Source organism: Hydra viridissima, unplaced genomic scaffold, assembly GCF_058129835.1.
Source record: "Hydra viridissima isolate aposymbiotic clone 2 unplaced genomic scaffold, HvirCarnegie_v1 scaffold_9, whole genome shotgun sequence".
Classification (NCBI taxonomy): Eukaryota; Metazoa; Cnidaria; class Hydrozoa; order Anthoathecata; family Hydridae; genus Hydra; species Hydra viridissima.
The window spans coordinates 12769609-12913787 of record NW_028324308.1 but is presented as its reverse complement, the minus strand read 5'-3'; the positions used below and the strand labels follow the sequence as shown (position 1 = coordinate 12913787).

Sequence of the window (144179 nt, the reverse complement as noted above, 5' to 3'; positions counted from 1 at the left end):
AGGTCTTCATATTGCTGCTCCAATTAATGGTGACATTAATCGAAATTTTAACACAAAACCTCTGACACTAAATGAATGGACAAATGTTGAAATATCTCAGAATCTTGAAGAAAGTGTGTATGTATATGCTATTAAAATCAATGGCGAAAAGGTTTATACAGAGGAGAATAAGCAAGCTAAAATTTTTGAAAATGTAAAAGTCTATGCATCTGACCCATGGTATGCAGTGCAAGATGGTTCAATTAAAGATCTTTTCATTATTAATGGACAGAAGGGTATTTTTTTTTGTTAACTATAACTGATATTACAAATAGTATTTTTACTTTAGTATAAAACTTTACTATTCTACTATTTATATACTGGTTTTCAGTGTAATGGGTTGTACGATAAAATTTTTAATAGTTTTTGATATTGATCCAAAAAGAAAAGAAAATTATTTAGTGCTGTTGAAGAATATCATTCAAAATGTTCATTTCATTTTATGACTTTTGTTTATAGTAATCTGTGCAATGTTGAGGTAATAAACTTCATAAAGAATTTTTTTTTTATTTACAGAGCCTACAGGAGCTGTTGCAACCATTCTATTCAAAGGTTGTCACTTTAGCATTTTTTTGATATGGCATAAGTCAGGATTTACTCTGTGTGTATGTCTGTGTGTATCTGTGTATGTAACATATACTTGATACTTTAATTTCTTGTCTTTTTGTTAAAAATCTTATGTACTTTTTTTCTTCCTGTTTTTTTCTTTATTTTTGTGTGATTTTTGATTATCAAATTAATTCTAGAGCAAATTATAAATGATCTTGAGACACCATTAGTTAAAGGAAAATTGTTAGCTGTTGTTCCAAAACTTGATAAAGAGTTCATTGTTTCTTTTGATGTCAAACCTAATTCTTTTGCACCAGAATGGAGAAGTGTTATTCATTTTAGTACTGGTTCAAATATTGGGAACTATGGTGATAGAGTGCCTGGAGTGTGGTTCCATTTAAATGGTAATGGAGGTCTTCATATTGCAGCACCAATCAACGGTGATGCTAATCGGTTTTTTGACACACAACCACTTGCAGTTATGCAGTGGACAAATGTTGAAATAAGTCAAAGAATGGAGGAAAATGTCTATGTATATGCTATTAAACTTAATGGTGTGAAAGTTTTCAGTGAGCAAAATCTACAAGCTAAATCTTTTGAAAATGTGAAAGTTTATGCTTCTGATCCTTGGTATCCAGTACAAGATGGTTCAGTTAAAGATCTTTTTATTATAAATGGACAATCAAGTAAGGAAATTATTTTCTCTTTAAATATTATTTTATTTAAAGGTTGCTTTTTTTTTAAACTATTTAGTTTTTTTTAACTTTTAATGATCATATATTTATATTAAAATCAAAGATTTGTTTAATTTGATTGCTTTTATTTCTTTAGGAGATGCCCCATCAGCTAATGTGAAAGTTCTACTCAGAGGTGATTCTTTTATATCTTTATTTTAAGTTTGTTAATTTAAGGTTTAAAGTAACTTCAAAATATTTTTTTCCACTATCAACCAAAAAAAAAAAAAAAACAGTAAAAAATACCCAAACTGAGGAGTTGAAAATTGTGAGATCAGTGTAAAAATAATCGTCAGTGTAATAGATGTAAAGCAAACTTTATAAAAGCTTATTTCTGTCATTTAATTGAAAAACCTTAGCAAAAAAAAAAAAAATAGAAATAAACATATGTACTTTAATCTTCAGACAAAAATGTTATTTGTTTGATTACTTTGGTGGATTTCTCTAGAAGGAGAAATTTCTCTAAAAGGAGAAATCTCTTTGAAATTTCTTTGAAAGAGAAATCCACCAAAGTAATCAAACAAACAATAATTTTGCTAAGATACTCAAGCTAAGCATGAATTATATGTTTAAATAAAACAAAAACATTAGTATGGTTTTTAAAATTTTTTATGTAATACTTTTTATTGTAGAGCAAATAGTATATGATATTGAGACACCATTAGTAAAAGGAAAGTTGTTAGCTATAATACCAAAATTGGACAAACAATTTCTTGTTGCTTTTGATGTAAAGCCGTATTCTTTTACGGCAGAATGGAGGAGTGTTGTTCATTTTACTACTGGTTCAAACATTGGAAACTATGGTGATAGAGTGCCTGGAGTGTGGTTCCATATAAGTGGTAATGGAGGGCTTCATATTGCAGCACCAATCAATGGTGATGTTAATCGATACTTTGACACAAAACCTCTTTCATTAAATCAGTGGACAAATATTGAAATAAGTCAGCAGCTTGAAGGAAATCTTTACATGTATAGAATTAGAATAAATGGTGAAGTTGTGTTCACAGAGAAAAATGAGCAACCCAAAAGCTTTGAAAATGTTCAAGTATATGCATCTGATCCATGGTATTCAGTTCAAGACGGCTCAATTAAAGATTTTTATTTCATCAATGGACCCTTAGGTAAGTAATTAAGCTTTGATTTGATGGTTACACTGATCATATGGTTTTTTATAAGTAATGCAATAAGTAATAACTTTTTTATAAGTAATTTTGTTCCTAAATCAGATATCAACATGAGAATGGCCTATCATGATTAAGAGAAAGAGTTATCAGCTGTTTTTTTACAGCTACTTTTTTTTTATAATATTGTTTAGGCTGCCCTGTATATGGAGAATTTATTATAGGATTTCTTTTTATTTAGGTAATTCACCTTCAGTAAATCCTGCCATTCTTATCAGAGGTACCTATTTATGAAGTCTTTTTTAATAAATCACAGAATCATATGATACCGTGATACAGTATAATTTAAAAAGTTTGTTTTTTTATGAATTTTTAAAATTAAATTAGATTTTTATACTTATTCATATTTGAATACTTGGACTATTCCTTAAAAAACTCAAATTAACATCATATATACTGTGTATAACTTGAGACTTAAAGTAGTTTAAAGTAGGTCCAAAAAAAGACCTCAATTTTACACCAAGTCAACATAACATGGAGTATAAGTGATTGTTTTTTTAACATTGTGCAGAAGATTTAAACCTATGATCACTGTATTATTTGTGTGTGTGTGTCAAAGAGCTATTTCTATGTTTTAGAACAAATTGTAAATGACGTTGAAACTCCTTTAGTAAAAGGAAAATTATTAGCTGTTGTGCCAAAACTTGATAGAGAATATATTGTTTCATTTGATGTCAAGCCAAATTCTATTGCAACAGAATGGAGAAGTGTTGTTCATTTCACTATTGGTTCAGACATTCAGAACCAAGGTGACAGAGTACCAGGAGTGTGGTTCCATATAAGTGGTAATGGAGGGCTTCATATTGCAGCACCAATAAATGGTGATCTTAATCGATATTTTGACACAAAACCTCTTGCACTAAAACAGTGGACAAATGTTGAAATAAGTCAACGACTTGAAGGAAATGCTTACATTTATAGAATTAAAATAAATGGAGAAGTTGTGTTCACAGAAAAGAATGAACAACCCAGAAGTTTTGAAAATGTGAAAGTTTATGCATCTGATCCATGGTATTCAGTTCAAGATGGCTCAATTAAAGATCTTTACATAATTCATGGTCACCCTCGTGAGTACTGTTTATTATTTTTACAGCTTTAATATTTGCTTTATTCATTTATGATTAAAGAAAAAACATTGTCTTGTCTTCTGTCTTGGTTTTAAATTATGCTACAACCAAATCCACACTCCACTATATTTACTGAACTTGACTCAGTTAACATGAAAACATTTTCTTTAGGTGATGCAGCTTTAGCAAGTAGTGATCTTCTTCTGAGAGGTTTCTTCTTAAGTCTTTGTTTTTTGTATATTTGTAGTTTTTTTTAACTAAAGTTTTTAGTTTTTGTCAGTTTGTAAATTATAAATAAATAAAAAGAAACAAAAAAATTTTTTTTTACAGAGCAAATTATAAATGATCTTGAGACACCATTAATTAAAGGAAAGTTGATAGCTGTTGTGCCAAAATTTGATAGAGAGTTCATTGTTTCTTTTGATGTCAAGCCAAATTCTTTTGCATCAGAATGGAGAAGTGTTATTCATTTTACTACTGGTTCCAACATTGGACTATATGGTGACAGAGTACCAGGAGTGTGGTTCCATTTAAATGGTAATGGAGGTCTTCATATTGCAGCACCAATCAATGGTGATGTTAATCGATTTTTTGATACAAAACCTCTAGCACTAAAACAGTGGACAAATGTTGAAATAAGTCAACGCCTTGAAGGAAATGCTTACATATATAGAATTAAAATAAATGGAGAAGCTGTGTTTACAGAAAAGAATGAACAATCCAGAAGTTTTGAAAATGTGAAAGTTTATGCATCTGATCCATGGTATCCAGTTCAAGATGGTTCAATTAAGAACCTTTTTATTATCAACATGCCTAGCATTAGGGGTCAGCAATAATTTGTCTTTATTTTAATAAAAGTTATTCATCTAATTTAAATGTTAAGATTTGAATAAAATTTTAATAGATTTTTGATATCATGTTTAAAAGCTTTGATAGTTTTTAATTACACTTCATACCTGACAGGTTATACTTGCAGGTTTACTTGTTGATGTCAATCATGATGATATTCCTAAGGAAACCCTTTTTTTTCCCTGTAACTTTTTGATGATGTTATTAAATACTTTAATTGGCAAATAATTTTTTGTTATCTGAATATATTAGTTACAATTAATTCTGCCAGAAAGGAATGTCTTTTATTATTACAACTATTATTATTATACTTTTACATTTTAGACTTGCATTATTTTTTAAGTTTTACATATATATATATTTGATTTTATTTTCTCTCAGTAAATGTTTTTCATTCAAGTGTTTGATGAAATCTAGCCTTGTTAGAGATTTTTTAATTCTTGCTTATTTAGGTAATGCACTTTCTGACAATACAGCCATTCTTCTCAGAGGTAATAAGTTTAGAAAAGACTATTTTATAAATTATCTCTTTTCCAAAATGCTTAACCTTGTTTTTAACATGAGGTTCATAGTGAAAGTCTAAAAAAAAATGTTCCTTAATGAAATAGTTAAAAGTGAAAAGCATATGCATTACTATTTTATATTCTTTTCAAATTTTTTTAGATCAAATTGTAAATGATGTGGATACAACTTTAACGCAGAACAATCTCATAGCTATCATACCAAAGTTGTATAAAGAATATCTTGTTTCATTTGATGTGAAACCTAAGTCATTTGCACCTGAATGGCGGAGTGTTGTTCATTTTACCATTGGCTCAGACATTAGGAACTATGGTGATAGAATACCTGGAGTGTGGTTCCATTTAAATGGTAATGGAGGACTTCATATTGCAGCACCAATCAATGGTGATGTTAATCGATACTTTGACACAAAACCTCTTGCACTAAACCAGTGGACAAATGTTGAAATAAGTCAACAGCTTGAAAGAAATGTTTATTTATATAAAATAAAAATAAATGGAGAAGTTGTGTTTACTGAAAAGAATCAACAAGCAAAAAGCTTTGAAAATGTTCAAGTCTATGCATCTGATCCCTGGTATCCAGTTCAAGATGGCTCAATTAAAGACCTTTTCATCATCAACAGACTATCAGGTATCTATATATATATATATATATATATATTTTTTTTAAGCATAAATAGAGTATGCATTTATACTGCAACAAAGCTCATTTAGCTTTGACAATTTGCTCATCCAGTGGTAACCTTAGATTTAATTTAATCAATGTTAACTTTAAAAGATTTTTCTATTCACAAATTTTGAAAGTTTTTTTGGGAATGCTAAAAACAAAAAAAACAAAAAAAAAAAAATGAAAGCTTTAAAACGAAGTAATCAACTTTGTTTTAAAATAAGTTAAAAGTAAATTCTTAAATTATGTTGCTTACTTTTTCATTTTTAGTGTCTTTGTTTTTGTGTTGTTATGTTTTTGTGTTTTTCGTTTTTGTCTTGTTTCCTTTTTGTTTTGTTTTGTTTTTGTGTTTTCGTGTTAGTGTTATCATTTTTTTTTTTTTCTTTTTTTCTAAAAATTTTCATTTAGATACTTTGCCTTCAGAAAAAGCACATATTCTGAGAAAAGGTAAGATGAATTGCAAAAAGCAGATGAAATAAGCAGATGAATTTTGCTTAATGTAAAATAAAAAGGAAAAAAAAACTGAAATTAGAATTTTCACGAGTTTGAAACTCTTTTCCGACTTGCACCCAATTTTCCCTTCAAACTAATAACATTTAATTTTACACACAAATAGTAAAACTATCCACAAACAATTCTCTTTCCTTTATTTTCCTTATTCAAAATTCCATAATTCCATTAAGGTAAAATGTATCCATTCCATGGATACATTTACTGTGTTGCTGATTAAGGTAAAATGTTTTACTTTAATTTACAAATCTTTATAGTAAAAATGAAACTTACTTTTCAGTTTTTTGCTTACGTTCTTAAGTATGTCTAACCATAGTTGTTAAAACTTTCCTTCGGCGTTTGTTATAAATGTGCAATTGAACAAAAGTAGAGTATTGGTTAAGTTTATATATATATATACATTTTAAAATACAATCGAGGTCATATTGAGTAGGTGATACAAAAAGACTGATTCCGGATACGGTCTCAGCACCAAAAAAAAGATTGCTGTGTAATTATTGAGATTTAATACTTTAAAAATTATCTTCGACCGTTATCTTCAACAATCTAAAAATAATAAAAATAAAAGAATATTTTTGAGTTTTTGAGTTGAATAATTTAGTTTCAAATTGACTGTTTATTGCTTGTGCGTTGTAGATCAACTGCTAAGTGACATCGAAACACCATTAGTATCTGGTCGATCATTAACAACTATACCTAAACTTGGTAAAGAGTTTCTAGTTTCGTTTGATGTTAAACCAAATTCGTTTGCTGCGGAATGGAGAAATGTGATACATTTCACTATTGGCTCAGACATTGGAAGCTATGGTGATAGAATACCAGGAGTGTGGTTCCATCAAAATGGTAATGGTGGCCTTCATATCGCAGCACCAATCAATGGTGATGTCAATCGATATTTTGACACAAAACCGCTTGCACTTAGGCAGTGGACAAACGTAAGAATAAGTCAACGACTTGACGAAAATGTTTACATATATTCTGTTAAAATAAATGGAGAAACTGTATTCACTGAAAAGAATCAACAGGCTCGAAGTTTTGAAAATGTAAAAGTTTATGCATCTGATCCATGGTATCCAGTTCAAGATGGCTCAATTAAAAATCTATTTGTTTTGTATGAGAAATAGATTGTCATAGGTCATCTGTTTTTTATATTTTGATTGATCCTATAATTTACTCCAAAGGTTTGCATTTGACCTTCAAAAGTGAGTTCTGCGGGAAAATTTGATGTTCAAGAGCTAAATACTAAATAGTACACATTGAAGATCCAAAGAAGATTTTTCATCTTCTTTGGACCTAACAAAAAGGCTGGACCTCTCATCTTCCATCTACTTTATGAAGAATAATGCAGATGGAAGATGAAATATCGATACCTGAGGATTTGTAGCTGCATTACTCATATTTCTCTTAAAAAAATCATGGAATGTGTTTCCGAGTGTTCAACTTGTCTAGATTCATCCTTATAAAAACAATATAACATTTACTAGATCAAAATTGGCCCTTATTCAGAGATGATGTTACCTGTGTGAGAAAATAATCAGTTAGAAGATGTAGAAATTAGACTCGTAAAGAGAATGTCATACTAATCAAGTAGGCAAAAGATGGAAAAGATGTTCCTTGGAATAATCCTTCCAATTTAATAGATAAACACCCATAATTGGGATTACGATGCAAAGAGTCTTCCTAACTTAATTTGATTTTAACAGTTTTTCAGCTACAAATGCTCAAGAATGGCCAACTTTGTGGAGTTTTAAGATGTGCGAAAGGAAGAACATGTGTGTCACACTCATAACCATGCTTTTTATCAAAATTGAAAGGCTGATTCAAATTTTGGATTGCTAAAATTGCTATTGAATTCATATTCCAGTGCAACAGATTCCAATACAAGAGATTCCAGTGCATGATGCAAGAGATAAGCTTTAAATGCATAGTTATTGAGTTCTCCTAAAGAAATGTGAAATCCTAAAGTACAATCTAAACTTATTTACAAAGTTGTTCATTAGAGTTTAGCTACTGGATAATTGGCTTAGTTATTTGCACTCTTTTTTAAGAAAGTATTCAGTTACTAAAGCATTGTAATAAGAACGTTCGTCCTAAGCTCAGAAGAACTAATTATCTTTTCACTAGTATCTTTAGCTAAGGTTCCAGGTTGCTCCAAAATGTTAAACATTTCACAACTTGATATATAATCTTGTAGCTCATCCTATGATTCTCTAATGGTCTCTAAAAGAACCTTTAATTTTAATATGGATTTTAACATGGTAGCATAGCCATCTTGTTCGAATAAATGCTACCAGCCTATTTTGTTCACATTTTGTTCCTTACTTGTATGAACTAAAGTTAAGCACGTGTAAGTTTGTCAAATTTTAGGAGAACTTCAATAAAAGTTTATAAAGTAAACTTTTTATCAAAGAAGTCGAACTCAAGGTTGTCAAGTTTCGTTTTTATTCTAATTCTTCGATTAACTAACAAAAGTTTATCAATTTTTAAAAAAATTCTTTATCAAAAGCATTAACTATTTAAAAATATTAATCAATCTTATGTTATCAATTTAAAGATCGATGAAATCAGTATTCTTTAGGACATAAACATGTTTTTCCAGGTTGTTCGTTTGCATGTCATTGTGCCGTTAGATCCAGAAAAACCTTCATGATGCTAATAATGAAGCTGAAATGCAAAAAACTTTTTATAAAAGTTTCAGGAGTATATGTTTATTATTCAGGAGGTACGTGTTGGTTATCAATCTCCACCATTCCAAGATCTTTGAGGAAATTGAGGCCAAAGCAATACTAAGATATTTATCTTACTCAATCCTAATGCTGTATTTGCCAGTTTGCAGCTCAGCTGAGATGTTTAAACTAGCTCGGTTTTAAGAATTGGAAAACTGATTCTTCCTTATCAAATGTTGGAGAAGTTTAACAAGGAGATCAGATTCTGTTTAACAAGGAGATCAGATTCTGCTGCCCATTGAAAAATAAAGAAATTAAAAGAAATCTCAACATTGTTGATCGGCTTTTTTTTCCCCTGCATTAAATTTAAAAAATTAAAGTCCAATAAAATCTTAGCTCCTGGTCAAGTTTAGGGTGTATGTTAATTTCCGAAAGAGTCTTCTGCGGCTTAAAAATTTTTAATGTACACTGTGCAGAAACAAATTTTATAATCTTTGTTTCAAAATTCAAATCTTCAAGATTTCATTCTTTGGAATCGGGTACAAGCTATATATTTTTTTAAAGAAATTACCTTTGAAATCAACAAAAAAGGTTTATTAACATCTAATTTTTAAGATATCAATCACAAGTTTTTTTTATCCGTCTGCTTGTATTATAATCGCTCATATCGGATTATCAGCAATTTTTTTTTTTAAATGGTTTTTGAACGAAGACGGTTTATTTTTTTTATTTAACATTAAATAACTAATTTATCAAACTGTTTATCACGTTTAATGACGATTTAAAGTATGTAATGTTAAATTAAAAATACTATAATTTTTAAATTGAAAATATTAATTTGCTTTAGTGAGCTATTTTAAGTATTTACAATTTCAAACTACCTAGTAAGAAAATAAATGTACAGTGGCGACAAAATAAATAGCACAGATTGATGTTATAATATGTAATGATATATTTTCCAGAGATCTGAGTTTTTGAGATCTAAACTTTTTCAGCCAAATAAAGTATTAATTTTTGAAGGTAACATTACTGAGTAAGAAAAAAAGTAACTTAGTTAAAAAAAAAAAGTACAACCATTTAAATGATTTAGAAGTACAGAATAAGAGGGCAATTTAAATAGCACACCCTGTACAAAATTATCATTTCGTCCTTTTGCTACCAAAATCATGGAGGTTTTTTGTATAAAACAGTTTAGAAAACTTTCTTAGAGGTAAATTAATATTTATTGGGTGTATCCTTTTGAGTCAATAACTGCTTGACAACAACAGCCCATTGACGAGATCAATTTTTGGCACCGTTCAGGCGTAATAACGTCCCAAGTAGCCTTTATTTCGATCCAAAGTCGGTCTAAATTTGTTGCAGTTGACCGGTATATAAACTATCACATTACCGCCATCATGTTTTACTATCTTAAGAGTATACCGAGGGCTGAGTTCTTGGTTTTGGGGACGACGAACATATTGTTTTCCGTCGGATCCAAAGCGAATAAACTTTGTCCAAAGCACATTTTGCCAAAAGCTTAAATCCTTGCGTACGTGCTGTTTTGCAAACTTCAAACAGCTGACGAGATTACGTTTTGAGATCAATAGTTTTTTTCGGGAAACCCTTCCAAATAGCTTATTTTCGCGTGACTTTTAACAGTACTGACTGACAAATCGAGTTTTAAATTTTGTGCAATTTGTTCTTTAATTTTTGGTACGCCAACAAAAGGATTCAGCTTAGCGATACGGGCAATGACTGCGCCTTCTCTGGGGGTTGTCTTTCGTTCGCGAGACTTGCGTTTTTTGTTGCTTGATGAACCAGTATCGTTAAATAAGTTAATAGCATTGATAACTTTCTTACGAGAACAATCCAGTCTTCGAGCTATTTCAGAATTGTCCAATCCTAGATCTCGAAATGCCTGTACTTTTCCTCGAAAGACATCTGTTCCATGTTTACCCCGTCCCATATTTGATAGATGATGAATTTTTTTTTTTTTTTGCTAAATGAATTACAAGAGTATCCTTTAAATACTGAATAGAATGATTATATTTTGATATAATAAAAAGATTAAGTTTTTTTTAAATAAAAAGTAAATGTGTGCTATTTAAAATGACCGCCAAAAGGTAAACATGACCGCTTAAATGCTCAAAACAAGAAATTTTGACAGCTATAAATGTCAAATGAGTATTTCGGTTCAAAAAGGTGAACATTGTTGATGCTATAAAAAATAACAGCAATTGCTATAAATAAAAAAGTCGGCATCAAAAAGTAAAACCAACTGGTCATGAAAGTGTGCTATTTATGTTGTCGCCACTGTAGTTACCTAATGAACAAGCAATTAAACTCGTTGTTTGTTGAAAAAGTTTTGTAGAGTTAATCAAACATGCAATGATTAATAACTTAAGAATTAGTGCGAGTTTATTAAAATATTAGTAATGTGGTATTCCACGTCAAAAAGCGACCAACATTTTAGCACTACTGCACTTCCGTACCACCCTTTTTTTATTGTAGATTATGAAAGACCGCTGTGTAAAAATGTAGTAAAATGGTATCTACAGTGGCGGATTAAGACTTTTCGGGGCCCGGGGCTATTTAAAAGTAGGAGGCCCCGTTCCACTAACAACGACAAAAATGAGTAAAACAAAGACTTTCTTGAAAATGCTATCACTGATATTTATTTATATACAAATTTTATATTTATTTTATTAAATTAAGTTGAGTGATTTTTTTCTGCTTTTCTTCCCCGCAAACTCTGCAATCACATCGCTGAAATCCAGAGTTTCTAATCATTTTGACTAAATAGTTAATCTTGCTATATTACTTAAACGACTATGGACCATTGTTGATCGGTGCATGTTCTTAATTCTTTTAAGATTAGAGAATGATCTCTCACCCTCGCAATTTGGATAAAAGTACCTGAGTCAAGCTCATTATTATGAATTGTAGATTCAACACTTTCAACTTCTTGAATTTCATTTGAAGGACCTTGGCAGGCTATCTCATTATCCGTGTTATTGTTTTCATCTTTTCTTTCGTTGTTTTTATTATCATCTACAGTTTGTGGAAATTGCATATTAGTTTGGTTTGATGAAAAAAAATTTGTCATTTTCAGAAGTTTAGCTACCATTTCCTCTCTCTCTTTCTTCAATCTTCTTTTAGAAGCTCCACTTTCATATTTTCTTATCATTTTAACTATAACTGTATAACCTGAAAAGTGTTAAACTGTTCTTTTTTTCTCTTTCACGAATTTAGCGCTTCAGCTATTAAATGCATTCACACAAGATATCTTTTGTGCGGAAGTACAAAAGAATTGTAGAATTGCAATCGTTAATGCATTTTCAATAACAATATAATTATTCAAGCCATTAATAATTTTCCGAAGGGAATTGTTTTTGTAGCAATTTGTACAAATGTTACATTCAATTATTGCTATAAGGCGCTGCTGCCAATCTAGTAATTTTTTTTTGTAGAAGTAGTTGCGCTTCTTCGTTGTCAAAGACCGGAAAAAATATATAATGCAGCGTTTTTGTTGACAGTTATTTTATTTTTGTGCTTTTGTTTTCAGAGAATTTAGTAAATTTAACTTTGGCTCTTTTAAGTTAATAAAAGATTTAATTTTCATAGTTAATAAAAAATTATTTATTTTAAATCGGGGCCCCTAAAATTGTGGGGCCCGGGGCTATAGCCCCCCCTAGCCCCCCTTGATCCGCCACTGGGTATCTATTTTAATTTTTGACCAACACAAAGTAATTAATTCCAACTTGAAAATTGAAAAAATTCTTATTAACTTTTTGGTCTCTGGATTTTTTTTTGTATGATGATTTACCTATAGCTCCAGCGTACTTGTAGAAATTTCAAGTAAAAATGGTAGATTTTGAATTAAAACTATTTAAGAATAAAAAGAAGACATGTTACGCAAATGGATATTAAAAAATTTAGATGTATATATGGTGACCTATAGTTATTAACGGAGTTGCAAAGGAATTTATCATGTCGGCATATATTCGATAACGGAGTGCAAAGGGTTAAAACGCTAAATAGGCTGTCTGAAATGATAATGATCTATGAGATTTTTGAAATATTTCGAGAACCATTTAAACAATATTGATAACCTTTTATTGTTTTAAAACAAATTTATCTCAGAATACAGCAAAACTTTTAGAAAACATCATCTTCGAGCTGATCACAATATTTTCTCAATTTAGTGCGGACATGAGTTTTTAGAAACAGTTTTCTAAGGAGCTTTTGCTTCCTGTATGCAGTGGCGTATCTAGGGTATGGCAGGCAGGGCACGTGCCATGGGCGCCAACCTGAAAGGGGCGCAAAAGAGGCTTGGTTGCAATACAATAAGCGAGAATTATATAAAATAAATTAAGAAATAATATATTATATAAAATAAATATATTATATAAAATAAAGTTTGTGTCATCATTTATTAAAAAAATTGTAATTAAGTACTTTATGTGGGGGAGGAGGGGCGCGTGATCGGTGTTTGCCCCAGGCGCTATTTACCCTAGGTACGCCACTGCCTGTATGTCTAGTAATAAATCTCTTTTTGACATCTTGGACTGTCGAATTTTTTTTTTGATTTCCCAAACAGTTTCGATATCCCAAACTCTGGATTAATTGATCTCCCTGATCACTTTCGGATCAAATTTTAAACTTAAAGAACTACTTTCTAGATTTCTCGACTGTTTCTAATCCGCGACCTTCACTTCACGATTTGAAAATACAGCTAACAGCTTCTTTTGAACTTTACACTTTTTACTAGCAAATCAGTTGGAACGATTTTTAACCCACAGACCCAAAATAAATTTTCTCACTGCTACTTGCGAATACATTTTTTTTTTTGTTTACAATCAACTTTTTTAAAATTACCGTTGTATTATATTAAAGAAAGATTTGCATTAAAACAATAAAAAAATTACTAAAATCGATTAAGTGTTCTCGAAATATTTTAACGTGTGTGATAAGTAGTGCAGTGTGAAAGTGCAGTAATGTGAATTCGAATCCAATGATGCAAAGTAAAATAAGCCTCGAAATGTTTAATTTAAGTAAATAAAAAATCTATTTTATTTTGTTATTTTAGCATATTTTTGGTCTCTTAGCTACACCTGAGTAAGCAAGTAATTTCGTGAGAAATTAATGAAATTACGCAATCTTTTAAAATAATGACTTTTATGATAAAAACAATATCGTAGTGACAAAATCTTTTTACTTTAGTGACCATGATATTGTTTTTAAAATAACGAATATTAAAGTTTTAATGAGAATTTTTTCAAAACTCAATTTAGAATAAGAGTAGTTTATATTGGTAAACAGCGGTTGTCAGATTTTGGGTTGAAGACGCCATTAAATAAAAAGAAAAAGCCAATTACTTGTTTTCGTTGTCAAAAATATGGCAAATTTGCCTTAATCCTGTGCTCAAGCTTTCTATTGGCCAGAATTGGTGTTATTGCAAATTCTCATTCGCTAGAATAGCACCATCAAAGGAAATTGATTAAATTGAAACAATAACTTTACAGAAACATTATAAACGATATAACAGATAATTTACGTAAACACATGCTTGTATTTGCAAAAGCTATTTACACAGACACTATATAGTTTGCTGAAACGTTAGTCAGAAATCGCAGCGCGTTTGAGTGCTTTGAATACTATTGTTTTTACTTTTTTCTAAATTATAATTTTGTGATAAAGTAAATATATTAGCATGCAAAAGTTCTGTGCCTCACAAGATGCTAATAAATATTTCTCATTAGAAATATCAACTCATCGTTAAACTTTTGCTTTAAGTTTGAAAAATATCTTTTTTTTAAGACGCGTTAAAGTTAAAGTCAGTGAGAGGATAGAAGATTAAACTCTAATTTCTATTAATTAAAAAAGATTTTCTCAATAATTCTCTTAAATTCAACTATAAGTCAAAATGGTTCGTGTATGTAAAACTAATGGATGGTGCCTTTGCTAAGAAACTTAGCCTTTCAATTATTGTTGACATTTGTTGTTATGCTGAAGCTTTTCTTTATTCCAAAATCTTATTGTTTTGTAAATGTTGATTTTCTTTGCAGACATTAACATTAATACACAACAAATGTTTAACAAAAGAAAGTGTGCATTAAATACTCGTGATAACTTGTTTACAGCGAGGCAAAAAAAAACAAGGCTATTGTTCAAAGTACGGGGGATAGTCAAGCAATCTCCAACAAACAAAAAGTAGTTTGATTTTTGTTTTAAAAACCGCATAATTGTTTTTGATTATTGAAAATCTTAAGTAAATTAAAACAATCTCATTTTGTTTTAATGTTTTAAAAAATTATCCTGATTGGAATGCTCATAATAACAAAAGCTCTGGGCAAAGACTAAAAAACTAAAGAACTAAAAAAAACATCGGTAGAAGAAACTTTTCATTATTTAGACCTAATTGGACCTTTAATATATTATGCAAAAGATAAAAAATAATTTAGTGCTTTTTCTTAAAACATTAACCAGGAAAGTTCACCTTCAAAAATGAATTGCAAAAATAAAAGCGGTTTAGGTAAAAAATGATTTGCATATCAACGGGTAAAATATCTGTATATCATCAGGTAAAATCTTGTAGTATTAGCAGAAGCAAGAAAAAAACTGTTATTAAATCACAAATAGAACGGAAAAAATCACAAATAGAACGGAAAATATCACAAATTAAGGTACGATCTCCAAAAGTTGGTATTTTGCGCAACTGAGTTTCGAAATAATTTTTATGAAAAATACAATCCGGTTGTTAGGTTTTTTTTTGGGAAACAACTGTTTTCGTGGGCTAAAAGTTATTAATACGTCGAGTATTTTAGAATAAAGTTAATTTTTTCTGACGAGTAACACTTTTATGATTTGGTTCAAACAAATTGGATAACGGAAAATTATTTACTAGGAAAAAAAAAACTACAAATATTTCGGGGAAAAATGTGTATTTTACCGCAATATTTTTCATCTTTTATTGAAAATAAGTTTATGAGTAAGAAATTAAATCTACCGAGAAAACGTAGGTTTAATAAATAGAAACTTATGATAGGCGTAATTATAGATGTAATTTTTAGAAAAACACAAATAGGGTTTATCTACAAAAAGATTTTGTGATGCTATTAAAAACTTAGTCGAAACCAAAATCTAAAATATATCTGTGTTGTACATCGCATCATTGTTTCTTTAAATCAGCTCTTTAAATCTCACAAGACTGATAAATATTTAACTTACTTAAAAATTGCCGCCGTTAATCAAAAATTTTAATTCTCAATTCCACAAGGAAAAACAAATAAAATCTTTCAAACTCCCTGTTTCTTATGTTAAACAGTTAATCAAGGCAATTTTGAAAGCTTTTGAGCGAATAAAATAACTCCAAATCGAATTGCATGTTATAAGTTCTCTCACGATGGATCCCTACGAAAGATTTCGTCATGATGAAAGTTAGTATTTTTTTTGTAAAATAATTTGATATTATAACGGTTTATGTTTGTTTGCGTAAAAAACCTAACTTAAGACATAAGTAAGTTATTTGGAGAATTTCTGATTTCGCTTCCTTTAAAAATCAACAGTTGCTTATATTATAAAAATCGGTGAATACAAAATGTATAAAAGAGTATCAAGAACAATAGCAACAGAAGATGCAACGTCAACGCAACCTTATGTAACAATGGCTCACGTAGTCATGTTTTCCAACTTAGTTAAGGAAATTTCTTTACTAAGTTTATATAACGATGAAACACGGGGTTTAATCAAAGGAGTTGATATTTTGCTATTCACATTGAGTTTAAACCAAGTTTAAATTAATCAAGTTACGTTAAAAACTGTTTAAAATACCGCTCTAAATGAAATTTGTTTACTGTAAAACAAGTCTTATTTAAAAAACCATTTTTTGCTAACTTGGTAAAGGGTTTGTTTGTTAATCCCTTTAATGCGCGCACTCGATTTAACTCGAGCGAGACTAATCTTCAGAAATGTGCACAGTCGAGTTAATTCGAGCGTGGGCACTTTTATAATAACTATAATAATCATAATTTTATTTTTCATAGGATTTTTTGGTTTTATTGTAAATATTACGCAAAAATATAGTTTACTAATTAAAACAAACTTTGTTAAAAAAAATAAATAAAAAAAAATAGGTCTTTAAGAGGTTAAGCTATATAAAGTTTAAATTTTTTTTGTAGGAAATTTACAACCCGCAACTTTGACCAGTCATCGCAGAGGTTCGCTTTTACACCTATTTTATTTTTTGTTTTGTTTTAAAAAGTAAATATGCGTTTACCAGGATCTTTTTTTTTTTTTTTCTTTCAAAACTCATTTAAGCAACAGCAAAAATTGTTTTTCAAATAAATGATTTTTTTTTTAATCAATTGATATAAGATGAATCTCTTTTCAAAATGATTTGTAAAGTTTAGAAAATAAACGAAAGTTTTGGCAAATATACTAATTTGTTGTAGAAGTTAGTTACATGTACAATAATATTATATATGTGTTTATTAAATATATTAATAAAATATGAATTGTTTAACATTTTTATTTCAGAGCAAATATTTTATGACGTTGAAACACCGTTTGTAAAGGGAAAATTAGTTGCTATCATACGAAAACTTAAAAAAGAATTTTTTATATCATTTGATGTTAAGCCTCATTCATTTGCAACAGAATGGTCAAACTTAATTCATTTTACTATTGGCTCAAATATTGGAAACGCGGGTGACAGAGTACCTGGAGTGTGGTTTCATGAAAGTGGTAACGGAGGACTTTTCATCGTAGCGCCAATCAACGGTGATCCTAATTATTCTTTTGAAACAAACCCACTTGCTCTAAATCAATGGACAAATGTGGAAATAAGCCAGTTAAAGGAAGGAGATAGTTATTTGTACACTGTAAAGCTTAATGGAGAAACAGTAATTTTACAGGAAAACGCTGTTGCAGAAAGCTTCAAAAATGTTAAAGTCTATACTTCTGATCCATGGCACTCAGCACCAGATGGATTGATTAAGAATTTTCATATTATAAATGGACATTTGCGTAAGTTTTTATGCCTTCATAGTAGTGTCATATCTCTACGATTATAATTTTTGCCTTGAAGCCAAAAATATCATTAGAGATAAAACAAATATTTTTTGTTTGTAGATAAAAGTTCATCAAAAGCGACAATTCTCCACAGAGGTATATTATCTTCCAGAATTTTAGCCAGCTTTTTAATAAAACTTTAATGCTTCTTTTGGGAAATTCTTTTGAGAAATTTATTATTAACTCTTAAATTCTTTAACCATATTTTTCTTGTTGGTTCTTTCATTACTGACTTTCAAATTTTATATTCTTTCATACTTTTTTTTTATAAAAATTTCTCTTTTACATTTTTAACAAACATTTCTTTTTTCTCTCTAGAACAAATTGTTCATAATTTTGAAACACCATTAGTTCAAGGAAAATTGGTAGCTGTAATACCAAAACTTGACAAAGAATTTCTTTTATCATTTGATGTGAAGCCTAATTCATTTTCACCAGAATGGGCAAATGTTATTCATTTGACTGTTGGTTCAAATATTGGAGAGCTTGGTGATAGAGTACCTGGAGTGTGGTTTCATGAAAGTGGTGATGGCAGACTTTACATTGCAGCTCCACTCAACGATGATCCTAATTATTCTTTTAACACAAACTCACTTGCTTTAAATCAATGGACAAATGTGGAAATAAGTCAGCAGCAGGTAGAAGATGTTTATTTATACACAATAAAGCTTAATGGAGAAACAGTATTTAATGAGCATAATCACCATGCTAAAACCTTTAAAAATGTTAAAGTCTACACTTCTGATCCTTGGCATAATGCTCAAAATGGTTCAATAAAAGATTTTTACATCATCAATAGACAATGTCGTAAGTTCTATAACAAGTCATTTAAGGTTTATCCAAGACTTATACAAAATTTAAATATTTACTAGAACACATTTGTTTAACGTTTTTAATATCTTTTATTTGTTTTACTATAAGATAATTTGTTAAATTACATTCTCTTAGGTAGAACCAGGTGTAAACTGATTCACATTAATTTTTTACTGTGTCTGTAAACTAAATTTATTTATTAGATAATTCATCATCATTGAGTGCAGCTATTCTTCGCAGAGGTTGTTTTTTTTTCTATAGTCAAATATTTAAAGTTTTACTGCTGTTATTTTATTATTAGGCACAATGTGAGTTTAATTTTTTTAAATTTATTTTTAATCTAGAGCAAATTATTCAAGGTTCTGTTCCATTAGTTAAAGGAAAACTTGAAGCTATCATTCCAAAGTTAGATAAACAATTTATTCTTTCATTTGATGTTAAGCCACTTTCATTTGCAACAAAGTGGACAAATGTAATTCATCTAACTACTGGCTCAAACATTGGATCCCTCAGTGATAGAATACCAGGAGTTTGGTTCCATGAAAGTGGAAATGGCAGTCTTTACATTGCTACTCCACTCAATGGTGACACTAACCATTCTTTAGGAACCAGTCCTTTACCTCTAAAACATTGGTCAAATGTTGAGATAAGTCAGCTCCATGCAGAAGGTGTGTATGTGTATTCAGTTAAACTTAATGGAGAACAAATTTTCTCAGAACCCAATCATCAACCAGAATCCTTTGAAAATGTTAAAGTGTATGTTTCCGATCCATGGCACTCAGCTCATAATGGTTTAATTAGAAATTTTCATATAATTAATGGACAGCTGCGTAAGTTGCATATTTTTTGTTTTTAGTAGTTAATAAAGTTGCTATAGCAGGGCCCATAATAGCGTCCAATTAAATACTGTCCAATATAAAGATATTATCTTTATATTGGACAGTATTTAATTGATGATCAAATATTAATACCCTGTTATACTAATTTTGTAGATTTTAAGAAATTAGAAAACTTATCATTAAAGAAAGAAATTTAAATTAAAAAAAAAACAACAAAACAAACATTTAAATATATGTTCATATTTAAAAATAATGTTAATTACATTATGACTAACAATCGTCATCACAATTTATTGCATTTAAGTAATTGAAACATTCATTGTTTTTGACATTTGATGTTATTATCATATCATGCTTAAATAAGTTTTCTACTCACATTTTCTGTAGAATATTTACATGTGTATTCTATGTTTAAAAAAAACTTGTTGAAGAGTTTTCTGCTTGCACTAAAACATTTAAAGTTATAATAAATGATGAGCTGAATTTACAAAATTTGTGTTTAGGTAACTCCCCTGCAACAAATGCTGCCATTCTTCTCAGAGGTTATTTTTTTTACATAAATGTTTTTACTTATGAAGAATAATTATTTAAACGATTTTATCGTATTTGCTGAATTACATTTTAATAAGTATGCTTTTTTTTTTCTAGAGCAAATATTAGACAACATTGAAAGACCAATAGTCCAAGGAGAAGTTGTAGCTGTCATACCAACGCTTGATAAGGAATTTTTATTTTCTTTTGATGTGAAACCTAATTCATTTGTCACAGAATGGGCAAATTTAATTCATTTTACTACTGGGTCAAATATTGGAAACATCGGAGATAGAGTGCCTGGAATATGGTTTCATGAATGGGGCAACGGGCAACTCTATATTGAGACTCCTATCAATGGTCGTAGTTCTTTTGAAACAAAACCACTAGCACTTTACCAGTGGACAAATGTTGAGGTTAGTCAGCAACTCGAGAGTGGTGTTTACACATATTCCGTAAAAGTGAATGGAGAAAAAGTGTTTTCACAGCAAAATTATCAAGCTGAAAGTTTTGAAAAAGTCAAAATCTATGCATCTGATCCATGGCATAAAGCTCAAGATGGTTTTATTAAGAATCTTTTTGTCTTGAATGGGCATCATGCATCACGCTATCATCGCATACAGCTACTGTAATGAAGTTGAGTCAATAAAAACTTGTGTTGAATGTGAATTATGTTTATGTAATTAAATGTGAATTTTGCATAATTTAAAAGAATTACTTGCACTTAATGTATGTATGACGTGCTATTTTTCATATTTATCTCAGACCTTTGTTTACTGCAGTTAACAACTACAGTAGAATCTCTCTAATTCGAATTTAACGGGGGAAAAAAAAAGTTCGAATTAGAGAGATTTTCGAATTATAGAAAGTTGACTTTTTTTCAAATATTCTGGTCAAAGTAACGAATAGAAATGAAAAAAACAAACAAATAGTGATTCTTAGGCCTAAATGCAATATATATTATGTGATTTAAACTTTTACATTTTCAAAAAAAAGTCAGTAATTGTAGATTGTCTTTTTGAGGCTTTTAAATCCATTTCAATAACACGATTTATGTTTTTAAGAGCCTTCGCCAAATCATCTCCAAAGTTAGAATAAAGACTGTAATTCTCGACTACAGTGACAGCATGCATCGCTTCGTTCAGACTTGGTTTTGTAGCATTGTCAGAAACACCAACGCACTCATCATCGGATTCCTCTTCAGTTTTAATAGCATCATGCTCAGAAACCTCTGCAATGATGTCCTCATCTGATGATTTGTTGGCAATGCAAACATCGAAATCTATGTCTACTAACTCGTCGGCCGTGAGGTTAAAATCTGCATCGAATTTTGTTTTTAACAATTCGAGATCATCTCTTAAGTTTTCTATTACAGTCTCGTCTACATCTAAGCCACAGAAAGGGTCGTTATCATCATTTACATGCTTTTAAACTGCTTCTAATGATATTCCTGATTTTTTGAAACAATTTATAAAGGTTTGATCTGGAATGGAATTCCATGCTTTTGTTAGCATAAACATTGCAGTTAAGATAGAAAACTTAAGCATCTTGTTCTCTTTTTCTAAGACAGCAATTTGCTTTTTCACTGCAAGTGAGCGATATTTGGCTTTAAGAGATCGGATAACTCCTTGATCCATAGGTTGGGTGATCGAAGTTGTATTCGGTGGAAGAAAGATAGGCTCCACCCAATCAAGTTTCTGCACGTTAGGATGGGTAGAATAATTATCTATAATTAAAGCAATTTTTCTTTTCTGAAAACTAAACTTTAGGTCAATTTCTTTAACCCACTCCTCAAATAATTCTGCCGACATCCAACTTTTTGGTTGGGCCCGATAGCGATAAGGAATATTTTTCACACCTTTAAAACATCTAGGAGACTTCGATTTTCCAATTACAAATATTGAAAGTCTTTCTCCTTTAACATTACCTGCGGCCATCCCAGTCAGGCGAACTTTACTATGCTTACCTCCTATGCACTTTTCATTTTTTAATTGTAAACTTTTGTCAGGCAAACATTGGTAGAAAAGACCGAATTCATCGGCATTAACAATATTTTCAAGTGGGTATCGAGAGAGAATTGTTGGCAGTGTGGTTTCGAGCCATGGAGCGATCATCTGATCGTTAACAGACTTTGCCTCTCCAGAAATGGGTTTTGAAAGATATACCATATCTACAAAAAAAAAAAAAATTATAATTGCTTTAACGTAACTAATACGTGCGATACGTACCTTTGAATTTAATTTTGACGTCTTTGCAAGTTTCCAGAATGTCTAATTCTGGAAAATATTTACTTTATTTTTTCAAAGCAATTAAAGAAAAAGCTGAAGAATAATCATTTATTGTAAAGTCATTAATCATACAAATTGGAGAGAATAAAATAAGAAATTAATTTACTTTTTCATAAATTTGTCTAGCCATCCACCCGAAGCTTGAAAATTTTCGAAGCTTAACTCTTTTGAGTTAACTTTTCGAAGCTTAACTCTTAAAACTTTTTCTTTTACCAGCAAACCACTGATTGGGACATTATCAGCTCTCATTCGTTTGAACCATTTAAGTACAGCTTTGTTGACTTGATAATACGTATCAACTTTCACCCGTTAAGCCAAATTTCCTTGACGAAAAGCTTTTTCCAGGTTGAAAGAGTGTTTGGTGGAATATCAAAGATTTTCGAAACCTCTTTATTTGTTTTTACTTTCTCCAATTCCAGTAGAGCTTCGTATTTCAGCTTTAAATTGTTTTCTTTATGCAGTCTTCTTGATGCCATGATTTTTTTAAAACAGAAGAAAATAATTCACGCTAATTGTTTAACAAAAAATCAAAGGATTCGAAATTTGAAAAAAGAGTTCGATGGTTAACGAGCTTTTTAAACGTTAAAAATTTAAAAAGTTCGATTTACAGAGAGAATTTTACCGACAGGTCTGAAAAATCCATTCGAATTATAGAGGTTTTCGAATTATAGAGATTCGAATTGTAGAAAGTTAAACAAGAAAGTTTTTCAAGCGCATTTCACGGTGACTTTACATTTAGTCGAATTATAGAGGTTTTCGAATTAAGGAGATTCGAATTAGAGAGATTGTACTCTATACTTTCCGAGTTAAAATTTTTTATTTATACTCTATCAAGTTGATAATTTTTATCTAAAGCTTCTCTGTTTAAACACAAGTTGTAGAATATTACGAGATACTTTTTGAAGATTTTAATGTTTTTGCTCCTGGGGTTTTGCTTCCGGAGTTTTCTGTGAAATATATGCTAGGTGCTCCAAAATATTATTACATTTGTCTGAGCATTCTTAATCTAACGGGTCCAGGTTGATGTTTATCACCTGCAGTTTTTCTGACGAGAATGATAACATCAACGAATGTCAAAAGACGATGATAAGTATGAAAAACTACAAACTGTATGACAATATAAAAGCAACTTAATGACCTTAATGCAAAACATCTGGGCAAAAAGCTATCAACAACATAGCGTGGCCAATTGTTGATAGAGTTAAAAGGAGATACAGAATTCAGACACGTACTTACCCTAGTTACAATTTTTTTTTAACATTAACTTTGATATTGGGTTTTTCCATCAAATGTTATTCAACACCAAAAAGGCAAAAAAAAACACAAAAAAAACAACAATAATACGTGTGTTATCCAAATACTGCTTAACAGAAATAAATACAAATTGAGTATAAAAAATAAATAAAAACTTGTAGGGAGATGCTAAAAAACATTGTGAAACGGGTAACATAAAAATTAATTCTTCTTAAAACCCGCGTAAATGCAATAAATATATCTCATGAAATAAATATAACCCGAGAAAAATTAGAAAGTTTACAACTATACAGATTAAAAAACCCGCTACAATAAATAATGCTCAGGATTAACAATTTTATAAAGGTCAAGTAATTAAATAGCCAAGGCTGTCAAAACACATCAATGAAATTATCAACACCTAATATAAATATTTTTCAGTTTCACGAAAGTGATCAAATGAAAAAACTCAATCGCATGATCAGATAAAGAAGTCTCAGTCAACTTAGACTCATTTTATTTTTAGTCATAATTCAAATTTATAGCTTAAGGCTCGAAAAAGTTTTATGAGAACAAAAATAAACTCACAGGAGACACTAGGGTAAAAAAATGACCTACCAACTGCTTTTAAAAGTACTTAATACTTGCTTCATGTATAGAAAGAGGTCACGAACAGTTAAAAACACGAGAACGAACAGCAAACATTTTTCTTTACTCTCTCTTCTGAATGTTGGTATTTCGCAAAATTGATGAAAACCTTTAAGGCAAATGACGGAAAAAAAAAATTTAAAACAGAAGAATAAGATAAACTTAAAAGAAAGCAATCTTTTTTCAAATAGCAAAGCAACTGCACCTGTTCAAGCGTAGTTTGATTCACACTGTAATCTACAATTCCCAAACGAGCAGAGTTCTCTTCAAGAGTCCCAAACATCTGAGACCAGCGAACTTCAGGATTTAATATCTGATACTGAAGTAGTCCCTGAAAAAGATAAAAATAAATTTTAAGCGTAAGATTTATTAAAAAAAAAAAAAAAAAAAAAAAAAAAAAAAAAAAATCAAATAAATTTTAAAATTGTAATAAATTCCATTTTTTAAACATCTATTTGACAATTAAAAACGTTATTGTAACGCAGTCTGTATTATGGAGAGTTTTCGCTTAAGTCATGGGCATTTTATTAACAATATTTACCTGCCTATCTTCGATTAATACAGACCCTGGAAAGGTATTTTCTATAAATGCTTTGATATTCTGCGTCTTCTCAAGTAGATTCCCTTGCAATCGCCCCATTTCATGATCGCTATCATAAATGGTAGCACCATTCTCCGAAGAGTAAGCAGGATTGGTTATGCTGTTGGAAACTCCTAAGTAGAAAGTACTTTTAAAATGAGTGCGAACAAGCAGATATTTATTTTAGCATTCGAAGAACCGAGTGATTGATTATTTGCGTTTTACTGGTTATTAAAAATCAAATAAAGCCAAAAAAACCAGTAAAATCCATTTGAGTACTCTTTTCAACCGGCTATTATTTTGATTTGAATCAAATCTTTTTATTTGACTTTTAATCGGTTACTCTAAATATTTAATTCAAATAAGTTGAAAAGTCTTGTGCGTGTACCGTGGTGTGACCTAACAAAGTCCTATACTTTAAGAAAGTCTTAATTTAAGAAATGACAAATTTCGTATATATAAAATAAACGTTTGGGGAAAATAACTTAGTTATTTTACCTAAATATCTAGTTAGTTATAGGAACTAAATTTTTTCTCTAAATATTCATTTTATATATGCAAAATTTGTCATTTCTTAAATTAGGACTTCCTTAAAGTATTGGTTTTTGTTAGGCCACACCACGATATTAGAAATCGAAGAATTTCTTCGATTGCTAATGCTAACTCACTAATTGCTAACACACACAAGATTTTTCAAATTGTTTAAATTAAATATTTAGAGTAACAGATTAAAATTCAAATTAAATGTAACCAGTTTGTTAAGTAACCACTAAGTAGCCAGTAAATTTAAGATAATCATTTTCAATTAAGTTTATTCAGAAAAGAACCAATAGAAGCTTTTATTGCTACTTTGGACCGTATTTGGTCGATTCTTCGATTGCTAATTTATTTACAGAATTATTCGTAAATACCACACTAAATAGGCAGATTTTATATTCGAAATATTTCTCTTTAGATCTTTTGTTATCAATGAGATATTGAATATCGGATATGAAATTTCTTTCGAATATTAGAAACAAAAGTATTTTAATTACATTTATAACACTTTACATATATTTACATTCTAAAAAGGAAAAAAACGATACCATTTTGCGTTAGATTATCAGATGCTACTTTCATCATGACACTGTAGCCCTTTCCAAAAAGACTTTTTAAATGCTGAATGCTTCCAATGCATTTAAACTGGCCATTGACCATGATCACCAGACGTGTGCACAACGCTTCACACTCTTCCATGCTAAATGTTTATATATATATATATATATAAAAAGATCAACAACTATATTAGGTTTTTGAAACTGTAATAAATAAACCAATGAAGTATAAAATACCTGTGTGATGTTAGAACAATTGATCGTCCTGTAGTTAGTTTTTGAGTTAGTGTGTTCCAAAGAAAACGTCTCGATACTGGATCCATACCCGAAGTAGGTTCATCCTACAAAAAGAACTTATCATTTATACTTCAGCTACATTTCGCTATAATGAACTATGTTATATAGATATAATAGTTATAATAATTCATATATACTCAAAACTTACTAAAAATATAATGGGTGGATCTCCAACTACTGCCATTGCAGTGCTTAACTTACGCTTGTTGCCACCACTATGAATTAAAAAACAAGTTACATCCTCCCAAAAAAAAATAATAAAAAATTTGAATTAAGTAAAATACAGCAAATATCTAAATATTAAAAGTTTTTTTTTTTTCAGATGTACCTACCTGTAATCGCCACACATTTTATCAGCCCAACCAGAAAGGTTGAGCTGTTCAATAGTTGCTGTTACAACCTCTTCAACGTGACTGTTTGGTATTCCGCGTAAACGCGCGAACATTCTAAGCATTTCCCTACCAGTCAAGCGACCCACCAGTGCATCAAACTGTAAGTGAATAAAATTTTAAAAGAAAATAATAGCTTAAACAAAGAAGACACGAAATAATAATCCAAATGATTACCTGAGGACAGTAACCAATTCTTTGCTGAACTTGTTTTAATTGAGTTTGCAAGTCATAGCCATGCAAATAGGCAGTTCCAGATGATAAACTAAGCTCGCCAGTGAGCATACCAAACGTAGTAGTTTTGCCAGCCCCTGAGATAAAATGAATTCTTTATGAACTATATGAACTTTAACTTTAAAATGAAAATCTAAAACTAAATGATATCAAAGTAAAAAACGCAACAATAAAATAACAACACGTTTAAAAACATATTTTTAATTAAAAAATATATTTTCTAAAGAACAAAAACACCTTTTTAAAAATCGAATTCTGCTGCACCTAAATATGCTTGCGGATTTAAAAATACTTTACATACCATTTACACCAAGTAAGCCGAAACATTCGCCTTTTGGTATGGCAAAACTTAAATGGTCAACAGCAACCATGCCATTCGAATGATATACCTGTAAATTATAATCAAAGTCAGCCAAGAAAAAATGACCTAAAATACATTTACTCTAGTGGAAATTACAATTAATAACAATTAATAAACAAGCATAACAATTATAACAACAAACCAATCATAACAATAATCCTAAACGCTTGTCAAAAAAAACAACAAAGGTGCAAAATTAAAAAAAAAAAAGAGCGGAAAGAATTTTTAAAATTTAAAAAAATTTTTTGAATTGCTTTTTATCTTCTTAATATCATTTTAATATCTGCAACCGCCAAAAATAACTTATAGGTATTACGGAAAACTTATTATTTTTATCTTTTAAGAAATTAACTTAGGGATCAAGTTGCCATTAAATGTAAGTTTTTCACTAATGATAAATGATAAGAATATTAAAATAAAAGTTATTTCTGTTCATATTTACAGTGAATGTCATTAATTTTACAAACAACAAAATTTTTTTAAAAAACAATTTTTATTTTTTGAAAAAATATTTGAAAATCTTTTTTTGCAAAAAAACAAAACAAGGATTACTTTTGAAAGGTCTTTGACTACAACTGCATATGACTTCGCATCTTCTCTGGTCATCTTGCTCACACGCATTTGTTCGGCTTTAACATCTTCATCCTTAAATTAAAGACCAACAAACACATTAAGACCATTATTTTGTACAATCTTTTTTTCAGAAACAAATATTCTTTAAATTTTTATAACTAAAAATATTCCAGATGACGATATCTCATCCTTTAGATTAAAGTATCAAACCTCCCCCTCACGTGATGAAGGTACCGAAACTGTTTTTCTAAACAGAGCTTTGGCAAAAAATCCCTCCTAAAAATAATTTGTATATAAATGATATTTATCACTACATTAGAAAATTAAATTTTTTCTGTCTTTCAGTTAAAAATGTGATTTTTTAATTCCCTTATGCAAGGAAAGTAAATAGAAAAAGGCCATTGTTACAAAAAAAAACTTGGGTTTTGTAGTCAGTATGAGACATTTTCAAACTTATCTGCTTTCAAAATGTTTGAAATGAGATGCAAAATGCTTCTTAAAGTTCATATTCTTGATAATTATTTTAACAAACTCATTGACATGTATGATAAAAATATGATGGGGACTATGTTTAGGAACTTATTCAAAAATCTAAATCTAAAAAAGCTGCTCATTCCAGAATCTGTCTGAGTGGTTTTGACTTTCTTTGCATAACTGTATGGATTGTTCTAGTTCTGACTTTATAAATGAAAAAGATAAAAATGGCCTCTTTTATCCATGTAAATAAAAAATTTGTTGGCTTTGTTTACAAAACCAACATTTTTTTTTGTATTTTGCTATTTTTCCATAACTTTCGACATAAAAAATTGAAATACAACACTTAGAACTGAAAGACATTATAATACTATAACATATCAAATCATTAATATTATATAATATATAATGTGATACCAACAAGAGTCTAAAATAAAAATTTGAACATAGGTAGATGTGTATTAGCTAAAAAGAATTTAAAAAACTGTAAAATATTTTCAGCCTTTACTACATAACCTTTACAAATGCCTTTTTTTTTACCTCAACAAGTAAAAGAAGAACAAAGTAAACAATGAATTCTGCAAACATGTAAAAGCAGAGATAACCAATTCCAGGGTAACTCCATGTTAAAACATTATCATAGTAGATGATATTATTTTTAGTGCATGAGTACATGGCTCTAAATAATTTAAAATCAGAGCTTATTACATTTCAAATGTTAAGAAAGTAAAATAATGAACTAAAAAACATAAATAACAACAAACTAAAAAAATTAAAGAGTTTTTAATAAAGGGGATGATAATATGGTTTATAAAAAAGACTCACCCTAATGTTGCAGTGCAGGATCTTTTCTTTCCAAGATTTGATGCAATATCAGAAAAAGCTTGTGGTAATCTTGAAAGAAAGTTTTTTACTCATTTGAAATTATTTCAATAAAAATAAAATTCTCTAGAAAAAAATTTTTTTTTTCCTGGAAAATTGATAGTGTCTATATAAAATAAAGTAAACAATTTTAAATTTTGGGAGAGGGGAAAAAAAAAATTGAATATAATAACAAATTACTAACGTATAAGTTGGAATGATAGCAAAAATCAAGTTCAGTGTATCAGCTAATTTAATTTCATCAATTAATCTTAACACGAATATTGCAATTACCATCCCCTAAAAAGTTGTTTTAAACAAATTCTGTATTAAAACAATTATAACAAATATTACAGTAAAATATTCAGAGCTTTAAATTACAGTTTTTCTTTAATCACTTAAGTTAAACAACTTTTCATCAATGCATCAGTTTCATTGTTGTAATGATCATCACCATTTTCAGTTATAATTGGTTGAAATATTAGCTTACCAAGCTGATGACCATCAGAAGAAGAGCAACAACTGAGTATGCAATCAAAGAACTTGTGAACAAGAAGCTCAGCAAGTAAGTAAATGGTAAAACAGCCATTCCAAATAACATCTAAAAAGATCAATACAACTTTACATGATACCTTTCTTCAAAATAAGTATCATTAAAACCATATTTAGTATTTCATTGCAAGTTTAACATATACTTGATGATTTTTCTAGTTAAGAGTACTAAATTGCAGAATTCTGTTTCCCTTATTTGATTTCAAAATTATAGTAGCTTTTCACAAGTAGCATGTTTTGCAGTAATTAAACCTCACTTCTAAAAGAAAAGTATGCTTTGGTTTTAAATTTTTTTAATAAGTAGAAAAGATAAGCAACACATCTGTTTGCAATGCAGCATTCTAGAGGAAATTTAAGTAGTGATGAATATGTTTCAATTGTTACTTTGTCCAATCAAGGATTAACAAATCGCAAACTTGGTAGAAGATTTGGAGTGTCTTATACAACAGTCGTTAGGGTTCTAAAAAGGTTTGTAGAGACCAATGACAACTTGCTAGACGACTTGCTAGACAACTTGACCAAGGCAGACCACAAGCTACCAATTCCGTGGAGGACTAATTTTTAATGCTTTGAACACTAAGAGAACGGTTCACTGCACAAAGTCTACAAATACAACTTGCTGAGGTTATTTGAACTGATGTTAGTCAAGATACCATAAGAAAGCTTCATGCTTTAAATTTACGACCTCAGGCAGCAGCTACTGGTCCCAGATTGTCTGTAGACCACCAGAGAAACAGACTGGCTGTTACAAGGAGACATATGAACTGGGAAATGCATGATTGAGGACAGATTTTACTTACAGATGAGTTAAGGTTTTGCCTTGTATGTTCTAATCGCTGCCCAAGAGTGTACAGAAGACCAAATGAAAGATATTTTGCTTATAACATTCGAGAAACCACTTTATATGGAGGCGGCTCATTGATGGTATGAGTAGAATATCTTTAGCAGCTCGCACAGAGCTTTTTATTGTTGATGGTGGACATCTGACTTCTCAACGATACATAGCAGACATTTTAGAACCGTTTGTAGTGCCTTTTGCAACATACATTAAAGATGGATTCCTTCTTATGCAGGATAATGCTAGACCACATGTGGCACATATTGTTACTGAATACTTAAGTAATGTTAACACTCAGGTTTTGGAGTGCCCAGCTTGCAGTCCAGATATGAACCCAATAGAGCATCTTTGGGACATAATGGGATGCCGTGCTTAAAGCCAACATCCACCACCTAACAGCCAAGGTGAACTGCAACAGTCTTATCCGCGTGTGGGAAGATATCCTCAAGAAACAATTAGATCTCTGATTGAATCAGGATGTAATAACATCAAGAGGTAGTAACACTAGTTATTAATAAATCAAAAATATTTCAATTTAAGCTGAATTAGTGTGCATAATAATAATCATTTTACTTTATTTTGTTAAACGAGCCATATTTTTGGTTTTAGTTTTTCTTCACCATCCTCAAAGTAGGGATGCCAATTCAAACTTTTTTTATGAAGTTCGAACTTGAACATGTTCGAACTATTTGGGAAAAAAGTTCGAACATTTTCGAACTCTTTTTAATGCACTAAAACACGCAAAATAAAAGAGCACAAGTTAAAAACAAAACCGTTTATTTATCTATTAATAAAACTGTTTATTTATAAAAAAAAACTGTTTATTATTGAGACCCGTTTCTCATTTTCACTACATTTAACTTGAAAAAATTGTCTATTTTAGAATACACACCATCACTCAGTATTTTTAAGTGTTTGTTTTAAAAATGTTAATGCATCTAGTGTATCATCCTATAATGAGCTCCTTATTTTTGTTCCAAATAATCCTAGGCTAGAGAAAACCCTTTCACCTTCCACAGATGTCAAAGGAATAGTTTTAAGAGCATTAAGAAGCATTTCCAAATTTTTGGGTCTTTATTTGCTGGCTTCAAATAGAGCCATTTCATTTTTAATGAGGTTAGATCTAAGTTCAGCTTTTTCTACTATCATTTGAAAATCAGATGTTTTAATGAAACATTTAAGTTCTTGTGCTAAAATCAATTTAATGTTAGTATTTTCATGTCATCAGTTATATCACTGTTATTGACTTCTCCATCAGCATCAGAGTCTTCCTCGCTAGACTGGAATAATCTTTGAATAAAATTGGTAGCAAAATTTGCTATAGAGTTTCTTTTTATTTTATTCTCAAATAAAATAACTGATGTGTACTCGTCAAATGTTAGGCTAAATTTGTCATTTGTTAAAACGACTTTTTGTAATGAAGCAATTACTTGTTTCTTGATTATTTCAAATTATTTCATCACTAAATAACGAACAGTTGTTGACTTTTGGGCAAATTATATCCTTGAGCACGAAATACTGATAGAAAAACTTGACTATTAGCAATGGTTGTAAAACTTATTCCATCAATAGCAGTCAATCCGCTTAAGATTTCAGGTAAAGTTTTAATCTAAAAAAGTTGTCAATTCTTGGTATTTTAGGAACATGACTAATTTTGACAGCCTCAGAGGCCAAGGTATTACATGTTTCGTATATAAGTGTCTTGTAATATTGCTTGTTGTTGAGCCAGGAGTTTTTAATAAAACTTTACACTTGGCTTGTTGCAGCTCATGGGAAAATTTAAAAAAATCCCTAACCTCACATCTTCTGGATGTGCTAACGTCTTTGAAAGTAGCCATGTTTTATTTTTACTTAATGTTTTAATTTTTTAGGCATTTCTTCTGAAAATTCGAATTTTTAAGCGAAAAAAGTTCGAACGTTAGAATTATGGCGTAAAGTTCGAACATTCGAACTTGAACACGTTCGAGCTAGCAGCCCTACCTCAAAGTGAATCTTATTATTATCATGGAATAATTGTGTTCATGTGTTCTATTCTTAATATGTTTTTCAAAATATATGATAATATTGACGAAAATTAAAATAAATCAAAATGTATAAGTGGTGCGTTAATTTTGCGGTTAAGTGTAGTTACATAAAATTTATTTAACAGTGATAAAGAAATTTTTATTTTAATTGAATTCAGTGTAATTTTTAAAGAAACTATAACATTTTTATTTTAGAAACAAGGTGACATTTTTTTAGATCTTATAATACTTAAAACCTTAAAGCAATTTGACCTACAGCAAAAAAAAAATTTTTACTTTTTAAATATTATACAAACTTAAAGTCTTTAACAATATTTGGTTTTAAAAACTTTCCCTTAAAAAGTTGCTCAAGAATGTTTGATTACTAAAGGTCTGAGGTCAAAATGGACTTCTTTTTTAATTTTTTGGGCTTGATTTTTCCAGAAACAGAAAGTACAATATTTTTTAATTGTACTTTAACTTTTAGGAAAAATCATTTTCTTTAAATATATATACACACTCTTTAAATAAATATACACAGTGTATCGCATCTTGAACAATTTTTAAAAATTATTTTCTCGATTAAGAATAACAATATAATTTTTCCTTTTTTAGAGTGTGAAATTGAAAAATTAGTTTTAAAAGTATTTTTAATGATAGGATCAACCATATCCAGTCAGGAAGCTAAAAGATAACAAATAGCAGACTTGCTTGTTGTTGGAATCAAAACTAGATGTATTACAAAGACAGTTGGGGGTATGAGTACCATCTACATTGTTAAGCACCAAATTTAAGTTGGAGAAGGCATTAAGAGAAAGTTAGGAAGTGGAGACATGAATAAAAAAACAGGATTTTGTATTTTTAAGGCCTTTCAAAACTAAAGTATTGAAAAATCATTTATTGAAAAAGTTTTTCTGGAACATGAATGTTGGCCCATAGAACATAAGAAGGGCTGTCCATACTGATTTACAGCTAAGGTCATATACCAGGAACTCAAACACAGCTTTTGACCAAAAAATTGAAATCCAGTAGACATGAAAGAGCGTAAGTTAATCTCAAGCAAGTATTGAGATTGGAATGGAACAAAATATATAGACTTTATTTGAACAGTTGCAATGCCTATAGATATCATGTACAGGTTGTAATAGAAAACAAAGGCACCCATATTTAATAAAATGTTTCTTAATGGCCCTAAAAACATTTCTTAAAGTTGTAATAATGTCAGTTGGTTGGTTATTGAAAGATAAATTATGTATACTGTTTTAGATTAGTATACTGTTTTAAATTATGTATACTGTTTTAGATAAGTTTTGCTGCCCTATCTTATACAATAAATAAAAAGAAAATCTACAGATTTTTATATTGTATATTAATTATATTTGTCAGTTATTGAATGTAGGTAAATTTATTATGCACAGTCTTATTGTTAGTATAATACATGCCCAAAAATGTAACAACATTTTAGTTATCTTATCTAACTAAAGATTCTGTAAATGAAGACTTATATACACACACACATCAAGCAGATGAAGATCTTACGTACCAAAGTTAAAGCAATAGCACCAAGCTCGCCTGAGTAGTCAGAAGGATTAAAAGCAGCAAACAGAATGACAATTCCTAATGCAGGAACTAAATAATTGATAAAATCCCAGGCTAATGTACCAAGCCAATAGCAAACAGAGTTCACACCACTTACAAACTGAACATGCTTTGCCTAATGAAGAAAATAATTTTATCTTAAGAAGTAGCTTCTTTTAAAAAAAAAAAATTAAAATTTTACTAACAACCTCAAATAATTATTATAAATTACTGCATTAGACATTTTTCATACTTTTGATGTTTTTTCATTTACAATAAATGTGATGAAGCTAGCAGCAATGAATGAACAAGCCATTGCAACAAATATAACTAGTGATAAGTTAGTACCATTTTGCGAAGTTAACTTGATCTAAAAATACAAAAAAAAGTCAAAAGCAAAATAAACAACTTCATAAACTGCAGTTTAATGTTTTAGAGAGAGATTAAAAGTAAAGACTAAAATTTTAACTAGATTTTTGAAAGTTCATCTCAAACAAATAACCACCTTCTCTTGAGTGTTCCTGGGCAGAGGATAGTTGTTTGTAATAATCTCATATTCCTTGCTGCTCATCAAAGTCTTTAGGACAATATTGCTACCAGAACTGAATGCAGCAACTATAGTATGCCATGCCTTAAAAAAAATTCTCAAAATGCATTTGCAGTTTTAAGAAACTTTAAAACAAAATAAACTAAACATAATGAAATCATAGATCTTTTTTTCCAAAAAAAGGTATGACAGGCAATACAACACAATATTGGTACAATATTACATTATATAACAAAATTTTCAGAAAATGTGAGAATAAAATTATTTTTGGTGGCCAGTTGGAAAACTATAATAACCATTAGCCACCGTTATCCATTTTTTAAAATTACATTACTTGGTTATATGAGAGGAAAAAATAAAAAATGTCTAAAAAGGCATCCCTCCTATTAGACTAATTGTTAAACACAAATTTCTTTGCTTAGAGAAATCTGCCATTTTTAACAAATTGGTAATTGACCCTAATTTACTTTTAATATACCAAGTTATATGTTATGTCATACATAGGTTGTTTACTATGCCATATGCATAAAAATAAATAAATTACAAAGTAAACAGTTGGTTATTGATCATTGTAAAAAAATATCACTATGTAGCTTGAGCATAAAAAAATTAATTTGGAATAAAAATAGTCAATTTGTTTCATATATAACTCAAGTCTGACTGTTTTATAAATAAATCAGGTTATGGTAGCTTTGGGGCCAATATACTTCTGATTTTTGTGGCTTTCTGAATGGGTGCTAAAGATATTATCTCCAAACTTTAATTTATGACACAATATTCTGGAAATTATTGCCAAATACAAATATGTAGAGATCTTCTTAACAATATATCATTTATTTATACTAACATTTTGTTTTTTCTATTGTTTTACTGATTTAACTTTTTTTTTTTTAAATAAAAAGTATATTATAAACTTTTCTAAACCAAACTTCTTTACCTGGTTACTATACCAAACTGAATAGCCTTTACTTGATGCAGTAAATCCTGCAACAATTTTCTGAAAGTAATTGTAAAAATTTCTTCCACTGTCTTCCAAAACCCATTCTTGATAGTAAACATTATCATCAGTAAGATTAGTTTCTTGTATAGACAATACATTATTTGCGCAACTGAAAGTTGGAAACATGCTTTAAATTCAAACATATTCAAAAGCCTATAATAATAAAATGTTTAGATTAGGTGCTTACTTACTTTGATTTGTCAATGCATCCTTGACAATTTCTGTAACCAAATTCTTTTGAATTACCACATATATTATTAAAACTTGTAACTGATGAAATCTTTTAAATTTATATAGAAAAAAAAAAAACATAATTATAAACATTTTTTCTCTCTTCAATGATCTTATTTGGAAAAAACTTAAAGCTGAAACTTAAATAAAAACTTACTTTATATTTGCATTCTTTGTTCAAAACAAAATACTTGTAATGACAACATCCATCAAAAAGTGTACCGACTTTTCCAATAAATGGAGAGACTGTGTAAGCAATACTTATGTTATCACCTTCATTAGCAGCCTTGATTTGGTTTGATTGCAAAGTGATGTCATTAAGCTCCACACCTATAGAAGAGTAGTAATCTGATGCTGCCTAAAATTGAATTATTTCAATTTACAAATGTTAGAAATATCTAAGCAATGCTAAAAGGCTATAACAATCATTATATGGTTTTATACACACAGAATGCAGAATGAAGTCTATCATTTAAAGAAGAATCTTAAAAACTTTCAGTAACAACATTTTTAAGAAATCTTTTGATTGATATTTTCTAAAAAACGAAAATATTCTCACCTAATATACAGCTATTCACGAAAGTTTAAACAATTGCAGAATTTTTATCAAGTATGTTTGGTTTTTGTTTAATAAAGAAAAACTGTAAAATGATATCGACTTAATTTTTTTTATTTATTAAAGAAAAAGTAATTAGCTTTAAAATGAATATGAACATGTTATAAAAATTTTAATATTTAGTTAGAAAAAAGCCATTACAAAAAATCTTATAGGAAAAATAAGAAGCACAAAAGTTTAAACAAATTGCAACATTCAAACAAAAAATGAAAAAAAAAGCCAAATTAATATTTGAAGTGTCCTCCTTTGTTTTTATAGCAAAGATAAACTTGTTTATGCATTGATTCAACTAATTTCATGCACATCACGCGAGGTACCTTCAGCCAGTACTCCTTCAAAAGTTGCTTTAAATGCTGAGTTGATTGAATTTCATGGCATGTCAGTTGATTGTCGATCCAAGACCAAATATTTTCGATTGGGTTGAGATCTGGTGATCTAGGGCACCAGGGCATCACATTGAACTTTTTTTTCAAAAAATATTTTTTGATTGAGTGTGCTGTATGAGCTGAAGCCCCGTCTTGTTGAAAGAAGAATTGCTTGCTTCTGCCATACAAGTGTCTGATTGATGGAACTAAACACGTTTCCAATGTGTTCTTGTAGGTGTATTGATTAATTCGGCCTTCATACAGCTCACAGAAGCCTATACCTTTGTGAGAAAAACATCCCTAAATGCCAACCGAACCTCCACCGCCTTGTCGACGATGTTGCAAAAACCTGTCTGAATATTTCTCAGTTGCAAATCTTTTGACATAGATTCTTCCCTTGCGGTTTACAACTTGAAAGTTAGCTTCATCACTCCAAATAACTTTTGCTCACTGTTCTACAGACCAGTCCAGCCTTTCTTTGGACCACACTCATTGTTTACGTTTATCAGTGATTGAAAGAATAGGTTTTTTAGCAGCTATGTACGTTCCAATACCTTTGTCCGACAACGTTCATCTCACGAGCTCTCTGCTAACTTTTGGATTATTTTTTGACTCATTGAAGATTTGTGCTAGCTTTTTGTAGCTGAGTCTGGGGTTTTCTCTGCTCATTCTGAATATACCATTTTTGTCACGGTTGCTGAATTAGGATGGTCTCCCAGTACGCGGCATGTCGGAGACGTCCTTGGTAAGTTCCCAGGTTTTGATGGTTTTTCTAACGCAATATTCAGAAATGTTAAGTATTTTGCCTATTTGAACATTTGTGTGATTTTTTGTCCGCGCCATACCAATAACTTGCCATTTGATGCCACTAGAAACTGATTTTCGACCCATTTGCACGCAATTGAAATTAATTTGAAATTCACAATATTTTAAGTTGATTTTTAATGAATTAAAAGCTGCCTGATGATGTTGTGATGAATTTTTTGATTGAAAAACTACTCAATTATTTGCTAATTAATTGATAAATTCGCTGCGAAAAAAATTTCGCAGCGGATTTATCAATTAGTTAGCAAATAATTGATCCTAAATAAAATCGTTTAAACTTTTGTGAAACCTCTTAATTTGCATCACCTACCTTTTAATGAAATTTCTGAGTAAACAGTAATGAGTCAAAGCCTACTTTTTTTTATTCTATTAACAAATAACCTATTTACCAAATTGGAAAAATAATTATTTTGATATCTATTTCCGTTAAATTTTTATTCAAGAAAAACCGAAGATTAGATTTGAAAATTCTGCAATCGTTTAAACTTTCATGAATAGCTGTATAATAATTGGGATGGTTTTATTATTCAATATATTAAAAATTTAATTCCCACACCACTATCTTGTTCTAATCAACAAACAAAAAAAAATCTGTGCTTTTTAGCTAAATTACACAACTGTGAGGTGAACCAAATAACCATGAATGTTTGCAGTGTGATTTGTATATTGATTTTTCACTATTATTTTTAAATAAATTTATATTACTAGATAAAGTTATTTTAGCACCTCTTCATTTTGTTGTGTTAATTATAATAAAATACAACTACATTAACTTTATTATATCATAATATGTAATTAAATAGTCATTTTTTTATCAGCCAATTGTTTTAGAACTGATTATGCTGCTGGTGAATATTCATTTTTGTGACATATTTTGCCTAGAGTTGCAAAACATTAACTTCTTCAGATAACTTGTTGGCTGCATTTCCAATCAAATTGTTGGAGCCTAATGCAACCACAAAACCAGCAAATTTTAAGTGTTTGTTCCTAGAATGTAAGAGTAAATCCAACAAAGGAATGTGCAACATTAGCTTTCAAAACAGTAATAGTAACTTTTTGGGGCCAGCAGCTATTGTTGAGAATCCCTGAAAACTCTAAACTTTCAGAAGAAGAACAAACCATTGCTGTTTATTAAGCAGTAGGGAGGTGGGGTGTAACTGCTAAAAGTCAAGCATTTTGTTATGATACGACAGCTAACAATACAGGTCTAGTAAATGATGCCAGTTGTAATATTGGAAAATCAGGGTAATATAAACATGGATAGATAATTTAAATTACTTACACTTAGAAGCATAAGCTTTGTCAGAGTGAAGTGCAAAAATATATGTAATTTTGTTATTTTTGTTAATTTTTTTTTTTTTAATTTTATCAAAATAAAAAATGGCAAGAAAAATATTCAATGGAATAAAATCCAAAAAAAAATTAAATTTCTACTCTAAAAGTATAGATTAATATATAAAAAAAAGGAAGATACTGGAAGTATGGAAATGTAAAATTAGATTTCCAATATAATTTGTTGCACAACTATGTTAAAACAATATTTTCCTGATGAACTGCTTCATAGCTGATTTAGAATGCCTTCACAGAAAGAAACACAAATGAAACACAAAACTAGTAAGAACTAGAAATAACAAAAACCATTAAAATTCTCTTAATTACATTGTAATTATTTAAAAGATTTCCCAGAAAATCAAATCTGTTCACATTACTATACACACAAAAAAAAATCATTTTTATTGCTACTTTAGATATAGTTCAGAAACATTTGATGACAATTTTTTTAAGTTGGCTTTTTAAATTAAAAAAGTAAAAACTGCAATAACATTACATTTTTAAAAATAAAAACATAGAATTTATGTAAAATATCTACTAGATTAAAAAAAAAAAAAAAAAAAAAGTTAAATTCATTAAGAAAATTGATAATCAACATTTTTAAAAAGAACTAAAAAGAAAAAAAAAATCACACCACTTTTAGCTTGGAAGACGTTGTGAAATCAGCAAAATGAGCAACTAAAGTGCTGGACCTATCTTTTAACATTGAAAGATCTAATCGCAGCTTTGGATCATCAGTTTGTGTATTATTAGTGGATGTATTTAACAGTAAACCAATGACAACTAATATAAGTGGTAAAACAATCTGGGTGATTACTGATTTTTTTTCTCTTAGAGAATGAAGCATATGCTTTATAAACATGGCATAAAATTGAATTAAGAGTCGTTTCATACCACTGTTTAACTCTGTAAATAAAGAAAAAAGTGTTTTTTCTACAAAAAAAAAAAAAAAAAAATTTTATTGATAAAAATTAAATCTAATATTTAGTAAATTATCTTTCAAACTGATAATTAGTAACTTTTTAAAACTTTGTTACAAATAACTAAACTTATTGTTTTAAAATTTATACTAAGTTCAGCAATATTGGAATCCATTTTTATTTGCAGTTTTTCACTTTCTTCGCTTTTAAAATTGGTGCTAAATGTAAAAAAAGTTGATGTTTAATTTCAAATTTAAAAGGACTGAGTTTTTTAAAACTCAATAAAATCATAAACTTACTCCTCAGCTTCAATACTTTCTCCTTCTCCAACTTTCAAAAATACCTCTTCTAAGGTTGTTACAGAAACTCCAAAACTAGTGATACCATACTCCTGCTGCTGTTCTAAATAACAGATTATTACTTTTTTTTTATTCTGAAGTCATTGAAATTATATTTCTTAAACAAAAAAGCAGCTCTTTTGAAATAAAAGTCACAAAATAGGAAATTAGTAAGTGTGCATAATTACAAAGATATCATGCAAATATAAAAATTGCAGAGCATATTTGTAGTTATACATAAAGTGATCAGCTATACCAGTGATGAAAAACCTTTGTAGCAAAAATAGTTATATCAAAAAGTAAATAATAGTACAGGTATACTTTTAGTAACACTTTGTTATCACACAAATAAAAAATAAACACTTTTTGTATGTATACAAAAAGCTCAGTCAAAATAATCAGAAAAATAACTTTTACCTTCAAGTGCAATAAAAAGATCTTTAAAGTGTTTTACATTTTGCTCATCAAGTATGTAACTCATCTCAGCTCCAATATTACCAACCAATTTAGACGATGGTAATTTCTCAGTAAACAATGATTTTGTTTTTGATTCTTTGAAATCAGATCCTTTCACAAGAGTAAGATGGTAGCCAACACCATACCTAACACAAATTAAGAAAAATATTTAAATAAGTATAAGACATTGTTAACAAAAAAAAATAAAAATAAAATCATTTTCAAAAAAAAAAAATGTCACTTAAGACCTTTTTTTTAAAAACAAAGATGAGCCACAGCATTTCAGTTTCCCTTCAGCCATTATTGCAATACGATCAGCAAGATAATCTGCTTCATCCCTAAATAAACAGAGAAGTTATTACTATTTTAGAGCTATACAAGAAAAAAAATTTTGTAATCAAAAGTGACAAGTATATTGAAGTAAAATTAAAGCAATTCATACTTTAAAAGTGATACTCACATGAAATGTGTAGTGAGAATAATGGTCTTATTTTTTCTATACTTTTGAAGAAGACCCCAAGTTGCGCGCCTGGCATATGGGTCCATTCCTGATGTTGGTTCATCAAGAAATACTGTTTCTGAACCACCAATCAGTGCAATAGCACAACTAAAAAAAATCTCAGTTAATACAATTACACAAAAAAAATATTTATTTTACAAATGTGAAATTTATTAATTAGAAGGGGCCTAGTCTAAAAGTTACTAGTTACAAATCAGTTCAAAAATCAGATTTAACCACAAAGTTTACATTTATAAATGTAAAACACACTAAAAATCCACTAAAAAACTATCAAATTATCTAAAACCAAAAGAATTACTTTAGCTTTCTTTTCATTCCACCAGAGAGTGTTGATGACTGTTGATTAGCTTTATCATGAAGCTGAATATCCAGTATCATTTGATTGATTTCAATTTGTGCTTTGTCTTTTGGAATACCCTAAAAGTAATATTTGATAAAAATTTTAAACTGCATTTATTTAAATTGAAAAACAAGATTAAAACTGACTAATCATAAACTAAAAATATGACTTATAAAGTCAATTTTATATGTTGCAGAGACATTCCAAGATACTTTTGTTATGAAAGTAAAGCAGGCAAGAAATGACGAGATTACTAGCAATTATTAAAAAAAAGAAAAAAAGAATAAAAGACTGCATAAACAAAACAAAATTAAAACTAACATCTTTTTGGCTAGAATATTACCTAGCAGGATCAAACTAAAAACTAACTTTCTGAAAATTTTTTAAAACCATGTACAAAGAGACCAACTATGTATCATCTTTACTTATGAAAAAAACCATAGCAGACCCTCAGCTCATTTAAGATATAGAGAGTTTATGAACAGATTGTGTGAATATCTGTTTGAAGTTAAAAGAGTTATACAAAATTTTATGGAAACCAAATATATGCTATTTTAGCAAACTGAAAATTTTGGTATCTTTAAAATTCTATCCTAAACTGACCTTGGATTTTTTAATCTTTTATTAACTTAGTAACTGAAGAATGATTACTGAATGAGTGTGATCAGATTAAAGTCTATGCACAGATTTCCTCAGAGGTAATACATTGACATTGTATTTTCGTAATAGCATGCATATCAGTCAATGCAATATGGAGCCACATTATATTGCTTCCCACTATATCCAGTCTACATTTAACCTAAACTTGTATGTATAAAATAAAGAATGTTTTGCAGAATTTAATTTTGTAAATTGGTACCTTTTGGTTTTTTTTCTAAATTTAAATTTGGGAATTTCTGGCCAAATCACAAAAATTGATTCTAGAATCTAATATGTAAAACCCAAACTTTGTATGTATTTAGGTGTGTTCTTTACACAAATCTACAGCTTTGATCCAATCCTCACCAAATTTTGCAGACCCCTCATTTTACCAAGGGAAAATCATAGGCTATTTTTTGTCCCAAAATTTTGACCTAGGGGTATTTATTTACTAGAGTCAACCTGATTTACTACACAGGGTACCCCAAGGAGGCAGAACTTCACCAAGTGTCTTTAACAAAAGTTGTTCACCATGGTGGGTTTGTATAACAAAATTTTCACAGTACTGTGCTCACACCCTAGGATGCCCTAATTTTTTCCTGATTCTGCCCTGATTTAATGCGCAGGATACCACGAGGTGGCAAAATCTCACAAAGTGTCTTTAGCAAAAGCTGTTACTAGTGGAAAGGAAAAAGCATAATTGTGACTTTTCTGTAAAATCTTTTTAAGTATATTTTGGAAATTTTCTTTTTTATTTTGGGCAGCACTGGCTACTGACCAGCTAGTTATTAATATTTACCTAACTTTTTTTAATGACAGTGTTGTTATTATAACTATTATGACTTTTATTATAACTTACAACAGTAATAATAGTCATAATGATAATAATAACAACAATAGTAATAACAACAATAACAATTAGCACATTAAAACACAGTTAATTTTATACATAAACTGAATCTGACCTTTAATGCAGTGAAAAACTTAAGATGTTCTTTGACTGTCAGACGGTCAAACAAAACATTATGTTGAGGGCACAAACCTAGACTCTCTCGAATTTGGTCCATTTCAGTAAAAATACTTTTCCCATTTATTGATGCCATCCCACTTGTAGGTGAGTATAAACCAGTAAGAATAGACATTGTTGTACTTTTGCCTGTATGCAAATTTATTAGAAAAATCAAGTAATTAATAAATCATTACATTATAGTAAAAACAATAAAAAAAACAACAGCATGATAACTAACCTGCACCATTATGACCTAATAAACATGTGATTTGACCTTTGTACATATTCAAAGAAAGCCGATCAACAGCCACTTTGCTTCCAGTTGCTCCCTTTAAAGCAAGATGTTTATAACAAAGCTATTTTGAATAACTTGATCACTTCAATATCATTACTTCAATAGTTAATGCAACTATTGTTACATCATCACCTTAATTTTACTCTTGTATTTCATTCAAGTAATCATTAATATACTAGATAAGTGATTAACAAAATACCATTAATGCATTTGGTATTCTATTAACAACCAAAATTGAGTATAATATTTTTAGATTTAGATAATTTAAAGAAAAAGAAAAACCTTGTAAACTTTTCGCAAATCTCTTATACAGACACCAACATCTAACCCAACAGGCTCTTCTTCACAATTGTCTGTTTGAGGCAAATGAGTATTAGCTAGATCATGAATCGTATTGTTAGTTGGTTTAGATCCACACCAGTAAGAAGGTTGAAATGGAAAATAAAATGGTCGTGAAACACCAAACTCTCCAGGGAAGACATTCTCAATATACCTAAAAAATATGCATATAGTTTAAAAAAAAAAGTAAGACCACAGCCAATATTATTGGTCAATCAAAGTTAAAAGTCAGTATCTGATGAGATTAAAGTTAAAAAAAAAAAAAGCTATTTATGTATTGTAGCAAAGTTTTAGATATAAAATTTAAACAAACTATATTTAGCAATTTAAAGAACCCTTTTGCTTTTTCTTCTTTAAGAAACAATTACAAAAATTATCATAATAAATATTGTTTTTAGAAAGAAACATTGTACTAAGTAATCTTAAATCCCAAGCCCCTGATGATTTAGAAAAAACTTTAGGGTCTATTTTAAAAACTTAATAAATAAAAAAATAGAAATCCATTTGATTAATTCTTACCAGGTTAACAGCCCATACAGAAAACAATCAAATATAAGCATTCCAAATGCTTGTCCTAATGTAAAATTATCATCAACAGTGTAATGACGATTTAAGTTATTGAACTGACTACCAATTTTAGCAGCTTCCCATTGTGATATAATTTGAACCATGATTCCAAGGCAAGAGTTAGGCAAAAGACAAGAACCAGTTTTTGCTTGACTAAAAAAGTTTAACACACTAAGAATTTATAAAAAATGATTAAATCAATATCACAATAACTTTTACATAAAAGAATATTTGATTGTAGACAATCATCTAGGAAATAAAGAACACCTTGATAAAGTTCTAAATGTTTCATCATTAGAAAAGGACAGGTAAGGAGCAAGAGAGCTAAACCACAACAATGCTCCAAACAACATTGCACGAACTGCATTAGAGAATAACACACTAAAAATTTAAAAGCTAATATAAAAATTATGCATAACTTAATGAAACAATGAATACTGGCATCACAGTAACTGATCATGGAAAAGAATAACAAAAAAGAAAAAATAGAGTAAAAAGTAAGCTACTAAATTATTGTGCAATGTTTTAGTGCATAAACATCTGAGTTCATATTCAGTCAAAATTTTAATTAAAAGACAATCACTGAAAAGTAGGAAGCCATTGAATTATTAATCAAGACTATTTGTGTTTTTTTAATTCCAAATATTACATTTGTTTTACATTATATAAGAGGCTCATTTGTATCTGTATCACATTTATATCATATATCACATTTGTACTTATGTTACATGTTGTCAAGTTAAAAGTTACCAGCCAAGGAATAAAAAACCACATTTAATTTATTCTGTGTAATATTCAAACTTTTGAAAGTTAATTCTTATTATAATTTTCCTAATGATTGCAAGAAATATATACAACAGTATAAACCAAATTTCTTTTAATGAAAATCGATAATGAATAAACATTTTACTATTACTACTCCTATGGTTGGTCCCAGTTGAAAAATTATCAGCAACATACTAATCAAAATTAGCCATGATATTAAAGTCAAAAATACTTTAACTTAAATATTTGTAAAAAAATTTATATTTTATTTATAAAAAAATTTATATTTTATTTATAAAAAAAAATTATATTTTATTTATAAAAAAAATTATATATTAAAGAAACTTTTTTAATTTATTTTAATTAAAAAACATATCAATAAAAGAAAAAGAGAGAGAGAGCAAAAAGATAAAAGAAAACAAACAGCCTCCAGCTCTTTGTAGAAGAACCAAGCTGTTAGTAAATATGTCTATTTTGAAATATAAAAGTAACTACAAATGTACTTATTTCAACAAATGTAATTACTTTTACCCCAGATTTAATTAAAAAATAAAAAAATGCAAACTATAAGCAATATTTACCTTACAAAAAATAATGTAGCAATACTTCCCAATATGTAGAAAAATAGAAATAGAAAAACTATAAATCCGTTACTGTTTGGAAATACTTTGCCACCCTGTTGATAAAAAAGCATAACTTTAAAATGACAATAAAATCAAAGAAAGCATATATTGATTAGTTGTGTAAATACATCACACCATGAAAAATTCATAAATGATACAAACAAAATTCTTCTAACATCATTTTTTGGGCTACAAAAGAAGTTTATTTAGGAAAAAAATAAAATCAAGTTGAGGAAGCCTTCTCACTATGAAAAGTTAGATCAGCATCCAACAGGCAACAAATATTTTAAACACAAATACAAGGAAACTTGCATCAATAAAGAAACTTGCATAAGTAAGTTTATACCAAAATGAAGAAGTTTTCAATTGTAAGAAAATCATTAGAGAAACTCTTTCATTCTGTATCTGAATGTTTTGACAACAAAAGAAATTTAAAAGAGAGGTCTTTTGTTGTTTGCAAAAACCTGAGTGAGTATATCTGGCATGTTCTGAAGTCTTGATCTCTTTTATCACAAAAAACTTTTGCCAAAGTGGGCATGAATGGCAGAGGTGGCATTCTCAGAATCTGTCTGAGATTAGTTAACAATAACAAAGAAAAAAGTAAAGCAAAATGAAACCATTTCCAAATTTTGACTCAGGAAGCTCAATTGTTGGAGTGAAGAAACTTTTCATCATTTGGGATGACCAAAATATGTTAACTGTCATCATCATGCTTAAGATAACAGTTAATGTATTTTGGACACATACCTTTACCAGACTTTTATTTGCTTCTTGGTGTTATGAATCGTTTCTATTGCTCAAAAACATTGACAAATCAAAAATTCTTGCTCATTTACACAATAGGTTAGAAGTACAATTGTGGATTAAAGTATTTTGCAATTTCAAAAAAATTATCCATGTTTGTTTTGGAGCTCATTTCAGTGAGGAATTTGGTGAATCCTTTTCACAGTTTCCGAGCAGTTGTGAAAAGTAGTCTGTCTTGATCACACCAAAAATGCACATTGTTTTCTATTATGTTAGAGGAAAAATCTTTGGTTTTGCACAGTAAGCATGTCTTTGAAATAATCCACCATGACTTTGAAGTGAGTTAAAACAAAATATTCAAGCAAAAGATGTGTCTACAAACAACAATTCAGTTGTTGAATACAACAGCAGACATCACTAAAAGACACACCAAAAATTTATATGTATAGTTTTTAGTCTTTTTTTTTTCTTAAAAAAAAAATAATCAAGATTTCATTTTAATTTGAGATTATTTTACTTTGTAATAAACTTTCAACTTTGTTGTTTCATCAAAAGAAAAAAAAAAGTCATTGTAAAAATTGTTGTTTAGAATAAATTATTGAATATTGATTATATTTCAATATTTTTACATTGTTTTTTATTTCCAATTAAATATGAAAACTGTTAATCAAAATTTGCTTGTTTTTTGCTTAGTTTCGTATTGAACAGATAATCATTTTTAAAGCCATGTGAATAATGCTTTTTCTGGTTGTTCTGACCTTTAGCTGAGAAATGATTTTCAAAAATTGAGTCTCAAAATAAGGGCATTTTTGATAAAAATTATGATAAAACGAAAACCTATTTTTAGAAAAAACCCCTAACAGCCTGATTTTATTTTTGGATTTTCTAAACAAGTGAGGCTTTTAGTTTTTCCCTAAAAATAGACTTGGGAGAATTTTGTTTGTACCATTAGTGAATCATTCAGGGTGTAGCTTACTATCCCACAGTTGGAAAAATGACATAGACGTACAACTCAAGTATTTCTTTTGGAAATCATGAGACTTTTTAATAGTTGAAAACTGATATTCTAAATTTTACAAAACAATCCTTAAAATGTGTTATAAACTGTTAAGAAATATCTTAAAACTATTTACATATATTTTTTTCAATAAGCAATGTGTTTAGAGGCGCTTTTGCAAAATTAGCAAATTGAATTGAAAAAAAAACTCAATATTGGCAATTTGAAAAGTCTGTAAAAAAGTTCACATAGAAATTATTATTAAGACCATAATTCTAATAAATTCGGATAAATTTGAATGATTATGACTAAAATTTTGAAAAACTTGTCTAAGCTTAAATGCAATTGCTATTCAAGGATATTCTTGGACTTATTTAAAGTTAAATTTCAATTTAAGGTCATTGAAAATGGAAATTAAAAAAACAACACCTTCAACAAAATTGTCAGAAGAATTATAGTGCATAACCAAAACACCAAGTTTTTAATAAACCATGCTAGCCAATGCAACCAATTTGCAAGCCCCATCATTTTCATACTTTCTTTTAAACGGAATTCTTTTTCTGCAACTAATTCCTTTAAAAATCACAAGGAAAAATTTAAATGCTTGACATATAAATATATGCTTTTCACATTCATAAAATCTTTGGAATGAAGTATGAGATTATGTTAGTAAAAAAAATCCTAAAGTACCTTAATGATAGAAACAGCAGTATACATGAAGGCTAGAACAAAAACAAGAGGCATTGTTCCTTTTACAATGGAATAAAACAAGTCATCTATATATTCTGGATATGGAAATTGCTAAAGGAGAAAAAAGAAATTTATTAAAAAAACAACTTTTTAAAATAATGCATAACATTTAACTAAATTTAAAACAGGTTTTTACCTGAAGAACATTTGGAGCTTGCACACTATTTGTTTTATAATGTGCTTGAATGATGCCTGTATCTACATAAAACTGAAGAGCCAAGAATGGATTCTTGTAAAACCTACATACAATATAAATATAAAAATTAAACCAGTAATTATTTTGAAAAATATTAGATTTCTTTTAATGATCTATCAAATTAACAGAAACTGAAAATAAACTTACGTTTCTGTTCGGGGACCTGGGTTTAAAAAGAATGGATAAATATATTTAGTCATCCAGCTTCGCTGTTTTGAATAAAGTTTTGCAGTGGAATGTAGCAATCGTATTGAATATTCTATTTTTTTCGATAAATTTCCAGTACCATCATTAACATTTTGAAAAGTTATAGCTAAATGAAAAAAATCTTGCATAATATAGTTTTTTATTTAACATATTTATTAGCATAATATATTCAAATTTTCATTAGAATAAAGTAAGCAAATTACCACTAGATCATCAAGAATAATTAGACTTTTAAATTTTAACTTTGATTAAAAAAATAAATATATTAAAAATAATATGAATTCAAAAAACAAATTGAAGGAACCTCCAAGAACACTTTCTGAGTGTTCTTTAGCTTCATCCAGCACTTGCTCTTCAGAATTAAAAACATCTCCCTCTAAACTTTGATTTGCAAGCAAGAGATTTAAACCAATAGAAGCTGGTTGCAGCAATTGAAAAGCTGTAATAGTTAATAGTAGCATTTTATTTTCAGATACAATCAAATGCACTTGAGAATACTTGAGAGTATGTTAAAAAATGCAGTAAAGTACTTGAAATTATGAAAGAAAAAAAAGGAAAGTTTTCTAATATGACAGTTAACTAGATTTAAAATTTGGAACAAAAAAAAATTACTAAGATTATTTATTGGCCAATATAATAGCCTCAGTGATCCATTTTCAATATTTGCTCCAGACTTTTTAACAGCTTCTTTATACAAGCGAATCACTGTATTATTACTTGGGTCATAAGGATACTGTGAACCTTGAAAAAACATTTTAATCACTTTAGTACCATTAAAATTCTGTAAAACAGCAGCTAGAAAGTAAACTGATATCAAACTTTGATCAATTCATTAATTGTTGTTTACATAAGAACTAAAACTAAAATAAACTAAAAAGTGTAGCACTTCTATAGTGTATTATTGAAACATTACAAAAAATAAACTTTTTTTATTAACTTACTAAAACATTCCTCTTTTTCCTTTATTCCTTTCCTATGATTAGTTAGAATAAAAGTAAAAAGATAAATGTTCATCCTTTTGAACTATGTTAGGGCATTTATCTAAATAGTCAATGACTTAAATACTTAAACATAATTTTAAAAAAGTGAATTAGGATTTACAAATTTTGCAAGACTGACAACATATAGAACTTTCTATAAAAAATTGATAAGTAATCGTAATATTAGTAGCACTTTGCCAGAACTTTTTTTTTTGAAGTAACATAATAATGTTAACTTAATGCTCTGTGTAGTTTAACTTACAATCACAAAACAATATATAAAAAAAAACTCTCTAAAAGGACATAATAAAGGTAAGGAATATGTAGACTCTTTTTACAAAACACTAGTAAGATTGCTCACCTGCCAATGATAAGCAAAGCAACAAATAACACTGGTAAAAGTACTTCAACAACTGTACCTATTGGCCTTCTAATCTGAAAAATTTTAAAAAATCAAAAAAATCATATATAATGATTAGACAATCGCTGGTTTTTAAAAAAAGGTAAAGCCATTTTCTTGTAGAGTTAGAGTTACCTGTAATATAAAGTTTTTCCACACCAAAAGTCTGAGCTGACGAAAAGCATGGCCCATGTTTACAATTTGGTTCAAATTTTCAAAAATATTATTTACATATATAAATCCATAATTTCTAAAGGAAGAACTGCATTTAACATAAAAATCATAAAAATAAAAAGAAAAAACAATAATCATGTTTAAAAATTTTATCATATGGTTTTGAAAGTCAAAGAAAGTCTTCACACACACATACATACATACATACATACATACATACATACATACATACATACATACATACATACATACATACATACATACATACATACATACATACATACATACATACATACATACATACATACATACATACGCAACTAAACACTTGAATTTATACAAAAACTGAATAATATTTTAGCTAGCTATCTATTTGCTGTAAATATCTTATGTATTTTAAAAATCCAATTCTAATTTAGCATTAATATTTGGTTACATCATACACAAGTCAACACTACTCTAGCAGCTTAGCAGAAAATAATACAAAGAAATGTTACAAAAAATTATCACGTAACAGTCAATCCCCGTTTGTAATTACCTCACTACTTTTAAAAACGAGTTCTCAGCAAAAAATCTATAAAATGATCTTCAGGGGATCAATAGCGCATATTGAGGTAATAATAAATAATTTACTCAGAAAAACCTTATGTAATATAACATATAACTCGTTGTCAGGGAGATGAGGAAAATTGTTTATCGATCCGGAGTCTGTTAATTTCCGTGTCAAAATACCCTGCGCATCAACGGAAGAATGAGAACGAAATTACTCGTTCTCATTCTTCCGTTGATGCGCAGTAAACTCAACAAAAAAATTGCATAGCGAAAATTTAAAATTTCCCCTAATTTTTGTAAAGTTTTTAGATTTTAATTTTCCCCTAATAATGCATTTGAGTTGTGGCATAAGCTAAAGAGTGTCTTTGAAAAGTTTTAGGGTGACCCTGAGAATTATTACTCAACATTTTTTGGTCTCCTGTCGGATAATCTTCTACCTAAACATTTTGAAGAACGCACTTTTTCCAATACTCTATTGCAGGACGTAGCAAATGATATTTTAAACTACCTTACTGAAAATTAAAACGCTTTAAAACTGCTTTTAATCTAAAAAAAAAATATTTTTCATTTGTTATAAAAAACTGATAATAAATTTTTAAGAGTATTATATTTTTAAAAAAATGTAAATTTGCTAACAAGTCAAAGATAAAGAATACAACAGTGTTACTTTATAATAGTAAAATATCTTTTACATTATCACTCTGTATTTCAGACAACAAATGTTACTTTATAAAAGTAAAGTATCTTTTACATTATTACTCTATATTTTCTTAGCTTTATGAGATCAATGTAAAATACTCTTCTTATTTAGATGTAAACAGGCATAAATCAGTAAATTATGTATATATAACATGATGAATATGTCCATTCTTCGTGAACTGAATATAAGTTGACCAATCTTGTGCAATGACAGGGAAGATTGGAGGCATGTGTTGCTTTTGATCTTGTTGATTAGAGTGTCTGTCATATATAATTTCCTATCTTTACTTCTCTGCAGCAATATTCTGAGATTGAAAAGCACCCAAATAATATTGTAAGTTTTTATCAATTTCTGATTATATAAGTAGAGCCATGATGTGTTGCTCTTGACAAGGGAACATAGTGTGAATGATGGTGTAATATATTTAAGTTGTTAACTGATCTTTTTTGGTTAGCATTCATGAAGAGTGAAGGAGGGTTGACTGTCTATGAACAATTTCCTGGGTGCTTAACAATTGCTGGCGTATGACTTACAACAAAAGATGAACAGGCCTAGAACACATGGGAAGCTGATGTTTTTTGATAGCCTGGAAAATCAGCGTAAGAAAATCAGTGTAATCTACATCTACTGTGAACAATTGTACAAATATGAATCTGTTTGATTGTGAGTCAACAGTTTGACTCGTGGTGTTTGAATTAACAATAAAATAAAGTAAAACTATTAATATCTTTTTATATACAGATATAATTTATATTGTCAATGCGATTATATCAAACAATACAATCTCTAATACATGTGAATCTCTAATACATGTGAATCCATATATTTAGGTATAACTCTAGTAATTGGTTATATAATTATAGATTTAAATAACTATTTATTTACATATTTTTTATTTTTATTTTATAAGTATTTATTTAAATGTTTATAGTTTCAACTGTTCATATTTTCCCTGGCACACGTCTAAAAAAATAGAATTGAAAGTACCACGATTTTTTAATAACGCCAGGATCGCTCTGGTGGTCGTCTGCAGCGCTGTAAGAGAAAGAAAACACTTGAAGTTTTGATTGAGGAAGAGAGTAAAGATGATGACTATGAAGGAAATGATGACGAGAGTGAAAACGAAAACCCTCGACAAAAAAAGCAAAAGACTTAGAAATAACATTTATAAATAAAGATATCATGTAATGATAATTTATATAAATATTATTGTATATTGTATAAACTATGTTAAACTATTGAATATTACTAGTTTAAAAAAACAACCATGCTTTACTACTCATACAGGATGAGTAGTAAAGCGCGGTTTTTTTTTTTTGGCCGCTTTAGGGCTAGCCCTTATTGGACCCTGAAATTTGGCGCAGATTTTTTCATAAGGGTCCCTTAAGAGGTTGCCCTTAAGGGACCCTGATGATTTTTTAAGGCGGGTCTTAAAAGAAATAAAACTTTTATTAATATTGTTGTTTTAAATGGAATACCTTTTTCCTTAACAATGTTAAATATTAAATAACTAGTTATACATACATACATACATACATACATACATACATACATACATACATACATACATACATACATACATACATACATACATACATACATACATACATACATACATACATACATACATACATACATACATACATACATACATACATACATACATACATACATACATACATACATACATACATACATACATACATACATACATACATACATACATACATACATACATACATACATACATACATACATACATACATACATACATACATACATACATACATACATACATACATACATACATACATACATACATACATACATACATACATACATACATACATACATACATACATACATACATACATACATACATACATACATACATACATATATATATACATACATATATATATATACATATATATATATTTTTTAAATGACGACATCTTGTATGAGACTTGAATAAATTTATTATTTGAACTTCAATAAATACGAATTCTCTCAATACTAATTTTTTATTTAATCTAAGAAATTTTCGCTAGATTATTGATACTAGCATCTTCAGCTTTAATTACAAATTATTAATTAAATTAAATTACAAACAAACTTTAACGGTAACGTCACTTTTTAATGGCTTCTTTAAACTTCACTTTAAAGAAGCCATTAAAAAGTGACGTTTTTCAAAGCCTAGAAACTAATGACGAAACGACGTTAAACCTTAAACATTAAACGTTTCTGTGCTAATTATATTAAGATAAAATGAATAAAAACACCTTTTATGGAACTCTGAGTTTCATGCCTTTCGGCAATCATCAGCCATAGTGTATATCGTTACTTAAAAACCGTTTAAAAATTACAAATTAAAATCACGGTAGAACGAGTTCTGACGTTACTAAACCGAAACTAAACAAAAAGGCTTCATAAAATTTTTAATCGAAACTATATTAAAGTTAGTTATAGTTGCATGCCTAATATCAATTCTTTAATAAATGCACATAATAACAAAATTCTTCAAAGCAATAAATATAAAACAACAAAAGAATGCAACTGCATAGACAAAAAAAATTGTCCGTTAAATAACCAATGCCTTTCTAGCAATGTCGTATACCAAGCCACTGTAAATTCTGGGGATCCTCAATTCAAAGACAAAGTTTATTTCGGTATAAATGAAACTACATTTAAACTTAGATATGCCAACCATCTTAAATCTTTCAACGCACTTAAATATAAAAATGACACCGAACTTTCCAAAGAAATATGGATGCTAAAATCTAAAAATCTGAAACCGGTGATTACATGGAAGATTGTAGCACAATGCAAACCCTACAATCAAGCAGCAAAAGTTTGTAATCTTTGTCTCCGAGAAAAATTTCATATATTATCATACAAAGGAGAAAACTTACTTAACAAAAGATATGAAATAATATCAAAGTGCCATCATGCAAAGAAATTTTTGCTATCCTTATTCGACACCAGGGACTAAAACCTTTGACGTCTTTTTGTTTAGTTTCGGTTTAGTAACGTCAGAACTCGTTCTACCGTGATTTTAATTTGTAATTTTTAAACGGTTTTTAAGCAATGATATATTATACAGCTGCGGACAAAACTACGTGAACGATTGCAAGTAGTTTTTTTTAATGAAATTTTCAATGTCTTAAAATAAGTTTATGGTTTAATACTATATATGGTTGGATAGAGCGTTTTTTGCTCTATAAGACTGTGTAAAGTGTATTCTCTAATAATTTGTTTAAAATTAAACATATCTAAATGTTCAAAAAGCATGAAATATTTTGCGCGACAAAACCACGTGAACGATTATACAAACGTAAAAGAATAATTTTACTAACATCAACAAATAATAGATTCTAAAAAAAAACAAGCATTAATATTTAGTTGCATAGCCTTTAGAATCGATAACGGCCTTGCAGCGTCTTGGCATAGATTCTACAAGAGTTTCTAGTAACTGTTTTGGTAATGCCTTCCATTCATACTGTACGGCTCGAAAAAGTTCATCCGGTTTTTGAAATTTGCGACCTCCCAAGCGTCGCTCAACTTCAATCCATAAATTTTCGATTGGATTTAAGTCGGGAGATTGGGCAGGCCACTTCAAAACCGTTATGCTATTATTTATGAGCCAATTTTTTACAGTCAAAGCTGTATGTTTAGGGTCATTATCATGTTGATAAACCCAATTGTGAGGCATTTTTTCTAAAGCGTGTGGCAACATTTGATTAGATAATATTTCCCTGTACTGTAGTTGGTCCATTATACCGTTTACACGGTACAACGGACCAATTCCAGCCCAGGAGAAACACCCCCAAACCATTATATTGCCACCCCCAAATTTTACAGTTCCTATTGTATACTCTTTTGCAAATCTTTTACCTACTGGACGCCTAACATAACCTCGACCGTCGCTGCAAACCATGTTAAATTTACTTTCATCCGACCACAAAACTGTTTTCCAATTTTCAACCGTCCAGTTTAAGTGATCTTTAGCGAACTGTAGGCGATCTTTGACGTTCCTGGGCTTAAGGAATGGTTTCTTTGCAGGTCTGCGCCCATAAAGACCTCCTTCGTTTAAACGCCTTTGAATCGTTCGTGTGCTTACCTTTTCCATGCCTGTTTGCAGACGAATTTCAGGGGCTGTCAAATGTGGATTCTCAAGAGATTTTCGCACAATTTTTCGATCAGTACTAAAAAATAAAATGTTAAACATTAAAATTAACATTAACATTAATATTATTAAGATTAAATATTAAAAAAAATAAAATTAAAGGAATATTACCGCTTATCCGTAATACGTGGACGACCACCTTTCTTAACGATCTCTTTGCTCTTTTCTCGGTGTATAATTTTATGTATTCCACCTTTTGACATCTTCACATGAGCTGCAATTTGCCCAATGGACCATTTTTCTTCTTTGCGCAAACGCAAAACCAAGCTTTCAATTTTTGAATCACTTTGACGAACCATTATAGTTTAATTTTTTTAATTTTTTGATGTTAAACAGAATAATCTTGAGAAATTTAAATGATTGTAAGTTCTTAGAATACCAAAACCACATGAACGATTTTTAAAAGCACTGATTTCGATGTGAATATAATATAATTTGCATCAAAAATGACGCTTTTATAAATCGTTCACGTGGTTTTGTCGCGCAAAATATTTCATGCTTTTTGAACATTTAGATATGTTTAATTTTAAACAAATTATTAGAGAATACACTTTACACAGTCTTATAGAGCAAAAAACGCTCTATCCAACCATATATAGTATTAAACTATAAACTTATTTTAAGACATTGAAAATTTCATTAAAAAAAACTATTTGCAATCGTTCACGTAGTTTTGTCCGCAGCTGTATATACTAGATGTCTAACTTCGATCCGAAATGTGAAGCCGTGGGAGCCATTTCTAATTCGGGCAAAAACGTGCATTTTTAACTTTTATTTCGCACGTCGGATATAGTTTTTGCCCTTATTACAAATGGCGGATATAGTTTTTGCCCTTATTACAAATGGCGGATTCAATTTGTAAACAAAAAAAGCGGCTTCACTTTTTGTCCACTAAAATCCCGCAAGTTAGACATCAAGTATATATAATATATCATTGTTTTTAAGTAACGATATACACTATGGCTGATGATTGCCGAAAGGCATGAAACTCAGAGTTCCATAAAAAGGTGTTTTTATTCATTTTATACAAATAAATAAATATTGCTCTATTATTCAATAGTATCGAGCACTCTCAAACGAACAAGAGTATTTGTATTATTATACTCTAACAATACATTATATATTTTGTATATATATATATATATATATATATATATATATATATATATATATATATATATATATATATATATATATATATATATATATATATATATGGAGTGTCTTACACAACAGTCATTAGGGTTCTACAAAGGTTTGTAGAGACCAATGAGGCTTGGCCAAGGCAGACCACAAGCTACCAATTTCGTGGAGGACCAATTTTTAATGCTTCGAACACTGAGAGAATGGTTCACTACTGCACAAATACAACTCCAAATACAATTTGCTGAGGTTCATGGAACTTGTTAGTCTAGATACCATAAGAAGAAGACTTCATGCTTTAAATTTACGACCTCAGCTACTGGTCCCAGATTGTCTGTAGACCACCAAAGAAACAGGCTGGCTGTTAAAAGTAGACATATGAACTGGGAGATCTATGATTGGGGACAGGTTTTATTTACAGATTAGTTAAGGTTTTGCCTGATCTAAACCTTGATCTTTTCCTAACCTTGAGTTATAGAATCTTTTCCTAACCTTGAGTTATAGAAGACCAAATGTTTTCTATTTTTAACATGTTTGTCAAAATATATGATAATATTGATGGCAATTAAAATAAATTGGTGGGTTAATTTTATTGTTAAGTGTGTGTGTGTGTTTGTGTGTGTGTGTGTGTGTGTGTGTGTATGTGTGTGTGTGTGTGTGTGTGTTTGTGTGTGTGTGTGTGTGTGTGTGTGTGTGTGTGTGTGTGTGTGTGTATGTGTGTGTGTATGTGTGTGTGTGTGTATGTGTGTGTGTGTGTGTGTGTGTTTGTGTGTGTGTGTGTGTATGTGTATGTGTGTGTGTGTGTGTGTGTGTGTATGTGTGTGTGTGTGTGTGTGTGTGTGTGTGTGTGTGTGTGTGTGTGTGTGTGTGTGTGTGTGTGTGTGTGTGTGTGTGTGTATATATATATATACTTATATTAGCAAAAAATATATAAATATTTATAGTAAAGTAATTTTAAATAAAACATTTTATTTATTTAAACAGGTTTTTAAATCTTGAATAATCTTTATCGATATATCGGAAAAATTATGTACAGTAGCGTGCAAAAGTTTAGAAACACCTGCTTTTTTTCAGTTTTTAACGTATAACTTTTCACAAACTTTCTCAAATAACCTGAAATTTTTACCGAATGTGCTCTATATTATAACAATTCAAAATCCATTTCACAAAATTTTTAAAACTCACCGATCAGTTAATTTTTATTGTTTTTTTTTAAAAAGACTTCCGTGCAAAAGTTTAGAAACAGCTGAATTTGGATTATTATTTCTATAAAGCTGAAATATTTACTAAAACTTTCAAAATTTACAAATTTTTAATAAAATAGTTTTAATAAAAAAAGTTAGTATTTGGTGGCATATCCATTTGCTTTTAAAACAGCATCACAGCGACGAGGCATCGAATCAACTAAATTAGTGAGAACATCCTGAGGAATATTCAACATTCTTTAATCAAAACAAATAAATTGTCTTTGTTGGTTGGTTTTCTACCAACTAATTGCCTGTCAATGTACTCCCAAAGATGCCTAATGGGATTGAAATCTGGGCTCTGTGAAGGCCATTCAAGAACGTTGACTTTTTTTTTATTAAAAATATTCCTTAACAGATCTGGCACAATGGTTTGGGTCATTATCTCGTTGAAAGATCAAATTGCGATTCATTTTTTCCTTTGCATGGGGCAGCATAATGTCCTTCATTATGTCTAAATAAACTCTCTGGTCCATAATACCTTCTATGAGATGAATGGGACCCAGGTTTTCACGACTAAAACACCCCTAAACCATAACATTTCTCCCTCCATGTTTAACAGTTGGTAACTGATATTTTGAATTGAATCTGTCTCCTATTGGACGTTTAACATATCTAATTCCGTCACTACTAAATAACATAAACTTTGATTCATCGGAGAAAAGGACTTTTGACCAATCATTAAGTGTCCAACTGAGATGATCTCTCGCAAATTTTAATCTTGTTCTTAAATTTCTCGCAGATATAAGAGGTTTTTTAACTGGATGGCCACCATACAGATTATTTTGTCGTAATCGACGTGTAGTTGTACCAACGCTATAATTTGTGCTATGAAACTGATGCATAATTGAATTAAGTTCGACAGCAGTGCGAGGCCTTTGTTTCCAGGCTATATACTCTTGCGATTATGATTAAACAGACTAGAATGGACTTTGCACTATAAAAGGGCTCCAAGGGAAGAAGTTGTAAACTTGCATTAAAGGCATTTTGATATTGACATATGTCTTTTCTACTAGAGCTAGTAGAAGTGACATATGTCAATATCACAGATTGTTATGACAATGTTACAGGTTGTTTGGTTTGCTCTCTAAAGGTTTTAAAGTACATGATTTTCCAATTTTTTGAGTAAAGCGAAAACGCTCACAAATTAATTTTGCAAATTAATAACGCAACTAAGTCAGCTGGAAAAGAATGGTTGAAGAGTTTTTTAAAAAAACATAATCAACTGTCTGTGAGTGTTGCTTAATCAACTTGATTGCAATGTTCCATTTGTTTTAATAAAACAAAAGCTTGCCGTTTTTCTGATGAATTAGAAAACATAATGTCGATGACATACATGTTATTCCTCCATCATTTTATACATTGTAAACATTCTAATTATACAAGAAATCTTTATGTTATTAAAAAGGCTCGCCACGTTCATTAATTAGTCACACCCCGTTCCATTCATAAACGCAACCACTTCCTATCGTTCTTTAAAAGATTTAAATGTTTTTATATCAAGAGGTTGGTACTTAGCTCAGTTACCATCCAGGCTATCCTGCACTCTTTTAAAATTGTCAAGGTCCAAAAAAGCGTAACAACCCTTTTCATAGAAATATATTTACTGAAAAAGATCTTGCTGCAGTTGAGGCTAAAGATCACCCATTCATACCAGTCAAAAAAACTCCATGAGTTTTAATTTTTCGCTGTTTTTTTAATAAAAGTTTCCCAAAAAAGATGTTACTAGGTTAAACCATATTTTTTATAATTTAGGTTATGCTAAGTTTATCTATATTTATTAATCATTATTAGTTAAGTCTAATTCATTTACAAAAATTATTTGAAATCTTCGGTGAAACCTGGTGTAACATTTGGATCATTAACTGAACTTGAGATTAAGAATATAAAAAGAAAAGCAGGTAAACAAAAAAGGATATATCATGCAGAAACTTGATCACCATATAAATCTCAACAAGAGGAAACTTTATATTTTCGATCACCATATAAATCTCAACAAGAGGAAACTTTATATTTTCGATTACCATATAAATCTCAACAAGAGGAAACTTTATATTTTCGATCACCATATAAATCTCAACAAGAGGAAACTTTATATTTTCGATCACCGTATAAATCTCAACAAGAGGAAACTTTATATTTTCGATCACCATATAAATCTCAACAAGAGGAAACTTTATATTTTCGATCACCATATAAATCTCAACAAGAGGAAACTTTATATTTTCGATCACCATATAAATCTCAACAAGAGGAAACTTTATATTTTCGATCACCGTATAAATCTCAACAAGAGGAAACTTTAAATTTAATTTGTAAAAAAGAACAACCACGTAAAAAATAAAAAGCCAATTGATCAAAGATCAAGATACATCTGTGGCTGACCCTGGTGCTGAAGATACGATTGATAAACAGCTTTGCGTATTGGGTCAATACACTTATGCTGATCTTGTGTGATCCTAGTTTAAAGGATAATTGGGGAAAATGTTCCAAATGCTGAAGGTGGTGACACGAAAGATGTGCCACTCTCTTGGAGGTTAATGCCAAGAAAATCTTTACTTGTAGTGACTAGTAAGAAACCCTGATGACAAATCTAAAAACAATTGCCACTTCAGTTTTTATATCGATAAATAAATTTTGAAATTTGTGTCTTTGAACTTTACATTCCAGTTTTACATTTTCCAACTTTATAGTTAAGTAAGTAAAGTTTTCAACTTTATAGTTAAGTAAAGGAACATTTTATGAATGATAAAAATTTAAAAACTCATTTAAACAAAAATCTAGATTTCAGCCACGAATTGATGTAGAATATTACTTAAAAAGAAGCATATTTTTTTCAATGAGGTTTCCTTTTTCAATGGAATATTCTTATTTTATTGCAAAACACAGTTTAGTAAAGTTTTGTGTGATGCGCTAACGCTCCTAATATGCCAGTGAAGGCTAATATATTCATCGTAACGGACAGTTACTTTTTATGAGGCAGAAAAATCAATATTTTTTAAATTTACGGTTTTAAGTTAACGTTTAACGAGATAGTTTTAATTTCCCTAAGAAAGCCGAATTTACCGCACCATATCACTAATATTTCCACACTTGATTATTAATTTCGACATTTTAGGGTATTCCATAATTCCATAGAAAATGGTGGGATAAGTCTGGCCATGCATTAACTTCAACGTAAAAACCGAATGTTTATGGTAAAAAGCTAATGCTGGACATTTGGAGGGATCAGTTTGTGGTGAACTTCTATGATGCACTCCAACCTAACGAAACCATCACTAGGAGACATTACCAACAATATGCCTAATTGATATTTCACGACTACGCCGTATGTTGAAAAATGTCATCAAAGACAATTTGGAGATGCTTCAATGGGATGTCATCCCCCACTCAGCCTATTCACCAGATATTACTTCTTCCAATTACCACTTTTTCCGGTCGATAGCTCGTAGCCTGGCTGAGCAATATTTTACTTTTTACGAAGTACTCAAAAATGGAATTGATTCTTGTGTTGCCTCAGGAGACGATAAATTTTTTCAACGTGGAATGCATAGGCTGTCTGAAAGATGGAGAAAATTGTAGCTGACGATGGGCAATAGTTTGAATAAAATATATTGCAGTACGAAAAACAAACTAGAAGCGTGTTCTTCCTATCCTACTTATAAATAGTATTCATGATAATCTTATATATAAAGATGAAATTATGTGTGTATGTGCGCTATACAAATCTACAGTTTTGATCCAATCCTCACCAAATTTTGCATGCAAGTCTAATTTCTCTCAGGGAAGGTTTAGACCAGGTTTGGACCACCCCGGACTCCATGTTCAAAGTGCTTATATGTGTTAGCAGTCTTTTATCAGTATTTTTGGAAAAGTGTACGGTATAAATAAACCAGAAAAATTGTAAAGCAGGTTTTTGTTTGGAGAGATAATTGTGATTTATCGATGTGTTTGTTGCGAAAAAGCGAGATTATTACAGTTTGGTTTCCCAAAAACATGACCACTTAGCTACAAACGCACTTTTGTTTAATATAGTAGCTTATATCTAATAGCTGGAGAACCCGGCGCATTGCACCGGTAATGTATTATAACTTGTGCAGCTATAGAAAACTCGTAGAAGACTGAAATTTCGTTGTCGTCTTGAATTTTTTGAATCTCTGAACGCTAACGTTCATAGATGTTCAGCATTTGTGAGATACAGTTTTACTTGTAATAGCAATTGATATTCAACTTATAAATAATCTTTAAATAAATAATAAAAAAAAGAAGATAAGTTTATCAAGTTCAATTCAGATTCATAGCAAAAAAAAAAAAAAAAAAAAAAAAAATTAGAGACTATCATGTTAATCATGAAACTATCATATCAAGTTAAAAAATTTGGTGAAGACGAAGACAAATACACGTGCACGAAGACGAAGACAAAACGTGCAACAACAGAAGCAGGGATCTTTGTGATTATTTAGAATAATTGCTTCTAATAATAATATTTACAAATTATTTGACAAAAGGAAAGTTAAGATACTCAAAAAAAGATTGAAAAAAAAAAAAAAAAAAAAAAAATTGGTATATGAAAAAAAATTTCGATAGAACAAAGTATTAACTCAATTAACAAGTCTTCTAAGCTTATTTTAAGAAAATGACTTTAAATGAGAAAAGAGAACGAGCCAATTAAATAACGAGAACAAACCAATAAAATGGTCTCAGGACTTAACGTAGAATGGACCGAATTTCTTCATGTAACTTCGTATATAATCTTTGACTTTTACTTTCACTGAATCATTACAAACAAGTAGCTCCTCGTTCTTGATTCGCTGTATTTCTTTCATTATGAGCCCGTGAGTTAACTAAAGATATAATAAGATAATTTCTAAAAAAAACCCAAACTGTAACAAGTAATAAATAATAAACTAACGATACAGAAAAGTGGACAAAAGATATTCTACGAACATGATAAAAAAATTAAAATATCAAAAAATTAAAAATATTGATTACAAAAACACATTTTTTAAACACTGACCGAAAGCATGATAAAACTATAAATAGTTCCTCGTTAGGAGGCAAATGGAGCGTTTTAAATCATAGTGTACTAACTCACTTTTGCAATATCTGAATTAGAGTTTGAAATGAAAGTACCAAATCATAATTCAAGTCAGCCAGAGGAAACAATTTTGCCAATCATAGTTTTTTTTAGCACAGTGAATCATTTTGATTGTTCTAGTTGCACAATAAAACCGCAATACCATTACTTTCTCAAATATAAGCCCTTTTTACTTAGGCTCTATATTGTTTTAGACGTCCCAAATTTCTTCATTTTTTTAAAAACAACTTTACAAAATTTCGCTGTAGTTTAGTTAGTATATTTATAGTAACTTTAAAATAGCACATAAAATCATTTGTCTTATAAAATCAAAGTACTTTATGTGCACTTTAAAGAAAATTATAATAAATTGTATCTTACTTTATTCAACATTTTACCTTTCTTGCAAGGAACTTAAAGTCATCCGTATTTCTTATCCTTCCCTGTTTGCAGTCAGCTTTCTGGTAGCTGTTTAAACATGCTACAACTACAGCAGTTAGCTAAAGATAATTAAAAGTTTAATTAGATTTAAAAACTTCTGCTATTCACAAAAACATCAAGCTTAGTCCATAATTTTTTAATTAGAAATTATTTACTTTGTTTTTGAAACTTTCTCGGATCTTAGACGTTATTGTAGAAGATTTCGAGATACGCGGATCAGGAGGTGTACGCGGTCCTTGATGATGTGTAGTATCAGCAGCTGCTATACGTGGCGAACGTTTTGAGAGAGGACTACTATCTGTTGAATGCTGTAACGCAATTATTAAAAGACAATTAAATAAAATTTGATAACATTAAATTAAAAAAAAAAGTTTTTAGGTGCAGAACTCTTAAACTTAACATTAATATTGATAAAATCAAAAAAAGATTGAAAAAAAAAAAAAAAAAAAAAAATTGGTAATCGCACGTTTTATCTTCGTCTTCATAACATTAATATTATTAAAACAACTCATCATTATAGTATCAATGTAGTATTTTTGAATGTACGATAAATATGAACTAAAAAAAATGTTATTCCATACATATCGTATGTCCAATGAATGATCAACTTGTTTCTTTTTTACTATAAAAATGAATATTATTTTACTTAGATTCTTTTACTATGGCAAGACAAAAATGTAAGACAAAAGTTTGTAGCTCAAATCGAAGACTTCAATATACAGATAGTCAATTACGTGATGCTATTAATGCTGTTAAAAAAGGCATGGTTGTGTACAAAGCGAGCAAGACGTTTGGAATTCCTTATCAGACGCTTCGTGATAAAATATTTGGAAGAACTGCTTTGAAGATACAACACTGCGGGTATGAATCGGGTCTAGGTGAACAAATTTAAAACAAGTTAGTCGAGTGGTTACTAACATGCACCAGAATAGGATTTTCCATGTCTGTAGTACAGCTATTAGATACTGTGCAAAAATATTTGAATTCCAACAATATAAAAAACACAATTTACTAGCAATCGTCCTGCAAAAGGTTGGTTATATGCATTTCTTCGCCGTCACAAACAGCTATCTCAAAAACGAGGTGAATACTTAAACCGAGCTAGAGGATGAGTAACTGAAAAAGCCATAAGAGATTGGTTTGCTGAAATTCTGAAGCTTTTAGGAGAAAACGCTCAATATTTAAATGATTCAATGCGCGTTTTCAATATGGATGAGAGTGGTTTTCAGTTGTCACCAAAAACTAGTTTAATAATTGGTGAACGAGGAAAAAATACATATAAAGAAAGTGCTCGAAGTAATAAAAAAAGCATCACCACTTTATTTGCAGTAAATGCCAGGGGAACTTTTGCTCCATTACTAACAATTTTTAAATATGCTCGTCTTCCAAATAGAATTATAAATGCTGCTCCGTCAGGATGGGGTATTGGAAAAAGTGAAAATGGTTGAATGACCGCAGAATGTTTTTTTGAGTATATTACAAAGGTTTTTCATCCATTTTTGATAAAAGAAAAAATTCCTTTACCATTCATTATTTTTTTAGATGGTCATGCGTCACATTTTTCTATCGAACTTAGTGAGTTTTGCTCTAAAAATGGAATAATTCTTGTTGCTTTGTTCCCAAATACAACACATATTTTGCGGCCGCTCGATGTGGTAGTTTTTGAGCCAATAAAAGCAAAGTGGAAATCGTTTTGCTGACAATGACACATTGACCATGAAAGGCAAGAATTAAACAATGAAAATGTACCAGAAGCATTAAATTCATTTATAATCGATCCTTCTATGGCAAGTAATGTTAAAAGTGGTTTTAAAAATACCGGAATTTTTTCCATTTGATGCTAATAATGTTGACTTCAAAAAAATTGTTCAAAAATTATCTCAGCCAGCTTTTGCTCCGGCTCCTTACTTAGAAGAGAACCATTCAAGTGTGACTTTATCAGCTTCCTCTTCCATAACCTTTTTTGAAAAATGCATTGATTTAAGTATTTTAGAGCAGTTTAAAATGACTGATGAACATTTAGGTTGGAAAGGTGATCTTGAATGCCTCCAGTTGTATCATTTTTGGAAAAGAGCCTTATCTGAAACATATAAGACCATAATTTTACCTGATGAAATACAACATGGTAATAAAAATCAATCAATAACTTGTAATTTATAAAATTTGCAAGGTATAACCGATATGGATATGCCTGATTACAATAATGTAGCTGTAATAGAACCAAAACCAGCTTGTTTCAGTTTAAAAATAGCAGCAGAAATCATAAATCCAATCGAAAGTGTTTTAATATTGCCAAAAAAACCAGTCCAAATGTCCAAGCGTTTACCATCGGTTATAACATCTGAAACGTGGCAGCAAATTCAGAAGAAAAAAGTACAAGAAAAGTCACAAATAAAGGATGAAAAATTAAGAAAGAAACAATTAGCTGCAAATAAAAAGTCAAAATTAGAAGAAGAAAGATTAAAAAAGAAACAATTGGCTATGGAGAAAAAGCTATGAAAAAACTAAAAAAGAAAGAGAAAACAAGAAAACTTTAAAAAAAAAAAAAAAAAAAAAAAAGGGTACCGTTGCGGTTCTAAAAATAGATTTAATAAATATTTCGCAAAGCTTACTGGGATCGAAATGCGGACAAACATAACAAAGTGCAAGTATGTTTACTACCAGTGCAAGTAGAAAAATTGTCTAAGGGTGCAACACTGTTGTTGGGTTTTATGCACATCAGATTCTCGCTACCCTGAAAGTTTGCCCCCTGGTATATTTTTTTTAAGATTTCCAAAAGTTGGAAATATAAAAGATTCGATGACAAAATGTGAAAAACTCCAGCAAAGTTTAAGAACAGATAAATGCAAGATATGACTTCATGCTTGTGGTCGTAATTTTTTTCCTACGTGTAAAGTTAAAAAAGACACCTATATTTGTTCCTTGCATTTTATTGTAGGAAAGGGTCCTTCTGAAGAAAATCCACATTCTATATGTGTGAGTCATTCAAAAGATCAGTTGGAGAAAAATAATAAAAGAAAAAGAAAATTACCGATTATTCGAAATAATGATTCTAAATTGAAAAGTTTACATCGTGTAGATTTTGTTTTCGAAAATGATAACAACAATATTAACACAGTTTCTTATCTCTGTTAGTTCTTATAACACTACATACTCTGTCACAGTTACAGAGTGCAATATTGATGATGTTATTGCTGGGAATAGCCATGAGTTTATTGTAGATTCTTCTGCATCATTTACTGCTACAATATATGATAAATCTACTCAAACTGTATATGATAAACATATGCTTGGAGCAAACATTGAAACAATAATTTAAATCAAAATCAAGAAAATCACACTGCTCTTTTAAATCAGACTTTACCTAATTCGTTGCATTGTTAAGTTGCAAATACAATGTTGATGGAAAATATTTTATTTTCAGAAAAAAGTTGTAAATATTTTATTGGTATTACTGAATTTCAATTTTCTACTTTGTACGACTTTCTTGGGCCAGCAAAGTATAAACTTTCATATTGGAAAAGCTCTAGGAGTGTGAGACTTGAAACAAAGTCTTTGAAGTTATCTTAAAAGAACAACTCTTTGTCAAATTGTTGACCATTCAAGAATATCCGTGCCATAATTGATTGTATAGAGTTTAGGTGTTAGGTGCCAGAGAATTATGCGCAGCAAGGAAATACTTATTCTGCATATAAAAGCCATTGCACAATGAAATGTCTTATTGCAATTAATCCAAATGGTGCTGCATCATTTATATCAGATTTATACGAGGGTAGCATTAGTGATGTGGCTTTATTTCAAAAGTGTGGAATTATGGAGCTTATTAACTTTCAAGATTCCTTTCTTATTGAAAAAACGAGTTCATGTTGAACGATTTAATGAACGTTTGAAAAAGTTTAGATTACTTGATAGAGTAATGCCTCTTCCTTTAGCACCAATAGCATCTCAATTAGTCTTTGTTGCATCATGCTTGGTAAACTTTCAACAATATTTGAATATCTTCGTATTAAATACATTTGGATGTTTTTACTTTTTTTTTATTTTGTAAGTTTGTAATAATGCATCTTATTCCATAGGTTTTAAGAATAAACACTAAATTTTAACCCTGAAAACTGTATTCAAATTAGTGTTAAATAATTTGAACTTGCTTTTTTTTTGTGTATTTGTTTAAGTAATTGTTGTTCCTTTGTTTAAACTTATAATAGTTTTCATTTAAAAAGAAAGTAATATAATTAAGTTTGAAATTGTTTTTTAATGAGTTGGGGATTTTTGTTGTCGTTGTTTAGCTGATGGATATTTTCCTTGATTTGTTAAATAATTTTTAAGTTAATTTTTAATTTAATTACTAAGTTATTAAATAAACCAAAAAGTAGAAGTAATACATACATGGTGTTGGCCAGATCAGGGAAAACAGGGAATTCAAGTTTCTCTCAAAAAATCAGGGGGAAAACAGGGAAAATGACTACTTGTCAAACTTGCATGGCCTATATCAGTTGTATATCATATACATAATGTAAAAATTTATTCAGCAGATTTTTTTTCATGGCCTTCTATTGATACTTTGAATGAAGGTTGTAATAATATTTATATTTCCATTTAAAAGCATATTTGTAAGCGAATTTTAGTTGATTTTCTCTGAAGTCGAGCTTTCGTAGCTTTAAATTAAGCCAGGGAAAACAGGTCGAGAAAAGATTTTAAAAATTTAAAGGATTTTCGAATAGTTTTGCACCAGGAATATCATTTTCATTGTGAAAAACAAAGGCACTTGTTGCAGTGTTATACATTTTAGTGTTGTTTGTCCGCATTTCGATCCCATAATCCTTAGTTTTAATCTATTTAAAATATGCGTGACGAAAGCAAAACGGTACCCTATTGCAAAAAAAAAAAAGAAAGCCATGAAACTGAGTCAGAAAATGAGTTCCATTAAAATGTTGATAAAAATTATAAAATAAGAATCCCATAGCTATGATGAAACTCTATCCTTTCCAGTTTAAGAACTTAAAGGATATGTACTAAAGTAAAGGAAATGCTTTAAAATCTTTAGTTTTAGTTCATAATAGTATTTTTATTACTATATATTTAATGTTTATTTAATAGTCTTTTTTTTTTATTTATACACCCAAAAATGTTTAATAAAATGTTACTAATGCATTAAATTTTCATTTGGAACCGCGAGTGCATTTTAAACCAGACACTAAAGCAGATTTTAAAATATACGATAAGTGTCGACATACAGTAGGCAAAATAATTGTCCGTACATTAATGAAAAATAAGGTTTTTTGAAAAAAGCTCTAAAACTTTAAATGATAGAAAAAAATAAATTAAACCAATAGATAGCGAACAAGAAAACAAATAAAAACGATACACCATCTTTAATTTTCTCCCGACAATTTAAATTATAATTAACTTATTTAAAAGTTTTAAAAATTTTAAAACCAAAAAATTGTCCGTACATTTGATTTAAAAGGTAAAATTTTGTTTATAAATGGTTTTTTTTATTAATATCTTGTACTTTTAGGTTAAATAATACTATAATAAATAAAAATAAACCTTTTCTTAACTACATGGCTATGATGGAAGGAAAAAGAAAAGAATATAGTATTGATTTATGTAAACGAGTAATTTTTGATAGGGAGAATGGATTATCAATTAGAAAAGTTGCAAAAATGTTGAAAATACCACCAAGCTCTGTTCAACATATATGGGAAAAGTATTTAAAAACAAAATCAGTGGCAAATAATGGTGAACGAGGCAGAAAAAGATCAACAACCCCAAGAGTTGACAGGTGCATAGTTGGGAAAATCGAGCAGAATAGAAGAAAAAATGCAGTAGAAGTATCAAAAGAGCTGGAAAATGAATTAAATATTAAATTATTGCCACAAACAATTAGGAACAGACTGCATGAAGCCAATATTTTTGCACGGACGCCTCAGAGAAAAACCATTCATCAGCATAGTGAACAAGAGAAAACAGTTGCAGTGGGCAAAGGAACATGTTCTGAAGGATGATACATTCTGGAATATGATTATTTGGTCAGACAAGAGTAAATTTAATTTATATGGAGCTGATGGTGGTGCAAAAGTTTATAGAAGAGTCGAAGAAGAATATAATGTGAAGTGTTTGAAGGCAACATTTAAATTTTGTGGTGGAAATGTTATGGTTTGGGGCTGCATGAGTGCGTCCGGTGTTGGCAAAATTGAATTTATTGATGAGAAAATTGATCAACACTTATATAGATCTATATTAGAACGGAATTTGGTGGCTTCGGCAGGAAAATTAGGACTTGGAACGGAATTTATATTCCAACATGACAACGATCCAAAGCACAAAGCTGGATCTGTAACCAGATATCTTGCTGCACATGGCATTAACGTGTTGGATTGGGTTGCACAATTGCCCGATTTGAACCCTATAGAACATTTATGGTCGGTGGTGGAAAAAAGAATGAAAGATCGAGCTCCAAAGAATAAAAACGAGCTCAAAGAATTGGTTTTAGATGTTTGGTCATCAATTAATCAAGAAATTACGTCTAAACTCGTCTCATCAATAAAAAATTGTTGTAGAGCAGTTATTGAAGCTGATGGTGGTCCAACAAGATATTAATTTAATTTTAACTAACTTTAATTTAAAAATTAACATAGTGTACGGACAATTTTTTTGTTTCAACTTTTAACTCTTTTCAAATAAACTTATATAACTTTTCATATATTAATATATTTTTAACCAATACACTTAAAATTACTTTAATATTATAATATTTCTTTAAAAACTCTTAATTACAACTATCTATATACTTTTAAATGTTGTTTTGATCAAATATAGATACTTTTCATTAATGTACGGACAATTATTTTGCCTACTGTATATACGATAAGTGTGAAACAGTTACAATAAGTATGGAAAACTGCGCTTTAAAAGTTTGATCAAAATAAGTACATTATTGATTTAAATTTCAGAGTAAGAATAATTTTAAACTAACCGTTATAGTATTAAATTGACAGCTACAAAAATTCATTTCTAAAGCATTTCTACTTTTTGAGTAATCTAATATATTATAATGACTTTTGTTAAACTCACAGTAAGTGTGGAAACAACCCTAAATGGGCCTATAAATTTATATATAGAATAAAAAACTTGTGAATTACCCTCTTTTTATGTTTTTTAGGAGAATCTTTTTTACTATCTTCACTTCTAGCTACAGGTGGATCCCAAGATGTCTCCCTATTGATTGAATAAACACAAAATTCTTCACTCAAATCTTTAACTCAAATTTTATGCAAAAAACTAAATCATTTAACTTTTATGTCAAATTTATAATAAAGTTAAATTAAATATATGAATAAACAATTGATGGAATACAGATCATATAATTTTGATGTGGTTGGTAAAAAGAAAATAAAGAGTCTGATGAGTGCTTATCAACAACTTAAATACCTTGTTAATGTATGATAATAATAAACTCTTCCTTCGGCATCTGTAGCTGTTTTCCAATGTGGTGGAAGAGTAAATTTTGAGCGACTTGGACTAGATGAACAGTAAGGTGATGTAGAGGCAGAATTTCGACTGAAATCAGGCGTACCTTAAGAAAAAAATCAAGAGACTAACATTACACAATAATGTTAAAAGATGACCAATCAACAATCCATAATGAAAAATCTCTAATAATGAACTGAAAAAGTGAATAAAAAAAATCTACCTTGAACTGAACTGCTTTGAGCATTCTTTAGCCTTTCAGCACTTAACAATAGTTGAAGCTGGTTAACAACATTTAAAGCTGTGACATCTTGTGCAGGTGATTCAAACTTAACTGGATTAGCATAAGAATACGAGGCATTATTAGGAACAACAGGAACAGGGTTGTAAGGTTGCTGATTTGACATAGGTGAAACAAGAGGGGAATTATGTTGAGAAGGCAGCATAGGTTGATTTTGTTGATTCGCTATTATAAGATTCATGCTTGAAATTCCTTGCACTTGATGAGGAAACATATTGGGTGGGTGAGGTGGTACAAGCATGTGAGTGTGTATATTCTGAATTATAGGTGGTTGCAAAGTAGTAAGAGATGGATATATAGGAGGACCACTGATCATTTGAGGATTAAAGGGATTATTCTGAAACAAAATCAGATTAAATATAAAATATTAAAAAAATTGATGCATATTCCACTTTAAACAAAAGTAATTGATAAAAAAAAGCTTTTAATTTATACAACAAGTCAAAGGAAACATTGATTTAACATTAACAACTTGAGCTAAAAAGAGATAAGAATGTTTGTGATTTTTATTTAAAACACTTTTCTGCTGTGTTATGTGAAACCAGTTTATTTCATTAATCTGCAGAAAGTTTTTCAAAACAATGAGCAAGCTAGCGAGCTCACTGTTTTGAGCTAACTTAGGTTATGTAATAAAATTTCTAAACTTATTCAAATTTTTAAATTCTTTTGCTAAACTTACTGGAATCAAAGTTTGCTGTGGGTTTGACCAACTATGCTCACGCCCACGCCAACTATTTTCATTGGAATGCTGAAAATTATTTTCATTTGACCACCTTCTACTACGATTGTCGTTTCTATTGATCCAGCTTTGATTATGCCTGTCTCTATTACTTGACCAATTTCTTTTTGTATTATCTTCATAACAAAAACGTCGTTCTCGCTCTTGTCTTGATCTTGGATCTCGTCTATCTTTAGTACAATCATTATTTCGTGAAGAGTAATTTACATCAAACTCCTCATTTGTTGAATCACAGTCTCGATTATTATCACTAACTCGATTAACTTTATCATGTCTATCTTGACAGTCAGGTGATTTTCTCCACTCTCTACGACCTGGCCTACGATCATCAGGCAAGTCATAACGCAATTGATCTTCACCTATTTCTTTAGAAGCATCACTTGAAGAACTTTTTTTAAATTTTGGTGAACATGTACTGTCAGGATGTATTTGTTTACTACTTGATACTTGATAAACTGATGTGGCACTTGGAAAAGAAGTATCAACTTTGTTAAATCTAAAAAAAAAATCAAAGGACAAAACAATATATAATTTTTGTAGCAAAAAAATTAAACAAAAAAAACAAACAAAAGCAAAGCAATAATTTATATAAACAAAAATACCGGAGCTCCTCAATACTTTCGCTTTGTCGACAATCCTAAAATGCAGAATAAAAAATAATACTCAGATTTCAGAAATAAAAGACAAAAGCCATACACACATTAACATAATAGCTATTTAGTCAAATAACTTTAAATAATTTTTTTGAAAAATAAGGTGTTTATAATAATCTCACAACATTATACAAGACTGAAGCATAAATTAACAAAAGAACTCACTGGAGTTGTAGGAACTGACTTTTTAGGGATTCTAAACACTTCCTATAGATAAGTATTGTGAAACTTTTTATTCAGTTATTAATCCTTTTTTTTCATTAATGTTTACTACTTAAATCATTTTTTAACAATATTAAAGATATTTATATATAAACAACAAGTAATTAAATTCAAATCATTTTTTACAATATTAAGATATTTATATATAAACAAAAAATAATTAAATTCAAATCATTTTTTAACAATATTTAAAATATTGATATGTAAACAAAAAATAATTGAATTCAAATATTCAGAATAATTTTACTTTTAGAGCTTTCCATTCTTCAAGTAAAGACAAAGCAATATTGCATATCTCAACTTTGCGGCTGGAATCTTCTGATTTCCGCTTTAACTTTTTCTTTGATTTTTTGTTCTTTTTTTCATCATCAGGATCAAAAATTTCTCCTTATTAAAAAATTAAAAAAAAAAAAAAATCTTAAGTCTATTAAATTGTCTGTTAAAAGTTCTTTTAAAAAAAAACTGAAAATCAAAAAGTTTGTAATAAATTAGAAAAAAAAAAAAATGCTAAGAGATGATTATAAGGGTGTAAATTATTTTATTGTCACTTTTTTCAATTAATATACCTTCTTCAGTAGACTCTATATCAGCAACTTTATTTAACTTTTCATTGGCTGAAGAGTTACTTGTATCTTCACTTGGATCATTTAAAGGAGACTCAGAATATTCATCAATTTTTAATTCATTTTCACTGCCAGATTGTTGTTCTTCGCTTTGATTACCTTCTTGAGTTACTAATTTCTTTGACCATTTTGAAACAATATGAACAACTTTGCTGTCATCTAGTTCATTTTTATTTGGTATGGGAATGTGTTTTAATGTTTTTAGAATCTAAAATAAGAATAAAACAGATCTTTAAAATGACTTTTTTCAACTCTCCTGAAGTTATTTTTAATCTAGAAAAAAGCTTAGATTTAATTGATTGGCAATTTTTATGTAAGTAAAAGTTACATAAAAATTGCCAATCAAGTAGATAAGATTATTTTAAAGTGAATTTTATTCTTATCCTCCTATCTCTCATAATAAATTATGATCTCATTTTCAAAGCTTGGTATTCAGACTGGTAAGGTGGTTATATCTTCAATGCAGTGTAGATGTAACTAGCTTTATTCTTTTAAAAACCAATAGCTCTCTAGTAATATGTTAAAATTTAAAAGTCTTTTTCTTTCTTTCTTTCTTTCTTTCTTTCTTTCTTTCTTTCTTTCTTTCTTTCTTTCTTTTTTTTTTTTTTTTTTTTTTTTTTTTAAAAAAAAAACTAATTGTAAATTCACATTTTTGATTAAAAATGGAATAGACAAAAATGTTTTTTTTTTAATATAAAAATTAATAAATCAAAATAAAATCTTCCACAGAAATCATAAATGATGTTCTATTCAGATTAAAACATTAAATATATGCATCAACTTTTCCTGGAGCAGAACAAAGGGAAACAACAAGATTTGCTTATGTTACTTATATAGTAATAACCTATATTAACCTAATAAAAATCTATAGTATTCTAATTTGTCTATATTATTTGGATTATCCATTGGATTAACTTAATGGATTTACTGTATTTTGAAAAAAGGAATGTTTGGATATACTGAATTATAATACTTTTTTGTTTTTTTAAATTTAAAAAATTTATATTTAAATACCAAAAAAGAATTATAACTTTGTTTTTAAACTCTATTTTCTCTGTAAACCAGATTAAAATTAAAAATGTGCATATAAAATATTTCACTGATCATGCAAATTTTATGTGATCAAGAACTTTTAAAAAATGGACATCAGCATCTTGAAGTTTGGCTTTGTTACCTACAAAACAATTACATTCCATATAATCGAAAATCATACCTCAACTTTGTATTTTGTTTTGTGCTTAGGTGCATCAACCATCCATGTCCACAACAAACTCAAACCTTTATATCGGACAAAAGATTTAAGAACATTTGGATTAGTGGTCGATTGAAGGATTTTTAGCAATTCTCTCCTTTCGTGCAGAGTCTCAACTTTAACCATTAATCTTATAAGTTCTAAAACTTGAGTGTTGTCTTTTAACAACCATGTTGAACCAAGAAGCTCATTTAATTCACCAGCGAGCTAAAAAAACATAAAACCCTAATTTTAAACTATTCATTATCGTAGTACTTAGAACAGTCATCAAGCTGTCACTAAAAAAATCTTAGTACAATTTTAAGCAAAGCATAAGCTGAAAAGATAAACATTCAAAGGAACTTTATTTCATACCTAAACTAAACTAAATTACATATAATACTATACAACACTAAAGATAAACATTTAACAAATCTTTTTAGGATTAATAAGTCTCTCTACCCTGTTAAATTCCCTCTTTGATGTTACTTCATTTAAGTAATCTTTTGTGTTTAAGTTTTTATAAAAATAAACAAAAAAAAATTATCTTATAACTTGCTTGTACAAAGTGAACAAACAAAACTGGCAACTGAAAACTGGTACTACTTTTCATCTTGAAAATAATCCTGAACATTAAATTGGCCATCTAAACCCTTCACCTCCATACATTTGCAGACAAATATTAAACACAAGTTAAAATGAAAAGAATCTTAACAAACTTATTTTGTATTATTAATCAATAGTCAAAAGAAAGGCTATTCTAACCGCAGAATCGTAAAACTCCTTGATTTGGTTTCTCCTCTTCTTTGCCTTACTCAGAGATGTCGGGGATGAAGACACTGTAAATAACAAAGTTTATAAATAAATTTTTTAACAATCTTACTAAATTCGATCCATGATAGTCATGGAGAAAAAGAGAAAAAGTAGAATAACATTAGTTATGTGGATATTTTTTTGTATTAAATAAAAAAAAATAATTATATCTTAAAAAATAAGATGTAAAAAGCTGGTTTTATTAATTCATGGTGATCTTATCATTTAAAAAAGTAATCCAGGAATTTAATTTTTTTTCGATTTCTCAACCAAGTTTCTAGAAAAATCCAAAACAATAAGGACAGCTTTGTTAAGATTCTTTATCTAACTACTAAACATGCTGGTGTATAAGTCAAACCTTTAAACCCTTTAGAATGGGTCAACGAAGTTCCTCAAGAACATAAAATGAAAATATTAATCTGTGGAAAATACATCTTGACTTATAAAATACATCTTTTGAAAATACATCTGTTATAAAATATTAAAATACTCTACACCAGGATTTTCTGCACAGCTACTCTTTTATCAATACTTTCTTTTTCTTCTTGCATCTGTTCTTCTCTCTTTTGTTTCAATGAATCTTTGTAATGTGAATGAGACATATTTACACTTTTAACCATTGATTTGGTTATTTCAACATTGCAAACTCCACCAACATGGTGAATTCCATCATATACCTGTCTTTGGGCAACTACAGAGCTTGCATGTAAATTTTCTACTAGAACATCTGAATTGATAGAAAACCCACTTTCAACTTGTGCATTTCCATGTGAAAAAGTGAAGACAATTTTGGATACTTCAAATAAGGAACTAAAATTCTGGCTTATAAAAGGAATTAAAAAAACATCCAACCTATCTTTATAAACATTATAATTTGTAAACTGTAATCTGTGGATGCCTTTGGCAAGATCACATAAATCTTAATACTGAATATTGACCTTATCAGCTAATGTGGCATTAATCCATTTAGATTCATGAAGGATTGTGAGTAAATCAGTCATTCTGCTTTTTCCTATCTCAGAATTAGAGCAAATAGTAATGGGGTTTAAAGTGGTTATAGCTCTTGTAAGTTTATATTTTAAAGGACTTCTCTCCCTCAGTTTATCAACCACTTCGATATAAAACTGGATACAATCACTTCGAAATTGTAACTTTTGATTTTCACTTACTTTTATTTTACAAAGAAGCGAAGAAGTTGCAATACCAAATTTTACTTCTTTTTCGTGACACTTGTGCATGGTTAGGTCTATTTTCATTAGCTTAATAATAGATTTTGCCCCATCCAATACATCTTTTTTAATAAAGTTCTGCATGACAGATCTCATTAGTTTTTCTAGTTCTTGGTAAAGGAAAGGTGCTAACGGAGAATCTGACTGAAAAAGTCTTAAGAAAGGCTCTGCAATTGAAGCCAAATACTGAAAAAATGAAATTTTAGCAGGCATCAAAAGATCATTGACAGCGTCAGTAACAATATTTACAGTATAATTGTTTGGTAGTTTAGACTGTTTAACATACAACTTCACATTATCGTAAATATCTAAAGCTCTCTGACATACAGATACATTTTCAACCCATCTTGTTGAACAAAATTTCTTAGGAAACTTATCACTTCCACAAATTGATTGATAACCTGCCCTACGTGCAGGACTATCATGAAAAAGTTTATAAAAACTCCTGAGTACTCCATTAACATTCCAATTGACTTTTTTATGACCTGCTTGAAATGCACCATGTACAACATGTAAGCCACATGACCCCATTTCAAGAATAGATGTTTCAAATTTTTTACCGAATTCATCACTGAGTATATCAAAAAACTTCCAATTTACATTTGGTCCATCCATAGATATTTGTAAAATTTTAGCTTGGAGATTTTCATTTAGGACATTTGTAAAACCTTTGTACAAATTATAAGCAGTTACATGGCCAAGAAACACAGACGAAAAGTATCTTGCAGTCACTTGGTTACGCATCACATCCCAATATCAAATGCAAATATCCATTTGGCCTTTTTGAACAACTTCATTTAAAGATTCATCAAAACATACAACAATGTGGTTAGAGTTAAAGACAGCTTTTAAAACTAGATCATGAAAATATGGGGCAAGTCCGTGTGTAATGTTATAGGCCACTTTAGTTTTCCCAATAGTCATTTTTTTAGCAATATAACTGTCAGGAAACATACGCTGAAATAGAAGTCCAATTTTGAAACATGATCTGTATGAAAAATGTTGCTGAGTTACGTATAGCGCCCAAAGTATTTCAGAACGTGTTACATCATTTTGAGCCGTAAATAGAGAGAAAGGTGGTACTACTGTGCTGGAAGAAGTTGTTGAAACGATTGATACTAGTTGAGAAGATTTTAGAAATGAATCAGTAACTAATGAATTTGATGAAGCAGATGCTTTTGATGCTGTATTTTTCTGTGACATACTACTGTTAAAATAATCTAGTACTTTTGGTTGACTTTTTAAAGATATGTTTTTTAAATGCTTGCCACTTTTTTCATGGCTTCTAACTGCCATTATACCCATATTACTTAGAGAAAATGTCTTTCCACATACACTACACAAAGCCTTTGTTTTTTGAAATTCTGTGAATTTAAAAAAATAACTTACTTATTTTTTCTATATAACTGGGTATTGGTCCACTTTGCTCTACACCAATAACACCTCTACAAATCTCAGCACCACAATAACATTTTTGAGGTTTTTCACTAAAACAAAAAACATATTACAAAAAATATATATTTACAAAAATTTTAAAACAATACCTCAAGCTGCATTTCAACAAAAAAACTTTCAAAGAAAAAGTAAAGCAAACCTAAAATCAAACATTATTGTAAACAAACAAACAAAAAAAAAAGGTGTTGTTTAAAAATCTAATTGCTAGAACTTTTTAAGAAAAAAAAATTGAAAAAAAGATTACAAATTCTGGATTTTTTTAAGGCAAAAATTAAACTATTAGAAACAATAGTAAATTGGGTGACAAGACATGAAAAATTTTTCTACAACTAACAACTAAGAGTTCACTAGTTCAAACTAAACCATGTTGAACAGAAATTGCCAATCATAACCAATTTAGTCACATTTAGTATTTTCATTTAGATTTTAAGATCTGAAAGTCAGGATAAATAAAAATCGATTAAAAAACAGTAATTAAAAGAACAAATGGCCTGATAATAGTTATGTATAGATGGCTCAGAGATCAGTAACAGAGATAGTAAGTAAATTGTTAATTTCTGAGAACTACATCATAAATACTCTGAAAATATTTTAAATGACAAGTGGCACCCAAAATTATGTTAACTTAAACTTACCAATATCTTTAACAAGATAATAAAAAGTGTGTTTCTTCAATTAAAGTTAGAAACATTTTACTTAAGGAAAAGATTGGTGCTTATAAAACTATTACAAAACTGATTATGACAGCCAGAGACAGGCTCACAAGATTAAGTTGATGTAAGGAGAATACTCTGTAAGTAGCAAAAAAAAGAACTAGATTCCATTTGGAAAGAGTTCCTACTGAAATTTGCACCAATTTTATTAAATTGATGTAAAAAAAATTCATAGCTTGAAGAAAAGCACATAGGGGATATTTTATGTACTAGCCTTGATGCTTATTGCTGTTGCACCAATTTTGATTTATCAATTTTTTTATTGTTGTGCTCAATAGGATATTTAAATACAATTGTATGTTTTTAACACATTGTCATATGTACTGTCGGCGGCCAACAACATATTTTGATACGCTGCTCCATGTTTTACTATGGTATGAGCCACACGCCATTTTGTTTACAAATGCACGTGCATGGTTAAAGCGTACTAATCAAATTTTAGATTTGTTGAATTGTAAATGTATAATTGTACACCGGCAGTCCAAAATTTGCTAAATCCACTCATTTAAAAATAGCAGGTGGCAATTAAAGAGTTAAATATAATTGTATGACACCAGATTAAGATTTACTTAAAAGCAGTTTTTCTTGAAAGTAAAAAAAAGCTAATTATCTTTAATAGTTTTATGATTGGTAAGTAAAAAAAGAGGCTTTATCAGTAGTTTTAAAATTAAGTTAATTGTTGAAAATATTTTGTCATTCTCATAAGTCAAATACAAACAAAATATTTCCAGTAAAGCAAACCCTAAAAAAATTGCCAGTAAAACTCCACATTAAATTAGCTAGTTAGAACACCAAATAAAATTAAAATTACCCATATCTTTGGAATTGATAATCAAAGCTCAGTTCTTCTCCAGCTTCAATATAACGCAGTGCAAAGAAACCCACTCTTAAGAACCCATTCACTGTCCACTATAAACAAAAATTATGGACTAAACAATCACACACAGAAGTTTCAGCATGAAAAATTACAGGTTATTTTAAAAACAAGTGTAAGGATTTTACACTATAACTTTAATTTTTTTTTTCTTTCTGTATTAAGAAGATCTTTAGTGGTTAGCTATCTTATTATTAAGACACTAGATATTTTTGCTTGCATAAAAAAGCTAAATTGTTAAAGGACTTTGGCCCTTACTTCAATACATGAGAATCAAAGTGTCCCTCAAAACATTTTAGCTATTTACTTTGTTGACAGAACTTCTCATTAATAAATCAATATTAGTATCTATATTATACTTGTAAAAGACAGAATACTAATAGTTTTTTTTTGTTAAAATAATTAAAAACAATCTAATGCTTCTTAATTTGCTAGTTTTAAAAGATAAAGCAACATTAAAGCTGGCTGCTTACCAAGAATTTCAGTTGTTGGTAGCAATTGCATGAAAGTATGAGATATAACAACCTTTTTTAAAACAATTGTTTTAAAAATTATTTTAAAAAAGACAAACCTAACACTTACCTTTTGAGTGATGCAATTTGGATCACAGCTATGATTTATGAAACGAGACTTGCTTCCTTTTTTTGTTGCATCAATTATCTAGGGATTTTAAAATGTAGAAAAAATGAAAATAATTTTATAGGTGCATAAATATTGAAAATAATTTTTTTTTTAAATTTATGTATTAAAAAATGTCTTAACTAATTAAGAAAAATGACTCAACTAATTAAGAAAAATGACAAACCTAATAGAGCAATCTTAAAAAACTAACATTCATTAGCTACTTGAATTCTGAAAATTAAACCCACCTTTATGAAATTATTATATTCATACATAAATTTATAGCTAATAAATGGTGTAGATTTTGTAAGAGACTTTTATCATTCTAAATTATTAATAACAAAATAGTACTAGAGTTTGCAAGTAAACTTTTTGATTATACCATACTATATCAGAATAAAGTTGTATTTAACAATTGGTGCTTGGTAGTTATCACATTAGGCATTTAAAACACAACATTAAAAAAAGGGAGCTTGTTAATAATAAAAGTTACCTCATTTGTTTTGAGTGTCATAAAGTAATAATGATTCATTCCTTCAGAACTGTATAGCTGTGTTCGTCTGTGAAACTCAGTATAATCAACAACTTCTCCACAATATTCAATAACAAATGACCCCCTAAAACATTAAAGATAAAAAAAGAATGTGAATAACATTTTAGGGTGTTAAGTTACAAATTAAATTATTTTTTTGTATACTTGTTTAAACTTTGTGCTATAGAGTAAAACTGTGCTAAAAAGGTCACACTTCATAATAAATTCAATAAGTTTTTTTTTTTTTTTTTGCAAAATTTGATTTTTTTTTTCTATTAATGAACAAAAATGATTACTGTAGAATAATATAATTTTTTCATTTTTTTGTTGGGAAAATTTAAGTTATATAAAATCAAAATTAAATCTAAAAAATTCACCTGTTTTAACAAATAAGGTTAAAATGGATTATAGCTTACAACATGTAAAATAACAGTGAAAACGATGTTAAAATAACATTTTTCATTTTTGTGCAAAAAAAACCTTCATTGCTGATGAAATATTTTTTTAAAGACTTTTTTTTTTGCAGAGCCAGTGACCAAACACAATGTTTTCACATGCTAACATATCTTCATGGAATGTTTATCTGCATTTCTTGGATTTAATCACTTTTGAACACTTTACTTATCAAAATTATCACCATCACCAATAATAAACAATAATTTTTGTCTTTTGGTAACTTTGTTTTCTTTTTCTGCAAATTTTATTAAGCTTTTTTGTCTTGATCTATGAACATTGCAAATGCTCCGTCACACACTCATGTGTGCAGTCAAGCTTTTTTAAGTTCATTTTTTTAACATGTTTTGTTTTTGCTTTTGCAGAAAACTTTTTAGCACTATCAACTTCTGAGTTGAACTGATTTAATACTTCTTGAAATGGCTACATTGTGTTGTTGGTGCAAATGATGTCACTAGTGTAATTGTTATTTCAGGTGTTGATGTTATTTCAGCTTTAGTAAGTGGATTGAAAGTTTGCATAACCTTTAATTTATTTTGATTTATGTTGTTTTTATCTGGTGGTAAAATGCAAGCATGTTGAAATCTATTGGATGCAAACGAGCGAAAGCTTCACCGCACTCAAACAGTTTTTTAATCAAAGGTGGAAATATTTCTTAATCCAAGTTCTTGCAATTTTTTTTTCATAACTTTTTAACATGGTAACAGAACCTACACCAAATGGTTGTCAAATATGTGAAGAGGGAGCATATGTTATTATCTTGACAAAAGCCACAGATTTCAAAGTAACATGTGTTACATAACTATCTAAAAATAAAATATGTTATCTACCAAATTTTCACTGGTACAAATACTTTAAGTAGCTATGTAAAAAATGTACCATTTTCCATCCAAACAGAAGCTGCATATTTTGTACTGAAAGTCCACTTTTTACCAAAGTTAATAAATGGTTATGTTAATGACCCATTTAACCCAGAAAATAACAAATTTTATTTTTTAAATTTTTCATTTATACTGTTACTTCCATATAAAACAAAATATTTTACTTGAATTGAAATTTTATTTCACAAAAAGTCATAAACATTTTTTCTCAAAATCTTTACTTTTCTTAGGTTGAGAACCCATTATAAAAAAATGTCTATTTTTTCTGACTATACAAATATATGTATATTTTGCTGTGACTAATCATTTTTTCAAAAAAAAAAAAAAAAAAAAAAAAAAAACGGAAAATGTTTTTTTTTTTTTTTTTTTTACTTCTTATTGATTCTTATTCTAATGATAATCTCCTTATTTGAACATTTGGTTCAATTTATAGTTGTGTTTTTTTGATGTATGACTCAAAATATGCAATGGCCAATTTAACACAGATTTACTCTACAATATTTTCATCTTTATGAAAACCAAAATTCTAGCAATTAATCATGACATAAATGAATTTTCCTCCACCTAATCATTCTATTCTGGCTTAATTTATGGCTAAGTTTATATATTGAATTTAATAATTGTAAACAGTTCTTTTTTCAGAGATCCTTTTAAATGAACCTTCTGCCTATGAATGACATTTGTCACATGGTGTTTATAATGAGGTTTACTCACGCCTCGGAATTAAATATTAGTTACAATGCTGCCTCTTTCTCAACTTTGTAATAAATGATTTTGGTGATAAAAAAAAGCTAAAGATTAGAAAGCTGCTTAATATTTTACTTGAAAAATACAGACAATTAGGAAGTACTATATGCATAAAAAGTTAAATTCTAAAAAATTATTTAGAAGGTTAACCTAGAGTTAACCTACCCATTAATTTTTATTGTTTGCGTCATAAGTGACGCAAACAATAAAAATTAATGGGTAGGTTAACATTTAAAAAGGGATTGTAATTTAGTATCTCATACAAAAAATCAGGTCCAAGGAGGTTGCTGTATGTATCAAAATGCATGAACAATATCTTTATATCAAAGATTTTGTAGAAAATAAAAATTATTTTTAAAAAGCATGAGTAGAACTTCTTATTTGAAAGAGTGTGCTTTACTTGCAAACTTCAAACAAATATTTTAAAATAAAATATACTATTTTTAATCAGCACATCAAAATTTTTTATGATGTTGATCTTACACAACATTAAAAAAAAATTTTTCTTGTTAAGCTGATTGTCTTTTTTTCTATTCACAAAACAGATCACATTAAGTAAACTTAAATAATTATGTGTAGTGCAAATACTCAATTTTAAAAGAAAATAAATTACTTTGTGATAGATTGCTGGGTTTTCAAACCCCATCCCTTTTTGCCAGCTTTAAAGGTTACTAAATCATACTGACAACCCTGAAATAGCCAAGTAATATATTTAGCATAGCAAAATATGTTTGTAGAATTATTGAAAACAGAAAAAAATTTAATAATCTTCATACTTTTTGAAAGTTTCTATTGGTGCAAAATTCTCTCGTAGGACATCTGTTGTTGCTAATGAATGAATAATAGTAAAATAATAAGAATGAGAAAAACATCCTTTCATCATTCATATAATTATAACATTAAATATTAAACATAATTCTTTTTTTAATCACAAAAAATGCTAAAACAAAAAATATATATAAATACCACTCTATCATCAACAGACGATTCAAACAATCTTCATCGCATCCAACAAAAAATGGATCATCTGTAAAATAATAACTTACCATTAAGAAAACTTTCACCTTAAATGAATAAAGGTAAAACAATAAGAGCTATATTTCTAGAAAATACAAAAAATATTTTATCAAAAAAAAAAAAAAACTATAACATTTTAAAGTTATGAGCATTTAAAGAATCTGAAATTTCCAAAATAATCTTAATGCAGAAAAAAGGCCTTATCCACAGAAATTATTGATAAGTATTAAGTCACTATTTTTTTCCATATAATTGCAAATTAATAGGAAACAACCAAAAATGTGAAGATTAAACATGTCCCATAGAGAGAACAATTAGATATAGCTATAAATTCAATAATAATTTTTAACATGAAAAGGATAAAAATATTTAAAACTAAATTTTTAGCAAAAAATTGATTATATCTAAAATTTAAACTTAAAAGTGTATTTTTATATTTTCAACAAAAACTCAAAATACTTTTAGAATGAATCAAGTTTGATGACTACTTCTTCTTATGTAAATGTTGTACGACAGAAATAATTTTTGCATCAAAAGAACTGGATTTCCATTTTTTTATACTTTTTTTAAAAAAAATGAAGACTAACTTTGGTCAAAAATTGATTCTTTGAAACTACTAATTAAGCAGTTTGTTTAAAAAAAAATAACAAAAAAAAATTTTTTCATTCATTTTTTTTTTTTTTTTTTTTTGTATAACAACTTAGGAATTACATAAAACATTTTACTAAATATTACAGAAAACTGTTATTGTTTCATTTTACTAAATATTAATTTTCCTTTTTTTTTGTTCTATTTTAAACATAGCTTTACCTTATTAAAACCTTTTAGATACAGAAAACTGTTATTGTTATGAATTTCAAGATTATATAGTGACAGTTTAAAAACTGTGTTTTGTGTTTTGTGTTTTACTTATTACTTATTCAGCAAGAAACTGAATGAAAAAAATGAGAAAACTTATAAAAACATACCTGGTTGAAATGGACATTCACAAATCATTCTTCTAACTTCTTTACTTGACCTGGACTTTTCTCTAGAAACAAAATGAGTGTAATGAAAATTACATGGAAAGAAATTATTAACATTAGTATGTTAGAAACATACATTGGAGAAAATAGAATTGGCCTCACCATGTACTGATCCAATATTTTGTAATTCTGTAAGCAAGTTTGTGCTGAGAATCTTTTGTATCCACACATATATATTTATTGTTACAAACAACTACTTTTTAGATTATAATATAGCATAATTGAATTGTGATACATTTGATAAAACCATAAAATGTATAATACTTGATATTTGCGGTAACAAATAGAATTAGCCTCATCAATAATTATTTTCAGTTTACTTGTATATTTTGATCTGGTGATACGCATTTGTGACTTTGTAAACAAAGACTGTGAAATCAGTGCTCATAAAGTTTTTTACATTTGGTTTTTGATATCTTAATTTGAAATGGGACGTGGTAAGCTTTTACCGAATGAAGAATTAGCAGTAATCAAAGCATACAAAGATACAGGCTTATCTAATCGGGAAATTGCAAAGAAAATTAAAAGATCTCCAAAAGTGGTTAATAATTACTTCAAGATTGGCGTTAATTATGGAGCTTATAAGGGAAGTGGTGGCAAACATAAAATTGTTAATCATAGTAAACAAGATATTGTACATTGTGCTGCTGCTCAGCACATGACTGCATCTCAAATTCGTGCTGATTTACAATTACCTGTATCTGTTCAATGTGTGAGACAAATCTTATATGAAGATCCAAACACAGTTTGGAAAAAGCATAATCCAAAACCAAAATTTACTGCTTGTCATAAAGAAGTTAGATTACAATTTGCAAAAGAGCACATGTCTTGGCAAGAAGAGTGGCATCAAGATCAAGTTCTCTTTAGTGATGAAAAAAAGTTTTATCTAGATAGTCCTGATGGCTATCAATATTATTGGCACAATCTTCGAAAAGAGAAAGAAACTTGGATAAGTCGTAACTTTGGTGGTGGAAATGTTATGGTTAAGGGGGCTCTTTCGTTTGTTTGAAAATTTCCACTGGCATGGATTTTAACAAAAATGAATTCACAGGACTACATTGACTTATTAAAAATAAGTTTGCTTGAACATGGTGAGGAAATGATAGGTGAAAATTTCACTTTCCAACAAGATAATGCCACTATCCATAATTCAAAGCTTACAAAAGCTTGGTTTAGAGAAAAAATATTCATGTAATGGAATGGCCCACATGTAGTCCAGATCTTAACCCGATTGAAAATCTATGGGGAATACTTTCTAGAAAGGTTTATGAAAATGGTAAGCAATTTGAATACACCTTGGACCTGAAAACTCGTATCAGAGAAGCTTGGAATGAAATATCTTTAAAAACTATCCAAAATCTTGTGACTAGTATGTCAAGTCGCATATTTTGAAGTCATTAAAAATTCAGGAAGCAATACTAAATATTAAATGAACATAAAAACAAAATATTTTCTTTATTTTTTTGTATATAACGTTAATGAGGCTAATTCAATTTTCTCCACAAGTTGAATACTTTTAATTTTTTTCCCATTTGTAATTAATTAACCATACCAATTTATAAACTTTTTAGTTGTAGTAGAAGATAATAAGAAATAAAGTAGATTTCATAATTGTTTCACTGCGATTTTTGTTAAATTAGAACAAAAAACAAAGGTGAGGCTAATTCTATTTTCTCCGCTGTATTTTATACTTATTACAAAACCTTAAAGTCAACTGTTTGTCATTTTCATTTTATTAGTTGATATATGGTGTTGTATTTATGCTTTTCTTTTAAACATTTTAGTGGTTAAAAAGTAAAAAATACCCTTATTCAAGGTATTTTTTACTTTTAAACCACTAAAGTGCTTAAAAGAAAAGCGTAAACCTTGATCACTTCAGGGAGCCTTGTCATCAAACTTTTGATATATTATTTATGTCAGGTAGTATGAAACTACTGTGTAAGTGAAAGGTGATGATATTTTTTTATATTTAAAACTCTCTAACAACAAAATTATCTTAACTCTCCTTATAAAATCAATAAAATGAAATACTAGAATGAAATACTAATGACATCTTATTAAAAATCAAAGGTATGAAGTATAGTTCAGATAAGAATTTAATCTTGGAATAAACTTACTTATCAATAAGATAAATATTTGTTTCTGTTGAATCAAATGCAAGTGGTGCCAAGTCATCATCATGATCATCTATCTATAAAATAATATCAGATAAGACAACATATCAATTACAAACTACAGAAAGGTAACATTTCAAAAATTATTCAAAAATACGGAGATGGTACCTTTCTGCAGCTAGCGATTGGAACTAATAAAATAATTTTTAAAAACATCAAATGGAGAAAATAACCATAAATAAAAATTAAAAACTAAAAAGAAAAACAATTGTAAAAATCACCTAAGGTTGATAAAGAAAATTATAACATAAAATTTAAAAAAATCCATAAATTTGTAGAGTTAACAACTGCTTAGCTATATATACACTACTCATTAATTGGGAGTATAAATTTAGAGTGCTTTAGTTTATATGGTCTTATTATTGGTTATTGCATTTTTATGTTAAAAGTATGTTGCTGTCTTTGTGTGGTTATAAACATCAGTATTTTTATCATAGAGTAATCATACAAGTAAGTTAACTAGCAGTAAATTAAAAATGTAAATTTAAAAAATAGTTAAATAGTCATTACTTTTGAATATTTCTTAAACTAAATATAATCTTCTGGACCAAAATATTAGCCATTATATGTGTAAACCATTCTAAGTACAAAAATGGATTGTTACAGAGAGGGAAAATGGAACGACTTATGAATAGATCAAGAAAAAGTAGTCTATTTCAGTTGGAGGAGTCAGAGAAAACTATGAGAAGTATAAAAATACAGGCACATGCAACACATTCTATGACGAAGAACAAAAGCCAGTAATAAGTAAGTATGAAAGTCATTTGATTAGGGGAAAATAACTTCTCAACCAGAAATATCAACATTGGCAGTGAAAGAGAAATTTGGTTTGAGTGCTTCAGAATCAACTATGATTAAACAATTTGAAAATTTTTGTAGCTAAAAATAGGCTGCTGACTAGTAAGTTGTATTGTTAATAGATTCTAAATGACTAGTGCTAGTTACATCACTATTTAGTATGAAAATCTCAATAATAGTGCTGTTAAAATCAGTTTTGGGTCACACATCTTCCAACAAGATAAAGACCCCAAGCAAAGATCACATCTAGTTGCTTAGTACTTTGAGACAAATTCTATTTAGAAGTTGGCCTTGCCTCCACATATGCCAGATCTTAATCCCCATCGAGTACATGTGATAAATACTAGATATCAAAACACCACAGCTTCTAAAAATGTGAATACTTTCTGGAATGAAATGCAGTATTAATTGGATTTGATTCCTACAGAAACTTTGCAAAATTTGGTCAGAAGTATGCTAAAATGTCTTCATAAATTATGAAGTAATTCAAAATAAAGGAGAAATTAGTAGTTATTCTTTAAATATTTTATATGCTTCTTAGAGTTCAATTTGAAAAGCATGATAATTTCAGTATTTTATAAGATGTGAATAATTTTAGCATTAGGGATTTTCAAATACTGAATATATATTAGAGGTTCTAATTTATAGATAAATTTTTAAAAATATTTACTATTAACAAAATGGCATAAAACTTAAACAATTTTTCTTAAATAAATAAAAACATACCATTTCTTTAGAAATCTTATCAGAATCTTTCCTAGAAACAAAAATATAAAGAAAATGTTAAAGCTGATAAGATTATAATGATTTGTCATTCTTTTATATAAAACTCAAATATAATGAAAAACTGACTGAAGTTACCTGAAAGTTACATATAATCTTCACAAAAAAACTCATTTTAAATATACTATCAGCATTATAAAAGTATTACTTTTAAAAAGGGTTGCATCTAGTTGGTTTTAAACTATGGTCTGTTTATCAAATTGATATATGAATATTGGATCAGGCAGTAAAAATAATTTTGAAAAAAAAAGATCAATTGTAATAAAAACAATCTAATATGATTGAAGGAAAAGTGATAGAGATGTACACTGTATTCTTTTTATACTACTAAGCAAAATAATTAAAGAGGCAATAATAATTTCTCATAAGTTGCAATGAAAACAAAAATCTCACATTTTTAAATTTAACTCATATATGATGGTGGTATATATTATGATAATTAAATTTTAAAATGTGAAGATTTTTGTTTCCATTGAAGATTTATTGTAGAAGAAACTCATTCAATTAAAAGATCCACCATAGTAAATTCATAGATTAAATTTATTGTTTATTGAAAATGATATTAACATTAAATGTGGACATTTAACAAAAATCTGATATATCATACTATTAAATTTAATAAACTTAATTTATTAAGTTTAATAAACTCAAGTGTTAAATTAAAGAAATTAAACTAACTTCTTGATGAACTCTTCACAATCCATGTTACGCTCTTCATTAGAAGAATCCATGTTATGCTCTTCATTAGAAGAATTAGGCTGAGTAAAGATATCAGGGTTTGAAAATATATTAACTTCATTAAACTTGATTTGTTCAGAAATTTGATTTTTTAACTCTGACCCAATTTTTGAATGGTCTAACTCTGAAGTGTTTAATTTATCAATAAATTCAGGATTATTAGCACAAATATTTGAAGACACTCTAGTATCTTTAAATGAATTCACTGATTTCTCAATTGAAAGATAGTCAGGAGAGTTTTTGTAAACATCAGAAAGATGTATTTTACAGTTTAAATCTACTTTCTCAATAATATCAGAACAATTCTTTTTAAGAGTTATACTTTCATCAACTTTTAAATCTTGTTTAACAGATTTCTGAGATTCTGTTGATACTTCGTTAGTAATTACCACAGTATCAATAACATTAGTTTTATCTTGATTAGCTTTAACTTTAATTCCCCCTGGTAAAAAGATATCACTACCATCTGAACTTTCACCTTCACTAACATCAACACTCTGACCATTTTCATTACCTACACATGTAGCTTTTTCTGATTGCCCTTCAAATTGATGCTCCATAATAATATCTGTTAATATTTCTATGCTACGTATATAAATTATATCAAAATAATCAAATACATAGACAAAATATTTCTAAAAAACTTTAATTTTTAATAAAAAAATTATATATGCATAAATTTATATATATATATATATATATATATATATAATGTTGAAAATAGTAATTAAATAATTGTACAAACCAATAATAAAAGTAATAATGATAAAAATAATTAAAATAATAACAATAATGATAATAATAATAATGATAATAATAATAAAATAGTAAAAATAATAAAAATAATAATAATAAAATGATAATTATAATAATTATAATAATAACAATAATAAAATAATAATAAAAAAATAATAACAAAATAATAATAATAATAATAATAATAATAATAATAATAATAATAATAATAATAATAATAATAATAACAATAATAATAATAATAATAATAGTAATAATAACTGTCATCTTTGTCTTCGCTCGCAAAAATTTAGTACACCGATGTACTTAATGATCAATTTAAAATGCTACCGGTATTAATACTGAAGTAACAAAAACCATATATTATAAAGATTAACCAGACTAAACGGATATTTTTTCATTCATTTAAATGTATGATGCAAATTAAAAGTAGTTTTTGCTTCAAAATTCTTAAGATGAAGGTAGACTAATATTTATAACTGATAATATGGTAGACGCAACGCGCAGCATCCCGGGAAATTTTGAGACCAAAACAAGAACCGTTAAGAAGTTTTCACATTAGTTTGATGGTATGTTGAAAACGCGCGCGTTATACAGTTGGGAAAATATAAACTACTTGCGTAACATGAACTCCCTAAGGTTTTTCACCCAAGTTTCTAAAGCTTTTAACTTCAATCAGTGAAAACAAAAGCAAGAATCAATAAGCAATAGCCATCAGTAAATAAAAAAACACAAGATAGATGCAAAAGCTGATTCAGGAATATGAAAGGTAATAAAAAACAAAGGTATTCCGCTGGATCATAAGCATCTCTGAAGTTTTTGAGCAAGTTTAATTCATAAGTATGTCGTATAAATATTACTTATAACATTATTTACAAGAATGATAAGACTCAAAGACAGAAATTAAATCAACTGAAAAGGAGCACACTAATATGTCATTAAGAAATTCTAACTATAATTTCATAGGATGACCACAGCTATAATGTAGGTCATCCTAATGATATAGGGATCCATTAATTGGAATTCATTCTTCTCAATAGTACCAGCATAAATCATGAATCCTCGATCCCAACATTCTTTTACCAATAGATAAACATTTTTGCCTTTTTATCCATTTATTTAGTGTGTAATTCTCTACATTTGTTCTAAACTGATTTGAGTATTTCTTAAGGGCTAAATTTACCTCGCTGATACTCTTGTGTAATGTCCACAAATACTGTACATGAAGTTTGTGCTACTTTCTTTATTTCTTTAACTGTATATGGACAGAACGACAATACTCTTGAAGGCTTTCAAGTTTGTCCACAGCGCTTTCCTCGTTTCCTTTATTTTTAATTAACTATTAATCATGAAAGAAACAGAACTCTCTTTTCAACACAGTCTCTCCTCGCCATTTTTTTTTTTTAGTATTTATAACGCCATTTTTTTTTTTTTTTTAGTATTTATAATGTTCAGATTAACTTTTACCAACAAATTCACTTTTTTCCCGCCTTCGTTTCTAACACTCTAAAATTTCTAACACTCTAAAATTTCTAACACTCTAAAATTTCTAACACTCTAAAATTTCTAACACTCTAAAATTTCTAACACTCTAAGATTTCTAACACTCTAAAATTTCTAACACTCTAAAATTGCCCTCGTATATTATCATATGAAGAAATTAAACGTTGAAAGTCAACATTCAGTTATTGATCAGAATCAATTTTAAAAAGACGCGTTTCATTAATTATCCGGGAGTAATAAGAGGATGGATTTGATGCATTTCAGAGGATGCATTCTCGTAAGATGCATTTGTGAGAAAGGGAAACAAAAGAAATTATTAACAAAAGTTTATTACATCGACTTATGAAAAGTGCGAGACAACCGAAACACAATATTAATGCACTATGACAACGACATGAAAGATAACAGACACGTAATTAAAATTGTAAATTAGTAATATGTATTTTTGAACGCGTTTCACCATTATTTTACTGAAGGCTATTAGAAATATAATACTTTATTAGGTTGAGAGACAGAAACATCTCTCAAAAGGGTTTTAAGTACAAAACCTGCTAATACTACCTTAAACAAGCATAAACTCCGTATTTTTTTAATCAAGCCAATTGCTAAGTAATGCTTTAAACAAATTTAAAAAAAGCTGCCAAAGAAATCTGTTAAAACTATTATTTACGCTGCAATTAAATACAAATTCAATTTTTCTCGCCTCAAAATGACTTTAACATAGTAAAATTGTTATCAGCAGAACTTATGCTATCAGCTACAACTAAATCTTTATCATTATTTCTCACCAAAGAACCTTATTCATCCTACTCAGATTGAATGCATCGTAAACGTTGTGAATCACCGCAATGGGTTTGGAGTCAATGTTCTCCTTGTGCATAATTTTCTCAACGAGTCAGACAAGTTTATGTTTTTAAACTAATAGCAGGTTTATCTCCATTAGTTGGAAACCATTTTACCAGAGCTTCTATTTTTTTTTTTTTTTTCCTAGATGTTTTTTACAGCATCTTTAGGTTAATAAGAGAAAAAGTAACTAAAGTCAGTAAAGGCTGTAAAAAAACTATTAAACTGAAATAAAAGTTTTAATAAACTCTTTTATTATGAAAAAAACAAGAATTGTGTAAATAGAATTTTCAAACTGTTCGGAGACCATTTTACGCTACTAATAGACTATTACAAACATAAGTAGAGATCTAACTGAACAAACGTAGAGATCTAACTGAACAAACGTAGAGATCTAACTGAATTGAAATACCTTATAATAAAAAACAATTTATACCAACTGTAATGCAAATTTTTTTTTTTCGAAACCAACTTTTATTAACTTTCAATTAAGTTTTATCAAGTTTTATTCCCGTCGGACATCTTTATTTACGTTTATTGCGGGACTTTTTCAATTTTTGTTACCTAGGTTTGGGTTATGGTTCGGAGAAAAATAAAGGATGTTGGTGGTTCGGAGAAAAAATTAAAGGAATTCTTCATTTCAAAAATTTTAATTGAATCAAAGTTGCAATTCCATATGGACAATTGTTCCTTTTTAATTCCCGTACAGCTTAAAATTACCCTCATTTAAACCTATCATGATCTTACATACTTATCTGACCGGAAAGTAAATCTATTCAACATGTAGCTCGCCCTCGTACGAACAGTTGTCAGGAATACTTTCCCGGACGAAGGACATCTTTGTCTTTTTCCTAATGAGGAAGCAAACTTTGGGATGACGTTCCTCAGGTTCTTCTCTGGACAGTGTAGGCATGCCATTGAACAATAAGCTGGAGTACACAACGGGCTGTTTAAATAAATCAATTATCATTGAAAAACCAGAGCTGATTATGTATAGAAAATTTTGAAGAAAGAAAAAAAAATTTGCAAGTTACATTAACACAAAACTATAAGGTGGTGATGTAACTTGATATTTATGGCATTACTCAAAAATGTCGACAAAGTTAGAAGTGCAGCATTCATGCAAAAAAGAATGCGGAAATTTTACAGCAAAAACCTCGTAAGTAATCTCGAAGAAACCTCGTAAGTAATCTTGTAAGTAAACCTAGTAAGTAAAGGAGTGGTTTGTTTATTAAAAAGCCAGTTATTTTTTTAGAAAGTCTTTCAGTTTAAGTTTTAGGCGCAATCAACGGAATGTTAAAAACTTGAAAAATCAATACTAGAATATCGAAAAAACATTTTTTTCGAGTAGTTTTTAGTAGTTTTTCTCGAACGCATTTAAATACCCCTAAAATTTGTGATTATGACACGTGCGTGCGAAACAACATTTTTGGTTACAACACATAAGTGTGAAGAAAAAAAGTATTAGTTAAAAACATTTCCCTATACCACACATGTATATATCTCGCACGTATATACCACACATTTATATATCTCGCACGTATATACCACTCATGAATATAAAATGAACGTGATTTCAATTTTAAAGGTTTTTTTATACTGCGCCGATTTCACAACACATACACTCCTGTGTATGCGCGTCGCATTGATTGCTTTTAAATAAAATTGCTTATTCATTATTTAATTTGTCGGATCATTATACTTTTGAAATTCAACAACGACGCCAACCTTATGCATAAAAAGTCAGGAATAAAAATTTGCACCAAATAGTTTTTGTTACCTCTGCACGACTTTAATGACGATTTATGGGCTAATCTATTAGTTTTTAAAGCTCGCATGAGATCTAAAACAGTTTTCTCTTACGAGTCAGCAGATGTTTAAAAAATTTGTATTAAAAAGATTTAGACAAACTTTATTGTAAAAATTTTATAAATAAAAGAAGTAAAAAATGAGTTTCATTTCTCTCTTAAAAAGAAATGACAAAGAAGCGAATGCGGTAAGATGGATTTTTTCTCGCTTATTTTCACTGAGTTTTTCTTTTCTTTTCTTTTTACAAATCGAATAATGATATTTTCCAGTTTTAGTGTTGAAACTTTTTATGTTATTGTTTTTGTTTTATTATTTTGATGCAGTTGTTATTTTTTAATATTTAATTATCTCTAAAGAATTTAAATATCATAAATAAGCTATATGATTGTCACAATAAATAAGCTATTTGATTGTCACAATAAAAGTACTTTAAAGGATTTCTTTACATTATTAAGTCATTCAAATATGCTTCATGGCTAATCGTAATGCTTTGAAATGCTTAGAAATGCCTAATTGCCTAATACACGTAATTTAGAAACATTGCTTCGCCGAATATAAAACCTGTCACTAAAAATGTTACCTTTATTTGAAAGTAAAGTGAGTTTTCTCGACGTTTAACGGAGAAAAATGCCATGTACACACCACGATTGGCTGTTATATACACCATTATTATATTCATTTACAAAATTTAATAGTTCTAATAATTTTTAATTTCGCGATTCTGAACATACTATTGCATCTAAACTTTAAGCCTATTTTATTTTAGATAAACAAAAAAGAAAAAGAAAAAAAAAAAGCAACTCATTTTTGTTTTAAAACTCTAAATTTTAATAACATTAGCTAATTGTATAAGTCGGTACATCCCCTTGTTTTTTTGTTTTTTTTAAAAAAAAAACCTTGTTTAGCATGTTTTTTTTTTTTGTTTTTTTTTTTTAAATCAGCTTTTTAACTTTTGATTTTAAATGAATACAAAAAAGTTATCATTCTAGAGGTAGAAGAAAAAAATTACTTTTGGTGCGCAAACTTTGAACATCTCTTGGTAAGTTTGCTTATTATTTTGGTACAATTCAAGATTCAACAAGCTTATGAAACTAAATAAGTTTCACAAATTAGAATTCGTGAGTCCTTAAAATTTTATCGTGTGTTAGCTTAAACAAATCTATTATAAAAGTTGTTTAAATTTCTATCTTATTCTGATACCATTAGTATTGTTTTTGACGTCACCAGCCATAGTTATTTTCTTTTATGAAGAAAATTTTGATTTATAAAGGTGCACCAAATTATCTTTAAATTATACGTCACAAATAACTTTAAAGACAAATCATTGTTGTTACTGAGGTATATGAATCTTAACGAATGACAAATAAAAACAATAGATTTCGAGGGGAAGCTAAATGAAATTCCAAGAGATTTTTTAAGGCGACAAATTGACTACTTCTTTATTTGTTATTGAAAAATAATGGTCTAGACAAAAAAATTCGATTATCTGTGACAAGAAGAAAAAAATAGCCCAAGCGTGATAATGATGATGATGGTGACAACAAAAAATGATATGATGATGATGATGACGATGATGACGATGATGATGATGATGATGATGATGATGATGATGATGATGATGATGATGATGATGATGATGATGATGATGATGATGATGATGATGATGATGATGATGATGATGATGATGATGATGATGATGATGATGATGATGATGGTGGTGGTGGTGGTGGTGGTGGTGGTGGTGATCAAGAGTACTGAAAAAATCTTTCATTTTATGCCAAAAAACATGCTTTATATTATTGCTAAACTAAACTTTAAAAAAAAAAGATATTTTTAAAAAATCTCTTTCTCATTATGGTGTTTCGCTAAAAACCAAATTGTGGCCTAAACATTTTTTGTAGCATGACACAACTAATAAGCATTAAATTGGCATAATTTAACTGGGGCTTATTACAAAATCGCCAATTACACATTTGTACAGTAATTTCCTCTCTCGGATGCTGTGGATAATACATGCATTGTTAACATTTAAACTTCTTTGCTGATTTGAAATTTAATTAGATATTAAATTTCTTGGTAGTACTATAAGTAACAGAAAAAGAAAAACAATAAAAAAAAAAAAAAAAAGAGCGATTAAGATTTAAAAAACGAAAAGTTTTTTTTGCCTTTTTTTCCACTTCTTTTTAAGGGAGATTTGTTACACTGCAAAAGTTCAATTGCAGACGTAATTTTAAAAAGTGAAAAGATTATAATTGCATGATAATTAAATTAAAATATGTTTAAAAAAGAGATTTTTATAATCCATGCAGAGACCTATATCCTAAATATGTTACTTAGAGTCTTTTCGCTAATTATTGGAATCTCTAAGTCGGGCCGATATCCTTTAAAATTCTGTAATACACTCAGGAGATTAAAAGATATTAAACGTTTCAAAATGTCATGAATCAGTAACACCAATATTGTGTACTTATGTTATGGAACACCAAGTTTGTGAACTTCAAAATACGTGAGTTTATTTGCTGTCCTGTATTAACATTTTTTCTCAGTTTTTAAACTGTAATTCGTTATAAATCCATTTTTAAAACTCTTTATCATGCATCCATACCAAATCTTTTGAAATCATAAAGCTCACTTTTTCTGTTTCAAAGAAAAATCTGTTTTTGTATTTTAAAACCGTATGTAACATGGTGAATCTCTTGGAGTAGCTCTTAAGAACGATGTATTCACATGCCTTTCAAATCTATTATCTTAGTTTGTAATACCTTTTAAATGAGAAAGGTAGTCTTAAAAGAAAAAGAAAAGCGATCATAAACTTGGAGACGATAAATAAGTATTAAAACACGGTGACGCGTCTTATTAGGCTGACGTATTTGCGACGATTGTTTACAACAACTTAAATACTGATTCAATTATTTTTCCTTCTCTTTTGTCACAATAACAACGCTAAATTATACCAATAATAGCTCATAAAGTTTGTATTGTAGTTTGCATGCTAGATTACTATTGATGGCGTTTAATAAGTCGTCTGTTGCTTTCTTAGCACACGAGTAGATTTCCACTTCGGTAATAAATAGTGTGACTGAAAAAATGTCTTCTTGTTTAGTTTCTAATTAGATATCTATGGCATTATTACAGGCGTTTGAACAAAAACTATTTTTCTTTCTTTTGCAAATGTCGAAGCAACTTGTACGCGTTTTGTTTACACTCTTAACAAAGTTAGATATTTAAATTTATATTTAAACTTTAAATCATAATTTTAGTTTTTATATAAATTTTATTTAGTTTAAATTTTGTAAAAAGGTGCTTTTTAAGAGAAAGATTTTTTGATTTTGAATTTCGTATTGAGAACGCAACTTTTTTTGCAACCATAGCAACGTATACTTAAAGGACTCTTCAACGTATTCTTAAAGGACAGCATTTTAAATATTACTACGAAACTTTTTTGTTAGAAAATAATTAACGTTTAAGTGTTCCGGCAATGATTTGATGCAATAAAAATGATATAATTCAAATGGAGCAAGAAAAAGAGGACGAAAAAGTGTTTGAAGACGAACTCCGTAACTCCTCCAACGCAATAGGAGATAAATGCACTTGCAAGCAATGCGAACGCACAATGTCTGAGATGAGAAAATCTGCCATCAGATGGTTGTACTTGGAATGGTACAAAAAGTCTGTTTTAGGACTGTCCTTGCCAAGTGTAAGTTTTTGATAAAATTTTTTAAATTGCTATTGACAATTTGAACTTTTCAATTACTTGTGCACTGTTTTAATTTTATTTTCTGCATTTAGTTTTCGTTGTATAATAAAATATTAATTCACCCAAGCTTAACCATTTACAAAAGCAGAACTGTCATTTTGTTACTTGGAAACTTTAATACTTAGGCAAATCTTTATAACTTCGTGTATTCTAAAAAACCATTTCGCACCAAAAATACGTATGGTCCGCAGTACAATCAGTAGTTTGTAAAACATGAATAAAATGCACATTTTTAATGAGATTAAATGTAGAGAAATGAAATATTTAACATAGTAGCATGTGGTGCACTGATCAAATAAAATAAACGTTCAAGTGCTTCTAAAACTAAATATATTTTATCTTTATGCACTTCAGTATAAATTTATTAATAACATTTTAAAAACGAATCATGGATTTTTTTTAGTTCTGGAGATAAGTTCTCTTATCATTGGTTCTTTAGTAGTAGCTACAGAAATTATGTTTGCGTTTATGTTCACCTTTTTAAGGCAAGTTCGCTTTAGAATACGATTTATTAGCACACTTATGAACTACCATTATGAAACAAATATTGAGGTTTGCATTAAAACAACAAGGCGTGTCTTGGTACTTGTAATACCCACCTTCTATTAAGTTATACCCTCCTTCCATTACTATTTACATCCGTCTAAATTTGGCATACAATGCTTGAATTTACTAAAAGGTTTGGAACAATAAGCATTACCATTAAGGTATACTGGGTAGCTGCTATTTTGTTTTAAATGCAGATGAACTAGATTGTATTAAACTATCTTCTTTTCATTCGTGTTAAGGACTATTGGAGCATTTAACGTTCATAAGGGAAAAAAAACCTGTTGACTTATCAGAAGGTTTTAAATACACATCGCAAAACTCCAGTAAACAATTGATCCAATCAAAAAGAGTGTTCAGAATTTTAATCTATCAATAACCAAGACGATTTTTGCTGCGCGTGTAAAAAGGCGATCAAACTAATTTTAACATCCCTTTTGATCGCTGTTTGCAGATGTTTAAGTGCTTAGTAAGACTTTTCGATTTAAATTCGTTCAGCGCCGGTATCTCTGTTGCTTTTACATCTGGCTGTTTATTATTGTTTGATATTTGGTAAGTGTTTAAGAATTCAGTGAATTTATATGAGAAAGTTAAGCGCACCATTTTTTAGTCCTGTGCAAAGTATCATTTAACGAATCAAAATAAAAAATAACCCCTAAAATCTTTTTTTATTTTGCAGTTTAAACCAAGTTAAGAGCCTCTAGACAGTTTTATTTACCTTGCTGGATGAGAGTTGTTGAAGAGAAAAATACTCTCTTTTTTTTAAGTATCCAGATTTGCATAAAATATAACTGTATTTTAATAGAGCATAACTGTATTTTAATAGAGCATAGTATTTTAATTTTTATAAAATTTATAAACTGTAAAAGTTCCGATGTAAACTCGTCATTTAAAATTTTTTGCCATTATACGGCAGTGTATTTTTATTGTGTATTTATTTTTTTAAAACATAATATTGTTACGAAAAATATTTTTTAGTACTAGCTACACCTCAGTAGTAAAAGTTGGTTGGGTTTATTGGCAAAACTAAAGATCTTTATTTAGGCATTAAAACAAGCCATATGATGTCGGCGACAGGATCTACTCCATACTAAGTGACATTCCTCTTCTAAGTTACAAAACAAAAAAGAAATCAAAGTCTTGTTTTTGAGCTAATGAAACCGGATGTCTATTTCTATTTAAGTGTTATTTAAAGTCAGTTAGAAGCTAATATATTTTTACTTATTATTTGTTATTCTTTTTTAAATATTGTCACAAAAAATAGCCTTTAGTACTCGCTACACTTTAGTAGTAAAAATTTATTTTCAAAACTCAATTACTTCATTTAATTTTGTATGTTATATTAACATACAAAATTACATGAAACCATATTTCTTTTATTCTCTTTTTATTGTTTTAGGCTTAAAGTTAAACTTTTAACGCCAAACCTTGCAATCCACCAAAAAAACGCGTGGTCCGTACAATATATGATCCGTAAGTGATCCATAAGTGATCCGCGTGATCCGTACAATATATGATCCGTAAGTTCAATACCACAAAAGTTCTCAACCCATAAAAGTTGATTTTCAAAACAGTTTTCAAAAAATTTATCAAATACTTCACGGTTAAGTTCCTGAAGTTGAGTTTTTCGTGGTAAGTTAGGTGAAACAAAAAAAATTACGGGAAAAAAAAAATCTCTTCTAAACAATTTTTGTTGCAAAATCTTTGAAAAAAGAATTTCATTTTATTGACTTCGTTTTTGGCAAGAAAACCAATAAACTTTTATAATCTTATATTTTTAATCCGATAGCATAGATTAAATTAAAGAAAAAAAATATGAGTTAAAGCAGAAGGTTGTTCAAGGCCTTCTAGAAATAACCATAAACATTTAGTTGTATTTATTTTTTACTCTTAACTTATATCTAATAACTTTTTTGTATAAATTTGTGTTTTTCTTCGTACTTTAACGGCTGACGCCTCGTGTCACTTTGAAATACTTGCTGTGAACTTGAAGTAAAATTTCTGCTGCTTGTGATAATACTCTTAACAAGGCAAATAGCTTTGGTGAGTTGGTAACGCCTATTTTTTTTGCTTATTATCAAATTTCAAACATTTGGTGAAGCCGATACATAATACTCATTCGTATTAGTTGTACAATCATGTTAAAACCAGATGATGTTTTGTTAGCTGTTTACATTCTACTAACTGGTATTCTTCTCATTGAAATTCGTCTGATTGATTTTTTTATTGATATTTTTTTTATTTAACATTCTTCTGATCGATATCCTTCTTATTGACATTTCTCATATTAACATTGTTTTCAATTATAACCTTCTGATTGATATTTTTCTCAATGATATTAATTTTGTATTTTTAGTTTTAATTAAATATAAAATAATTGCTGTTAATCTTAAGAATTTTGTTATTTTGAGTTTTGATATTTCCTTGATTTGGTTTGAGTTTAACAAGGTGTTAATTAATGATGGTGAATATGAAGGATTTCTCGTAGCTAACCTTCAAGATTAGAATGCAAAAATGCATCAATCTGTGTTTTTAGGTATTCAAATCCAATTTTATAAAAGCTCATATATGACTTATATAATCTGGATGTAATAAAATAATGAATAGTTTGGATAGAACTGATCGTTTCGTTTGAAATTTTTTTTTTTTTTTTTTCGCACCGCTGAAACTCATTGTTTGATTAATTTGTTGGGAAAAACTTGATAAATCAAATAACTTGACGATTTGACATCCTTTTCTAAGTACTCCACGGCGTCAATAGCGTTTCCTTCATTTTAAAATTGAGTCAAAAATATTCTCTCTTGTCTAAAACAAGTTTCATTGCTTTTTTTAGATAACGCAGTTGACTCCTTCACTGAAACAACTGTTGAGCCAAAATCAACCCAGCGAATGCAGCGCTTGTCATGCTCAGCTAAATGAAATTATTGAAAACACTTTAAGGCCATTATCGTCTTTATGTGAAATGAGTTCTGAATCTAAGCAGCCCAAGGGTAATTATAGCAATTTTAAACCAAATAAGAGGGGATTGCATCGAGTTTGCTCGTCTCCGACGGCCTCGTTCTTTGTAAGGTTAGATATATTTTTTTTATTTAAAACACTTAACAATGAAATTTAATTAGGAAAAGACGTTGCAACGTTTTCAAAAGCTTATTTAGCTTTGGAACTGAAAACGTTTCAACGTCTTTCCATAATTAAATTTTATTATTAAGTTTTAAAAAATGATGGAAAAAGAATGATTGCTATGAGCCATCTCGTTTTGTTGAACTAATTGAAAAACTTTTTATTTTCGGCAAAAATGTGTTTTTTTTTTCCTATTTTCGAAATTGTTTAGGAATATATATATATATATATATATATATATATATATATATATATATATATATATATATATATATATATATATATATATATATATATATATATAGTATTATTATTATTATTATTTTTTTTTTTTTTAGAGCTGCTCAGAAATTAAATTTATCTTCCAAAAGCCAAAGCCTTCGAATCTCCAAAAAGAAACCAGAATCTTTAACTGAGCGAAAATTTTTTTCTACAAACTTTAGCGGATTGTTGCAACGAAACCCACCACAACCACCCTCAAATTTATTTAGCCACGGTTCATTCAGACGGGGGGACGGTCATGGTAAAGTAAGTTTACATTATCATTACCTCAAAAAGTTCTAAATTACAATGCATTTTTACAGTTCTTGTTTGATAACTAAAAAAAAAATTCAAATATATTTATGATAAAAGTAAATTTTAACAGTTATATAAAAAAAAAGTTTTTGTTGAATTGATTATAAAATTACTTATTATATTAAAATTGTCCTGAAAAAAACAAACTTTTTTTTTGTTAATCTAAAGTTAAATTTTTCGCGATTTTTATAACTTTGTCTTATGGACCTTCTTGAAATTGTCTTATCAAAGGTTATCTAGATTTTTTTTCCGTTTTCACCTTGGTAAAATCGTTGCAACTTTAGTGGAGCTAAAGGCTAAATGAGCCTCATTGATTGCTTTAAAATGATACGTTCACCGATATTAAATATAAAAACATGCTTTGAATTTGAGCTTTTTTTAGGTCAAGGTTATGCTCCGTCTTGTAAGCTGTAAAAATCAAGAGGAAGGAATTATTACAGAAGAAGCTAAACAAATCTTTTTAAGAGAACCTTCTCATATTCATGGAACAACTTCTAATTCTGTTCCTAAAGTTTTCTCCTTTGATCAAGTATTCAGTAGCAGTACGCCGCAAAAAGATATATGCGCAAATGTTTTGACAGATTTGCTTACTACTGTTGTGAATGGCAATGATGCTTGCCTGCTTACCTATGGCTATCCTAAATTAGGTTAGGATGAATAAATTCTTTACTCATGTCTTCTTTAATCTTTTCCAAATTAAAATTATTTTTTTCTGGTTTCTTTTTTCTAAAATAATGTTAATTGACTTAAGAGAATTTTTCCAAAGTAATGTATGTTAATTGACATAAATGATTTTTTCAAAATCTATGTTTAAATCTGTTAATGGTTTCAAGTTATTATTGTTTTAATAGGAAAGAGTAAGATTATGATAGGTCGAGATGAATCCCCTGATAATATTGGCCTAATACCTTGTGCTATTTCATGGTTGTATCAGTTAATTGAAGATAGAAAGCAAAGGTAGGTAAAAATATTGTGTAACCTTAGCCATATGGTGAGTTGGTGAAATAAACTTAGTAAAATTCAATTTCATTTTTCCAATGAAATTTATCTTTATTATATTGATAAGACTTAGATACTAATAAATATTTAATTTTTAGAACAGGTACAAGATTTTCTATTTGTGTCTCAGCTGTTGAAGTTGTTGGAAAATCAGAAAATCTCAATGACTTACTTCTTAAAGAAAGTAAATTAATATTCAGTATATATTTATTAAAACAGTTTAAATTTACTGAATATTTCAAATTTTGTTTTGAAAATGTAAAAACTGTTAAATGTTAAAAAATGTTAAAAAATATTAAACCAATAATAATAATTCCAGAAAACAGGAAAATTTTTTTAAACATGAATTAAATACATTTCTAGGTTATAGTAGTACTTCAAAAGGTGTGCAATCACAGTTATACCTTCCATATGATCGTGTCTCTGCTATACAGGTATTTTGTATGAAAATGTGTGGATGTAAATTTTTTCTTACAAAGTTTAAGCAATATTATTTCTTTTTGTTTTCTTATTTCACTTTCATATCTGTTGCTTCAGAATAGTTTGAGTATGTTTATGTTGTGTCATAGAGTTATTTTATGTTTTGAATTTCTTTTTTTCAGCTGTCTGACTTTACAGAGCTTCGTGCACCAAATGCAGAGAAAGCTGCTTATTACTTTGATGCAGCTCTTGCATCACGAGCAAAGCCTCAGATTTCAGTGGGTGATAACCCTGATCATTTTATAAATGAAATTGAAGAAAATAAAAATGCAAATCTAATATTTACCTTGCATTTGTATCAGTATATGATTGATAAAGTTGGAACTGGAGAAAGTAAGAAGCATTTGTTTTATAACATAACGATTGCTAAATTGTTTTGCCTTTTGTTTCTGTGCTTTTCAATTGTCAAACTATCTAAAGTTTTTAAAATTTTTTAGAATTAAAAAATAAAAACTTTTTGTATATCAATAGTGTAAAGTAGAATTGTATGTATAATTTTTAGTTCATGGTGGAAGATCACATCTACATTTTATTGACTTATCTGGTTGTAGTAGAAAAGGTCGCAGTCGAGATACTGGTCAAGGTTCATGGTTAACATTATCTGCACTTAGCAATGTTGTTACATCACTTGCCAATGGTGCAAAACATATTCCTCACAGGAACAGTAAATTAACAACACTACTTAGAGAAGCAATGGGCTCAATTTCATCAAAAATTACAATTATTGCCCATGTTACTCAAGATCAAAAAAAGTATTCTGAAACATTATCAACATTGCAAGTAACTACTCGGATTCATCGCACACGTAAAAAAAAAAGCAGGGTATGTTTTTTTAATTTGTACCTTGATTTTCTCTTGTTGCTGATTGTTTCAAGTACTGCTTTTATATATACTTTTGTGTAAAAAAATTTAAATAGTACTCCAGTTCTTCTGGTGGTGATAGCTCTTGTGAAGAAAGGAGAAAATATCGTAGAAGATGTAAACCTGTTACTCCATTGCTGATTACTGAAGCTTGCCAATCAGATACTATAGGAGAGTCAGAATTTACTTCAACAAGTGCTGCAGATGAATCCTGTGACACTGTTATTTACTTAGGACCTTCAGGAGGATGTGTTAGTGATAGAGAATTAACTGATCTTGAACATCCACCTATAGAAAAAGAAAATATAAAAAGAGTCAAAGGAGTTGATAATAAAAACCCAAATAATTCGTTTTGCAGAAACAACCGTCTTTATAAATCTAGTCCTTTAAAAAAATGTGAGATCTTAAAAAACAATTTATCTGAACAACCAATCATTGTGAACATTGAATCGCTTAAAGAAAAAAACTCTTTATGTATACAAAAAGATTTATCAAAAAAAACAAATTCAAATATCGTATTGGAGCGGCAAAAAAGAGAGTTACTTTTAGAAGCAAAAGTTTTTGATGACTGTTTAGTTTCTTATTCAAAACCATCAAATCTTTTAAAAACAGAAAATTTTAATGAAAAAAACAGTTTAGCTGCAAGTTATAGAAACTGTGCTAGTGAAAACAACTCTCCTCTAAAAACAATCAATCCAATAGTTGCTTCTAAATCTTTAAATGATAAATCTATTACATCTTTTTCCAGTACAATTACTTTAGAAAACTTCGAAAGACAACTGGTAACAAATATAGCAGAGAGAATTGCCCTTGAAGATGAATTTGATGGTAGTATGGATCAAGATAACAAATATTTAGATGATGATAATGAGAGTCATGTATTTTTTATTGATGATGATCTGGAGAGTGTTGGTGCAAAACTTAACAATGCTACTTCATCTTATAATGATTTATATTATGGTGAGGAGTTTGCACCTTCTGTTGGATTTTATGAAATGTATAACAATAACAAGGATTGTGAGAATATTCATGATACAATTGGTCAGAATCTTTACAATAGTGAAGAGGACACTGATGAACAAACCAATGTAATAGTAAGGTGAGAGATAAAGATACTAACAAATGCCTAAATGGACTTATTAGGGGTTAAGTTAAAAAGTATTTAAGTTTAGTAAATTGTTTTATTATTTTTATTAATTTATGCTAAAGTTGTAATAATAAGTCAAAGATCTATTGCAATATAATGCTCTCAAATCTAAGATGGTTACAAATAAATTATTAAATGCTAATCTCCTGCTATTTTGGTATTAGATCACATAGTTGTTGTGTCAAAACAAACTCTACCAAAGATAATGCTAAAAGAGTGTCATCAAAAGGTACTTAAAGGCTTTTTTAAATAGTTTTTTACAGATCCTGTAAAAATGAATTGAAAAATCTTTAATATGTTTAGGCCATATATGTGAGGGGTTGAGCAGTGGTTACGAGAGTATGAGGTGTGAAAGTTATGCAAACATTTACGACGATAAAGACGCTCCCTACAATAGAAATGAAAAGAAACAGGGTGAGTTGCATCTTTTTTTTAAAACTATTTAGGCTGTCAAAATAAACTTTTTGTATAGAACTGGTTTTAAATCAAGAAACTAGATGTTTCATTTCTGTAATATATAGAGATAAAAGTGAAGTCAGTGAAGTGTTGTGAACAAGTTCGAATGCTGCTGAGGGAAAGAGACGAGCTGAATAAAGAGTTGCAATCAACATTGAAGAAACTTGTTGAAATCGATATTCCAGTACCCAGAGTCGAAGGTATTTCGTTAGTTTTTCACTTATTCACTAACTTCGATTGTCTTTTGCTGTTTTCTTATTTTCGGTATTTGATCGTTTTAAAATTTACATAACAAAACCTTTTTTTATAAAAGAGTGCGCTCAAGATTATCGAGCTAGCGAAGCGACGGATATTTTGTCTCAGGAGAATCGCATTTTAGAGAAAAAAGTGCTTGTGTGTAAATCTCATCTGCAGTTGGTATCATGTTGCGATTTAACAAGGAAAACAAAAAAACACTTTATGAGAAGCCCATTCAAGAAAATTACGAAAAAAATCAGATCAAAACTTAAGAAAAATACGTCGCCTTTATGATCTTCTGCACGCGTTTCCTAATTTTTAAAAAAGTACACGTAATATTTACTACATCAAATCATGTTGATTTTAATATATGCACTAGTTTTTTCTAGTTTGTTGGATATTATAATTTTTTAAAAACCATTTTGGATAGGGAATCAACCTTTAAATATGGAATATATTTGTAAATAGCTATTTTTAACGAAAGATATTTTAATAAATTTTAAGAAGACTATCAATTGATGTCCGGAAAGTGAAACGATGCTTGATATATAGAAATCTATTTACTAAGCGCGACAACGAATAGGAAGCATTACCAAGAAGTAAACTTTTGGTGATGCTTCCTATTCGTCGTCTTGTTTTTAATATCTCAGGTTTTGAGTTATAGCAAATATTTTTTCTTATCAAACCTGTGTCTTTCAGTTATAAAAGTTAATGTTTGCAACGGGAGTAATTAATTTTGTTATTAAAGCCTAATTTTAAATTAATAAGTTTTAACAAGAAGTTTATTTGCACGAGATAATCAGAGAAGCCGAGCAGTGCATTCCCACATTTCAAATCGAATACAGCATGATATGAGCTCTTGCAAATTCAACATCTTTATAATTTGCTTTAAGTTATAATCGGAATTCAGGAATATTTTCAATTATAGTTAGTTACTGTGACCGTTGTAAACCACTGTTCAGCTAAAAATCTAAACCATTCACAATTAAAAACACATGTTAAATTTAAACCACGCGATTCTATCAAATTTGATACAAATTTAGATATTTTTTAGACAACAAAGTCTTGCCTAACTGATTGCTGTCCACACTTCAGGAAATTGTAGCAGTTGCCAATAAAATTCTCTAATTCCGAAAGGTAACCAAGAATATTAAGTTCAGAATATCTTTAGAATAGGAAGACCGATGTTGGTTGGAACCAGATGTCGAATGAAACACGGGAGATACCATCGCCTGATTGGAAACAGATTAAAACTGACTTTAAGAGTGAAACAAAAAACTGTCTCACTCTTTGGAACTTAGTTGAAGCCTAATTTCCTTAACGACGCCGAGTTTCTCTCAATGACGCCGAATATATTGTAAAGGAAAGTTTGTAAATTGAAAACACAAGTTGTTTCTAAAAACGTTTAAGTGCTCAACTCGGAAATATTTCACGGTAAAGATTGTAAATGTGCTGTTTCTGCTTTTATTTTTCATGGATAACTTTTCAAGTGGCTGAATAAAATAATAATGGTAACAATAACTTTATAGCCTAAATGCTACAATGTTGATTGTAACTGCAGTGTACAATTGAAACCCGTTCATGCTTATTTTTAACAAAATATTCTTATTTCTAATAAAAGATCGGGGGTTCCAAGAGTTATAATTGGAATAGTTTCTAGCTGGGTTGCACTTGCACCGGTCTATGGGCCTTTAACCAAGAGATATTTAATAAGTGTGACTTTGCTCCATCAGCTGTAACTGACACCATGTTACAGTTTGATTTCCTGTTACAAATTGATTTTTTAAAACACACGTTATATTTTAAATTATATATACGTTTATCCAAAAAACAGTATTTAAAGACATAAACGGCTCGGGCGTGTAGATTACTAATATAACATCGATATAATGACAGGTTATTACAACAATGTCAGCATAACATTGACAAGTAATGGTTCATTATTCAATTTCTTTACTTTAAAAAAAAAAAATCAATCTTTATTGCTTTTGTTATAATGATCGTTACATCAAGTTGTATTGAGAACAACCTTTAGTGAAGTGAAAAAGTGCTGATTTGCTGGTAAAATCATTACAGGTTTCACATCATCAACTCCGCAACTGAACTTGGTACAAATTGAATAAAGAACATCAAGACAAATAGGCCTTTGCTTCAGGCCATAAGCTTGACACTTTCTTTGCTTAAAGGTTTTATTTTAGATTTATAAAATTTTTGCTTCACTTTTAGATTTAATAAATTTTCCAATAGCTTCTTCCTTTTTCTTCTTGGCTTCTTCCTTTGCTGTTTGCTTTCGTTGCTTTTCTTTTTTTACTTTTAGTCACATGCATAACCTTTCCTTTAAATAAGCAGGGGATGAAATGGCCGATTCAGGTGTTTAAAACAATGTTAAAACTAGTGATGATGCTGGTTCTTCCCTTTGAATGCTTTGTTTGATGAGATCTTGATCTGTTAACATTTAAGACAAAAAGTGTTACACAATCTCTTTTTGGATTAGAAGTAAGGACCTTTTTTTAATGCCCATTTCCCCCATATATTGCCTAAGATGGTCATAAACCCCTCTCAACTGATCAGTTGCGTTAGGTTGAAAAGATAATTCTGTACTTGTTTGAGAATTTCTGTACTTGTGATAAAGATTTTTATTAACCTGGTTGAGCAATCAAGTTACGCAAGTTGTGTCCAAAGGAGTAACCAAATATGTTTGGAAAGTAGGTACATCAAATCGTCGTAACTGAATTATGAACTGTGCCCATCAGATAATAACAAAACAGGTTTTTCTATCCCCTTCTCAGTAAGTTAATCATCAAGTTCAAGACAAGCTGCCTTAAAACTGTTGTTATTTGACATCCCGGCTTTGAATATTTTTACAAGTAGATGACTAAATTTTTTCAACAGTGGGTGGTAACGCATTTCCTGTTTTCTTTCTGCATTTTTAAGCTCTGCTCACCTTTTACTTGTATATAACAAGCTTGTTAAAGACCCATCGACAGAATAATTCACAAAGTGCGGTGTCTATTCACCGTTGAAGATTCGTGTAGTGCCAATATCACGCTTCCAATCAGCATCGTCTACTTTTTCAGCTTTTTTCATAATACCGGCAATTTGAAGTTCTATTACAAGATTAACTAAATATGAATATAATATATAATATAAATGCCGCAAATTGGTTGCTAGTGTTCCTGAAAGAATTCAGGCTGTAATTAAATCTAAGGGAGGATACACGCGATATCAATTTACTACAATATGTTATTTGCTTTCATTTGTGACAAAATTGTCACCATTAGCTCTTCACATAAAAATTTTAAAAAAAATTCAATATCCTCTAAATTTAATAAAAAGCAATATTTTCAGTTAGCTAAGTCTTAAATTTAATTAATAAAACTAAAATTTCATTTTTCTTCACAGCTTTCTATTAAAAAAAAAAAAAAATATTTCTTTGTTCAAACATGGTGACAATATTGGCACATACTGTAGCTAATTAGTTATGTCGATTACGTTAACTTTATTCTATAGAGTAAACATAAGCAAAAAAGCAAAAAAGAATTAGAAAACTTACCGTCCGCCAGAGCAAATTTTGCATTAGGAGATAAATTAACAAACTTCTGGCCTCCTTTACATCTTTTACTCATGTAGTCCTTGTCTTTCAGATATCAAGAATGAGTTTGGTCAACTTGTTGCTTTATTGATGTTTGCAGACTCCTATTCCTGTTCTTCACATATTTTACTACATAAAAGTACTACAATAGCAAGCATAAAAGTATTACAATAGGAAAGTTTCTCACCAAAATTATTTGTATATGAAATTGATATGTATCAGCGTTTCCTAAAAATATGATTCTAAGCATTTCTGTGCATTGATAAGTACCAAAATTTGCAACAAATTACCATTTTTTATCTTTCTGTATAACCTTCTATTACTTGTTTCTCTATTTTTGTCCAGTGGAAACTAGACTTTAAGACCTTATAGCCTTGAACATTGTGCTCATCACAAAATATTACTACCTCCTCTATCTGCATGTTCTCTGCATCTGTGAACATTCTCCCCATTGTTACTTCTGCCTTGCTTTTTGCTCGCACAAATTACAATTTTCACACCCTTAGCTGAAATTTTAGCTTTTTTATCTAAATATGTATTTTACTAACTCTATTTAATCAAAAAGTTCATTGCTTATATATTAGTCGCTTACAGAACTTACCTAAATTTGCAACTTTGCAAGTTAGTATTTAGTGTTCTGCTTATGATTCAAACTAGGGAGTTTTGTCACGTGACATTTTATCGCGGAAAAAAATATATCGAAAGTTTTTGAAAAACTTCGTCCAAAAAACGCAACAAATGATTTTATGTAGGTGTCGAAGATTGAAAACCCACCCATGAAAATAAATAGTATATATGTATATATAGATGTTATTTTTTTTAGAAAAGGTTGCACTACAATAATATTTTTGGGGACATCGTTTTGCTTTAGAATTGATAAAGTTATTTAACTTTAAATGTTTCAGTTTTGTTTATATACAAGTAAATTAAGCTAATTCTTTCGTCCTCACATAAAAATAGATTCTGCAACTATTTATTTATTATGTCAATCAGTTTTTTTGTTTGTTTTTGGCAGTCTAATAGGGTGGGTTTTTTGTTTTCTAAGTGGAAATTTTATAAATTTCCCCCGTCTTTAGATATTTTATTGTTAACGCAATTTTTTACGCAAGAAAAAAAAAAGATGTTTTTTTTTTTCGGTGCCAAAAGTTTAATGAGAAACTTTAAGGAAATATTTCATAAAATGTATATGAATTGAAAATATTAAAACATGAATATCTTTGGAACTAAATAAGCTACAGAAGTGGTTGAAACCATTTTGAAAACAAAATATATTAAGGAATCCAATGCATTTTAAATAAAAAAGATTTACATCGGCTATAAAAATTGCCTAAGCTCCCTTTTCAAACACAGTTAGCTTCAACAACATCCTAAAATGTTTATCTTTTAAAAATGTTGCTAATTTTTTTTAACACGTAAAAAATACATTATAAACTTGGTCTGAAAAATCGCAAGGACATCTTTAGAATCAAGAGGTTATATATAATCAACAATGTAAAAATCAAAAGCACAAACCTAAACAATTTTATTTGGAAACATCAATATTGTTTTTGGGCTACCTATTTTGTGGTAATACATGTGTGTTTGTAATACATCAGACGTTTCTTCCAAGACTAAGTTAGCTGTAACTGTTTTTACTTACTGCAGATCAAGTAAAGTTAAAACACGTCAAATTTCAAGCCTGTAGTTTCATTGACTTCAAAGATACTGCCAATTATTTAAATGCAGTTTTTGGGGTACACGTACCGAAAAATTTAAAAGCTCTCCTGACAATAACAACAAAAATATTTCTAAAAAGGAAATCAAACCAAATCAACCATCAAAACCAAACGGAATGAACGAATTTTAAGCAACTCTAAACATATTCAAAGCAATTTTCCGCAAAAGTAAAGAAAAAAAAAAAAAAAAAATACTTAGAAGTGCTTTTTGTGTGGTTTTTGCGGTACCTATTATGCATAATTTTAAATTTAAGTTTCATCATAATTTAAATAAATAAAAATTCGGACGAGAATTAGATGCATATAACAACCTTATTTTACATCATTAAAAACTTGGTTTCTTCAAAATTACTCACTTTTTAAAAGATACACCCTGTAAGCATTCCCAGCAAGCACATAACGTTGAAACAACGTTGAAATAACGTTGATCAACGTCGATCAACATTATTTCACCGTTGTTTCAACGTTGTGTGCTTGCTGGGTTTACTCACTGCCATTGAAGTAAGTCTTATTTAGTATAGGTTCCTGTGATTAAAGTTTCAACAAGAAATTTACTCACAGCAAAAGAATATAAATACGCAAATATATTACTTTACACACGTTCTTTTTTTACAAACATGTTTTGAATCTACAAATGCTTTTAACAATAACATGTCTTGTAGCAGTAGTTAGTCATGAAGTCCTTCCAGTTTATGCAATTATGCTTCTGCCCATTACAGTATGTATCGCCTAAGTCATTTATGCAATCTAAATTTAAAATTGTTAGTTAAAAATACATTTTTACTCTGACTTCTCAGCAGAAAATATAAAACTCAGATTTGTAAATTAAAGATTTTGTAAATAAAAACAAACCAACAAAAATTTATGATTTTGTGATCTTTTGACTTGTTCAGAATTTTTTTTCCTAATCATTTAGTCTTCTTTCTATTAGCCGCAAGCGCCTTGCAGCCTGATTGGTTGAGTTAATAATCCATAAATTATGAATAAATAAAAATATATTATGAATAATTATAATCTATTAAACTTACTTTTGATTAAAAATGTTTTTCAAGGTTTTGAAGGAAAAGAAAAATTTTTTTCAGTTTTTGCATCAAGAAGATGCAAAACTGAAAAATTTTTTTTATTATTAGATTGTTTGTGTTAAATTATCTGTAACTATTCCAGTTACCCACAAATATTTGAAATTATGATTATGAAAATTTGCTTACTTGACGAAATTGTTGATTGTCGAGTTACTGTTGCTGTTGCTGTTCTTTTTGTTGTTGCTACTGTTGTTTGAGCTAAATTTAAATTACAAAAAAAATAAAACCAATAGCTATAAGGAATTGTTGACATTTTGTGTTTTTTGTATATTTAGGACCTAATTATCTACTTAAATAGGAAGAGTGAACCAGTTCTCTTCTAGTAGTGAAACAAATATATACTTTTAGTAATGGTGTTGAAATAACTATGCGAACTCCCGCATATGACTATTATCCACTCCCCCCTTTCTCTTTTTGTCAAGTTCCCAGCAAGCACACAACGTTGAAACAACGTTGAAATAACGTTGATCGACGTTGATCAACGTTATTTTAACGTTGTTTCAACGTTGTGTGCTTGCTGGGTTGGTTCGAACCCCTTCCCCCAAATGTGTTATGTAATATTTGAACAATCTCAAACAGTAATTCATACAAAGCTTATCAAAAGTAATTTCAAGAAACCATTATTTTGAATAAAATCTACATAGAAGTATAGAGCAGATAACATTTAACGTAAATACCTCCACAATAACACGTTTTATAGCAGTAATTAAGCATGTAGTCTTTCCACCCGTTAGTTTGACAATATTGTGCAGTTTGATAGCAGTCCGGAAAAACATCCTCACACACTATTTAAGAAAAGATATGTATGTATGTATGTATGTATGTATGTATGTATGTATGTATGTATGTATGTATGTATGTATGTATGTATGTATGTATGTATGTATGTATGTATGTATGTATGTATGTATGTATGTATGTATGTATGTATGTATGTATGTATGTATGTATGTATGTATGTATGTATGTATGTATGTATGTATGTATGTATGTATGTATGTATGTATGTATGTATGTATGTATGTATGTATGTATGTATGTATGTATGTATGTATGTATGTATGTATGTATGTATGTATGTATGTATGTATGTATGTATGTATGTATGTATGTATGTATGTATGTATGTATGTATGTATGTATGTATGTATGTATGTATGTATGTATGTATGTATGTATGTATGTATGTATGTATGTATGTATGTATGTATGTATGTATGTAAATGTATTTTTATAAGACAATACAACTAAACCTCGCTGTTGAGTTGTTGCTGCTTTAGTTACACTTGGGGGAGGTTGTGTGACTCCACCTTTTCCACCTTTATAAAAAAAACACGAAAATTAAACTTATTTAAACATTTTAAGCATCATTCATTTGATAGTCTTGAAAAAGAATTATATACTCACCGTAAAGCTCTTGGATTCGTCTCACATCGTCGTGGTGCAGCAAAAATGGATCTACATAACCTCCATAATAAGGAAACATGAGAGAACCTTTTACATCAGAGTGATCTAGACCAAGAGCATGACCAAATTCATGAGCTGCTACCCAAAAAAGATTGGTTCCACTTGTCGTTTTGTCTGTGAAGTGTTCGTCCTCATCAAAGTGTGCACGGCCATCGGGAGGGAAAAATGCATGCGCTAAAACACCTCCTGGTCCATCAAAGTCATAATTACAATTTGGATGAGCCTTATTTCCAAAACTAAAAAAAAAGTAAAAATTACAATAAAATACAATAAATGAATTTATAAGATATTATATCTTAATTTTATCGAATTGTGCAAATGATAAGTTATCAAAACTTTAACTTTAAAATGGCTAATTGCGTACATTAGTATACTAAACTTTTACTAGATTTAGTAAAATACTAAATAACAGAAAAATCTAAATAGTAACATTTAAGAAATCAAAAACAGATTACTCAATAACTAAATCGCTCCTTTCACTTGATTTCACTTGTTTAAAAACTAATGGAGTTACTTTGGCCCAGACTTCAAATGCTTCGGCCATAATTCTTGTCGTATCAGCTACACTTAAATCTGACGTATGGGTAAGGATTTTATATGTTAAAGCATTTTTTGTCCACTTGGTTGGAGACTGAAAACCAATAGGTTGGTGATCTGGTAAACCACAACGAGGCTTTGACATTTGCTGTATTGTTTGTTTGTCTAAAACTCCAGTTTGCGGCAAATTTGAAAAGCGTTGCATGCTCCGTATTGCCACAGAGAGATCAATTAGATTATTTTTCTCTTGCGACAAGTAACCAAATTTCTTTAAAAAAATCTACAAATAAATGTAATTAGGAAATTTGTACAAATTTGGATTATTGCCTTCGCTCAATATTTATAAAGTCAAAAAGGTACCAGCGGGTCCATTCCTGCCACTCCTACAACCACCAAAAATAGCATTAAAATTTTCAGGGTCATCTTACTTGAATACGATAAGAAAGTATCTCTCTCTCAAAGTTTATGAGAGTATTTGAAGTTAGAGAGTTCAGTTTTTGCAACATATATAAGCAATAAACAAAATTGGGAAAATATTTGTTCATTTGCATTTCTGTTTAAGCAATAGAAAGCATGAGCAAATGCATTTTTATTTAAAGTACACAACTACATATTGAATTTAGGTACAGAATCTATAGTGTATAGGTACAACTGCACATAGAATATAGGTACAGCTGCATGTGTTTATAAATTTGTTGCTAAAAAAATCTCTATTTTTGCTTATGTAACTTAGTAACGTTGCTTAGTTTGACAAATAAATTGTGCACCCCTTAATGAAAACGAATAGTCAGCACTCGTAAAGCGGAGTTTTACAAAAAAAAGTTGTTTTTTTTTTATAAAAAAAATATATTTTGAAGCTGTATAGAAATTTGTTTTTAACTTGTTGAGTTTGTTAAGCTTTAATTTTCTTTTTGCTGAAGAGAACTTTGAACAACCCGTCTTGTAAATAGGACTAAATTCTTTTTCATTTTTTTCGCATGCAGTTGTTATTTGTATGCTTTTGTCATTTACATGTTGTTGTCTGCAACTTTGGCTCAATTAACAAGTTGTTTACTAGACAATATTTCGCCTTGACATCGTTTACTTTTACAAAGTTTTGTGATAATTTTTCTTAAGTGGGTAAACTTTTAAAGACGCCTGTTACAACAATCTACGGATGGTGAAAGACCGGATATTTTTCAGATGTAAATGCTTTGATTCTTTTTCAATAAATTCGTGGAGAAATGATATTTCAATTTAAATAGTAGAGTATTTTGTACCGTTTTACAAAAAATTTTACAAATCGACTCAGTTTTAAATTGAAATAAAAATCTTGGAATCAAAACAAACGAATTGCTTTTTTTATTTTTTATTTTTCTCAGATCAAGGCAGCCAACAAGAAATTTTCCTAATTAAATTTTTAGATTTTTCAGAATTTCCTTAAATTTCTTTCTAATCGCAAACAAAATGATTCGGAGGAAAATGCATTACAAATTATCGAAAAATCTTAAATAGAATTAAAGAAAAAAAAAAAAAAAAAAAAGGGGGGGGGGGGGAGCAGATTTTCTTTATCTTTAAAGGTAGCGTAAAATATCCACTAGAGTTAAATTCACCATGTTTTACTTTCATAGGACAGGCTCCTGTCTGCAGGAATTGCTAAAATTAGGTCAACAAGCTGTTCTAGGCATAATGCTTTGGAGAAATCAAGTACTATTTCGACTTTTGTGCTGTTCCAAATCTGAAACTTTAATTGAATAATGAATTTATTACAGTTTTTTTACCAATATATTACAGTTTTTTTTTCTCTTCCAAAAAAAAAAACAGTCAAAATAATGACACTAACAAGTATCTCCAAAAATAAAAGCCGTCATTTTGACGTGAAAATGACATTTCAACTGATATTTTTTACAAAGACTTATTCAATATAAATTATGTTTTTTAATTTAATAACTTGTACAAACTTGTGATCTGGATTATTAAATGTAAAAATTTAACCAAAAAATAAACTTGTGAAGAACTCATTTAGCCAAACTTCAACAAAGCTCCGCTAATAAAAACAAATACGTCTTTTTTTTTCAAAAATCAATTTCTAAATTAAAGTGTTTTTTTGAGATTTTCAAATTTGTTACTTTTAAATTCATATTTTCATTAAATTCGTGCAAGAAAAAAAAGAAGCTCAGAAAGTTCGTTACATCCTCCAAACCGCCAGCAGTCAGGAAATTTGTTATAAAACTAAAACAATAACAAAAAAACTTTGCGGAAAAAAATTAACGAAATATTGAACGAAGATAACAAACTAATTTATATGCTGTACATAACATACAGAACACAACCAGGCAAAAAATGTTTCTAAAAAGTTAAGAAGAAAGTTACAAAAGCAGTTTTTAAACTTTGATACTGGTAAAGTTATGATGCCAAAAATAATAAAGTTAACAGCATTGCTTCGTTTTTGCGTTGTCGTTTTTTTGCAGATCAACTCTTTCTCCTTTAACGTGAGGGACTTGAGTCTTTATTTTGCTCAACTGTATTTCGTGCAGTTTTCTTATTGTAAAATTAAAAGCGTCTTCGACGTTAGTGGAATCTAACGCCGATGTTTCAATAAATAGCATTTTGTGCTGTTCGGCAAACTCTTGAGCATCTTCTGCATTAACAGCTCTCAAATGCTTCAAGTCGCATTTATTCCCGACCAACATAACTACAATATCAGGATCAGCATGCTCACGAAGCTCGGTCAACCATCTTTCCACATTTACAAATGTTTTCAATTTCGATATGTCGTATGTGATAAGAGCGCCACATGCACCACGATAATAGGCGTTAGTAATAGCTCTGTACCGCTCTTGACCTGCTGTATCCCAAACCTGTGAAAACATTTTACCAACTATATCTCCGTCTTAATATTATTATCTCCTTAGTAAGAAGTTACTTTGCAAACATATTCTTACAATTTTTTTACACGCACGAAAAGAATGATTTAAATATATTAGGAAAGATTAGACTGTTATCACTGAGACGACTGAAACAAATATTTGAGATTTCCATCAAAGTTTATAATTGATTACCTGTGCTTTTATTGTCTTTCCAAGAGCGCTGATTGTCCTTGTTGCAAACTCTACACCAATGGTAGACTTAGATTCTGCATCAAATTCATTTCTTGTAAAGCGGGAAAGCAAACATGATTTTCCAACACCTGAATCGCCGGTTAGAACAATTTTGTACAAAAAGTCATATTGTTCATTGCCAGAGCCCATTCCAAAATGCAAAAATTATGATATATAAAGATATATTAGGAAGTTTAAATTTTTTGACAATATGTTTTTATTAAACAAAACTTAAATTGCCTAAAAAAGTCAAAAAAGCAACATATTATCATCATCATCATCATCATCATCATCATCATCATCATCATCATCATCATCATCATCATCATCATCATCATCATCATCATCATCATCATCATCATCATCATCATCATCATCATCATCATCATCATCATCATCATCATCATCATCATCATCATCATCATCATCATCATCATCATCATCATCATCATCATCATCATCATCATCATCATCATCATCATCATCATCATCATCATCATCATCATCATCATCATCATCATCATTACCACCACCACCACCACCACCACCACCACCACCACCACCACCACCACTACTACCACCACCTCCTCCTCCTCCTCCTCCTCCTCCTCCTCCTCCTCCTCCTCCTCCTCCTCCTCCTTGTCAACTAGTAAACAAAAAATAATGTTAAAAATACAAAACTCTTTCAAAACAAATTTTTTTATTAAACAAATTTCAATGGCTCTTATCAAAATGTGAAGAAGACAGATAGAAAACATTACTTTCAAAGCAACCAAAGATCATGTATTTGCTGACAAAATAATTACACAGCTATTATCAACACTGTCATTTATTAATCCACCAAATAGTAAAACTTCATTTACTCCAGCATTGGCTGTAAACAATTTTCTACTCAAGGGTGAAGGAGAAAGATATTTATAATCAGACCATGTGCACAAAGATTTGTTAAGCACTTCTCTACAGTTAAGTATATACATCTGTAGGTAGCGTCGTGACATGGATGGCAAATTTCCAGTCCGAAAACGACCACATGAGCAATTCACATCATTTTCTATACAAAAAAAATTATCTTAAAGACAAATCTAGATTTGTTTTTAAGAAAAATAAAGAAAATTGTGGAAAAAATTACACTTAACTTCACCAAAAGAAATTGTTAATGTAACAAAATACATAATCTAAGATGTAAAATCTAACAAAAATAATATTAAGTTGATAAAAAAACTTACAGCTTTCAAACCAATATTTTTTAGCACTTTTTACATGGAAGAACATAATAGTTTTTTGATGAGCACAGAATGGTGCTCTTGAGCAGAATTGTATATACCATAACATCACTCTCCTTAGCTTAATTATCTTATATAGCAAACAACATTCCCATAGAACTATTATCTGCTTTTCCTTACGCTAATCTTATTTGAATTTACAACACCTACTTAAAGGGCCATCAATTTTTTTAAGGAAACTGCTGTGCTTACAGTTCTGTGTCTGCTTTTCCTTATTGCAGTGAGTAAAATCTTGCAATATGTTAAATTTTGAGTGATACATGAAAGCAAGATGTATATCTATTACAAACATGTGAAAAGACATTTTAAAAAATATATAGCAAATGCTACCAATTACTACACTACAGATTTTGTTGCTGTTGCTATCATTGAGTTGTACATCACAAATACATTCCCTTTAAGGAATGAGCTGTTCCTTGAAGGAAACATATTTTCAATGTACAACCAACTATGGGGATATTCAAAACCAAATCTCCCAACTTTTGAAGATTGCTAATCAACTTGATACTTTTTAGACGTGTTATGATGTCACTTGATCTGTAAAATTTACCAATCAGTTGTAACAGGAATTATAACTTTATTTTGTAGTTGAAATTATAAAAGAAATTGTAATTAACATTTAACTGGAATTATAGTTGCACTTATAACTGAAATATTTTAACTAAGTACATTTTTTATTTTGCATAATGTCTTTTAAAAAATAGAAGTTCCAATCTTTCTTTCCCATTTTCACTGCTAAAACCCATACCCTGCACTTTAGTATAGGTTTCAACAGTAGCTCAGCATATTTCAGTAAAAGCTAATTTCAAGTATGTTAATTAGGGTGTCCAAAAAAAAAAAAGTTTGTAAAGTTTGTGGTTTCACCCCCCATAAAGTTTCCTTTTGTTGAATTATGATCATTGGTCTTTAAGAGGATCAAAGTATTGTATTTAACAGCCAAAATGCATTAAAAACACTGAAAAGTTGGCGATAATAAGTTTTCTCACAGAGAAGGTTATGTTATCTATTTTTGCTTATTTTTAGGTGATAAATACAAATATAACACAGTAAAGTTTTTCTCACTTTTATTTCAAGACATATGGTGGTCCAAACTGAGCAAGAAACACCAATTCAACTTATAACACAACACACATTTACAACAAGTAATTATTGAAATTTGCCTGTTCATAGAATTGGGAAACATCCACAGCAAGTAAACCACAACTGTATGTAGGCTAAAACAAGAAATCAATTGAATCTTTGAAGTGTTTGAAATTCATTGGTTTTGAGCTGAATAATGGCCTCATTTCCTTCAAGCAACAGCTCCATACCAATCAGTAAACTAGCAAGTGACAGTAGCTCTAAATAATCTTCCCTTGGATGATTCCTGTTCAGCTGCTACTGAATGAACTTTTGCAGATCATGTGGTGCCTGGAGTAGTGGAACACTCCTGGGCAATGGCTGTTTATGATTCAGTTGACTCCACTTTTCCTGAAAGCATTTGAATAGTAAAATATCAGAACCTGATGAAGGCCCAAAGCAAACCATGAAAGCATCAGACAGCAGGACTTCTAACATGTGACATCTGCATAGTAACTAGAGCAGGTTTCAGCCTAATTTGTCCAACAAGCACCAACAAGCAGCCAACAAACGCCACTAAACTTGCCAGTATTGGCAGCAGTGGTGTCAAAACACATAAATGCACTGTTATTCCCAGGTAACTTTTATTACCAACCGACCAAATATCAGTAATGAAAAAGATATATAAAACAGCTAACAAATTTATTTGATTTAGTATAGTCATGTGCTATCAATTTAACCACGCTACCAATTTGTTATAGAGCATAATAATTACTTTTCAATTTAATTTTGTTATGCAACAATATTTTGCCACTTTAATTGTTTAAAAATTTAAAACAAAGTGGCAAAATGTTGTTGCATAACAGTATGGAATAGATTTCTGATTGTACTGTCTATAGTCATTTTAAATTTTTGGTACCCTGCATTAGAGAGCACAGTGCAACAGAGAGAAAATGGAAAGACACATAAGTGCTTTTATTCGTAAAGTTTTCTATATTCAAAATATTGGTAGCCTTTACCCTGTTAATGTTAAATTGAAGATTGACAGGGAAATTTTGATTGGATTTGTGAAGCTTTGAAAGAAAAGCATTTAATTTTAATCTAGTTCATTTCTTTTATTATAAATTCACCTGTAAATAAATTCTCTGCAATTACATTAACTGCACAAAGTGAGCAAGTTAGCATTCAAAATAGTTACAGAATGTTAAAAGCAATGCTTAAAAATAGCATAAAAATCTAACCATTATTTCATTTATTTTTTTAAAATCATTTAAAACATTTGTAAAACCAAATTTACTCAGATTGTTCATAGTTGTTGGTTTTAGATACTTCACAAGATGTATGTATAAAGTAAAACAACCTACCTGAAGGAGCATCTTTTGGTAAATTATAAGTCTGGATAGGAACCATACAGAATGGACACTCCTTTTCTTCACTAAATGTAATTATATCGCCATTAACCATCACTGAAGCATGACACCATAAATCTGGTGCTTCACTCAAAGTATTGTTTACTTGCACTTGAGACCAGCACCAAGAAATTACATTTAACAACCATACATCACCAAATAACTGAAAAAATATGCATATGTTTATATAACAAATTTAGCAAATATAAAACTTATCAATACTTTAAAACTTTACATTATGTAAATTTAAATGTACTATTCTAATAAACTTTAAGTAAGTTACATTTTACAATACCTTGTTTGCATCACCCCCACATCCACCAATTATAAGTATTGTGGTATCATTCAAAGTAAACTGAAACATTTTTGAAATATAATATACATAATAAATCAAAAGACGTATATAAATAATTTTAGAGTTAAAATGGATATTCAAGTTGAACAAGAACCATTGGATATAGCAATTAGCAATACAAGACAGAAGAGAGTCTTTGAAAAAATCAGTAAAGTTGGTCAGATTGATTGTTCTATAAAACAACAGACTGACATAGAATTCAAAAGAATTATCAAAGACCAAAGCTAACTAAGTCTCACAGAAGTACTGGGAAGCATTTTAAACAGTAAAACTCAACTAGTAGTAGATTGGTAGAGAAATATCAACATACTGATAAAACTGAAAGATTTTTTGGACTGAGGAGAAAGCATTTTGTAAGATAGAATTAAATTTAAACCTTACAAAAATCTCAAAGTGGAACATATCTCATGAAGTAAAAGCACTAGGCGAATTTCTAGCTGGAAAGTAAACAAAAAACCTTTGTCAGTAAAAGCATTTGCAAAAAAGATTGCAGTACTACAAAGACCACTTAGATTAGAGCAGTGGTCAAACATTATCTAGAGTGATGAGTCTTCCTGTCTTGTTTTACAATGGTTGATCTCACTGTTGGAAAAAACTGGGAAAGGTTTTAACACTCAGACTTTCAAGTCAATTATCAAACATGACAAAAAGATAATTACTTGGAGTTGCTTTAGCGTACACAAAGTTGGAAAACTACACCGGGTTAGTGGAGTTTTTTTGCCAGCTGTATATTGCAACATCTTAGTTAATCAACTTAGACCTAGTATAGAAGAACTATTTTCTCAAAGGTGACTACCTGTTTCAGCAGGATAATGGTCTGAAGCATATAGCATGGTTGAAAAGGAGATAACTAGAGTCCAAATTGATGCCAGTTATGCCTTGGCCAGCACAGTCTCCTGATTTAAACTTAACAAAAAACCTTTGGTCTACATTGGATAGAAAACTAAGCACTGCAGGTCAACAAATGAGTTCGAAATGGATTGCTAGTTGATTTACTAAATATACTATTGAGATGTGGGTAAATAAAAGGATTGATAAAATCAACTGAATACCAGCTTAAAAGAAATATTTTTTTGTGTAAAAAGTTTTTTTCTATAACTCTTAAGTGACTAAAGCTAAAAACTAATTTTAAACTCTTACTTGCGAATGGCCAAACCTTTCAGATGGTTTTTGGCTGCGGATATGTGGACGACTCCATGCAAGAGTTTCCAAACAAAACACCCACACATCATTAAGTCTTTAAGTAGATAAATTAAATTAAAAACTTAATGAGAAATATTTCAAAATCTTATAAAAACCTGAAAACCTGGTTTGAAGTTAGAAACTAGTTATTAAAGAAAATGACAGACACTTTGGCCTAGTGAAAAAATGGATAAATAGAAAAAACTCTTGATTAACCTATTACTCCTTTGAGATCCTCCAAACACAACCATTTTATCTTGAATAATTGATGCACTATGACCAGCCCTAGCAGTAGGTGAACATGTAAGATTTAACCTCTCCCACTTTGACTCCTGAACATGGAATATCTGGGTGTCATCAAAGAATCTTGGGCCAATAATCACTCTGTTTCTAGGTGGTTGACACCAACCACCAAAAATGATGAGTTTACCCAGATAAGGTAAAGTTCTATAAAGATGCTTAGTTGGTTTTTGTTTGTATGCTACCATGCTACAACACTCTCTTGGAGCAGGCATTAAACCTTCTGTTTTAACTTTCTGCCATGTTCGCATTGATAAATCTAATTTATATAAGTCATTATAAGTACTTGAACTGTAATTAGATTCAGAAGTTGAGCCACAAAAAACATACAAATATTGTCCAAGGACAACAGCAGAATGTGAGAACCTTGGATAAGGGACATTTGGATTAGGTAATTGTACTTTTGATCGTCTTGTTTTTCCTGACCGAATACCTGGTACCAAAGTATCTATTATGTCATAAGAAGATTGTTTATGTATTTGCCATTTTATATTACCAGTTTGAAGACTTTCATAAAATATTTTTTTATTATGTAATTCATTAGTTGATATTATATGATTCCATTTTCGATTTACAAGTTTTGAATTTTTATTATCTGTGTATGGAGACAAATAAGAAAATATTTTTATAATTATTTCGTCTGGAAGTTCATTAAAGTAACATAAGGGGACATCCTCCTCAATTTCTTCTATGTCAATGTTTTCCATCATGATTTTTCTTATAGGGGCAATACAGACATGCCGGCGTTACACGCGTATTTCTTTATTGTAAGATCACCGAACTAAAAAAGATCAACTTAAAATCATGTTATAAGTATAATTAGAATTTTGTAAATCAATGTGAAATTTAATAATTCAATTATGAAACAATTATGGCTAATTGCCAGAAATTCAATCGAGATAAAAACTTCAGATTAGTGCAACAATAATTACTAGAGGGAACTTTTTAAAAATTATTACATGTAAATATACACCATTTTTGACCTGTCAGGCTACAAATTATGGTGTTTAATCCCCTCATTTAAAATGTATTAGTCGTTAACAATAACGGTTTATTCTGTCATTTAACTTAGCGGCTTTTTCAGTTGTTTTTGTTCGCTTTTTTTTTTTTTTCTATAAAATTTTTTATTTTTTATCGGAAACGCGATGTAAACTCAGAAAAAGAGCTGGGAGTGTGCTATTGTTTACCCTACCAAATACAAAAAAGCCAAAGTTTCACCTTGATCGGGAAGACATCAGCTCGTGCCTAATCGGACTTGAAGTTTAAGAATTTTGATTAACTCGATTTTTGGCTTACGTTCGTGATATAAGTACTTTAAGACGAATCGGCATTGGCGTTTTGATTTTCCGTTAATAACGAATATTAACGAACAAAGTATAAACTTCTATATTAGTCATATGAAAAAAATCAAATTTAAAAAAATTTTTACATTTAGACCTACAAAGTTACAAGAATCCAGAGAAAAAGTTTGCAATATCACGCATACATTATATTACTTTGTTCCGATCTTTCAAGACATTGCAAAGAAATGATATTTGATTTAAATCTATTTTAAACGTAAAAAGAACTGTATTTTAATAAACTTTAGAAAATTCGATATATTTTTAAGACTTGTACATTTAAGACAATTTTTGTTTGTTTTTTTTTGTCTCTGGATTCTTTAAAAGAAAGACATTAAATAATGTTTCTTGGTATTTTTAATACTTTTTCTACATTTAATATATTATGCAAATTAGGTACTTTTAAGATCTCGAATGAAAATTAGCATTCGAATCCAAATTAGGTATTTTAAAGAGTTCAAATGAAAGGGAGAAGAGCCTTCTAACTTCATTCAAAATCTACAACATTCGTCATAGATTTTGAATAAAGTTTGCATGTACAACATGCTCCTATTTTCTGTGAGCATCTAATTACTTTTTTTTAAAAACAGTTTTCTATCTTAAGGAGGTGAAAAAGTTAAAAAAAAATAACTAAATGTGGAAATTTTATTGAGCAGTAAATTAGAAGCAGACCCGAGGGATAATGGAACTTTTGCCTAATAATGAGAGGGATGGTGGGAATTTTGCCTCACAATGAGAGGGATAATAGGACAATTGCTTCGCAACGTTGGTTTTGGGCCCACCAAGTTGTTGGCTGAATCTAAGCTGAAATTTAGGGTGCATACTAATAAGTTCCGAATCACCAGTTTCTTCTTTAATGTTCATTTGATTTTTGAGCATGTCGCTGTTCACTATCGAAATCTTGAGTTGCTTTTTGCAAGCTTTACTCCTATTTGTTTTTAAACGATTTCATACCTGTGCTGTGCGTTGATGATGTTTTTGGAATATTCAATTCAGTTAATACTGTTTGTGGATCATAAAAGTTACCTCTACCTTTTTTTGTTACCTATTACAGGTATTTAAACTATCGAAACCATTATGGTAGAAAACGATCGCGGTCAACTGGCATGGTGTTTTCATTCATGAAATAAATGAATTCACTCCTCATTTCAATATGGTTAGTGAAAAGACGACAGAAAAAAAAAGTTCTGGACATCGTGAAAATTTTTATGGCATTCGAAGAGTAAACTGTTTAATAAACCATAAAAGTAATGACTATGTATGAAATTATTAAAGATGTTGATGAAGTGAAGAAGATTTGTTTGTGAAAATGTTGAAGTAGAACAACGTTTGGGCAATTAACTATTATAATTATGTAGCCTTTTTTTTTTGTTAAACTATAGTTTAAAAAAAAAAAAAAACTCTTTTTTTACAGTGTGCGAATACAAAATTTATCATCTTTGTTATGTCTTTTTTTGCAAACATGATTTTAGCAGTAATTGCTTTTAAGATTCTTTTAAATCGACAAAAAGTGGAAGCCCTTTTGAAAAGTTGGTCGTAAAATGTTGAAAAACATACTTTGATGAACCACAAAAAACACAAAAATCACGAAAATTTTATAGTTTTTTTGGCAGGTCTGCTTGTATGAAAAGTGCTTATGAAAAATGAGATACAATAGCGCATGAGTGACGAAAAATGTTAGAAGTATTAGAAACGCATGACATTAAAAGAATAGTATTGAAGAGTTGAGTACATTGTGATAAAATGTCCAGAATAAAAGGTGCCGAGGAATTGAAGAGATTGCACCTAAATATTTATCATTTTGTTAGACAAATACAGTATTTCGGACATTAATGCAGTAAAAATAGCATTGGCTGCTAAAGAATTGTTAGGTCAGTTAGTTGGTCTACAAATCCATTTTAAATTAGTTTAAAAACTCTTGTTTAAGAGGACCTATCTTTAGGATGAAATTTCGAGAAAATAGCTGTTTTGATCAGATATTCCCACATTTGGATCCATCCTCACATGAATCCAAACATGTGAATGAATGTTCTTTAAAAATAACTATTTTTAGAACTTTGCTCGGAGAAAATCGCTTTCCTTTTTTTTATTAAAACTTTATACAAAAAATAAAAAAATAAAAAAAAAGAAGGCTTCAGCTGTTTCCTGCTTTGAGTTAATCTAGTTGTTGCATATCTTTGTTGGTTACATTTTTCCAAATTACATCTATTTCTAGTTTAGAATGATCCATAGGATCCTCTAATTGGATAATCCAACTCCAAATATTCTTTATTGGATTCAATTAAAGTTAATACTAGTGTTGTGACCAAAACTAAAAGTTATAACTAACTTAACTAAAAAAACTGTAACTAAAATTAGCCGACTAACTTTTTAGTCTAACTAAAATTAGTCGACTAACTTTTTAGTCTAACTAAATTTAGTCGACTAACTTTTTAGCGTAACTAAAATTAGTCGACTAACTTTTTAGTCTAGCTAAGTTAAGTCGACTAACTTTTTAGTCTAACTAATTTTAGTCGACTAACTTTTTAGTCTAACTAAAATTAGTCGACTAACTTTTTAGTCTAACTAAAATTAGTCGACTAATTTTTTAGTCTAACTAAAATTAGTCGACTAACTTTTTAGTCTAACTAAAATTAGTCGACTAATTTTTAGTCTAACTAAAATTAGTCGACCAACTTTTTAGTCTAACTAATATTAGTCGACTAACTTTTTAGTCGACTAACTTTTTAGTCGACTAACTTTTTAGTCGAACTAAATTTAGTCGACTAACTTTTTAGTCGAACTAATTTTAGTCGACTAACTTTTTAGTCGAACTAAATTTAGTCGACTAACTTTTTAGTCGAACTAAATTTAGTCGACTAACTTTTTAGTCGAACTAAATTTAGTCGACTAGGTTTTTAATTTGCCAAAAATATATTGTTACTTTTACCCAAAAAATACTTTTTTTAAATCTTGTTATGTGTTAGTTGTGAAGTGGTTTGGGTGCCATTTTTTTAATAACAAATTGCTGTAAGTTACAATTTACATCTCCAGGGCATCTTTTTCAAGGTCGATTTTCAGAGTTTTTCAAGTTTTTGGAGAAAGGTTTGCGACAGATACACTTGGAATTTTGTAATAAAACTTATCTAAATAGTCCCCCATTATTGTTAAGTACTTGTTTTAAATTTCAATGAAAAGCGGTTCAGATCTGGATTTTTTCAATTTCTAATTAAAGGGAATTATAACTTATAAAACACATGTGAAATCAATTTATAAAAAAAAAATGCTGCCATGTTTTTGAAAGGCGTGTCATGTGCAGAAGCATTTTCGGATTTCCTTTATATAATACCTGCAATGATTTTTTGAGGTAATAATACCTAATTTATTTCGTTCTACACTCATAAAAACGCAGTTTTTACAGTGATGACAATATGATTGCAATTGTTACGGAATTAATGTTTTTTATTATTTCTGTATTGTGTGGTTGAATATATATCTTGTTCAACTCTCAAATATTTTTTTTTTTAAGTTATTAAAATGCTAATAACTTATCATGCTTTTGGTACATAATATCAGCTGCTTTTGACGGAGTTGTTCTACTAACAAACCAACTTTTATTTAACTCAATAAAAGAAAATGTGGGGTGTAAAACATTTTCATTATCTAATTGTCACAAATTATATAACGTATTTTAAATTTCTTAAAAACAATAAATCTTAATGAATGTCTTTAAATTGATTTATTTGTCATAATTCATGTTATGTGTAAAATCAAGACAACGATGATTTCATTACAGTTATGTATTTCTCTCTCTCTTTCTCAGCTTTTACAATTTATATAGGTTTTTCAAATTCATTGTGTACAATGAATTCTGTACAATGAATTATACAATGAATATGACGCATGCACAAGATTTCTTCTGGCGCGACGCAATGATGCAATTTTTTTACGCTACTTACAACGTTACGTTCATATAATTTTTCAACACAACAAGATTTAAGGAATGTCTTAACTGACACCTCAAAGTAATGGTTTCCCGCTATGTACTTGATAAACCGTTATTCTCAAAAATATCTTTAAACTTACTTTAAGAAATTGTATTTTAAACTATGTCGAACAATAATACGTTTTCTCCAATTGAATATGCTGCTCAAATATCTGATTTAAAGAAAAGATTGGATAAAAGAAAGATTATAGATGAACAAAACCCTGCAAATCATAACGATAGCGAAACAAGTTCAAGTTTTTCATCCGGTCAAACAGAAATTGAAGTTGATACTCAGTCCATTGAAGAAGCAGCTAAAACTACATACGAATATTACTCAATCGAGGAGGAAACATCAAAATGGATATGCAATCAATGTAATAATAACAGACCTAAAAAGTACTCATGTAAAACATCAAAGAGTATACTAGATTACCATCTTGAACATGATCACGAAATAATAACGCCGAAAAAAAAACGAACTACAAGTGGCTTGTCAAAAGAAATTAGCGATAAGATTGATAGAGCTCTTTTATTTTTCATTATTGCTTGTTGTCTTCCATTTATGTTGGTAGAAAGTAATGCATTTAAAGAATTTGTTTTGTGTTTAAATCCAAAGTATAAAGTGCCTTGCCGAAAAAAGTTAAGATCTCTTTTAACTGATTTATATCGAGAAAAAGTTGAACTTTTGAAGTCGAAATTATCATCAATTAAAGTTTTATCTATAACTACTGACGGATGGACGTCCTGTCAAAACTATAGTTACATATCTGCAACTGCACATTTCATTTCTGACAAAACAAATTTCATCAGTTTTTGTTTGGGCTTTGCATACATTAATGGCCGCCATGATGCAGAAAATTTAAAAGAGGCTTTGCTGAAAATCGTAGAAAAATTTAAAGTGGATGATAAAATAATGAGTGTAGTATCAAACAACGCCAGTAACGTACGCAACTGTCTAAATTCTTTAAAAGTTTGTTTAAACATTCAATCAATAAGATGCATGGGACATGTTTTGCAATTAGTTGTTAAAAATGTCATAGTTTTAGTTGAAGAAGGTGAAAAAGATAGTTCGTCTAAATTCTATTTCATTGCAAGAACATTAACTAAGTGCAGGAAAATTGTTACATCTTTCAATCATTCTTCTCAACTTAATGATTTATTAGAAGAAAGTCAAATGCGACAAGGTGTCGAAAGAAATCACATACTTCATTTGATTCAAGATGTGAAAACTCGTTGGCACTCTACGTTTCTCATGGCAGAGCGAATGCTTAAGCTTCACTCCTACGTAAAAGATATCTTTAATTCGAAACAACAATACAAAGATATGAGAAAAAAATTTACTCGATGAAGATGAAATTGTAAACTTAAAAGAAACAGTAAACGCTTTATTAAGCTTTCATCAAGTAAGCGTTTTACTATCTGGCGATAGGTATGCAACGTGTTCTTTAATTATTCCAAGTATAAAGTACCTTGAGAAGCAGCTAATTAAAAATAAAAGTGAAACTCCTCCTTTAATTGTAATATTGAAAACACATTTGTTAGAATCTTTACAAACTTACAAAGATTCATATGAATTAGAGAATAATTCCTTTTTATTGTGTGCCACTTTTTTGGATCCAAATTATAAAAGTTTTCAATTCTTTGAAAAGTACGAAAAAAAGAAATATTTAAAAAGCGTGAAAGAATTTTTGTCAGATTTTTATCTCGCAAAAAGAGTTGGTGAAATAATTCCAATTAAAAAGGTGACAATGGAATCAAAAAAATTTAAGTTGTCATTTGAGGATGAAGAAGATGATTCCGGAAGTGATAGTGACAAAAATGTAACCTTAGATTTAAAAAAAGAAATCAGTGAATATATAAAATTGTCAGTGCACGAACAAAATGTTTTAGAGTTTTGGCATCAAAATCAATATGTTTTTCCAATATTGTATTGCATTTCAACGATGATTTTATGTACACCTGCTACCAGTGCACCAAGTGAGCGCCTTTTTTCTGACGCATTAAACAATTTGTATGCTAAGCGAAACAGGATGACGGCTGAATGTTTTCAAATGTTGATGTTTTTGTACGAAAATTTGGAATTTTTAAATTTGGTTTAAAGTCAGTGCAATTTAATCAAAGTAATACAGAAGTATCTTGTTGTAATAATTATTTTTGAATTTATTTTATTGTTCTTAAATAAAAACTCTTAAATTTAGAACTTGAACTTGTAGTTGCGTCATTGTGTAATTCATTGTGCACAACGAATATGTAGTTCGATGACTATATATGGTTCATTGTGCACAATGAATTTAAAAACGATATATAAATTGTAAAAGCTCATGAAGCAGTCGTCTAGATATTACAGAACTGTTTTGTTTTAAAAACAATCTAATAAGGTTGCAACATGTTTAAATTTTTTGCAAAGTATCATCTGATTTTTAATTTTTCCTTAAAAATCCAATTGCTTAATTAGACTAAAAAATTAAGTGCAAAATATGAACGTTGCAAGTCTTTCCGAGTCTATGTTATCTAAATTTAAATTTTTTTACATTTGTAAATGTATTTTACATTTTAATGTATTAATTATGACCCACCCAAGTTTATACTTCATAATGAACTAATTCATTAACCTTACCTTTTCTTTATAATTCTACAAAAAATGGCGTCTCAAATGCGGTTTATTTAAGTTGATATTTCAAACTTACTTTTTAAATAATATAGCTTCGAGTTGACTTCAAATCTTACTTTTCACGCAAAAACTCTTATTTTCTTATAAACTACCTACTCCAGCTTGAAGCAATTTAATGACAAAAATTGCTGCTGCCTAGTATACAGCCATAATTAATATAATTAAATGAATTTAAATACAACTAAAAAATAAATTTTTGACACATTTGACAACAAACATTATTTTGGGAAAAATAAATCGTATCTTAATTTTTTTTAACAAAAAGTGAAAATGTACTTAAAAATGAAAGATTTTATTCTGCATTTTGTAAGTAATTAAAAAGTGATAAGAAATTTTCTGGTTTGATAAAGCGACTGCAGCCATTTAATAGAATGTTTATCTTATTCTACAGTTATTAAAAACGATTTTAATTGCGGAGGTTGCATTTTTAAATGCGGACAATTAGCTTCTCTGTAAATGTTATTAAATGTTTCGCATTTTAAAAACTCTATCAATACGTTTAACATTTGGTATGCATTTTATAATAAATAAGTTGCCGAAGCTTAAATGTACTTAACCCTTTATTAGTCGAATATTGAAAAAACTATTAAAAAAATTATTTAAATAATTTATTTTAATGAATATTGCAACATTGACTAGAATAAGACAATCACAACATTGACTAGAATAAGAAAAATAAAGTTGGATTTATGTATAAATATCACTAAATTGATAATTTAAGGAACAGGAATCAATTAGAATCAATTCAAAGTTTTTGTTGCCATATGGCAAGAGCATTATTTGAAATAGCAACTTGCGAAAGTCTAATATTCAGAAGTAATATTTGCGAAAGTTACTTTGACAATTTTAAATGCTTCTATATATTCGTTAAGAATAAAAATAATTACTAATTGTATATACCCTTTTGAAAAATTTTCAAGAAATATTTGAAATCTTTTGGTTAACAACCCTATTTCAAAGGCTGAAAACTGCAACATAGGAAAAATTATCCCAGATAAGTAGCATCCATAAAATTGGATTATATTATACATTGCCTATAAATTATCAATTTCACATTAGTGATATATAGTATTGGAGCCAGCGAGAAGGGATGGTGGTGTTGGGGGTATGACACTCACTATCTATTACCGATATTTAGTTTGATCATTCGGCAAATTTAGATGTTATTATAATTAGTTAGCAAATCTCAGCAATCGAGTTATATATTTTTATACTCAGCAAGTATAATTTTTAATCGGCAAATATTCTTACGGCAGTTTTCAACTTACCACCTCACCCCCCCCCCCCCGGCCATTTGTACTAGCGAATATACTTAGTCTCTAAATATTTAATTTCATATCAGCGATAAGAAGTGCCAACTTATTAACGCAAACTTCCATCATTTTTCTAAACAAATTTGTCATTTAATGTGAAAGCTTACATATGCAACACTATCATTCCATTCATAATTAAAGCTTTATCAGTTTCTCATTTTTTCAACGTACGGACAAACAAGTACGGAATTGCGCTTAAATTGGTTGGCGTTTTTAGGTTATGTTTGTTACAATTTAACCCTTTATTGTTCACTATTCCAAAATTTCCAAAAGTTTCACTTTCGGAAATAGCACTTGAGAAATGAGCGCTTTTGATAACTTCGTTTCGAAATCTATGAAGGAAGTTTATTCGCCTAACTGCAAGAAATGTGAAAATAAAATATCTGTATATATCAAACTGTTTGTAATGAAATTTTATTTTCAGTATAGCAACATTAAAATTTTACTAGTTTGTTTTTTCAAATAATGATCAAAAAATTTATTTCGAAAGGAAAATTTTCGATGAATCCACTTGACGATAATTCGTCAAACTTTTTTTTCCCGTGAACTTTGGGAAGTCAGACGAGAAAACTTTGGTTATTTAAAAAAAAGAATAATGGCGAAATATAATTACGTTTCGTATGTTTAAGGACGGGGGTAATAAACTTTTTAAAAATCAATTTTCAACCAATTATCAATTATTTTGCCAAATATAAATATACGTCGAATATATTTTGTAAACCCGTATTTTGAACTTTCAAATTAATGTTTTTCACAGCCTGTTGGTCGGCAAACAAAGCAATCTATGCCATTGCTGAGAGCTATTAAATCTTCTTTTTGGTAATCATTTAAAGACTTAATAAAAAATAAATCACAAACTATTTTAAAAGCATACTCTAAATTATCCTTTTCGTTTGTCATATTGCTTCTGAATAGCACTGACAATTTAGTTAACTAAATTTTGGCGCAACCTTTTAATTAACCCCCCGAAACTTTACGATATTTCATTAAGATCAAAGAAAAGCCGCAGGAACATATTTGTTCCGGTAGATGAAAAATTGCATTAGCGCAAAAACCAAAGTTTTCTCGTCTGACTTCCCAAAGTTCACGGGAAAAAAAGTCAGACGAATTATCGTCTATGAATCCACTTGACGAAAGGTCACTTACGGAAGAAAACTTTTGAAATTCGTCGTCATAAAAACAAGATTGAAATGTTCCATTAAATAAATCCGTTCAATGAACTAAGTAATTAAATGCTCATTACTCATAAGTGTCAATTATCGCGCATGCAAATTTTTGTGAAGATTTAACTGATATTTTCTTTTAAATGAGTCCTTTCTGTAGGTTCCGAAAATCTTCTTTCGAAATGAATCGATTAGCAAGTTTCTTTTCGCTTGTCATTCTTGCGAAAATTTTATTTTTCGTATATAGCTTTACCAGCGGCGTGGGCAGGATTTTTTGATGTTTCAGATATAACACTTTTAGGCATTGTGCGAACTCCAAACTCAAGAATGTTGTTAAGTCAAATGAAAATGTTTCTCAAAAAAATCGCGGTGGTTAGATCGTGAGAACAAAAATACCCCAACAAGTTCGCTTTCCCAACCCCGAGTTAGACGTTCAATTAAACTCCGGAATGTTAATTAAACGTCTAAAGGGTGCCTTTTTTAAATTGAGTGTTTATAAACAGTTGCAATAACCGCATTGGTAGTTGTTTCAGAGCTGGGAAAAAAATTCTAATAATCAAATTTGATTTAATACGTTACGAATTTGATTTGACTGCCCCCAATGAACCATAATTGGGACATTCAACCGCCACAATAATGTGCCATCGTGTGTGAAAATTTCATGGTATAGGTTATTCAGTTTTTAGTACTAAATCTTGTTTTAATCGACTAGTTTTAGTTTGACTAAAAAGTTAGTCGACTAAATTTAGTTAGACTAAAAAGTTAGTCGACTAATTTTAGTTATGCTAAAAAGTTAGTCGACTAAATTTAGTTCGACTTAAAAGTTAGTCGACTAATTTTAGTTAGACTAAAACTAACCTTAACTCCCATCCCTAGTTAATACCATCCAGGTTTTTATACTTTTGCAGTGAGAGCATGACTCAATCTTGCTGGAGTTAGCTCGTTTCTGCCAGTTTATATCTCGGAATCTATACTCAACAATGTTAGTATATTGATTTATACATCCAGTATGAATAAACCAATCTCATTAATTGAAAAGCATCCCCAGATCCCTACACCACCACTGCTATACTATATTTGTGCAACCGCAACACTGGGATTATATTTCTCGCCTTATAGTCTTTCACAGAACTTTCTTCTTCTTTTAAACCCTTCAAAAAAGACAAGCATAAAAATATCGCATCTCAATTGATGAACAGCGTTAAGCACGATGAGCTCAATATGACTTCTCAATTTACTGTGATGAAACTTTGATCTCTAGCTTCTATATATTTAAATTATTGCTTAATAATCTGATGCAGCGTTTTTATGGTTAATTTTAGGAATTTTAAACAGCAAAGTACAAGGACAAAGTTTCTCGTTTGTAAAAAAATTGTCTTTTTACTTAAATTTCTTAAACTGAGCCGTTTTTATTGCTTTTGTAAAAAACAACCGTACAAGTATTTTTTTAAAAAAAAAACCTGCGTTTTTAAATAATTGCTACCTAGTCAGGTTTTTGCATATGATTTGTTCATAAAAATTTAAATTTATTCGATATTTTCATCACGCCTTACTGTTGTAGTCTTTTGTACTGTTGTAGTCTTATTTTGTTATTGCTTTTTTAAGTTTGATTCTTTGTAAATTAAATTTCATAAAACAGTTCAGGTATGGGTTTAAGTTTCCAAAAAAGTTTGAGACCCTGCGCATGTAAAGAGTAGTAAAAAAAAAAAAAAAAGTTGGCTCTTGCGGATGAAGTCCAGAAGTCTAAATTAAACATCGCATTCTTGCCATCATAATCAAATGATTAAACACACCTTTCCACTATGTAAAAAGAGCACTTTTGACTCGATTTTTTGGTGCAAAATTTAATTCGAACTCAGCATACACCAACGAAATAGTTCTTCAGTTACGTGGATAATGGAGCATTAGCATATTCTATTTTCTGTGGACAGTGAAAAGTGAATTTTATTGAAAAGTGAATTTATTAAATTTATGTTTATTGCAAAACTTGGTTTACACCAAATTTATTTATTTTTTTAAAAAGTTTAATTTCTTTTATATAATAATTTTATTTTAGTTTGATAGTTTTAATAGCTTCTATATATATTTGTTGTTATGGTAATAACTGTTTTGTATTAATCAATATTTAACCTTCAGATATGAAAATCAGGGTAGTAAAAGAGAGTGAAAATAAAAATCCAGTGCTGTTCTAGATTATGCCCTATCTTGTCTATCTCATCAACATAATTGATTAATGGTATCTGTCTTAATCATTTTATCAGGGTAGAGCGCGTAAAACACTGATATCACTGAATTACGTTTTCTTTTATTAATATAGCAGCTGGTAGGTACTTCTGCAACCTTGCAACCTTGATCAGTATGTCAAGTACCATCAAACTCGTTCCACATTCAAAAAAGAAAAAAAAAAAAAAAAAAAAAAAAAAAAAAAAAAAAAAAGAGAAAAAAACAATTTCTATAATTTTTCATGTCTAGCGAGTGCCTCTTAGCCACTCAAAATATCTTTAAGTAAAACCAAATAAACACCGCTAAAATACAGCAATAAAGATAAAATAAATTCTTTTGATTAGCAACAAAATAAAACACTTTATAACAGAATTTTTAAAAATGTTAAAGTTAACAAACAAAAAAAAAACGTTTTGGGTTAAAGCAGTTAACCAATAATTTGTTTGGCACCCAAAAATCAAGATTAAGTAATATGATATATAAAGCAGAACAGTTTCTTTTTCCCTCACAACTCTGTGCTTTTGTTGCATATCAAGCAGAACAGTTTCTTTTTCCCTCACAACTCTGTGCTTTTGTTGCATATCAAGTTTAAGTAATATGATCTATAAAGCAGAACAGTTTCTTTTTCCCTCACAACTCTGTGCTTTTGTTGCATATCAAGTTTAAGTAATATGATCTATAAAGCAGAACAGTTTCTTTTTCCCTCACAACTCTGTGCTTTTGTTGCATATCGCTAAATATTTAGCATAGTTTGCATAATCACACTGGAATAATTTACGCGTTGTTATGTACAATTAGCAAATGAAGTTCGTTAGCTTTCTGAACGATACTTTTGTTCAATAAGTGTACTCTTCAAGAACATTTTTCTCGCAAATTCTCTAGGGTAGCAATCAATATTAATAGTATGTTAAATCTAATATTGGACTCAAAAATACTGTTCCTCATACAATCTTCACCTAACTTAAGTAAAGCCTTGCCTGAAGTTTCGCCGCCGAAAGATGAAAGCCATGGTGGTAGAATCGTATACTCAAATTACAAGATAAAAAAAAACATTTAAAAGACAAATCGTCTTTTAAAGTATTATGAGCACTTTATCTAAAGAATTACACTTTTTGAGGGTCATTATGGATTTAAACCATGTGTTTAAGGAATTGAAAATAAATTCGCGAGCTTTGAATTGGTTTTGAAGGTTTCAGCTTTAAATAGTTTACGCTTTATAATCTTTTATTAAAGCTAATTCACAATCGAATTTTTTCAATATTACGACAATATCGTGCAGGCTACTTGGTTTGGTTCAGGCTTCTTTTTTTATAGATTGTTTTAAAAACTCAGTTTGTTTTACTCTTATAGTCCAACGAGTTTGACACAGCTTATTACGTTTATTATGATACAGCTTATCAAGTATATTTTTTGTGCCATTGAATCAATCTTCACTTTAAATTTCTCTTTTTGCTTAAAACTAAATAGACACATGAATCTTACCAACTGTATTCATAGTAATCCCTTTTTATAAAGTACTAAGAACTTTGATAGCCAAACTCAATGTATGACAAAGAAATGAATCAAGAAAGGTTTTGGCTGTGCATTGCATACTTGTGTTAGATATGAATGTTGCTAGTTCCATTGTATACTTGTGTTAGATATGAATGTTGCTTTATTGGATGTTTGGCGATGATAATTTTCATAAAAGAGGTTGAATCAAAGCAAACCCTTAATTCTTGCAACAATAATACTACCTTTTACGTCTTCGTAAAAAACTAGAAAGGCTTTTTCAATTTTCAAAATTTCATCAAATGAACTGATCCAAATTAACTACTCACACAAAACTAGAAAGGCTTTTTCAATTTTCAAAATTTCATCAAATGAACTGATCCAAAGTAACTACTCACACAAAACTAGAAAGGCTTTTTCAATTTTCAAAATTTCATCGAATGAACTGATCCAAAGTAACTACTCACACAAAACTAGAAAGGCTTTTTCAATTTTCAAAATTTCATCAAATGAACTGATCCAAAGTAACTACTCACACAAAACTAGAAAGGCTTTTTCAATTTTCAAAATTTTATCATATGAACTGATCCAAAGTAACTACTCACACAAAATACTTAAACTTTTTTGCTTATTTCATTTTAATTTTTAATAAACACGTGACTTGCCATTCATTTGTTCACTCTGAACATCATTTTGGGTGAGGATTTAATAAGGTTTAGTGTTTTGTTTTTAAGAAGTGTTATACATATTGAAAATGTCACAACATAATAAGATCTAAAAAAGATGAAATAACTGTTTAACACAGTACGGTTCGATTATAGACATCTTTTAAAGCAGGCTCCTAAGTAACATAGATACAGAAAAGTTTGAGAAATTAAAGCAAGATTTTAACAAATCAAATTAAATTTCTCCAGCTTCAGACTTAATTTGTGTTTCACACACAGTTGTGGATATTGAAGCACTCGTGTTAAAAACTCACATGTTTTCAAAACAAAAAATTGCGGTGTGGTTTAAGTTCCCGATGGCTTCTGCTATTGGTCAACAGAAAGCAGCATGTACACTTTTATTTACAATTGTTTTTAGGAAGATTTCCATTTTTTTAAAAGCACCTGTGTTTAACACGGAAACTAGTCATAAGTGTTAAAAAATATTAATATAGACTTGAATAAAGGATCTCAATGGTCAATTAAAAATTATTTTTCTTAAAGGGGATTTTTAGAAGCATTATGGTAACAGTCTTAAAATTGTGTAAACTAATACTGTATGCTGCAACTCCAACATTTTATAAAGATCTTAATTTTTTTAGTTTTTCGTTCTTAGAAATTCCTTTTGGCCATCTTTTCACTCCTTGTTCTTTGCGTCGGAGGTATGTTTTAATATTATTGAAGGATTGATTTCATTTCATTGAAAATAAAATAAACATTCTATCAAGTATCTTTATTTTTAAGATTTATCTTTGTAATTTTATGAGGCCGCGCTGTGCGGAAGAATGTTTTCCCAGCTAACATAAAACGTTCAAGAAACGTTCGAAGAACGTTAAAAACGGTCGGGCACGTTCTAAGAACGTTCTAAGAACGTTTATAACGTTTTTGAACGTACTCGAACGTTTTGTATTAGCTGGGTTGTTTTTCAGATGCTTCCATTCATATTTCATAACAATCACAATGCCTTGCAATATGGTTAAAACTACAGAATAAACGGTTTGACTATGTATTATAAACACACCCACAACTTAAGCCTTGATCAACCCTCACATAGATCAGTTTTTAGTTCTAATCTCTCATTATTGCTTTAAAGTCTAAATCCTTTTCTGTGAAATACTTTTGTACTATTACTTTTTAATTCACAGTTTTTTCATCAGGTTCATTACACTTAAATACCGTCATCACTCCATACCTTCGTTACAAAGGTACCACTTCCTCTTAAATGTTTTAAAACTTCCCCCTCATATATTTGAAAATATTACTCTTTATTTTCGCTATTTGCAAATTAAATGAAAATCATAAAAAACCTTTTTTTAAATAAATTGATCAAAAAAGTTTTGTGTAAAAATCTTTAAAACTCTAAAACCTTTAAAGATGATTAAGATAAAATTATCCAATTAAATTTTGGCAAAGTTTAGGGGGATGAAAAAGCCACCTGATGAAGTGCTTTTGGGTCGAGGAAGATTGTTGATTCGTTAGTTATCCACTTTGAAAAAATCCACTCACGATTCGGATAACGTGGGTTAGGCTTTAAAAATGGCATTAATCCATTTCAAAACTCGTTGATATATTCTTAAGATTGCATTCAGTTTTTCTTTTTTATGTTGATAACGCATTTATCAAGAAACTCGAAAAAAAGTTGTAACTATCAAAACTTTTTTCAAAAATGCCATTAATTTTTACGAGCACGATTTTGATGATTAAAATAATTAATTTTTTACTGGCCCGATATCTTACTTTTAGAAATCTTATCTTGTTGATTGGATTCTTTTGTATTAATGAAAATATGTTGCTCGATAATTCGTGTGATTCGTGTTATTTAATACACTATCACACGAATCATCGAACTAAAAATGTTCAATATTTAGTTATGTTCAAAAAATTAGTGACTATCTTTTACTAATATCTTTTTACTATTTTTTTACTAATGAAACTGGCAAAATATTTGAAAAAAGTAAGATACTTTTCACAGAAGAGCTTGTAACAACAACAAGAAGTTATTTGTTTCTATAAGCGATTCCACAGAACGATTTGAAAACTTTCATTAATCGAAAATTCTTTTGACGTTGTTTTAAGTGTTAAAAAAAAATTGTAGTATTATATCCTTATAAAAGATAGCAGTATGATATCCTTGTAAAAAAGATTGTGATTTGTGTTTTGATATTGATACAGTTCATTTTCTGTTTCTGTTTTAGTTTCTTTTCTTTCTTAAAATTAAAATTAAAATATTGTAAATTTTTTACAGTGGAGAGTAATCAACATTTTTTGTTACATTTACAACATGTTGCATCCTTAATCATTTTCAACATGTTGCATCTTGCAACATTTTATAAAAAATAAACAAATAAGCAATGATTAGTAAAATAACTATTGTTCACAATTTGCTTAAAAAGGTGATGGCTATCATATGTACTTGTTGAAACTTATATAAATTTTTTAAAGGTGACGAGATAAAGCCTCATGTCACATGCGATCGTGATTATATTAAGGTGGGGTGTTTTAAAGAACTTCATAATCCAACAGAAAATAGCTTATTGATTACTGATAAAGATGATGAAAATGATGCGTATCAAGGGTTTGATCTTGACTTTGATAAAATGAACGAATCAATGCATAGGTAACATAATTTTCCTAACAAAGATAACTCAAGCAATTATTCCAATTCTTTTTTGAACGGTTTTAACCATCCAAACAGAATTAGAACAAAATTTTAAACTAAGTTATATTCTGTTTGAAGTATTATATTTATTCTTTAAATTTTCTAGCATTGCATGCAGGTGCTCAGAGAAATCAAAGGAGGAAGGCTACAACTTTTTTTACATCATTCATTGGGCCGAATGTTGGTCAAGTAAAGGTTTAAATGTTATACAAGATGTAGGAAAGGCTTTTCAAAGATCATCACAGTGCTTCAGTGCTGATTTCCTAGAGTGTGATGATGAGCATATTGAAGAATGTGCTGGGGGATCAGAAGGAATTTCAAATCCTGTGTATCTCTATAAAGTTGTTAAGGCAGTTAATTCTTCAGAGCCAGGTAGTTACACAAGTATATATATATAGTTTATATAAATAATATTTATGTATGAAAGTTATATATATTTGTATATATATATATATATATATATATATATATATATATATATACAAACATACATAACTTTCACACATATATATTGGAGAGAGAGAGAGAGAGGGAGAGAGAGAGAGAGATAGAAAGATAGATAGATAGATAGATAGATAGATAGATAGATAGATAGATGGATAGATAGATAGATAGATAGATAGATAGATATGAGTATTGATATTGATATAGATATAGATATATGTATATAATTAGATTCCAGAAAAAAATTTACGGTGCCTCACATATATTTTATCTTTTTTTTTCAATTGCAATTCGATTAAATCTGTGAAACATTTTTTTTCAAAAATCACAAACTTTGTATGAATATAAATATTTACGCCATAAACATTTACTGTTTTAAACGTATAAAGAACTGCTATTTAATAAATTTTAGAAAACTCTATTATTATTCGCTATTAACAGAAAAACTTAACGTCGATGCTTTTAAACGTTTGTTTTATCTAGTAATCTACATTAAGTTTGTTACAGTGACATGTAGTTGTGCATATGTGATATCATTAAAGCTAAGTATAGGCGCATGTACGATGCGATGAAATTACTGCGTTATGTCCTGTGGAGAGCTTTTTTAATCTAGAGCCTTTAAGGACGTTTCAAAACATTTCACCCCCTCCATGAAAATTTAACCTAAGTATTAAACATATAATTGTTCAAGAGAGCAATTTTTACATTTAAACTTATTTTTAATATTTTACGTCATAAGCTAGGTTTTAATGGGTCTTATGCGATAACAATTTGTCTTTTAAAAATATCATTTCGGTTTGTTTGACAGAATTGAAGTTTTAAATTTTTGGTGTACATATGCCTACTTCATAAAAAATGTTAGTTAAGTTTTTTTGCTTCAAGGGAGGTGATTTGTTCTCAATATAATGTAGACCAGAATTACAGCTGTTAAAAAAAGTAAAAAATTTTTTTTAAAAAAAAAACCCTAAAATAACAAATCTGAAATTTGTTTTTTTTTTTAGCCATTGATGGTGGTTTATCAGAATGGAGCGAATTTTCTAAATGTTCTGCAACATGTGGGGTTGGTATCAAAGAAAGAGAAAGAACTTGTACTAATCCAGTTCCTCGTGGGACTGGCAAGGATTGTTCGGGAGATTTGTCTGAAGTTGTTAAATGCAGCTTAGCCGTTTGTAAAAGTTAGTAGAAAATGATATCTTACGTTTCTATTCCTTAACTTACACAATACAACTTAAGCAATTTTGCATTCTATTATCTTTTTTAAATTTTAGCTGATCCAGAATCTAAAAACTTGACCATTGAACCAACAGAGCCTTTAATAGTAAAAGAAGAAAATATGCTTAAGAAAGGAAATCTTGTCGCAACTCTAAAAAGTATGAAGAAAGAATACTTTGTATCATTTGAACTGAAGCCAACTTCTTATGAAAAAGGGTGGAAAAGTGTTGTTCATTTAACAATTGGAAATAACTTTCTTCATTATGGCGATAGAAATCCTGGCGTTTGGTTTCATAAAGATGGAAGTGGGAGGTTACTTCTTTGCTCAGCAATTAATGGTAATCGTAATCGTTGTATTATTACAAGACCCTTACAACTAAATCAATGGTCTAGAATTTTAATATCGCAACAACTTTTCAAAAAGATGTATATATTTAAAATATTCCTTAACGGTAAAAATATATTCTCCGCAATAAATAGAGCTGCAAGAGACTTTCCTAATGTTAAAGTTTTTGTGGCTGATCCATGGCACAACCCTCAAAAAGGATTTGTTCGAAATCTGAAAGTTGTTAATGGAAAATTACCTAAAGCAAGTTCACCAAAAAAAAAACTTTAAAAGAGCATTTTTAGATTTTGGATTTTAGTGCAAATTAATACTTACTAATACTTTATATTAGACAAAATTTTGGTAACAATTTTTGCTATGGTGTTTGTTTTTATGAAAGTAAATAATTTCATTAAGCATGTTACACAATAAGGTAGAATAAAAAATTTTTTTGTTTTGAAATTTGCCTTATGGTTTGATTTGAAAGTTTAAAAAGTATAATAATAATAATAATAATAATAATAATAATAATAATAATAATAATAATAATAATAATAATAATAATAATAATAATAATAATAATAATAATAATAATAATAATAATAATAATAATAATAATAATAATAATAATAATAATAATAATAATAATAATAATAATAATAAAAATAATAATAATAATAATAATAATAATAATAATAATAATAATAATAATAATAATAATAATAATAATAATAATAATAATAATAATAATAATAATAATAATAATAATAATAATAATGATAATAATGATAATAATAATAGTAACAATAATATTATTAATAATAATAACAATAATAAACGTAAGTTTATTATTGTTAAATTTAAAACGTAAGATAAAAAA

At 29.1% G+C, this 144179-nt stretch overlaps 11 protein-coding genes and 2 pseudogenes across 19 annotated transcripts in view; 6 read left to right on the top strand and 7 right to left on the bottom strand.

Moving 5' to 3' along the window:
* The window catches only part of LOC145185517 (uncharacterized), a 31076-nt gene extending 10324 nt beyond the window's left edge, over nt 1-20752 (top strand). Inside the window, exons 11-32 of the mRNA XM_090098695.1 lie at nt 1-275; nt 556-591; nt 786-1274; nt 1420-1458; nt 1955-2443; nt 2685-2723; nt 3082-3570; nt 3742-3780; nt 3901-4395; nt 4872-4910; nt 5083-5571; nt 6016-6054; nt 6754-7238; nt 16141-16204; nt 16946-16984; nt 17304-17792; nt 17898-17933; nt 18156-18644; nt 18854-18892; nt 18995-19480; nt 19993-20031; nt 20138-20752. The exon at nt 1-275 is cut by the window's left edge and continues 214 nt beyond it. Of these exons, the coding sequence (XP_089954821.1) occupies nt 1-275; nt 556-591; nt 786-1274; nt 1420-1458; nt 1955-2443; nt 2685-2723; nt 3082-3570; nt 3742-3780; nt 3901-4395; nt 4872-4910; nt 5083-5571; nt 6016-6054; nt 6754-7238; nt 16141-16204; nt 16946-16984; nt 17304-17792; nt 17898-17933; nt 18156-18644; nt 18854-18892; nt 18995-19480; nt 19993-20031; nt 20138-20652 (5638 nt within the window). The 3' untranslated portion in view covers nt 20653-20752. The remainder of the gene's footprint in view (nt 276-555; nt 592-785; nt 1275-1419; nt 1459-1954; nt 2444-2684; nt 2724-3081; nt 3571-3741; nt 3781-3900; nt 4396-4871; nt 4911-5082; nt 5572-6015; nt 6055-6753; nt 7239-16140; nt 16205-16945; nt 16985-17303; nt 17793-17897; nt 17934-18155; nt 18645-18853; nt 18893-18994; nt 19481-19992; nt 20032-20137) is intronic.
* A 2897-nt stretch (nt 20753-23649) lies between these two features.
* Nucleotides 23650-50316, bottom strand: LOC145185900 (phospholipid-transporting ATPase ABCA3-like). Its single transcript, XM_090099275.1, has 43 exons — nt 50160-50316; nt 49986-50059; nt 49586-49617; nt 49257-49385; nt 48949-49083; nt 48585-48750; nt 48378-48480; nt 48182-48292; nt 47921-48064; nt 45709-45803; nt 44630-44743; nt 44315-44515; nt 43739-43949; nt 43400-43490; nt 43118-43308; nt 41472-41590; nt 41114-41260; nt 40902-40991; nt 40615-40799; nt 40159-40261; nt 40010-40077; nt 39574-39845; nt 35959-36159; nt 35762-35850; nt 35508-35679; nt 34529-34654; nt 34277-34393; nt 33989-34159; nt 29543-29653; nt 29258-29352; nt 29017-29085; nt 28732-28870; nt 27928-27993; nt 27697-27789; nt 27085-27172; nt 26727-26860; nt 26493-26650; nt 26309-26375; nt 26101-26204; nt 25855-26006; nt 24731-24903; nt 24395-24520; nt 23650-24298 (listed from the first exon to the last, which is right to left on the bottom strand). Exons 1-43 carry the CDS (start codon nt 50214-50216, stop codon nt 24218-24220), a joined length of 5370 nt encoding a protein of 1789 aa, XP_089955401.1. The 5' UTR covers nt 50217-50316; the 3' UTR covers nt 23650-24217.
* Nucleotides 50317-62462: 12146 nt separating this feature from the next.
* On the bottom strand, nt 62463-90252 carry LOC145186114 (histone-lysine N-methyltransferase SETD2-like). Of its 2 annotated transcripts, none has more exons than XM_090099279.1 (24): nt 89577-90252; nt 88842-88872; nt 87261-87334; nt 85087-85148; nt 84068-84128; nt 83878-83929; nt 83715-83791; nt 80982-81105; nt 80450-80527; nt 79805-79902; nt 78215-78312; nt 75549-75622; nt 74766-75011; nt 73496-73760; nt 73177-73316; nt 72873-72914; nt 72657-72691; nt 71995-72550; nt 71238-71652; nt 70976-71120; nt 70687-70762; nt 63697-63849; nt 63499-63600; nt 62463-62867 (listed from the first exon to the last, which is right to left on the bottom strand). In XM_090099279.1, exons 1-24 carry the CDS (start codon nt 90194-90196, stop codon nt 62724-62726), a joined length of 3768 nt encoding a protein of 1255 aa, XP_089955405.1. In that variant the 5' UTR covers nt 90197-90252; the 3' UTR covers nt 62463-62723. The 2 variants fall into 2 exon arrangements, with proteins under 2 accessions (XP_089955405.1, XP_089955406.1); XM_090099280.1 differs by having other exon boundaries at nt 84068-84165; nt 89577-90223.
* LOC149884127 (uncharacterized) lies at nt 64056-66094 on the top strand. The gene has a single exon (XM_090099290.1). It carries the CDS (start codon nt 65723-65725, stop codon nt 66038-66040), a length of 318 nt encoding a protein of 105 aa, XP_089955416.1. The 5' UTR covers nt 64056-65722; the 3' UTR covers nt 66041-66094.
* LOC149884128 (uncharacterized) lies at nt 64203-65625 on the top strand (annotated as a pseudogene).
* On the top strand, nt 66269-67191 carry LOC149884126 (uncharacterized; annotated as a pseudogene).
* Nucleotides 76129-78208, bottom strand: LOC149884125 (uncharacterized). The gene has a single exon (XM_090099289.1). It carries the CDS (start codon nt 78128-78130, stop codon nt 77582-77584), a length of 549 nt encoding a protein of 182 aa, XP_089955415.1. The 5' UTR covers nt 78131-78208; the 3' UTR covers nt 76129-77581.
* A 4452-nt stretch (nt 90253-94704) lies between the features above and the next one.
* Nucleotides 94705-107226, top strand: LOC145185278 (kinesin-like protein KIF26B). Of its 7 annotated transcripts, none has more exons than XM_090099283.1 (15): nt 94705-94734; nt 97997-98244; nt 101684-101919; nt 102309-102498; nt 102929-103193; nt 103398-103503; nt 103644-103729; nt 103909-103979; nt 104148-104358; nt 104528-104847; nt 104943-105985; nt 106198-106262; nt 106337-106447; nt 106555-106689; nt 106803-107226. In XM_090099283.1, the coding sequence occupies exons 2-15, from the start codon at nt 98059-98061 to the stop codon at nt 107018-107020; spliced, it is 3243 nt and encodes a 1080-aa protein (XP_089955409.1). In that variant the 5' UTR covers nt 94705-94734; nt 97997-98058; the 3' UTR covers nt 107021-107226. The 7 variants fall into 7 exon arrangements, with proteins under 7 accessions (XP_089955409.1, XP_089955407.1, XP_089955408.1 ...); XM_090099281.1 differs by lacking the exon at nt 94705-94734 and adding an exon at nt 95312-95586 and having other exon boundaries at nt 97919-98244; XM_090099282.1 differs by lacking the exon at nt 94705-94734 and adding an exon at nt 95504-95586.
* Nucleotides 107227-109208: 1982 nt separating this feature from the next.
* On the bottom strand, nt 109209-111394 carry LOC149884124 (uncharacterized). 2 transcript variants are annotated; one of them, XM_090099291.1, is made up of 2 exons: nt 110280-111394; nt 109209-109848 (listed from the first exon to the last, which is right to left on the bottom strand). In XM_090099291.1, exons 1-2 carry the CDS (start codon nt 110350-110352, stop codon nt 109736-109738), a joined length of 186 nt encoding a protein of 61 aa, XP_089955417.1. In that variant the 5' UTR covers nt 110353-111394; the 3' UTR covers nt 109209-109735. The 2 variants fall into 2 exon arrangements, with proteins under 2 accessions (XP_089955417.1, XP_089955418.1); XM_090099292.1 differs by having other exon boundaries at nt 109611-109833; nt 110280-110452.
* A 1224-nt stretch (nt 111395-112618) lies between these two features.
* LOC145186122 (matrilysin-like) lies at nt 112619-115628 on the bottom strand. The gene is made up of 7 exons (XM_090099288.1): nt 115480-115628; nt 115038-115399; nt 114523-114818; nt 114369-114434; nt 113793-113900; nt 113242-113313; nt 112619-112780 (listed from the first exon to the last, which is right to left on the bottom strand). The coding sequence occupies exons 1-7, from the start codon at nt 115540-115542 to the stop codon at nt 112674-112676; spliced, it is 1074 nt and encodes a 357-aa protein (XP_089955414.1). The 5' UTR covers nt 115543-115628; the 3' UTR covers nt 112619-112673.
* A 1190-nt stretch (nt 115629-116818) lies between these two features.
* Nucleotides 116819-118469, bottom strand: LOC145185702 (ras-related protein Rab-11B-like). The gene is made up of 2 exons (XM_080061691.2): nt 118161-118469; nt 116819-117959 (listed from the first exon to the last, which is right to left on the bottom strand). The coding sequence occupies exons 1-2, from the start codon at nt 118347-118349 to the stop codon at nt 117528-117530; spliced, it is 621 nt and encodes a 206-aa protein (XP_079917817.2). The 5' UTR covers nt 118350-118469; the 3' UTR covers nt 116819-117527.
* A 491-nt stretch (nt 118470-118960) lies between these two features.
* LOC145185709 (F-box only protein 42-like) lies at nt 118961-124713 on the bottom strand. Its single transcript, XM_080061696.2, has 5 exons — nt 123704-124713; nt 123446-123542; nt 122246-122305; nt 121906-122113; nt 118961-119250 (listed from the first exon to the last, which is right to left on the bottom strand). The coding sequence occupies exons 1-5, from the start codon at nt 124495-124497 to the stop codon at nt 118979-118981; spliced, it is 1431 nt and encodes a 476-aa protein (XP_079917822.2). The 5' UTR covers nt 124498-124713; the 3' UTR covers nt 118961-118978.
* Nucleotides 124714-139048: 14335 nt separating this feature from the next.
* LOC145186037 (uncharacterized) lies at nt 139049-143761 on the top strand. Its single transcript, XM_090099287.1, has 6 exons — nt 139049-139184; nt 139276-139321; nt 141102-141276; nt 141425-141690; nt 142764-142937; nt 143031-143761. The coding sequence occupies exons 1-6, from the start codon at nt 139182-139184 to the stop codon at nt 143588-143590; spliced, it is 1224 nt and encodes a 407-aa protein (XP_089955413.1). The 5' UTR covers nt 139049-139181; the 3' UTR covers nt 143591-143761.
* The last annotated feature ends 418 nt before the right edge of the window (nt 143762-144179 follow it).

Bases quoted from the DNA above. Each gene is read 5' to 3' on its own strand.
- LOC145185900 (XM_090099275.1), bottom strand. From the start codon at position 50,216: ATGGGCCATGCTTTTCGTCAGCTCAGACTTTTGGTGTGGAAAAACTTT. The intron at 27,994-28,731 runs GTAAAAAAAAAG...AATTATTTTTAG, and splicing joins TTCTTCTTTTACTTGTTGAG to GAGGGATTTTTTGCCAAAGC. The intron at 26,651-26,726 runs GTAATCATTTGG...ATTCACTTACAG, and splicing joins GAATTGGTTACTGTCCTCAG to TTTGATGCACTGGTGGGTCG.
- LOC149884127 (XM_090099290.1), top strand. From the start codon at position 65,723: ATGGATATGCCTGATTACAATAATGTAGCTGTAATAGAACCAAAACCA.
- LOC149884125 (XM_090099289.1), bottom strand. From the start codon at position 78,130: ATGGGTATAATGGCAGTTAGAAGCCATGAAAAAAGTGGCAAGCATTTA.
- LOC145186114 (XM_090099279.1), bottom strand. From the start codon at position 90,196: ATGGAGCATCAATTTGAAGGGCAATCAGAAAAAGCTACATGTGTAGGT. The intron at 84,129-85,086 runs GTATGTTTTTAT...ATTATTTTACAG, and splicing joins TGAATGTCCATTTCAACCAG to ATGATCCATTTTTTGTTGGA. The intron at 75,623-78,214 runs GTAAGTTATTTT...TGTTATTTACAG, and splicing joins CAGTTATATAGAAAAAATAA to TGTCTTCATCCCCGACATCT.
- LOC145185278 (XM_090099283.1), top strand. From the start codon at position 98,059: ATGGAGCAAGAAAAAGAGGACGAAAAAGTGTTTGAAGACGAACTCCGT. The intron at 98,245-101,683 runs GTAAGTTTTTGA...TGCTTTTTTTAG, and splicing joins TAGGACTGTCCTTGCCAAGT to ATAACGCAGTTGACTCCTTC. The intron at 103,980-104,147 runs GTATTTTGTATG...TCTTTTTTTCAG, and splicing joins ATCGTGTCTCTGCTATACAG to CTGTCTGACTTTACAGAGCT.
- LOC149884124 (XM_090099291.1), bottom strand. From the start codon at position 110,352: ATGAGTAAAAGATGTAAAGGAGGCCAGAAGTTTGTTAATTTATCTCCT. The intron at 109,849-110,279 runs GTAAGTTTTCTA...ATTCATATTTAG, and splicing joins AAAATTTGCTCTGGCGGACG to TTAATCTTGTAATAGAACTT.
- LOC145186122 (XM_090099288.1), bottom strand. From the start codon at position 115,542: ATGACCCTGAAAATTTTAATGCTATTTTTGGTGGTTGTAGGAGTGGCA. The intron at 115,400-115,479 runs GTACCTTTTTGA...ATTTATTTGTAG, and splicing joins TGGCAGGAATGGACCCGCTG to ATTTTTTTAAAGAAATTTGG. The intron at 113,901-114,368 runs GTTTAGTTGTAT...TTTCTTAAATAG, and splicing joins AGCAACAACTCAACAGCGAG to TGTGTGAGGATGTTTTTCCG.
- LOC145185702 (XM_080061691.2), bottom strand. From the start codon at position 118,349: ATGGGCTCTGGCAATGAACAATATGACTTTTTGTACAAAATTGTTCTA. The intron at 117,960-118,160 runs GTAATCAATTAT...ATGTTTTCACAG, and splicing joins GAAAGACAATAAAAGCACAG to GTTTGGGATACAGCAGGTCA.
- LOC145185709 (XM_080061696.2), bottom strand. From the start codon at position 124,497: ATGATGGAAAACATTGACATAGAAGAAATTGAGGAGGATGTCCCCTTA. The intron at 123,543-123,703 runs GTTAATCAAGAG...ATCTACTTAAAG, and splicing joins GGATCTCAAAGGAGTAATAG to ACTTAATGATGTGTGGGTGT. The intron at 119,251-121,905 runs GTAGGTTGTTTT...TTTTTTGTATAG, and splicing joins ACCAAAAGATGCTCCTTCAG to AAAATGATGTGAATTGCTCA.
- LOC145186037 (XM_090099287.1), top strand. The intron at 141,277-141,424 runs GTAACATAATTT...TAAATTTTCTAG, and splicing joins ATGAACGAATCAATGCATAG to CATTGCATGCAGGTGCTCAG. The intron at 142,938-143,030 runs GTTAGTAGAAAA...TTTAAATTTTAG, and splicing joins CAGCTTAGCCGTTTGTAAAA to CTGATCCAGAATCTAAAAAC.